Source organism: Phyllobates terribilis, unplaced genomic scaffold, assembly GCF_046119375.1.
Source record: "Phyllobates terribilis strain yellow unplaced genomic scaffold, ASM4611937v1 Scaffold_7__3_contigs__length_470593459, whole genome shotgun sequence".
In the NCBI taxonomy this organism is placed as follows: Eukaryota; Metazoa; Chordata; class Amphibia; order Anura; family Dendrobatidae; genus Phyllobates; species Phyllobates terribilis.
Window position 1 is genome coordinate 433,953,855 of NW_027362767.1, and position 137,089 is coordinate 434,090,943.

At 52.5% G+C, this 137,089-nt stretch overlaps 3 protein-coding genes across 6 annotated transcripts; 1 reads left to right on the forward strand and 2 right to left on the reverse strand.

Moving 5' to 3' along the window:
* The first annotated feature begins 6,084 nt into the window (after positions 1–6,084).
* Positions 6,085–65,852, forward strand: MARK4 (microtubule affinity regulating kinase 4). 4 transcript variants are annotated; one of them, XM_073642083.1, is made up of 18 exons: positions 6,089–7,032; positions 7,446–7,643; positions 7,721–7,774; positions 27,489–27,537; positions 27,617–27,682; positions 27,782–27,852; positions 31,043–31,099; positions 31,181–31,417; positions 35,495–35,614; positions 35,714–35,813; positions 36,006–36,115; positions 36,199–36,352; positions 40,124–40,338; positions 40,567–40,670; positions 40,726–40,980; positions 55,262–55,341; positions 63,696–63,740; positions 65,645–65,841. In XM_073642083.1, the coding sequence occupies exons 1-18, from the start codon at positions 6,991–6,993 to the stop codon at positions 65,707–65,709; spliced, it is 2,022 nt and encodes a 673-aa protein (XP_073498184.1). In that variant the 5' UTR covers positions 6,089–6,990; the 3' UTR covers positions 65,710–65,841. The 4 variants fall into 4 exon arrangements, with proteins under 4 accessions (XP_073498182.1, XP_073498184.1, XP_073498183.1 ...); XM_073642084.1 differs by having other exon boundaries at positions 6,100–7,032; positions 40,744–40,980; positions 65,645–65,840; XM_073642081.1 differs by lacking the exon at positions 55,262–55,341 and having other exon boundaries at positions 6,085–7,032; positions 65,645–65,852.
* Positions 65,853–74,495: 8,643 nt separating this feature from the next.
* Positions 74,496–81,464, reverse strand: CKM (creatine kinase, M-type). The gene is made up of 8 exons (XM_073642085.1): positions 81,321–81,464; positions 79,579–79,791; positions 78,541–78,695; positions 78,207–78,339; positions 77,951–78,122; positions 77,573–77,696; positions 77,303–77,492; positions 74,496–74,944 (listed from the first exon to the last, which is right to left on the reverse strand). Exons 2-8 carry the CDS (start codon positions 79,769–79,771, stop codon positions 74,766–74,768), a joined length of 1,146 nt encoding a protein of 381 aa, XP_073498186.1. The 5' UTR covers positions 79,772–79,791; positions 81,321–81,464; the 3' UTR covers positions 74,496–74,765.
* Positions 81,465–104,884: 23,420 nt separating this feature from the next.
* Positions 104,885–133,223, reverse strand: ERCC2 (ERCC excision repair 2, TFIIH core complex helicase subunit). The gene is made up of 23 exons (XM_073638046.1): positions 133,056–133,223; positions 130,649–130,748; positions 130,258–130,335; positions 126,444–126,506; positions 126,257–126,370; positions 126,066–126,182; positions 125,857–125,973; positions 125,662–125,785; positions 125,497–125,593; positions 125,191–125,324; positions 123,300–123,468; positions 122,972–123,090; positions 122,824–122,893; positions 122,519–122,588; positions 122,336–122,437; positions 122,172–122,235; positions 121,984–122,105; positions 121,803–121,895; positions 121,664–121,736; positions 121,427–121,497; positions 121,206–121,349; positions 106,311–106,454; positions 104,885–105,157 (listed from the first exon to the last, which is right to left on the reverse strand). The coding sequence occupies exons 1-23, from the start codon at positions 133,058–133,060 to the stop codon at positions 105,065–105,067; spliced, it is 2,283 nt and encodes a 760-aa protein (XP_073494147.1). The 5' UTR covers positions 133,061–133,223; the 3' UTR covers positions 104,885–105,064.
* Positions 133,224–137,089: the final 3,866 nt, after the last annotated feature.

Consider the following 137,089-nt stretch of genomic DNA (forward strand, 5'->3'; position numbering starts at 1 on the left):
CCACCATACCGCTGCACGACCAGCTCTACCCTCACCTACTGTATCCTCACCCATCACCTGTAGACTGTGAGCCCTCGCGGGCAGGGTCCTCTCTCCTCCTGTACCAGTCGCTGACTCGTTTTTGTTCAAATTATTGTACTTCTTGTTTGCTATATATACCCCTTTTGAACACGTAAAGCGTCATGGAATTAATGGCGCTATAATAATAATAAAAAATAATAATAATAAGGCTCTCTGGACACCAAAGCCTGCAGACCGCTAATTTTCTAGGCTAGCAATTTCGGATGAGTGGTCTTCGATGGTTTGAATGTGGTAGACATAAAACCTTCCAAGAAATGTAGAGAATGTAGAGAAGTTCTAGGAGAGAAATACTGCTCTAATGGGTGGTCTTACATTTATTACATGGCACAATGTTTTTCAAATGAAACATTACAATTCCTGGTAAACTTGAAGACAAATAAGCATCGAGCCGTCAAATGGAGGTTCTTGATCTTCAAATGATAAAGTTTCTTGCTGAGAGGTAAGGTCAGGGGTTGACTTGATCATTTTTGGAGATGAGAATACCAGGTGCACCTGGCCTAATCAATAATGATGATGACTGTCCTTTTAGATATTCCTAAGAACCTTTAGGGTTTTTACTCAGGGATGGAAAAATATAAGATGAATTGTGAGTTCACTGGAGACTTCTGGAGTCTACATGGTCAGGATGGTCTACTCTGTTCAAGAAGCAAAATCAAAAAATTCTTATTCTTGCATACAGCCATAAGGTCAATTACTGGATCCCGTAGGATCTGTGCAACTTCAAGAGAAACTTCTTGATTCAGTTTCCATTCACTGTGTAGAGGGATTGAGCTACTCTGCTCGTAGCTTCTCCGTCCCCAAAATATGGCCCACTGCAGTCGATGTCAGATTGTGTTCTGCCCAACACAATAAACCTTTGCATTTCTTAATTCAGGGAAGGGATCTCGTCTCGAATTGACATTTTGCATATGTTAATGCGGTCATATTGTTGGACTGAATAAGAATGCTATTTGAAAAAATAAATTATTTTTTAAAAAAAAAACTACTATTCCTTCTCTTAGATGATTGCAGATATTGCATCTTTATGAATATGTCCAAAACTCCAAGCAAATTGATGCCCAATAACCACACGATTTGGAATTGTTGAGGCAAGAAAGGTGGAACGTCTGCGATCACTATTGCGTTTGAACACATTCAAGAGTCTCAATGAGATCACTTTCCTCGGGTTTGGGCCACGGCAAACCACCAGCGGCACACTCATCTGTTGTTAGTAGCAAATCAGATTGGAAGGGGTTTCCATGACTAAGATATTGATCGCCTATACTTAGGAAAGGACATCAATATCACATTGTTACGTTAAGGTTCAACACCGGCACCAGGTCCAGCAGCTGCCGGGAGTTCACTATGTATGAGACCATTCTCGGGACTACTGCTCAGCTCCCATTCATTTCAATAGGAGCTGAGCGGCAGTACTTGAGAACGACTACTGCTCATAGATTGTGACTTATCATGGTGTCAGGTGTTGGACCCACTGATCTGAAATTGATGCAATATCTTAGTCCTTAACCACCCCTTTAGTCATGAAAGGCTTGTCATGGATAAGGAACCTACCTCCTTAGGACACACTCTGGTGGTCTCAACCAAGGCAGGAAGCAATGATATCCTGTCCATCAGTCATTTGACTGCTGCAGCCAATCACAAGCCTAAGAGGGTAGGTGATTGAAGAACAGGATGGCATTGCTTACGGGGCTGATTTTTATCACCATTGTAGCCTCCATTGGAGGTTACAGCCCCCGGTGTATAACATCCGGCCCCATTATCCCCCCGGTGTATAACATCCGGCCCCCATTATCCCCCCGGTGTATAACATCCGGCCCCCATTATCCCCCCGGTGTATAACATCCGGCCCCATTATCCCCCCGGTGTATAACATCCGGCCCCCATTATCCCCCCGGTGTATAACATCCGGCCCCATTATCCCCCCGGTGTATAACATCCGGCCCCATTATCACCCCGGTGTATAACATCCGGCCCCATTATCCCCCCGGTGTATAACATGCGGCCCCATTATCCCCCCGGTGTATAACATCCGGCCCCATTATCCCCCCGGTGTATAACATCCGGCCCCATTATCACCCCGGTGTATAACATCCGGCCCCATTATCCCCCCGGTGTATGACATCCGGCCCCATTATCACCCCGGTGTATGACATCCGGTCCCATTATCACCCCGGTGTATAACATCCGGCCCCATTATCCCCCCGGTGTATAACATCCGGCCCCATTATCACCCCGGTGTATAACATCCGGCCCCATTATCCCCCCGGTGTATAACATCCGGCCCCATTATCCCCCCGGTGTATAACATCCGGCCCCATTATCCCCCCGGTGTATAACATCCGGCCCCATTATCCCCCCGGTGTATAACATCCGGCCCCATTATCCCCCCGGTGTATAACATCCGGCCCCATTATCCCCCCGGTGTATAACATCCGGCCCCATTATCCCCCCGGTGTATAACATCCGGCCCCATTATCCCCCCGGTGTATAACATCCGGCCCCATTATCCCCCCGGTGTATAACATCCGGCCCCATTATCCCCCCCGGTGTATAACATCCGGCCCCATTATCACCCCGGTGTATAACATCCGGCCCCATTATCCCCCCGGTGTATAACATCCGGCCCCATTATCACCCCGGTGTATAACATCCGGCCCCATTATCGCCCCGGTGTATAACATCCGGCCCCATTATCACCCCGGTGTATAACATCCGGCCCCATTATCACCCCGGTGTATAACATCCGGCCCCATTATCACCCCGGTGTATAACATCTGGCCCCATTATCACCCCGGTGTATAACATCCGGCCCCATTATCACCCCGGTGTATAACATCGGGCCCCATTAGCCCCCCCGGTGTATAACATCGGGCCCCATTAGCCCCCTGGTGTATAACCTCCAGCCCCATTAGCCCCCCTTCATGTATAACATTCAGCTCCATTGCCCCCCACCCCCTCGGTGTATAACATCCAGCCCTCGCCCCCCCGTTGTGTACCCTCCGACCCCATTGCCACCAGTGTATAACCTCCGGCCCCCCCATGCCATCGGCCTCTACTAACATCTGACAGAGCGGCCGGTGGTGCAGAGCTCACTGATACCAGCGCGGTCCTGTAATAGGAGCCACCGGGGTAACAAGTCCGTCCATGACATTTCTTCCTCCTGAATCTTCCCCCATCACCTGAGAGTGATATTATTGAGAAATGGAAGGAACCGCAGCAAGAAGTGGAGACCCCGTAATGTTACAGAGTGGGGGGCTGAGTGCTGAGGAGCAGAGTGCAGAAAAGTCACCACCGCTCGGCTGACCCCATAACTGCAGAGTCCAGACCTCCTCTGGTATAAACACTGCGCCCCACCGAGAGCTTCATAGCCGAGCAGCTGCCTGCAGCCGTACATCACCAAGCACAATGCCAAGCGTAGGATGGAGTGGTGTAAAGCCGCCATGACCATGCCCGCTGTCCTCATGGCTGATGGGAAGGGAGGAGGTGTCAGGGATTCTCCTCCATCGCACCATTGGATTTCTATATCAAGGACGTCTCCTCTCCTCACATCGTCTCTCAGCCAAACTTGCACCAAAGAAAACCGAAGTTGAGGCCGCACTCACTACACCGGGCGAACACCATAACCCGGAAACCAAGCAGAAACACCGACACCGCCAAAGGGGGGGCTCAGCGAGGAAACATGGAGGACGCGGCCTCCCAAATCAACGTCCCCACCGGGGGTGAAACCACTGAGAACCGACTGCTGAGGGACAAGACAGAAACTCCAGAGGGAGGGACAAGACAGAAACTCCAGAGGGAGGCACAAGTAACGCAAAGTGAACACGGCCTTAGATACACAGCTCACCAGACAGTATCACACATAAGATTAGATACACAGCTCACCAGACAGTATCACACATAAGATTAGATACACAGCTCACCAGACAGTATCACACATAAGATTAGATACACAGCTCACCAGACAGTATCACACATAAGATTAGATACACAGCTCACCAGACAGTATCAAACACTATAGGATAGGACAGCTGAACACCCAGTATCAGGCAGGATAGGATTAGATACATAGCTCATCAGACGGTATCACACACCCCTCACTCTATCATGGTACTTCCCACTTCGCTGCAGTTTTTCAATACCCGAATTTTCTAGGGTGATTGCAATGGAACTAAAAGAGGGGGAGCTGCTCAGTCCTATAGGCATCAATTACTCATTGCTTTTACGAATGCGCAAACACAACTCCTCCCCCCTGTGGGCGGAGTTATCAGCCGTCAGTCACTAGGGGGTTTCGAACGACCTAGCCCCGCCTGCTGTTGTTGATTGGGTCAAAGGTTGTCGCTAGGACCATCCTGTAACCAATCATAGGCCGCAGCGATCTCTGACCCTTCCCACATCAGGAAGACTTGACCCGACGCTGCAGTGACCAATTCACTGCCGGAGCCCAGGGAGACGCTACTACAGTAACCCCTCCTGTGCCAATGTCTGTGTGTGGAGAGAGATTAACCCCTCCCGTGCCAGGCTCTGTGTCTCTAAATTAACCCCTCCTGTGCCAGGCCCTGTGTGGAGAGATTAACCCCTCCTGTGCCGATGTCTGTCTCTATATTAACCCCTCTTGTGCCAGGCTCTGTGTGGTCAGATTAACCCCTCCTGTGCCAGGCTCTGTATGTGGAGAGATTAACCCTTCCTTGCCAGGCTCTGTGTGTGGAGAGATTAACCCTTCCTTGCCAGTCTCTGTGTGTGGTCAGATTAACCCCTCCTGTGCCAGGCCCTGTGTGTGGTCAGATTAACCCCTCCTGTGCCAGGCCCTGTGTGTGGTCAGATTAACCCCTCCTGTGCCAGGCTCTGTATGTGGAGTGATTAACCCTTCCTTGCCAGGCTCTGTGTGTGGAGAGATTAACCCCTCCTGTGCCAGGCTCTGTATGTGGAGAGATTAACCCCTCCTGTGCCAGGCCCTGTGTGTGGAGAGATTAACCCCTCCTGTGCCAGGCCCTGTGTGTGGAGAGATTAACCCCTCCTGTGCCAGGCTCTGTGTGTGGTCAGATTAACCCCTCCTGTGCCAGGCCCTGTGTGTGGAGAGATTAACCCCTCCTGTGCCAGGCCCTGTGTGTGGTCAGATTAACCCCTCCTGTGCCAGGCTCTGTGTGTATTCAGATTAACCCCTCCTGTGCCAGGCCCTGTGTGTGGAGAGATTAACCCCTCCTGTGCCAGGCTCTGTGTGTGGTCAGATTAACCCCTCCTGTGCCAGGCCCTGTGTGTGGTCAGATTAATCCCTCCTGTGCCAGGCCCGGTGTGTGGTCACATTAACCCCTCCTGTGCCAGGCTCTGTGTGTATTCAGATTAACCCCTCCTGTGCCAGGCCCTGTGTGCGGTCAGATTAACCCCTCCTGTGCCAGGCTCTGTGTGTGTGTGTGGAGAGATTAACCCCTCCTGTGCCAGGCCCTGTGTGTAGTCAGATTAACCCCTCCTGTGCCAGGCCCTGTGTGCGGTCAGATTAACCCCTCCTGTGCCAGGCTCTGTGTGTATTCAGATTAACCCCTCCTGTGCCAGGCCCTGTGTGCGGTCAGATTAACCCCTCCTGTGCCAGGCCCTGTGTGTGGTCAGATTAACCCCTCCTGTGCCAGGCTCTGTGTGTATTCAGATTAACCCCTCCTGTGCCAGGCCCTGTGTGTAGTCAGATTAACCCCTCCTGTGCCAGGCCCTGTGTGTAGTCAGATTAACCCCTCCTGTGCCAGGCTCTGTGTGTGTGTGTGGAGAGATTAACCCCTCCTGTGCCAGGCCCTGTGTGTAGTCAGATTAACCCCTCCTGTGCCAGGCCCTGTGTGTAGTCAGATTAACCCCTCCTGTGCCAGGCTCTGTGTGTAGTCACATTAACCCCTCCTGTGCCAGGCTCTGTGTGTATTCAGATTAACCCCTCCTGTGCCAGGCTCTGTGTGTAGTCAGATTAACCCCTCCTGTGCCAGGCTCTGTATGTGGAGAGATTAACCCCTCCTGTGCCAGGCTCTGTGTGTGTGGAGAGATTAACCCCTCCTGTGCCAGGCTCTGTGTGTAGTCAGATTAACCCCTCTTGTGCCAGGCTCTGTGTGTAGTCAGATTAACCCCTCCTGTGCCAGGCTCTGTATGCGGAGAGATTAACCCCTCCTGTGCCAGGCTCTGTGTAGTCAGATTAACCCCTCTTGTGCCAGGCTCTGTGTGTAGTCAGATTAACCCCTCCTGTGCCAGGCTCTGTATGTGGAGAGATTAACCCCTCCTGTGCCAGGCTCTGTGTGTAGTCAGATTAACCCCTCCTGTGCCAGGCTCCGTAGTATGTGGAGAGATTAACCCTTCCTTGCCGGGTTGTCTGAGGGGTCAGATTAACCCCTCCTGTGCCGGACTCTCCAGGGGATGCGCAGTGATTGACCCCCTGTCCCCCAGCAGCTGCCGGTTCCTCCCTCTCCGCCATTGTCAGAGCCTCCCATTCATTGTCAGTGATGTGTGGACTGTCTGTTTAAGAGGTAGGAGGGGGAGGGGGCAGTCAGAGAGCTGACCCCGCCCAGAGAGACAGCTGCCAGGGCACCATGGAGAGACAGCCGGAGACAGCCAGGGAGTGAGCGTCCTGGAGGAGAGCCGAGGCCTCAGAGACCTAAAGGACCGCAGAGCCTGGAGAGCGCGGATGATGGGGAGAGCTCCCTGCTGCTGAGAAGGCCACCCCCATCCTCCTCATCCTCCTCTCTGCCCTCACCCCCATCCTCCTCAGCCTCACCCCCGTCCTCCTCATCCTCACCCTCACCCCCATCCTCCTCATCCTCACCCCCATCCTCCTCACAGCCCCTGCTGGGGTGCAGAGGAATGCTGTGAGAGCGCCGGCTGGGCCACCGCCGGGGCAGGATGTCTCATTGACCCTGGGCTGGAGCTGTCTCTTGTGGCCTGAACATGTCTCGTGCTTCCACGGGCAGCGAGCGGATAAATGAGACGGTGAGTGCTGGTGCCGGTGTCACATCGGGGCCTGGTCCGTGCGGTGCAGCGGTGGGTGTGATCTCTACATGGTGCCGGTGTTTTCGCCGCTGTGTTTTCCTGATGCCGGTGAGCCGGTGATGGAGACGCTGTCTCTTTCATTGGGGCGGGGGCTTGTTCCACACTGGGGGTCTCTATATATATATATATGTATATATATATTGTTCCTCGCTGTCACCCACTCGGGGTCCCCCACATGGAGGCGCCTCCGTCGTACAATTCAATGAACATTTTGTGAGGGGGAGGCTCATTAATGGAGGCGCTCTCCTGTCAGCGCCCGGGGGAGGATAATTTGTGAACGGAAGTTTTAATTCAGCGTCTTATTTATAGCGGCTTCCATTCATAGCTCCCGATTTTGTTACTTTCCGCCACAGACTGGCTCTGCCCGCTCCGAGAAAGGCTCCACCACCTCTTCCTCCTCCGCCTCCTGGCCGTCCCGCCCCCCAGGAGCTCGATCCCGGAGCTCCGCCCCCGAGGAGCCGCATGTCGGCAATTACAGGCTCCTGAGGACCATCGGAAAGGGAAACTTTGCAAAAGTGAAGCTGGGGAGACATGTCCTGACCGGGCGAGAGGTGAGAGCCCTGACGGGCGCCGCCGGCTGCTCGCGGCCTGAGCGTCATGTGACCTGTCATCTTTTTCTCGCTTTCAGGTCGCTATAAAGATCATCGATAAAACGCAGCTGAACCCCAGCAGCCTCCAGAAGGTGAGACGGGCGGCTGTGGGTGTGGGGGGCCGAGGGCGGACACCGCAGGGCACCTCCGTTTTCGCAGGTGGTGGGCTCTGATTGGCTGCTTGGTTGACTTCCTTAGACCTGACTCATGAGGACCCCGGGCCCCTGGATGTGCTTATTGATACTGATGACGAGATACGTCAGAGAATCATGTCTGATCACTCACAAAGCCTTATACCTAGCAGAGCATGCTGGGAGTTGTAGTACAGCTGCTCAGCACAGGGCTTATAATACCCAGGTAAACAGAACAGTGAGGGATTGGTGCTTATGGCACAAGGGACGCTCTGCAGGAAGTGCTCTGTGCGCCGGTTATTGTCTTCCTGCCTTCTGCTATCAATATTGTATAAACCTTCCAGGCCCTGCACCATACATCCCAACCAGGCACAGCTGCCAGCCTCTGCCCTCAGTGATTCCTGCAGACACGGGGACCAGCCTGCCATAGACATTCATTTACAGACCTGGATATGTCTGATCTAAGACGCGGCTGCCCCATAGAAGTCTATAGATGCTCTACAGGATACACCGACCCATAGAAGTCTATAGATACTGTGCAGGATACACGGCCTCATAGAAGTCTATAGATGCTGTACAGGATACACCGACCCATAGAAGTCTATAGATGCTCTACAGGATACACCGACCCATAGAAGTCTATAGATGCTCTACAGGATACACCGCCCCATAGAAGTCTATAGATGCTCTACAGGATACACCACCCCATAGAAGTCTATAGATGCTCTACAGGATACACCGCCCCATAGAAGTCTATAGATGCTCTACAGGATACACCGCCCCATAGAAGTCTATAGATGCTCTACAGGATACACCGCTCCATAGAAGTCTATAGATACTGTACAGGATACACCGCCCCATAGAAGTCTATAGATGCTCTACAGGATACACCGCCCCATAGAAGTCTATAGATGCTCTACAGGATACACCGCCCCATAGAAGTCTATAGATACTGTACAGGATACACTGCCCCATAGAAGTCTATAGATGCTCTACAGGATACACCGCCCCATAGAAGTCTATAGATACTGTACAGGATAGAACGCCCCATAGAAGTCTATAGATACTGTACAGGATACAACGACCCATAGAAGTCTATAGATGCTCTACAGGATACACTGCCCCATAGAAGTCTATAGATACTGTACAGGATACACTGCCCCATAGAAGTCTATAGATGCTCTACAGGATACACCGCCCCATAGAAGTCTATAGATACTGTACAGGATAGAACGCCCCATAGAAGTCTATAGATACTGTACAGGATACAACGACCCATAGAAGTCTATAGATGCTCTACAGGATACACTGCCCCATAGAAGTCTATAGATACTGTACAGGATACACTGCCCCATAGAAGTCTATAGATGCTCTACAGGATACACCGCCCCATAGAAGTCTATAGATACTGTACAGGATAGAACGCCCCATAGAAGTCTATAGATACTGTACAGGATACAACGACCCATAGAAGTCTATAGATAGTGCACAGCAGGGGGTCTCGGCTGGGTATATGGGCTGCACACGGAAAAAAAAATAATTTGGGGGGCCGCATTCTTTGCATGAAAAAGTGACATTTTTAGTGATACCATTTTTTTTTCTATACACCCTTTGAACTGGTCCCCATCTTGTAGTAATGCCCTATCCTGGTCCCCATCTTGTAGTAATGTGCCCCATCCTGGTGCCCTTCTTGTAATAATATTCCCCATCCTGGTCCCCTTCTTGTAGTAATGTGCCCCGTCCTGGTCCCCTTCTTGTAGTAATGTTCCCCATCCTGGTCCCCTTCTTGTAGTAATGTGCCCCATCCTGGTCCCCTTCTTGTAGTAATGTTCCCCATCCTGGTCCCCTTCTTGTAGTAATGTGCCCCATCCTGGTCCCCTTCTTGTAGTAATGTGCCCCATCCTGGTCCCCATCTTGTAGTAATGCCCCATCCTGGTCCCCATCTTGTAGTAATGCCCCATCCTGGTCCCCATCTTGCAGTAATGTGCCCCATCCTGGTCCTCATCTTGTAGTAATGTGCCCCATCCTGGTCCCCATCTTGTAGTAATGCCCCATCCTGGTCCCCATCTTGTAGTAATGCCCCATCCTGGTCCCCATCTTGTAGTAATGTGCCCCATCCTGGTCCCCATCTTGTAGTAATGTGCCCCATCCTGGTCCTCATCTTGTAGTAATGTGCCCCATCCTGGTCCCCATCTTGTAGTAATGTGCCCCATCCTGGTCCCCATCTTGTAGTAATGTGCCCCATCCTGGTCCTCATCTTGTAGTAATGTGCCCCATCCTGGTCCTCATCTTGTAGTAATGTGCCCCATCCTGGTCCTCATCTTGTAGTAATGTGCCCCATCCTGGTCCCCATCTTGTAGTAATGTGCCCCATCCTGGTCCCCATCTTGTAGTAATGTGCCCCATCCTGGTCCCCATCTTGTAGTAATGTGCCCCATCCTGGTCCCCATCTTGTAGTAACGCCCCATCCTGGTCCCCATCTTGTAGTAATGCCCCATCCTGGTCCTCATCTTGTAGTAATGCCTCATCCTGGTCCCCATCTTGTAGTAATGCCCCATCCTGGTCCCCATCTTGTAGTAATGGCTCATCCTGGTCCTCATCTTGTAGTAATGGCTCATCCTGGTCCTCATCTTGTAGTAACGCCCCATCCTGGTCCCCATCTTGTAGTAATGTGCCCCATCCTGGTCCCCATCTTGTAGTAATGTGCCCCATCCTGGTCACCATCTTGTAGTAATGTGCCCCATCCTGGTCACCATCTTGTAGTAATGTGCCCCATCCTGGTCCCCATCTTGTAGTAATGTCCCCATCTTGTAGTAATGTCCCCATCCTGGTCCCCATCTTGTAATAATGCCCCATCCTGGTCCCCATCTTGTAATAATGCCCCATCCTGGTCCCCTTCTTGTAGTAATGTCCCCATCCTGGTCCCCTTCTTGTAGTCATGTCCCCATCCTGGTCCCCTTCTTGTAGTAATGTCCCCATCTTGTAGTTATGTCCCCATCCCGGTCCTCATCTTGTAGTAATGTCCCCATCTTGTAGTAATGTCCCCATCCTGGTCCCCTTCTTGTAGTAATGTCCCCATCCTGGTCCCCTTCTTGTAGTAATGTCCCCATCTTGTAGTAATGTCCCCATCTTGGTCCTCATCTTGTAGTAATGTCCCCATCCTGGTCCCCTTCTTGTAGTAATGTCCCCATCCCGGTCCTCATCTTGTAGTAATGTCCCCATCTTGTAGTAATGTCCCCATCTTGGTCCTCATCTTGTAGTAATGTCCCCGCTCCATAGAAGTCTATAGATACTGTACAGCATACACTGCCCCATCCTGGTCCCCATCTTGTCGTAACGCCCCCATCTAGGTCCCCATATTGTGGATATGTTCCCTGTGCCGTTCTTCACATACACACAGCAGAGAAAAAAAACATTCTTCTCACCTGTCCTCCGTTCCCTCGGCGTCCTTTCTGCATATGCGGCCCGCAGGCACCATAGACCCCTTGACTCTTCGGCCCAGTCCAGGAGCCGCGTACATCAGCGCTGTAGTGCAGTGTATGCTGTACAGTATTTATAGACTTCTATGGAGCGATGTATCCGGTATACCAGGGGTCTCAAACACGCGGCCCCTCCGTCTGCTTCATGCGGCCCACAGGCACCATAGAAGCCTTGACTATTGCGGACCGGTCCAGGAGCCGTGGACATCAGCGCTTTAGCTCAGTGTGTTGCTGCGCAGAAACCGGCTCTCTGCACAGCAATACCAATGCCAGCCGCCGGCCTATCAGAGGGCAGCAGCTGACATCTGCGTCCCGGTGCAGCGGCTTATGACGTCACTGCCATGCGCAGATGTCAGTTGCTGGCCTCTGATAGGCCGGCGGCTGGCATTGGTATTGCTGTGCAGAGAGCCGGTTTCTGCGCAGCAACACACTGAGCTAAAGCGCTGATGTCCACGGCTCCTGGACCGGTCCGCAATAGTCAAGGCTTCTATGGTGCCTGTGGGCCGCATGAAGCAGACGGAGGGGCCGCGTGTTTGAGACCCCTGGTATACCGGATACATCGCTCCATAGAAGTCTATAAATACTGTACAGCATACACTGCCCCATAGAGGTCTATAGATACTGTTCAGAATACAACGTCCCATAGAAGTCTATAGATACTGTACAGGATGCACCACCCCATAGAGGTCTATAGATACTGTACAGGATACACTGCCCCATAGAGTTCTATAGATACTGTACACAATACACCGCCCCATAGAAGTCTATACTGTACAGGATACACTGCCCCATGGAAGTCTATAGATACTGTACACAATACACCGCCCCATAGAAGTCTATACTGTACAGGATACACCGCCCCATAGAAGTTTATACTGTACAGGATACACTTCCCCATAGAAGTTTATACTGTACAGGATACACCGCCCCATAGAAGTCTATAGGTACTGTACACAATACACCGCCCCATAGAAGTCTATACTGTACAGGATACACCGCCCCATAGAAGTCTATAGGTACTGTACACAATACACCGCCCCATAGAAGTCTATACTGTACAGGATACACCGCCCCATAGAAGTCTATAGGTACTGTACACAATACACCGCCCCATAGAAGTCTATACTGTACAGGATACACAGCCCCATAGAAGTCTATACTGTACCGGATACACAGCCCCATAGAAGTCTATACTGTACAGGATACACAGCCCCATAGAAGTCTTCTAGATACTGTACAGGATCTATTCCTCCTAGAATCTCATTGCCTTTCCTGTGACCAGTAATATCCGGATGTCACATCCTTTTGAGCGACTACTTCATTTTTCCTCTGCTGCACCAAGCTGATCTTCCTGCAGAGACATGATGATGGGGTTGGGTAGTTGTGTCCCTGGTGGCAGGAGATGATGGGGGTTGAATAGTTGTGTCCCTGGTGGCAGGAGATGATGGGGGTTGAATAGTTGTGTCCCTGGTGGCAGGAGATGATGGGGATTGGATAGTTGTGTCCCTGGTGGCAGGAGATGATGGGATTGGATAGTTGTGTCCCTGGTGGCAGGAGATGATGGGGTTCGTTCGTTGTGTCCTTGGTAGCAGGAGATGATGGGGTTGGATAGTTGTGTCCCTGGTGGCAGGAGATGATGGGGTTGGGTAGTTGTGTCCCTGGTGGCAGGAGATGATGGGGGTTGAGTAGCTGTGTCCCTGGTGGCAGGAGATGATGGGGTTGGATAGTTGTGTCCCTGCTGGCAGGAGATGATGGGGATTGGATAGTTGTGTCCCTGGTGGCAGGAGATGATGGGATTGGATAGTTGTGTCCCTGGTGGCAGGAGATGATGGGGTTCGTTCGTTGTGTCCTTGGTAGCAGGAGATGATGGGGATTGGATAGTTGTGTCCCTGGTGGCAGGAGATGATGGAGGTTGAGTAGCTGTGTCCCTGGTGGCAGGAGATGATGGGGTTGGATAGTTGTGTCCCTGCTGGCAGGAGATGATGGGGATTGGATAGTTGTGTCCCTGGTGGCAGGAGATGATGGGATTGGATAGTTGTGTCCCTGGTGGCAGGAGATGATGGGGTTCGTTCGTTGTGTCCTTGGTAGCAGGAGATGATGGGGATTGGATAGTTGTGTCCCTGGTGGCAGGAGATGATGGGGTTCGTTCGTTGTGTCCTTGGTAGCAGGAGATGATGGGGATTGGATAGTTGTGTCCCTGGTGGCAGGAGATGATGGGGTTCGTTCGTTGTGTCCTTGGTAGCAGGAGATGATGGGGATTGGATAGTTGTGTCCCTGGTGGCAGGAGATGATGGGGTTGGATAGTTGTGTCCCTGGTGGCAGGAGATGATGGGGGTTGGATAGTTGTGTCCCTGGTGGCAGGAGATGATGGAGGTTGAGTAGTTGTGTCCCTGGTGGCAGGAGATGATGGAGGTTGAGTAGTTGTGTCCCTGGTGGCAGGAGATGATGGGGATTGGATAGTTGTGTCCCTGGTGGCAGGAGATGATGGGGTTGGATGGTTGTGTCTCTGGTGGCAGGAGATGATGGAGGTTGAATAGCTGTGTCCTTGGTGGCAAAGAGATGATGGGGGTCAAATAGTTGTGTCCCAAGTGGCAGGAGATGATGAGGGTTGGATAGTTGTGACCCTGGTGGCAGGAGATGATGGGGGTTGGGTAGTTGTGTCCTTGGTGGCAGGTTTATGATGGGGTTGGATAGTTGTGTCCCTGGTGGCAGGAGATGATGGGGTTGGATAGTTGTGTCCCTGGTGGCAGGAGATGATGGGGTTGGATAGTTGTGTCCCTGGTGGTAGGAGATGATGGGGTTGGATGGTTGTGTCCCTGGTGGCAGGAGATGATGGGGTTCGTTCGTTGTGTCCTTGGTGGCAGGAGATGATGGGGTTGGATGGTTGTGTCCCTGGTGGCAGGAGATGATGGGGTTGGATGGTTGTGTCCCTGGTGGCAGGAGATGATGGGGTTCGTTGTGTCCCTGGCGGCTGGAGATGATGGGGTTCGTTGTGTCCCTGGTGGCAGGAGATGATGGGGTTGGATAGTTGTGACCCTGGTGGCAGGAGATGATGGGGTTGGATGGTTGTGTCCCTGGTGGCAGGAGATGATGGGGTTCGTTGTGTCCCTGGCGGCTGGAGATGATGGGGTTCGTTGTGTCCCTGGTGGCAGGAGATGATGGGGTTGGATAGTTGTGACCCTGGTGGCAGGAGATGATGGGGTTGGATAGTTGTGTCCCTGGTGGCTGGAGATGATGGGGTTCGTTGTGTCCCTGATGGCTGGAGATGATGGGGTTCGTTGTGTCCCTGGTGGCTGGAGATGATGGGGTTCGTTCGTTGTGTCCCTGGTGGCAGGAGATGATGGGGTTGGATGGTTGTGTCCCTGGTGGTAGGAGATGATGGGGTTGGATAGTTGTGTCCCTGGTGGCAGGAGATGATGGGGTTGGGTAGTTGTGTCCCTGATGGCAGGAGATGATGGAGGTTGAGTAGTTGTGTCCCTGGTGGCAGGAGATGATGGGGTTGGGTAGTTGTGTCCCTGGTGGCAGGAGATGATGGGGGTTGAGTAGCTGTGTCCCTGGTGGCAGGAGATGATGGGGGTTGAGTAGCTGTGTCCCTGGTGGCAGGAGATGATGGGGTTGGATGGTTGTGTCCCTGCTGGCAGGAGATGATGGGGTTGGATGGTTGTGTCCCTGCTGGCAGGAGATGATGGGGTTGGATGGTTGTGTCCCTGCTGGCAGGAGATGATGGGGTTGGATGGTTGTGTCCCTGCTGGCAGGAGATGATGGGGTTGGATAGTTGTGTCCCTGCTGGCAGGAGATGATGGGGTTGGATAGTTGTGTCCCTGGTGGCAGGAGATGATGGGGTTGGATGGTTGTGTCCCTGCTGGCAGGAGATGATGGGGTTGGATGGTTGTGTCCCTGCTGGCAGGAGATGATTGGGGTTGGGTAGTTGTGTCCCTGGTGGCAGGAGATGATGGGGTTGGATGGTTGTGTCCCTGCTGGCAGGAGATGATTGGGGTTGGGTAGTTGTGTCCCTGGTGGCAGGAGATGATGGGGTTGGATAGTTGTGTCCCTGGTGGTAGGAGATGATGGGGTTGGGTAGTTGTGTCCCTGGTGGCAGGAGATGATGGGGGTTGAATAGTTGTGTCCCTGGTGGCAGGAGATGATGGGGGTTGAATAGTTGTGTCCCTGGTGGCAGGAGATGATGGGGGTTGAATAGTTGTGTCCCTGGTGGCAGGAGATGATGGGGGTTGAATAGTTGTGTCCCTGGTGGCAGGAGATGATGGGGGTTGAATAGTTGTGTCCCTGGTGGCAGGAGATGATGGGGGTTGAATAGTTGTGTCCCTGGTGGCAGGAGATGATGAGGGTTGAATAGTTGTGTCCCTGGTGGCAGGAGATGATGGGGTTGGATAGTTGTGTCCCTGGTGGCAGGAGATGATGGGGTTGGATAGTTGTGGAGATAATGGAGGTTGGTTGTGTCCCTGATGTTCTGCAGATGTTGGGAGCCGTCTTGTCCCATCTCCTCTTGCTGTACAGTTTATGGACTGCAATGTCTCCTGTCTTGTCCATGCTGATCATTTCCGGCTCGGACACCGCTTGCTTTATTGAACATCAGTTGTGAATATCTGGGACGGATATTTACTCCAAGAGGATTTAGGTCAAGGTCTTGTGCTCTGTTCTGTGATGAGAGGCGGCGACTCTGATATGTTGTGTTACAGCACGGGGCATGTAGAGGTGAAGCTGTGAGGCGCATGTGTTTCCCCAAAATAAATTGGAGTTTGGAATCAACCGTCATTAATTAGTGTGTATTGATTAATGGAAGAACGTGTAGACGAGAAGTTCACTCATCAGACAGAACCTAGATGTCCACATGCAGCCCACAAATGAGGGGGCACATTCACGAGCCGGTGGGATTGCAGGACTATGGGGGCGAACAGGGACAAGAAGAACCATGGAGCAAGGTGCACACAATATGGCCTCTCTGGCTCCATCTCTTTGAGGAGCCTTCTTTTCAGTTCCTGTATTCGAGGGTCTGCTCCAGTCGTAGGTGTAGCCTCGGCCAGCAGTGAGCCAGGTGTCATGGGGTGGGACATGTGGGCTGAACTTTCCACTTCTTGCCGGTCTCTTTATATTGCTTCTGCTTCATCACTTATTTATGGATCACCTGCGGGGGCACGGATGGAGCCCTCTGCACAATGAATAAATCATGCGGGCGGCTTTCCCCCTCATGCAAGGCTCATCAGAGTCATCCCCCACCACCAGTGAAGTCACTGATTAACCACCATTAGTGGCAGAGTTGCTGATCAACCACCATTACCGTCCAAGTCACTGAACAACCACCACCTCCGGCAGAGTTTCTGTTGCCCCCCCACCTCCGGCAGAGTCGCGGTCGCCCCCCCCCACCTCCGGCAGAGTCGCGGTCGCCCCCCCCCACCTCCGGCAGAGTCGCGTGTCCCCCCCCCCCCCCACCTCCGGCAGAGTCGCGGTCGCCCCCCCCCCCCACTTCCGGCAGAGTCGCGGTCGCCCCCCCCCACCTCCGGCAGAGTCGCGGTCGCCCCCCCCCACTTCCGGCAGAGTCGCGGTCGCCCCCCCCCACCTCCGGCAGAGTCGCGGCCCCCCCCCCACCTCCGGCAGAGTCGCGGCCCCACCTCCGGCAGAGTCGCGGCCCCCCCCCCCCACCTCCGGCAGAGTCGCGGCCCCCCCCCCCCACCTCCGGCAGAGTCGCGGCCCCCCCCCCCCACCTCCGGCAGAGTCGCGGTCGTCCCCCCCACCTCCGGCAGAGTCGCGGTCGTCCCCCCCACCTCCGGCAGAGTCGTGGTTCCCCCCCACCACCACCTCTGGCAGAGTCGCGGTTCCCCCCACCACCACCACCACCTCTGGCAGAGTCGCGGTTCCCCCCACCACCACCACCTCTGGCAGAGTCGCGGTTCCCCCCCACCACCACCACCTCTGGCAGAGTCGCGGTTCCCCCCACCACCACCACCACCTCTGGCAGAGTCGTGGTTCCCCACCCCCCCCCCACCTCTGGCAGAGTCGCGGTTCCCCCCCACCACCACCACCTCTGGCAGAGTCGCGGTTCCCCCCCACCACCACCACCTCCTCTGGCAGAGTCGCGGTTCCCCCCCACCACCACCACCTCCTCTGGCAGAGTCGCGGTTCCCCCCCACCACCACCACCTCCTCTGGCAGAGTCGCGGTTCCCCCCCACCACCACCACCTCCTCTGGCAGAGTCGCGGTTCCCCCCCACCACCACCACCTCCTCTGGCAGAGTCGCGGTTCCCCCCCACCACCACCACCTCCTCTGGCAGAGTCGCGGTTCCCCCCCACCACCACCTCTGGCAGAGTCGCGGTTCCCCCCCCCCCATCACCACCACCACCACCTCCTCTGGCAGAGTCGCGGTTCCCCCCCACCACCACCACCTCCTCTGGCAGAGTCGCGGTTCCCCCCCACCACCACCACCACCACCTCTGGCAGAGTCGCGGTTCCCCCCCACCACCACCACCACCTCCTCTGGCAGAGTCGCGGTTCCCCCCCACCACCACCACCACCACCTCTGGCAGAGTCGCGGTTCCCCCCCACCACCACCACCACCACCTCTGGCAGAGTCGCGGTTCCCCCCCCCCACCACCACCACCACCTCTGGCAGAGTCGCGGTTCCCCCCCACCACCACCACCTCTGGCAGAGTCGCGGTTCCCCCCCCCCCCCACCACCGGCAGAGTCGCGGTTCCCCCCCCCCCCACCACCGGCAGAGTCGCGGTTCCCCCCCCCCCACCACCACCACCGGCAGAGTCGCGGTTCCCCCCCACCACCACCACCTCTGGCAGAGTCGCGGTTCCCCCCCACCACCACCAGAGTCGCGGTTCCCCCCCACCACCACCACCTCTGGCAGAGTCGCGGTTCCCCCCCACCACCACCACCTCCTCTGGCAGAGTCGCGGTTCCCCCCCACCACCACCACCTCCTCTGGCAGAGTCGCGGTTCCCCCCCACCACCACCACCTCCTCTGGCAGAGTCGCGGTTCCCCCCCACCACCACCACCTCCTCTGGCAGAGTCGCGGTTCCCCCCCACCACCACCACCTCCTCTGGCAGAGTCGCGGTTCCCCCCCACCACCACCACCTCCTCTGGCAGAGTCGCGGTTCCCCCCCACCACCACCACCTCCTCTGGCAGAGTCGCGGTTCCCCCCCACCACCACCACCTCCTCTGGCAGAGTCGCGGTTCCCCCCCACCACCACCACCTCCTCTGGCAGAGTCGCGGTTCCCCCCCACCACCACCACCACCTCTGGCAGAGTCGCGGTTCCCCCCCACCACCACCTCTGGCAGAGTCGCGGTTCCCCCCCACCACCACCACCTCCTCTGGCAGAGTCGCGGTTCCCCCCCCCACCACCACCACCACCTCTGGCAGAGTCGCGGTTCCCCCCCACCACCACCTCTGGCAGAGTCGCGGTTCCCCCCCACCACCACCACCACCTCTGGCAGAGTCGCGGTTCCCCACCACCACCACCACCTCTGGCAGAGTCGCGGTTCCCCCCCACCACCACCACCACCTCTGGCAGAGTCGCGGTTCCCCCCCACCACCACCACCACCTCTGGCAGAGTCGCGGTTCCCCCCCACCACCACCACCACCTCTGGCAGAGTCGCGGTTCCCCCCCACCACCACCTCTGGCAGAGTCGCGGTTCCCCCCCACCACCACCACCACCTCTGGCAGAGTCGCGGTTCCCCCCCACCACCACCACCACCTCTGGCAGAGTCGCGGTTCCCCCCCACCACCACCACCACCTCTGGCAGAGTTGCGGTTCCCCCCCCCCATCACCACCACCACCACCTCTGGCAGAGTCGCGGTCCCCCCCCCCCCCCCCACCACCACCACCACCTCTGGCAGAGTCGCGGTTCCCCCCACCACCACCACCACCACCACCTCTGGCAGAGTCGCGGTTCCCCCCCACCACCACCACCTCTGGCAGAGTCGCGGTTCTTCCCCCCCCACCACCACCACCACCTCTGGCAGAGTCGCGGTTCCCCCCACCACCACCACCACCTCTGGCAGAGTCGTGGTTCCCCACCCCCCCCCCCACCTCTGGCAGAGTCGCGGTTCCCCCCCACCACCACCACCTCTGGCAGAGTCGCGGTTCCCCCCCACCACCACCACCTCCTCTGGCAGAGTCGCGGTTCCCCCCCACCACCACCACCTCCTCTGGCAGAGTCGCGGTTCCCCCCCACCACCACCACCTCCTCTGGCAGAGTCGCGGTTCCCCCCCACCACCACCACCTCCTCTGGCAGAGTCGCGGTTCCCCCCCACCACCACCACCTCCTCTGGCAGAGTCGCGGTTCCCCCCCACCACCACCACCTCCTCTGGCAGAGTCGCGGTTCCCCCCCACCACCACCTCTGGCAGAGTCGCGGTTCCCCCCCCCCCATCACCACCACCACCACCTCCTCTGGCAGAGTCGCGGTTCCCCCCCACCACCACCACCTCCTCTGGCAGAGTCGCGGTTCCCCCCCACCACCACCACCACCACCTCTGGCAGAGTCGCGGTTCCCCCCCACCACCACCACCACCACCTCTGGCAGAGTCGCGGTTCCCCCCCCCCACCACCACCACCACCTCTGGCAGAGTCGCGGTTCCCCCCCACCACCACCACCTCTGGCAGAGTCGCGGTTCCCCCCCCCCCCCACCACCGGCAGAGTCGCGGTTCCCCCCCCCCCACCACCACCGGCAGAGTCGCGGTTCCCCCCCCCCCACCACCACCACCGGCAGAGTCGCGGTTCCCCCCCACCACCACCACCTCTGGCAGAGTCGCGGTTCCCCCCCACCACCACCAGAGTCGCGGTTCCCCCCCACCACCACCACCTCTGGCAGAGTCGCGGTTCCCCCCCACCACCACCACCTCCTCTGGCAGAGTCGCGGTTCCCCCCCACCACCACCACCTCCTCTGGCAGAGTCGCGGTTCCCCCCCACCACCACCACCTCCTCTGGCAGAGTCGCGGTTCCCCCCCACCACCACCACCTCCTCTGGCAGAGTCGCGGTTCCCCCCCACCACCACCACCTCCTCTGGCAGAGTCGCGGTTCCCCCCCACCACCACCACCTCCTCTGGCAGAGTCGCGGTTCCCCCCCACCACCACCACCTCCTCTGGCAGAGTCGCGGTTCCCCCCCACCACCACCACCTCCTCTGGCAGAGTCGCGGTTCCCCCCCACCACCACCACCACCTCTGGCAGAGTCGCGGTTCCCCCCCACCACCACCTCTGGCAGAGTCGCGGTTCCCCCCCACCACCACCACCTCCTCTGGCAGAGTCGCGGTTCCCCCCCCCCACCACCACCACCACCTCTGGCAGAGTCGCGGTTCCCCCCCACCACCACCTCTGGCAGAGTCGCGGTTCCCCCCCACCACCACCACCACCTCTGGCAGAGTCGCGGTTCCCCACCACCACCACCACCTCTGGCAGAGTCGCGGTTCCCCCCCACCACCACCACCACCTCTGGCAGAGTCGCGGTTCCCCCCCACCACCACCACCACCTCTGGCAGAGTCGCGGTTCCCCCCCACCACCACCACCACCTCTGGCAGAGTCGCGGTTCCCCCCCACCACCACCACCACCTCTGGCAGAGTCGCGGTTCCCCCCCACCACCACCACCACCTCTGGCAGAGTCGCGGTTCCCCCCCACCACCACCACCACCTCTGGCAGAGTTGCGGTTCCCCCCCCCCATCACCACCACCACCACCTCTGGCAGAGTCGCGGTCCCCCCACCACCACCACCACCACCTCTGGCAGAGTCGCGGTTCCCCCCACCACCACCACCACCACCACCTCTGGCAGAGTCGCGGTTCCCCCCCACCACCACCACCTCTGGCAGAGTCGCGGTTCTTCCCCCCCCACCACCACCACCACCGGCAGAGTCGCGGTTCCCCCCCACCACCACCACCTCTGGCAGAGTCGCGGTTCCCCCCCACCACCACCAGAGTCGCGGTTCCCTCCCCCCCCACCACCTCCGGCAGAGTCGCGGTACCCCCCCCACCACCTCCGGCAGAGTCGCGGTTCCCCCCCCCCACCACCACCTCCGGCAGAGTCGCGGTCCCCCCCCCCCCACCACCTCCGGCAGAGTCGCGGTTCCCCCCCCCACCACCACCTCCGGCAGAGTCGCGGTACCCCCCCCCCCCACCACCTCCGGCAGAGTCGCGGTTCCCCCCCACCACCACCACCACCACCACCACCACCTCTGGCAGAGTCGCGGTTCCCCCCCACCACCACCACCACCTCTGGCAGAGTCGCGGTTCCCCCCCCACCACCACCACCACCACCTCTGGCAGAGTCGCGGTTCCCCCCCCCCACCACCACCACCACCTCTGGCAGAGTCGCGGTTCCCCCCCACCACCACCACCTCTGGCAGAGTCGCGGTTCCCCCCCACCACCACCCCTTTTAGTGGTCGCCTTTATATAAATGGCTTATAGCTTAAAGTATTTGCACTCCTTCATAATAGCAGGCCCAAATACTTTAGTATCATCCATAGCAAACTTTTGCATAGATCAAACTCAACAGAGAGAAGGGTGACTAGTAGTGAAGAAGTCAGGACTGTTCATCCCGGAAACCTGCCAGGACCGCTCATCCTGGGCACCTACCAGGACCGCTCATCCTGGGCGCCTACCAGGACCGCTCATCCTGGGCGCCTACCAGGACCGCTCATCCTGGGCGCCTACCAGGACCGCTCATCCTGGGCGCCTACCAGGACCGCTCATCCTGGGCGCCTACCAGGACCGCTCATCCTGGGCGCCTACCAGGACCGCTCATCCTGGGCACCTACCAGGACCGCTCATTCAATGTCCTCCTTTCTTTAGTTTAAAACATTTTGAGGGAAAGTCTTGTGGCATTTGCAGTCTGATGTTACCGTCACCATTTCTTGTTTCCTCTGTGATCTCGCTAACATCTCCCATCTTGTGCCTAAAATAACTGCAAGCTTGTGTCTTGATATCATTGCCAGCTCCTGTCACCTGGCATACATCACTGCCGGCCCTTGTATGACATGTGATGTCACTGCCGGCCCTTGTATGACATGTGATGTCACTGCCGGCCCTTGTATGACATGTGATGTCACTGCCGGCTCTTGTATGACATGTGATGTCATATACGTATAGTGTGATTCCTTATGGCAGGTCTGTTACATGGGATCATATACAGTGAATATAAAAAGTTCACACGCCCCAGGTTTATGTCATGTAAAAAAAAAAAAATCCTACAAAGATGAATAATTTCAGAACTTTTTCCACCTTTAATGTTAACCTTAATTTGTTCAAATCCATTGAAAAACAAACTTAAATCTCTTCGGGGTTTAAAAAGAAAAATAAAGAACTAAGATAATGTGGTTGCATAAATTTGCGCACCCTTACACTAATACTTTGGTAAAGTCCCCTGGGAATTTCTGACATCATTCAGTCTTTTTGGGTCGGAGTATGTCAGGACTGCACATCTAGAATTGGTGATCTTTGCCCGCTCCTCCTTGTAGTAGCTCAACATCGGACAGATTGTGGGGGCATCTCCTGTGTACAGCGCCCTCTTCAGGTCACCACAGATTGTCACGTGGGTTCAGGGCTGGGCCTTTCCAAAACTTCCATCTTCTTCTGGTGAAGCCATTCTTTTAGTGATTTGGAGGTCATTTAGGGTTGTTGTTGTGGTGGTGAAAGATGAAATTCCTCTTCGCCTTCAGCTTTTTAGAAGAGGCCTGAAGTTTTTCATGTAAAATTGACTGATATTAGGACTATTCATAATTCCCTCTCCCTTGGCTAAAGCCCCTGTTCCAGACTCCAAAAAAAAGTGCCAAAGCACTATGCTGCCTCCACCATGCCTCACTGTGGGGATGGTGATCTTCTGGTAAAGCAGATTGTTGGCTTTGGAAGTATGGCCGAAAAGCTACACACAATATTTCCCATGTTATTTTTACAGATGTGATGTAGGTTTTAACAAAACATAGCCTTGCTTGGATGTGTTCCTTTGTCAGAAAAGACTTCTGTCTTGCCGCCTGATACAGGCCGTATATATATATATATATATATATATATATATATATATATATATATATATATATATATATATATATATATATATATATATATATATATATATATATATGGCAGTTATGGCAGCTCTTTCAATGTTTTTGTCTGCCTCTTGGCAGCCTCCCAGACCAATTTTCTTTTTGTCTGTCCTATTCCTGATCTAAGGGTCTAGACTTTTAGCTGAGATGAATCTGTGCTACAGTAAATTTATCACTTAAACATGAGCCGTGTATGAGGGAGTCGTGGAGTCGGAGTCAGTGTCATGGAAGTTGAGGAGTCGGAGGTTTGGCTTACCGACTCCACAGCCGTGCAACTTTAAGCCCCTTTTTCACAGTGTCCATGGTAGTTCTAATGCCTTGGAAATGTTTTTTTCCCTTCTCCTGATAACGTTCTACAACGTGATCCCTTTGCTGTGTTATCAACTGTTTACGGACCATGAATGCTGCTGTAAAATTCAACTAAGAAAATGTCAGGAAAATTCTCCTAGAACATCGAAACTTTCTCTGAAGTTACTCAGAATTGCTGTAAATGATGGTGGCTGTGTGATGACTATGTAACATGTGATTGGCTAATTCTGAACACAGCCACACCCCCAATTATAAGAGGGTGCCCACACTTATGCAACCATGTTATTTTAGTTTTGTTATTTTTATTTCCCTGATTTCAGTTTGTTTCTCAATGGTTTTGTACAGATTATGGGCTATTAAAGGTTTAAAAATGGAAAAGTTCTGAAATGATTCTTCTTGGTAGGATTTAGTCTCCTGTTTATTATAGGGGATCGTATGTATACAGTAAGGTTTGATATAGGTTAGTCCGTTATAACAACCAGTATCCTCATAGATGATCATATATGTGATCATGTGCATTATATATAGACTTGTGCCTGTTATATGGGATCACGTATGTAAAGACTGCTCTGTTATGAGATTATGTATGTAGACCCCTGCCTGTTATATGTGATCATGTATGTAAAATCTGGCATGTGATTAGATCATATATGGAGAGTTAAGTCAGTTATGAGATCACGTAGTTCTTGCCCGTCCTACAAGTCTTGCCTGTCCTATGAGATCGCGTACATCCGACCCCTGCTATGAGGTCGTATTTGTCTGGCCCATCCTACGAGATTGCATACCTCTGGCTCCTCCTACTAGTTCGCTTACATCTGGCTCTTTCTACAAGATCGTGTACGTCTAACTCCTCGTACGGGGTCGCGTACGTCTGGCTCCTCGTAAGGGGTCGCGTACGTCTGGCTCCTCGTAAGGGGTCGCGTACGTCTGGCTCCTCGTACGGGGTCGCGTACGTCTGGCTCCTCGTACGGGGTCGCGTACGTCTGGCTCCTCGTACGGGGTCGCGTACGTCTGGCTCCTCGTACGGGGTCGCGTACGTCTGGCTCCTCGTACGGGGTCGCGTACGTCTGGCTCCTCGTACGGGGTCGCGTACGTCTGGCTCCTCGTACGGGGTCGCGTACGTCTGGCTCCTCGTACGGGGTCGCGTACGTCTGGTTCCTCGTAAGGGGTCGCGTACGTCTGGCTCCTCGTAAAGGGTCGCGTAAATTTGGCTCCTCGTAAGGGGTCACGTACGTCTGGCTCCTCGTAAGGGGTCACGTACGTCTGGCTCCTCGTAAGGGGTCGCGTACGTCTGGCTCCTCGTACAGGGTCGCTTACGTCTGGCTCCTCGTACAGGGTCGCGTACGTCTGGCTCCTCGTACAGGGTTGCGTACGTCTGGCTCCTCGTACGGGGTCGCTTACGTCTGGCTCCTCGTACAGGGTCGCGTACGTCTGGCTCCTCGTACGGGGTCGCGTACGTCTGGCTCCTCGTACAGGGTCGCGTACGTCTGGCTCCTCGTACGGGGTCGCTTACGTCTGGCTCCTCGTACGGGGTCGCGTACGTCTGGCTCCTCGTACGGGGTCGCGTACGTCTGGCTCCTCGTACGGGGTCGCATACGTCTGGCTCCTCGTACGGGGTCGCGTACGTCTGGCTCCTCGTACGGGGTCGCGTACGTCTGGCTCCTCGTAAGGGGTCGCGTACGTCTGGCTCCTCGTAAGGGGTCGCGTACGTCTGGCTCCTCGTAAGGGGTCGCGTACGTCTGGCTCCTCGTAAGGGGTCGCGTACGTCTGGCTCCTCGTAAGGGGTCGCGTACGTCTGGCTCCTCGTAAGGGGTCGCGTACGTCTGGCTCCTCGTACGGGGTCGCGTACATCTGACCTGTCCTACAAGATCGTGTAGTATGGCCCCCCCATGAGATCACGTACATCTGGCCCCTAATACGAGGTCACGTACTCCTGGCCCATCCCACAAGATTGTATACATCTGGCCCGTCCTACAAGGTCGTGTACGTCTAGCCTGTCCTACTAGATGGCACACATCTAGCCTGTCCTACTGGATCGCGTAGTCTGTCCCCTCCATGAGATCACGTAAATCTAGTCCCTCCTACAAGGTCACGTACGTCTAGCCTGCTAGATCGCGTAGTCTGGTCCCTCCTACAAGGTCACGTACGTCTGGCCTGTCCTACAAGATTGCATACGTCTGTACTGTTCTACAAGGTCGCATACGTCTGACCGGTCCAACGAGATTGCGTAGTCTGGCCCCTCATGAGATCACGTACATGTTGCCCCTCCTACGGGGTCACGTGCGTTAGGCTCATGCTACGAGGTCGCATACGTCTGGCCCATCCTACAAGGTCGTGTACATCTGGTCTGCCTGATGAGATCGCGTAGTCTGTCCCCCCCCCCCCCCACATGAGATCACATACATCTGGCCCCTTCTATGAGGTTGCGTATGTTTGGCCTGTTCTACGAGGTCATGTACATCTGGCCCTTCCTACGAGGTGGCGTACGTCTGGCCCGTCCTTTGAGGTCATGTACTTCAAGCCCTTCCTATGAGGTTGCGTACGTCTGTCCCTTCCTACGAGGTTGCGTACGTCTGTCCCTTCCTACGAGGTTGCGTACGTCTGTCCCTTCCTACGAGGTTGAGTACGTCTGTCCTTTCCTACGAGGTTGCATACTTCTGGCTCGTCCTACGAGGTTGCATACTTCTGGCTCGTCCTACGAGGTTGCATACTTCTGGCTCGTCCTACGAGGTTGCATACTTCTGGCTCGTCCTACGAGGTTGCATACTTCTGGCTCGTCCTACGAGGTTGCATACTTCTGGCTCGTCCTACGAGGTTGCATACTTCTGGCTCGTCCTACGAGGTTGCATACTTCTGGCTCGTCCTACGAGGTTGCGTACTTCTGGCTCGTCCTACGAGGTTGCGTACTTCTGGCTCGTCCTACGAGGTTGCGTACATCTGGCTCTTGCTACGGGGTCGCATATGTCTGGCCCGTTCTACAAGGTTGCGTAGTCTGGCCCCCATGAGATCATGTACATCTGGCCCCTCCTATAAGGTCGCGTACATGTGGCCCCTCCTATGAGGTCGCGTACGTCTGGCCCGTTCTACGAGGTCATGTACGTCTGACCCTTCCTACGAGGTCGCGTACGTCTGACCCTTCCTACGAGGTCGCGTACGTCTGACCCTTCCTACGAGGTCGCGTACGTCTGGCCCTTCCTACGAAGTTGCGTACGTCTGGCCCGTCCTACGGGGTCGCGTACGTCTGGCCCTTCCTACGAGGTCGCGTACGTCTGGCCCTTCCTACGAGGTCGCGTACATCTGGCCCTCCCTACGAGGTCGCGTACGTCTGGCCCTCCCTACGAAGTTGCGCACGTCTGGCCTGTCCTACGGGGTCGCGCACGTCTGGTCCGTCCTACGGGGTCGCGCACGTCTGGCCCGTCCTACGAGGTCGCGTACGTCTGGCCCGTCCTACGGGGTCGCTCACGTCTGGCCCGTCCTACGGGGTCGCTCACGTCTGGCCCGTCCTACGGGGTCGCTCACGTCTGGCCCGTCCTACGGGGTCGCTCACGTCTGGCCCGTCCTACGGGGTCGCTCACGTCTGGCCCGTCCTACGGGGTCGCTCACGTCTGGCCCGTCCTACGGGGTCGCTCACGTCTGGCCCGCCCTACGGGGTCGCGTACGTCTGGCCTGTCCTACGAGGTCACGTATGTCTGGCCCCTCCTACTAAATTGCATGCATGTGGCTTGTCCTATAAGATATTGTATGTTAGTTGTATAATTGGAGATCATTTACCTGTAACCTTTTTTTCCATTTCCTTCTATTTTGTGTCTTTGCAGCTTTTCCGTGAAGTTCGAATCATGAAGGGACTGAACCACCCAAATATTGGTGAGTGTAGACCCCCATGAGGCGCAGCCTCTGCTTTCCTCTCACTTTCATCTCTCACTCACCTGTCTCTTCCTTACAGTGAAACTGTTTGAGGTGATTGAGACGGAGAAGACGCTCTACCTGATCATGGAGTACGCCAGTGGAGGTACGGGGTCTCTTGGGTCTCTTCTCGTCCCTCCTCCCGTTGGTTCTCCCGATCCCCATTTATCATCTAATTTATCTAATTGCTTTCCTCTTCCTTCAGGTGAAGTGTTTGATTACCTGGTGTCTCATGGTCGAATGAAGGAGAAAGAAGCTCGTGCCAAATTTCGTCAGGTAAGCAGGGGTCTCCCCCTTCCGTCTGTGCTCCGACGTTTGATGTGTTTCCACTCAGAGTGGACACTTTAGAGACACTCCTCCCGTAGAGCGCTGGATTCCTGGCGGCACAGATTTCACTCGGTGATGAGGTCGTTCTGCGGGAATATCGGTCCATTCAGATTGGATCATTAGGTGGAGGTGCTGACATACTGTGAAAGGCCTGTTCTGCTGCTCTATAGGAATAACTTCTGAGGACAATAAAGGTCGAGGAAGTGAGGAAAACTCATTGTCGTGTTTCTTGGAGAAATAACTATATGATCACTACGGCACTGTCCTTCTGCCATGGGGGAAACAGCCGCCATGAAGGGAGGAGCAGTCACAATGCTTGGGTAAATCCTAATGCCCAAACATCAGTTTTCAGGGAACACCAAGAAAACCTTCCCCATCATTACTGCTCCTCCACCAGCCTAACAAGAAGGAGGCATCAATCTACAGGTTCCAGAGGAGCCAGGGAGCCCCAAGAAAACCTTCCTCACCATTACTGCTCCTCCACCAGCCTAACAAGAAGGAGGCATCAATCTACAGGTACCAGAGGAGCCAGGGAGCCCCAAGAAAACCTTCCCCACCATTACTGCTCCTCCACCAGCCTAACAAGAAAGGTGCATCAATCTACAGGTACCAGAGGAGCCAGGGAGCCCCAAGAAAACCTTCCCCACCATTACTGCTCCTCCACCAGCCTAACAAGAAGGAGGCATCAATCTACAGGTTCCAGAGGAGCCAGGGAGCCCCAAGAAAACCTTCCCCATCATTACTGCTCCTCCACCAGCCTAACAAGAAGGAGGCATCAATCTACAGGTACCAGAGGAACCAGGGAGCCCCAAGAAAACCTTTCCCATCATTACTGCTCCTCCACCAGCCTAACAAGAAGGAGGCATCAATCTACAGGTACCAGAGGAGCCAGGGAGCCCCAAGAAAACCTTCCCCGCCATTACTGCTCCTCCACCAGCCTAACAAGAAGGAGGCATCAATCTACAGGTACCAGAGGAGCCAGGGAGCCCCAAGAAAACCTTCCCCACCATTACTGCTCCTCCACCAGCCTAACAAGAAGGAGGCATCAATCTACAGGTACCAGAGGAGCCAGGGAGCCCCAAGAAAACCTTCCCCACCATTACTGCTCCTCCACCAGCCTAACAAGAAGGGGGCATCAATCTACAGATTCCAGAGGAGCCAGGGAGCCCCAAGAAAACCTTCCCCATCATTACTGCTCCTCCACCAGCCTAACAAGAAGGGGCATCAATCTACAGGTTCCAGAGGAGCCAGGGAGCCCCAAGAAAACCTTTCCCATCATTACTGCTCCTCCACCAGCCTAACAAGAAGGAGGCATCAATCTACAGGTACCAGAGGAGCCAGGGAGCCCCAAGAAAACCTTTCCCATCATTACTGCTCCTCCACCAGCCTAACAAGAAGGAGGCATCAATCTACAGGTACCAGAGGAGCCAGGGAGCCCCAAGAAAACCTTCCCCACCATTACTGCTCCCCCACCAGCCTAACAAGAAGGAGGCCTCAATCTACAGGTACCAGAGGAACCAGGGAGCCCCAAGAAAACCTTCCCCACCATTACTGCTCCTCCACCAGCCTAACAAGAAGGAGGCCTCAATCTACAGGTACCAGAGGAACCAGGGAGCCCCAAGAAAACCTTCCCCACCATTACTGCTCCTCCACCAGCCTAACAAGAAGGAGGCATCAATCTACAGGTACCAGAGGAGCCAGGGAGCCCCAAGAAAACCTTCCCCACCATTACTGCGCCTCTGCAGCCTGACAGGAAGGAGTAATTTATCTAAAGGTACCGGAGGACCAGGGTGCCCCAGTGGATTCATCTGACCTGCTGTTTTTCCACTGATTGGTGAAACAATTTTTGTGCTTTTCTCTGGAATCGCTGCTCTGTTTCTCGTAGACCGTAATCGCGCTGGAAATGTCATCTGCTGTTATAACTCATCCATGCTAAGGACATTGTGTGTTCAGTCACATTAGTTGGGCACCACTGTAATATTCAGCTGCTTCTGTTCATAAGAATTATTCTTCACTTCCTCCTCTGATCCTTTCACCACAACAATTCTTCACTTTCTCCTTTGATCCATTCACCAGAACAATTCATTATACCTTCCTCTGACCCCTTTGATTGACAGGTTATTTCCATCTACCTGACCCTGGATGTTTTTCCTCTCACCACTTTCGGTACACTTTTCTTGTACCCGGCCTCGTTCTAAGCCGCTCGGACCTCTCGATTTTACCATTTGTTTGGATTCACACTGAAATTGAGACATGGTAAAGTAATGATGAGATTTTATACTGCACAGTGGGGTCCCGTATGGGAAGCTCCAGTCGTTGTACACATACTGTCTCTGGTAAAGTGGCCGCTTTGTGTATTTCTGCCTTACGTGGATTGCCACTTTTATTTCTCTTCTCTCCTCTTTGGCTCAAGGAGAACACTGATGTTCACATGCCCTAATAGAATATATGTAGGAGTTCTTACCCCCTAGCCTTACTTGCTGATCGTCTGTTGTCCGGCCTTTGACATTCTAGGAGACAACTGCGTAAAACGCTCGATTATCCTTGACAGTCCTATAGACAATGAATGGAGTGCACGTCTTCAAGCTCAACCTCCACTGCATTCAGAGTTCTCTGGATGGCTGATGGACCCAGCAGTCTGACTCCCAGCGATCAATAGATTATCTGACCCGTACGTCAAAACTTTGCACAAACCTTGTAATGAGACGTCCTTTACATTTTGGGCACGGTCAGATGGTGCGGCCAGCAGCATGCCACCAAAGCTCTGCCCACCGTGATGGTGGCCGCATGTTGACTGTGGTCTCGATCCTACCCCAGTCCTCCACCACCCACACATGTAGGCGATCCTGGCTTTCCCTCCAAAGCCGCTGCAAGTCTGTGGTTAGCAATATTGTTTGCTATTTGCTAACTACCAATGATGCTAACAGAGTGTCTGATTCCGGCTAACCGGGCACTACGCAAACTGACCAAGAACTATCATATAAGCCTACAGGCTGGAAGTGGTGCCAGAGCCAGGATGCACTGACTTATGTAGAGCTTCTCATTGTGCATCTCTCCTCCAGGGCCGCGGTGATGTATGGTAGTCTGGTGGAGGCTTCTGTAACCAGTAACAGTGACCGTATGTCTTGTCTCCTTACAGATTGTATCCGCCGTTCACTACTGTCACCAGAAGAACATCGTTCATCGAGATCTCAAGGTGAGAAGGTTTCTTAGACCCCCTGGTCTGCTCTGACTGTCTCCACCCTTCTATCATGTCCCAACCCGCTTGCTCTTTCAGGCTGAGAATCTCCTACTCGACTCAGAGGCCAATATAAAGATTGCAGACTTTGGGTTTAGCAATGAATTTACTCCTGGAGGAAAACTGGACACGTTTTGTGGGAGCCCCCCATATGCCGCTCCTGAATTATTCCAGGGCAAGAGATACAATGGTCCGGAGGTGGATGTGTGGAGCCTGGGGGTCATCCTCTACACGCTGGTCAGTGGGTCCCTGCCATTTGATGGACAGAACCTTAAAGTAAGTCTTTGTGATTTGTCCATGAGGTCAACTGCAGGGGGAGAATAAGGGAAACGCTGTTAACAGAAATACATCACCCCAGGGTGCAGCATGGGGGAACTGTTTATTGATCTCCTGGGGTGCGGCTCCCTCGATGCTGCTCCTTCGATATTGCTCTTTGATCTTCTGGGGTGTGGATCCCTTGACGCTGCTCTTTGGTCTTCTGGGGTGCGGCTCCAACGACACTGCTCGTTAAGGTGTGGATCGTGCAACTTCGCTCAGTAGTTTATTGGGGAGCTACTTATGCGAGACTGCTCATTAGTACCCTGGGGTGCAGCTTTTGGGACCCTGCTCATTGGTCTCTTGGAGTGATGTTCCCATGATGCTTCTCATTGGTCTCTTTGGGTGCGGCTTTTGGGGTCCCACTCATTAATTTATTGGGGTGTGGCTCCTGTAACGCTGCTTATTAGTCTACTGGGGTGCAGGTCCTGCTGCTCATTGGTCTCCTGGAGTGAAGCTGTCATGATGCAGCTTATTGGCGTCCTGTGATTCCATTGCCTGATCCTGTGGAGTGCGGGTCCTCGGATGCTGATCGTTGGTCTCTTGGGATGTGGGTCCTGCGATTCCATTGCTTGGTCTTCTGAAGTACAGGACCTTGGTTGATGTTCATTGGTCTCCTGGGGTTCGGGTCCTCAGATGCTGTTCTTTTGTTTCTTGTGGTGTGAGTCCTGGAATGCTGATCTTTGGTCTGTGGGGGGCGGGTCCTCATATGCTATTAGTTGGTCTCTTGGAGTGTTGATCCTTGGATGCTGATCATTGGTGTCCTGGGTGCGGGTCTTCGGATGCTAATCGTTGATTTTCTGAGGTGCGGGTCCTTGGATGCTGTTCATTATCGTTGGTCTCCTAGGGTGCGGGTCCTCGGATTCTGGTCGTAGGTCTCCTACGGTGCAGGTCCTCGGATGCTGATCGTTGGTCTCCTGGGGTGCGGGTCTTCGGATGCTGATGGTTGGTCTCTTGGAGTCCGGGTTTTGGGATGCTGATTGTTGGTCTCCTGGGGTGCAGGTCCTCAGATGCTGTTTGTTGGACTCTTGTGGTGCAGGTCCTTGGATGCTGATCATTGGTTTCTTAGGGTGCGGGTCCTCGGATGCTGATCATTGGTCTCCTTGGGTGCTTACCCTCAGATGCTGATCATTGGTCTCTTTGGGTGCGGGTCCTCAGATACTGATCGTTGGTCTCCTGAGGTGTGGGTCCTTGGATGCTGATCGTTAGTCTCCTGGGTTGCAGGTCCTTGGATGCTGTTCTTTGGTCTCTTGTGGTGCTGGTCCTCGGATGCTGATAGTTGGTCTCCTTGTGTGCGGGTCCTTGGATGCTGATCACTGGTCTCCTAGGGTGCGGGTCCTCGGATTCTGATCGTTGGTCTCCTTGTGTGCGGGTCCTCGGATGCTGATGGTTGGTCTCCTGGGGTGCAGTTACTTGGATGCTGATGGTTGGTCTCCTGGGGTGCTGGTCCCCTGATGCCTGATTGTTGGTCTCCTGTAGCGCGGGTCCTAGAATGCTGATCGTTGGACTCCTGCGGTTCGGGTCCTTGGATGCTGATCATTGGTCACATAGGGTGCTGGTCCTCGGATGCTGATCATTGGTTTCCTAGGTTGCGGGTCCTTGAATGCTGATCATTGGTCTCCTGGGGTACAGGCCCTCAGATGCTGATGGTTGGTCTCCTGGGATGTGGGTCCTCGGATGCTGATCATTGGTCTTCTAGGGCATGGGTCCTAGGGTGCTGTTCTTTGTTCTATTGGGGTGCGGGTCCTTGTAAGCTGTTCATTAGTCTCTTGGTGTACGGGTCCTTGGATGCTGATCGTTGGACTCCTAGGGTGCCGGTCCTTGAATTCTGATCGTTGGTCTCCTGGTGTGCAGGTCCTCGGATGCTGATGGTTGGACTATTGTGGTGCGGGTCCTCAGATGCTGATCATTGGTCTCCTAGGGTGTGGGTCTTCGGGTGCTGATCATTGGTCTCCTAGGGTGTGGGTCCTGGAATGCTGATCATTGGTCTCCTAGGGGGCGGGTCCTTGGATGCTAATGGTTGATCTCCTTGGGTGCAGGTCCTTGGATGCCTGTTGTTGGTCTCCTGGGGTTCGGGTCCTCGGATGTTGATCGTTGGTCTCCTGGGGTGCGGGTCTTTGGATGCTGATGATTGGTCTCCTAGTGCTCGGGTGCTCGGATGCTGATGGTTGGACTCTTGTGGTGCTGGTCCTCAGATGCTGATCACTGGTCTCCTAGAGTGCGGATCCCCGGATGCTGACCATTGGTCTCCAAGGGTGCGGGTCCTCGGACGCTGATGGTTGGTTTCCTGAGGTGCTTGTCCAGATATGCTGTTTATTAGTTACTTGGTGTGTGGGTCCTCAGATGCTGATCGTTGGTCTCGTAGGGTGCGGGTCCTTGAATTGTGATCATTGGTCTCCTGGGGTGCGTGCCCTCAGATGCTGATGGTTGGTCTCCTGAGGTGCGGGTCCATGTATGCTGTTTATTAGTCACTTGGTGTGCGGGTCTTCGGATGCTGATCGTTGGTCTCCTGGGGTGCGAGTCCTCGGATGCTAATCACTGGTCTCTTGGAGTGCTTGTCCTTGGAATGCTGATCATTGGTGTCCTAGGGTGCGGGTCCTCGGATGCTGACCATTGGTGTCTTAGGGTGCGGGTCCTCGGATGCTGATGGTTGGTTTCCTGGGGTGCGGGTCCTTGAATGTTGATGGTTGATCTCCTGGGGTGTGGGTCCTTGAATGCTGATGGTTGATCTCCTAGGGTGCGGGTCCATAGATGCTGATCGTTGGTCTCCTTGGACGCGGGTCCTAGGATGCTGATCGTTGGTCTCCTGGGGTGCAGGTCCTCAGATGTTGATCGTTGGTCTCCTGGGGTGCAGGTCCTCAGATGCTGATGGTTGGTTTCCTTGGGTGCGGGTCCTTTGATGCTGATGGTTGATCTCCTGGGGTGTGGGTCCTTGAATGCTGATGGTTAATCTCCTAGGGTGCGGGTCCATAGATGCTGATCTTTGGTCTCCTAGGGTGTGGGTCCTCAGATGCTGATCATTGGTCTGCTAGGGTGCGGGTCCCGGGTGCTGATCAGTGATCTCCTGGGGTGCGGGTACTCGGATGCTGATCATTGGTCTTCTGGGGCGCGGGTCCTAGGATGCTGTATTTTGGTCTCTTGGGGTGTGGGTCCTCGGATGCTGTTTATTTTATTTATTTATGTTTTTTGTTCTCTTGTGGTATGGATCCTCGAATGCTGTTCTTTGTTTTTTTGGGGTGCGGGTCCTCCGATGCTGATCGTTATTCTCTTGGGGTGCTGGTCCTTGAATGCTAATCGTTGGTCTCTTGGGGTGCGGGTCCTTGGATGCTGATCGTTGGTCTCCTAGGATGCGGGTCCTGAGATGCTGATTGTTGGTCTTCTGGGGCGCTGGTCCTAGGATGCTGTTCTTTGGTCTCTTGGGGTGCAGGTCCTCGGATGCTGTTCTTTGGTCTCTTGTGGTGCGGGTCCTCAGATGCTGATCATTGGTCTCCTAAGGTGTGGGTCTTCGGATGCTGATCATTGGTCTCCTAGGGTGCGGGTGCTCGGGTGCTAATCGTTGACCTCCTGGGGTGCGAGTCCTTTGATGCTGATCATTGGTCTCGTAGGATGCGGGTCCTCGGATGCGGATCATTAGTCTCCTAGAATGCGGGTCCTCGGATGCTGATCATTGGTTTTCTGAGATGCGGGTCCTAGGATGCTGTTCTTTGGTCTCTTTGGGTGCGGGTCCTCGGGTGCTGTTCTTTGGTCTTTTGTGGTGCGGTTCCTTGGATGCTGTTATTTGGTCTCTTGGGCGTGCAGGTCCTTGGATGCTGACCGTTGGTCTCTTGGGGTGCAGGTCCTCGGATGCTGATCGTTGGTCTCTTGGGGTGCAGGTCCTTGGATGCTGATCGTTGGTCTCTTGGAGTGCAGGTCCTCGGATGCTGTTCTTTGGTCTCTTGGGGTGCAGCTCATTAGTTCCCTGGTGTGCAGCTCCCAGGATGTCAGTTCTGATGGATGGAGCTGACCAGACTATGATGTTTTTTTTCTTCTTTTCGGCAGGAGCTGAGGGAACGCGTCCTTCGTGGTAAATACAGGGTCCCGTTCTACATGAGCACAGACTGTGAGAGTGTCCTGCGCAGGTTTCTGGTGCTGAACCCTACCAAACGCTGCACCCTAGAGGTGACCACACCACTGCTGCCTCTCACCCCTGTCCTGTCTGTGTTTAACCATCGATATCCTTAATTTTTTTTTCTTTTTTATCTTTTTTTAATAACCTAGCAAATAATGAATGATAAATGGATGAATATCGGGTTTGATAGTGATGATCTGAAGCCATACAAGGAGCCAGAGGAAGACCACGCCGATCCGAAGCGCATTGGTGAGGGCGACGCACCCCGATACTGTCCATGACATGTCTTCTGCTCACTTACTAATGACCCACAATGACACTGGCATAGATCCTTCTTTGGATGTTGCATCCCTGGCAGGGAGTCCCCGGGGTCCATTCCCATTCCAGCACTGTCCATGTATGTGTGTGTCAATCTTCCAAGTGTCTCCTCGTCTTCCTCAGAGATTATGCTGGAGATGGGATATTCCAGGGAGGAGATCAAAGACGCTTTAAACTCTAATAAGTACAATGAAGTGATGGCGACCTACCTGCTGCTGGGGCGGAAAGCTGAGGTGAGACCGGACACAGGCGCAGTCCTGCATCGCCAGCCGGTGCCGGGTGAGACAGTCTGACATCTCCCCTCTGTATCCTGCAGAATGAAGGAGGCGAGTCTCGCTCAGACAGCACGCTCTCACTGTCTCGGAGCAGAGTCACCTCAGATGTCACCAATGGTGCCACCAAGTCATCATCAACCTCCCACAGTAAGAACCAGCGAGGCTACCAGAGGCAGAGGAGGCACAGCGACTTCTGTGAGTACCCACACCATTCAGGCATGGCTACCAAGATCCATCAGCACCTAGTGACCCAGAGGAGAGACAGGAACAAATATCAAGCTTGAACTCCCTGACACCTGGGGTACAAGATAATGACCCTCAGGGTACAGGAGAATGACACTGACTCTCGGGGTACAGGATAAAGACACTAGGGGTACAGGAGAATGACACTGACCCTATGGGTATAGGATAATGACACTGACACTCGGGGTACAGGATAATGACGCTGACCCTCAGGGTACCGTATAATGACAGTGACACTAGGGGTACAGGATAATGACGCTGACCCTCAGGGTACAGGAGAATGACACTGACCCTATGGGTATAGGATAATGACACTGACACTCAGGGTACAGGATAATGACACTGACCCTATGGGTATAGGATAATGACACTGACACTCAGGGTACAGGATAATGACACTGACACTCAGGGTACAGGATAATGACCCTCAGGGTACCGTATAATGACACTGACCCTCAGGGTACCGTATAATGACACTGACACTCGGGGTACAGGATAATGACACTCGGGGTACAGGATAATGACGCTGACACTCAGGGTACAGGATAATGGCACTCGGAGTACAGGAAAATGACACTGACCCTCAGTGTACAGGTTTATGACATTCGGGGTACAGGATAATGACACTTGGGGTACAGGGTAATGACACTGACCCTCAGGGTACAGTATAATGACACTGACACTCGGGGTACAGGATAATGACACTCGGGGTACAGGATAATGACGCTGACACTCAGGGTACAGGATAATGGCACTCGGGGTACAGGAAAATGGCACTGACCCTCGGGGTACAGGATAATGACACTGACCCTCAGGGTACAGGAGAATGACACTGACCCTATGGGTATAGGATAATGACACTGACACTCAGGGTACAGGATAATGACACTGACACTCAGGGTACAGGATAATGACACTGACCCTATGGGTATAGGATAATAACACTGACACTCAGGGTACAGGATAATGACCCTCAGGGTACCGTATAATGACACTGACCCTCAGGGTACCGTATAATGACACTGACACTCGGGGTACAGGATAATGACACTCGGGGTACAGGATAATGACGCTGACACTCAGGGTACAGGATAATGGCACTCGGAGTACAGGAAAATGACACTGACCCTCAGTGTACAGGTTTATGACATTCGGGGTACAGGATAATGACACTTGGGGTACAGGGTAATGACACTGACCCTCAGGGTACAGTATAATGACACTGACACTCGGGGTACAGGATAATGACACTCGGGGTACAGGATAATGACGCTGACACTCAGGGTACAGGATAATGGCACTCGGGGTACAGGAAAATGGCACTGACCCTCGGGGTACAGGATAATGACACTGACCCTCAGGGTACAGGAGAATGACACTGACCCTCAGGGTACAGGAGAATGACACTGACCCTCAGGGTACAGGAGAATGACACTGACCCTCAGGGTACAGGAGAATGACACTGACCTTCAGGGTACAGGATAATGACACTGACCCTCAGGGTACAGGATAATGACACTGACCCTCAGGGTACAGGATAATGACACTCGGGGTACAGGATAATGACACTGACACTCAGGGTACAGGATAATGACACTGACACTCAGGGTACAGGATAATGGCCCTCAGGGTACAGGACAATGACACTGACCCTCAGGGTACAGGATAATGACACTGACCCTCAGGGTACAGGATAATGACACTGACCCTCAGGGTACAGGATAATGACACTGACACTCGGTGTACAGGATAATGACACTAGGGGTACAGGTGAATGACACTGACCCTATGGGTATAGGATAATGACACTGACACTCGGGGTACAGGATAATGACACTTGGGGTACAGGGTAATGACACTGACCCTCAGGGTACAGTATAATGACACTGACACTCGGGGTACAGGATAATGACACTCGGGGTACAGGATAATGACACTCGGGGTACAGGATAATGACGCTGACACTCAGGGTACAGGATAATGGCACTCGGGGTACAGGAAAATGGCACTGACCCTCGGGGTACAGGTTTATGACATTCGGGGTACAGGATAATGACACTGACCCTCAGGGTACAGGATAATGACACTGACCCTCAGGGTACAGGATAATGACACTGACCCTCAGGGTACAGGATAATGACACTGACCCTCAGGGTACAGGATAATGACACTGACCCTCAGGGTACTGGATAATGACACTGACCCTCAGGGTACTGGATAATGACACTGACCCTCAGGGTACAGGACACTGACACTCGGGGTACAGGATAATGACACTGACCCTCAGGGTACAGGATAATGACACTGACCCTCAGGGTACAGGATAATGACACTGACCCTCAGGGTACAGGATAATGACACTGACCCTCAAGGTACTGGATAATGACACTGACCCTCAGGGTACTGGATAATGACACTGACCCTCAGGGTACAGGACACTGACATTCGGGGTACAGGATAATGACACTGACCCTCAGGGTACAGGATAATGACACTGACCCTCAGGGTACAGGATAATGACACTGACCCTCAGGGTACAGGATAATGACACTGACCCTCAGGGTACAGGATAATGACACTGACCCTCAGGGTACTGGATAATGACACTGACCCTCAGGGTACTGGATAATGACACTGACCCTCAGGGTACAGGACACTGACACTCGGGGTACAGGATAATGACACTGACCCTCAGGGTACAGGATAATGACACTGACCCTCAGGGTACAGGATAATGACACTGACCCTCAGGGTACAGGATAATGACACTGACCCTCAAGGTACTGGATAATGACACTGACCCTCAGGGTACTGGATAATGACACTGACCCTCAGGGTACAGGACACTGACACTCGGGGTACAGGATAATGACACTGACACTCAGGGTACAGGATAATGACACTGACACTCAGGGTACAGGATAATGACACTGACCCTCAGGGTACAGGATAATGGCACTCTGGGTACAGGACAATGACACTGACCCTCAGGGTACAGGATAATGACACTGACACTCGGTGTACAGGATAATGACACTAGGGGTACAGGTGAATGACACTGACCCTATGGGTATAGGATAATGACACTGACACTCAGGGTACAGGATAATGACACTCGGGGTACAGGATAATGACACTCGGGGTACAGGATAATGACACTGACACTCAGGATACAGGATAATGGCACTCTGGGTACAGGAAAATGACACTGACCCTCAGGGTACAGGATAATGACACTCGGGGTACTGGATAATGACACTCGGGGTACTGGTTAATGACACTTGGGGTCCATGATAATGACACTCGCGGTACAGGATAATGACACTGTCACTTGGGGTACAGGGTAGTGACACTCGGGGTACAGGATAATGATGCTGACACTCGGGGTACAGGATAATGATGCTGACACTCGGGGTACAGGATAATGAGACTGATACTCGGGGTACAGGATAATGAGACTGATACTCGGGGTACAGGATAATGAGACTGATACTCGGGGTACAGGATAATGAGACTGATACTCGGGGTACAGGATACTGACACTCGGGGTACAAGATAAAGACACTTGGGTACAGGATAATGACACTAACCCTCAGGGTACAGGATATTGACACTGACACTCGGGGTAGAAGATAATGACACTGACACTTGGGTCGATCCGATCACCGCCGTCATGTTTCGTGGGTGGAGCTTCCCTATAATGATGTCATCTTTCCTCGGTAGGTGGTCCTGCACCCACTCCCTCCCAAGCCAAGCGCAGTCCTCCTGGGGCAGTTGATGACGGCACAGTTGGGGAGCGTCTTGCCCCCAGGAGGGGCAGTGGATCTGTGAGTGGGGGTAGCCGGCCTCCCCCTCCCTCCAGCCCTATGGTTAGCCACGCCCACAACCCAAACAAGGCAGAAATTCCAGAGCCGCGCAAAGAGGCTCCGCCCACAGCGGTAAGGCTCTGTCTCTGCTCACTTCCCACCATTTTCAAGAACTTTGCTTGCTGCCAAGAGCTGAAAACCTGCCCTGATCTAATCCAGGTTATGGTTTGCTACAATGTGACAGTGGGGCATCCAGGTCTCCATGGATTGTGTAAACACATTGTAACAAGCCTTCAGCTGTGAGAAGATCTGGGCAGGTTCTCGGCCTCCGTAAGGTGCTGATTACTCTCTGTCTGACAGATGAACACTCCTCCGGGTGTGATGGGCCGCAGGAACACGTACGTGTGCACAGACCGCCACGCTTCAGAGCGCCACTCCCTGCTCCATAATGGAAAGGAGAACAGGTAAGTGTTGGGCTGGCGGGACGTGACCGGAGACGCTGCCCCCTCTGATCCCCAGCTCTGTCTTGTCACTCAGCTCTACTCCTTCTCGCCCGCCCGCACCATCTCCCTCAACGCAGAGCATCGCAGAGCGCAGCAGCCTCTCCCGAGGATCCAATGTCCGCAGCACTTTCCATGGTGGCCACGTCAGAGATCGGAGGGGACAGAATCCACCTCCTAGCTCACCCACGCACCCCCACGAGGGGCTAAACCAGAGCCGATCCCGAGCCACCTCCAACCTGTTCAGCAAGCTGACCTCTAAACTGACCCGCAGGTAAGGCAGAATATGGGGGGGCCCGGGAGACCCTGACAGACCGACCCCGGTGAAATAGGTGACGTTAGAGTGTAGATGTAGGTAGGATGCCCATCCAGGTGAGAGAGCAGAGCATGATATCAGTGAGCGTGGACCGTCCTGAGCATGGTGACCCCCGGGGGCCAGAAGCAATCAAACCACACAAACCAAATTTTCTTTTTAAAAATGTTCAGAATTTACAACCAACTAGTAATTGTGGTAGGTGGAGAATCCGGTCACCCAGTGATTTCACCGCACAATACCAGGTGTAAGTACAAAACCCAACGATCAATGGCGAACTTCCCTTCTTTCTGGATGTTATATGGTAAAGTGAATGGCGCCATTGAAAACTGCAACCTGTCGTGTAAAAAACAAGTCCTTATTAGTGATGAGCGAGCACTAAAATGCTCGGGTACTCGGTACTCAGGTCGAGCAAATCGTACTGCTTGGGTAGTCAATGGGAAACTCAAGCAATTTTCTGGCGGCTCCCCCCGAAGGTCTGCAGTGGGCCTTAAAAATTGGTCAAATCGATGGAAACAGCACTGAAATGGCATGGGAACAGCATGGGGAAGACCCCTGGAAGCATCTCTGACTCCCAGGTCACGGCTGGGAACAGTGTTGTCAGAGTATTACGCCACTTTTACTGCCTGTTTACAAAACCGAAAATAAAATGGATTTTACTGGAAAGAATGTTAAGGTACATTCTTTCCAGGATAATGACTTGTATGAAAGGCAAAATAAATAGGTAAATAGGAGTAAAAAAATGCTCCTCCGCACCTTGGGCTATGTTCACGCATAGTGTTTTTGCTGAGTTTTTGCAAGTTCGCATTGTTTTCAACGGTGAAAAAAATCATTCACCAGTAAACGTAATTTTAACATTTTACTGCCTTATCTGATGTAACGGGTCCGGGAGGCGGAACCTCTGAGCTACTATACAAGGGGGCGGCCCTTGTAAGGGAGCGGGTGGCAGTCTCTGGGTGAACGGACAGGGAGTTACGGCAAGTGATCAGGGCAGTCTCTGGGTAAGGGGTAGGTACGACCTGTGATGGCGGAGCCTCCGGGTAGGCTAGCAGGCAGATGGTAGATGTGTGCTCCCAGGTGAGCAAGCGAGAGTCTCTGGAATAGCAGGTGGTCACGGCACGTGACGGCGGAACCTCCGGGCTGGCAGGCAGGTAGGTAACGGAGAAGCGCTCCCAGGTGAGCGGGCAAGAGTCTCTGGAATAGCTGGTGGTCACCGCACGTGACAACGGGACCTCCGGGCTGGCAAGCAGGCAGGTAACGGAGATGCGCTCCCAGGTGAGCGGGCAAGAGTCTCTGAGATAGCTGGTGGTCACAGCACGTGACAACGGAGCCTCCGGGCTGGCAAGCAGGCAGATAACGGAGAAGCGCTCCCAGGTGAGCGGGCAAGCTGGTCCATAGACAGACTGACCGGAGTAGTAAGGCAGACCGTCGGACCTCAGGCAAGCAGGCAGGTAGCTGATATGCGCTCCCAGGTGAGCGGGCAGGCTGGTCCTTTAGACAGACTGACAGGAGTAGTAAGGCAGACCGTCGGACCTCAGACTGGCAGACAGGTAACAAGTATTCAGGCAGGAATCAGGCAGGTAACTAGCAGGAAACTGGCAGGAAACTGGCAGGTAACTGGCAACGGGACCTGAGGGCTGAAGCACAGGTGAGACACAGGTGCAAACAACATTGCTCGGGCACCTCCATTTTGGAGGAGGTGCCTTATATATGATGAAGTCCTCCGGCCATTGGCCGGGGACTCTTTAGGGCGGCGCGCGCGGCCCCTTTAAGAGGAGGGAAGCGCGCGCGCGCCCTAAGCACAGGGGCCGGGAAGGAGCGCGCGCTGAGAGCAGAGCAGGAGGAGGACGCCGGGACGGAGCGCGCGCTGACAGCAGAGCAGGAGGAGGACGCCGGGACGGAGCGCGCGCTGACAGCAGAGCGGGGAGAGGACGCCGGGACGGAGCGCGCGCTGACAGCAGAGCGGTGAGGGGAGCAGCGTCCCTGCCTAGCAGAGGGCAGGGACGCCAGCGCTACAGTACCCCCCCCTTTAGGCCCCCCCTTTTTTAGGCCAGACAGAAATTTAGCTAGGATGAGAGGGGCATGGATATTCTCCCGGGGCTCCCACGTTCTCTCCTCAGGACCAAACCCCCTCCAATCTACCAAGAAAAAGGTCTTTCCTCTTACCCTTTTGGTGGCAAGAATGTTCTCTACCTCAAACTCGTCCTCAGCAGAAACCGGAGCAAGAGGCGTACCTGTAGACTTAGAAAAAGAGTTAAGTACCACAGGTTTGAGGAGAGATACATGGAAGGAGTTAGGGATCCGTAAGTTGGCCGGGAGTTTCAATTTATAGGCCACCGGGTTGATCTGACTGATAACCTCCAGTGGGCCGATGAACCGAGGCCCCAACTTATAGGAAGGGATCTTGAGCCGGACATATTTGGACGAGAGCCAGACTTTATCCCCAGGACGGAATTGAGGAGGATCCAGACGTCCTTTGTCAGCGTGCCTTTTCATACGCTCGGATGACAGAAGGAGTGCGGACCGGGTACTCTCCCATATAGAGGAAGACTCGCTCTCGTGATTGTTGTACGAGAATTCGGCCCATGGCAGGAGATCCACCCAGTCAGAATGGTGGGCATTAACGAAGTGCCGGAGGTAACTGGTCAGGTTCTGATTGATCCGCTCCACTTGACCATTAGACTGTGGGTGGTAAGCGGAGGAGAAGTCCAGAGTGACGTCTAGCAATTTACAAGTGGCTCTCCAGAAACGAGAAGTGAACTGTACTCCTCGATCCGACACGATGTGACGGGGCAGGCCATGAAGACGGAAGATGTGGCGGATAAAGACTCTAGCCAGCTCGGGTGCAGACGGAAGACCTGGCAGGGGAATGAAGTGAGCCATCTTGGAAAAGCGGTCAGCGACCACCCAAATGACCGTACAACCGGCAGAGACGGGCAGATCAGTTACGAAGTCCATCGCTATATGCTGCCAGGGGGCAGCAGGTGCTGGCAGAGGAAGAAGGCGGCCGGCCGACAGGTGTCTCGGAACCTTGTTGCGGGCGCAGGACACACAGGCAGAAACAAAGTCCATAACATCCTTGTGCAGGTTAGGCCACCAGTAGTGCCGGGTAATAAGCTGGAGGGTCTTTTTCTGACCGGCGTGGCCAGCTAGTTTAGACGAATGACCCCAGTGTAGGATCCTCTCCCGATCAGGTACCGATACGAACGTCTTACCAGGAGGGAGACAATTTAGACTCACGGGGGCCACCTGCATTACTCTGGCGGGATCGATGGGGCAGTCACATGGTCTATGAGGTGGTAATGTCTCTGCCTCCTCCATATCAAAGACATGAGCACAAGACCAATAAGGAATCGGAAGTCCAGGTAGATTAGCTGGGATAGGAGAGGGACGGACGGAATGGACGGGAACCAGACAGGTTTTATGACAGTCTTGTCCCCAGCGAAGGACTTCTCCGGTTTGCCAGTCAAGCACGGGTGCATGTCTCTGGAGCCAAGGCAGACCTAGCAAGAGGGCGTGAGAGAGTCCAGGCAGAACGTGAAGGGAGATACTCTTTGAATGCAGCATACCCACTTGCAGAGTAATGGATTCGGTGATGAATTGGATGGGGCGAGATAAGAGGCCCCCATCCACGGCAACAACAGACAAGGGTACAGCCAGAGGTTTGGTGGGGATGCGGTATTTCTCCACCAGGGACAGTGAAATAAGATTTCCGGCTGCTCCAGAGTCAAGTTGGGCTAGTTCGGAATAACGATTCTCCCCGCAGATGATTGAGACAGACAGCAGCAGGGATGGAGAGGATTTATTTTTGTCTAGATCAAGTCCTCTGAGCGAACCTAGACACAGGCGTTCTCCCGACCTCTCCGGGCAGGCACGGATCCGATGCTCCTTACTGCCACAGTAGAAGCAGCTCCCCTCGGCACGGCGAAAGTCCTGACGGGATTTGACCATCTTGGTCTGGTCGACCTGCATAGGCTCAGGAGAGTGTACCTGGGGAGAAACGGAAGGAGTGACGGGTTTCAAAAAAGTAGGAACCAGACGTGGAAGCCCCTTTTCACGGGTGACCTCTTTGGCACGTTCCTGGAACCGTAGGTCAATCCGGGTGGCAAGAGTTATTAGGTCATCGAGAGTGGTAGGAATGTCCCGACCAGCAAGTTCATCTTTAATACGGCCGGACAGACCCTCCCAGAAGACGGATACCAGAGCTTCGTTATCCCAGGCCAGCTCCGAGGCAAGGGTACGGAACCGTATGGCATATTGACCCACGGTGAGGCTTCCCTGACGGAGGCGTAGCAGAGATGATGCGGATGAGGTCCTCCGTCCGGGTTCGTCGAAGGCTTTCCGGAAAGCCGTGAGAAAGGCAGGCAAGTCGGACACCAGGGGGTCTCCTCTCTCCCATAGAGGATTTAGCCAGGCCAGAGCCTCCCCGGTGAGATGGGACATGATGAATGCAATTTTGGCTCGGTCGGAGTTAAACTGGTGGGACAATAGTTCAAAATGCAGGGTGCACTGATTTATGAAGCCCCGAGCCAGGACGGAGTCGCCTCCGAAGCGAGGAGGTGCAGAGAGCCGGGGTCCGGAAAAGGATACCATGGTACTGGCCGTAGTTGCAGGTGGTGTTGTCAGAGTATCCAGGCGAGTATTGACATTCCGCAGGTGACCCAGGATGGACTCCTGTTGGGACCTTTGACGGGACAGTTCATGACACAGGTCCGTGAGCGAGGGAGCTTGGGTGCCACCGGGTTCCATGGCCCGAGCAAACTGTAACGGGTCCGGGAGGCGGAACCTCTGAGCTACTATACAAGGGGGCGGCCCTTGTAAGGGAGCGGGTGGCAGTCTCTGGGTGAACGGACAGGGAGTTACGGCAAGTGATCAGGGCAGTCTCTGGGTAAGGGGTAGGTACGACCTGTGATGGCGGAGCCTCCGGGTAGGCTAGCAGGCAGATGGTAGATGTGTGCTCCCAGGTGAGCAAGCGAGAGTCTCTGGAATAGCAGGTGGTCACGGCACGTGACGGCGGAACCTCCGGGCTGGCAGGCAGGTAGGTAACGGAGAAGCGCTCCCAGGTGAGCGGGCAAGAGTCTCTGGAATAGCTGGTGGTCACCGCACGTGACAACGGGACCTCCGGGCTGGCAAGCAGGCAGGTAACGGAGATGCGCTCCCAGGTGAGCGGGCAAGAGTCTCTGAGATAGCTGGTGGTCACAGCACGTGACAACGGAGCCTCCGGGCTGGCAAGCAGGCAGATAACGGAGAAGCGCTCCCAGGTGAGCGGGCAAGCTGGTCCATAGACAGACTGACCGGAGTAGTAAGGCAGACCGTCGGACCTCAGGCAAGCAGGCAGGTAGCTGATATGCGCTCCCAGGTGAGCGGGCAGGCTGGTCCTTTAGACAGACTGACAGGAGTAGTAAGGCAGACCGTCGGACCTCAGACTGGCAGACAGGTAACAAGTATTCAGGCAGGAATCAGGCAGGTAACTAGCAGGAAACTGGCAGGAAACTGGCAGGTAACTGGCAACGGGACCTGAGGGCTGAAGCACAGGTGAGACACAGGTGCAAACAACATTGCTCGGGCACCTCCATTTTGGAGGAGGTGCCTTATATATGATGAAGTCCTCCGGCCATTGGCCGGGGACTCTTTAGGGCGGCGCGCGCGGCCCCTTTAAGAGGAGGGAAGCGCGCGCGCGCCCTAAGCACAGGGGCCGGGAAGGAGCGCGCGCTGAGAGCAGAGCAGGAGGAGGACGCCGGGACGGAGCGCGCGCTGACAGCAGAGCAGGAGGAGGACGCCGGGACGGAGCGCGCGCTGACAGCAGAGCGGGGAGAGGACGCCGGGACGGAGCGCGCGCTGACAGCAGAGCGGTGAGGGGAGCAGCGTCCCTGCCTAGCAGAGGGCAGGGACGCCAGCGCTACATCTGACCATGTGGTGTGTGAGACATGATCAGGCACATCCTGTTTAATTTATGAAGGAAGGTCTCTGAAAGTTCCATTTTTTTTTCAGGGTCCTTCAAGCGGCCCTCACTCTTTGTAGAGGGCCATCAGGCAGCCTTCACTATTGTTATAGGGCCATTCGGTCTGCCCTCACTTAAATTTTAGAGGTCCAGCAGCCAGCTATGCTTTGCATAGATGTATATTGATAATGCAATATAATGTATCCATCTGAAGTGGTCAAATTTTCTTTTTCGAATATATTCTGGAAAGTTTGACACCTGGAGGGCCAGCAGGCAGCCCTCACTATTTTTAGACGGGCAGCAGGTGTCTTGTGGACAGATGAGACCAAGATAGAGCTTTTTGGTAAAGCACATCATTCAACTTTTTACTCAAAATGGAATGAGGCCTACAAATAAAGACACTGGACGCCTTGACTGTGTGAAGACTCCCAAAGGCTTTTGGGTCGCAATGTAGTGCCCAGTGTTAGAAAGGTGGGTTTGCATCCTAGGTCATGGGTCTTCCAGCAGGACAATGACCCCAAATATACTTCAAGAAGCACCCAGAAATGGATGGAAACAAAGCACTGGAGAGTCCTGAAGTGGTAATTCCATCTCCGGTAGCGTAAAGTCTCCCACCACTACCTCTTACATCCAGAAGCTACAGAGAAACTGCGAATGGACACATTAAATCAGTTAATTTTGCCTGCTTTGATGAATTTCTGAGTGCAGATCGCAGTAAAAATCACGAATCTGTCAATGAGTTTTTTGAAAAGAGCAATCAAGTTATGGACTGTGGAAGAGGTCTATGTGACGAGAATGAACACTCATTTCCAGCAGATGATACCTAGCACCCGTCCCTATACTAAATGCAGCTAACAGTGGTATTAATAGGGAATAGAATAGAAATATATACAGTATAGACCAAAAGTTTGGACACACCTTCTCATTTAAAGATTTTTCTGTATTTTCATGACGATGAAAATTGTTCATTCACACTGAAGGCATCAAAACTATGAATTAACACATGTGGAATTATATACTTAACAAAAAAGTATGAAACAACTGAAAATATGTCTTATATTCTAGGTTCTTCAAAGTAGCCACCTTTTGCTTTGATGACTGCTTTGCACACTCTTGGCATTCTCTTGATGAGCTTCAAGAGGTAGTCACCGGAAATGGCTTTCACTACACCGGTGTGCCCTGTCAGGTTTAATAAGTGGGATTTCTTGCCTTATAAATGGGGTTGGGACCATCAGTTGTGTTGTGCAGAAGTCTGGTAGATACACAGCTGATAGTCCCACTGAATAGACTGTTAGAATTTGTATTATGGCAAGAAAAAAGCAGCTAAGTAAAGAAAAACGAGTGGCCATCATTACTTTAAGAAATGAAGGCCATTCAGTGCGAAAAATTGGGAAAACTTTGAAAGTGTCCCCAAGTGCAGTTGCAAAAACCATCAAGCGCTACAAAGAAACTGGCTCACATGAGGACTGCCCCAGGAAAGCAAGACCAAGAGTCATCTTTGCTTCTGAGGATAAGTTTATCCGAGTCACCAGCCTCAGAAATCGCAGGTTAACAGCAGCTCAGATTAGAGACCAGGTCAATGCCACACAGAGTTCTAGCAGCAGACACATCTCTTCAACAACTGTTAAGAGGAGACTTTGTGCAGCAGGCCTTCATGGTAAAATAGCTACTAGGAAACCACTGCTAAGGACAGGCAACAAGCAGAAGAGACTTGTTTGGGCTAAAGAACAAAAGGAATGGACATTAGACCAGTGGAAATCTGTGCTTTGCTCTGATGAGTCCAAATTTGAGATCTTTGGTTCCAACCACCGTGTCTTTGTGCGACGCAGAAAAGGTGAACGGATGGACTCTACATGCCTGGTTCCCACCGTGAAGCATGGAGGAGGAGGTGTGATGGTGTGGGGGTGCTTTGCTGGTGACACTATTGTGGATTTGTTCAAAATTTAAGGCATACTGAACCAGCATGGCTACCACAGCATCTTGCAGCGGCATGCTATTCCATCCAGTTTGCGTTTAGTTGGACCATCATTTATTTTTCAACAGGACAATGACCCGAAACACACCTCCAGGCTGTGTAAGGGCTATTTGACCAAGAAGGAGAGTGATGGGGTGCTACGCCAGATGACCTGGCCTCCACAGTCACCAGACCTGAACCCAATCGAGATGGTTTGGGGTGAGCTGGACCGCAGAGTGAAGGCAAAAGGGCCAACAAGTGCTAAGCATCTCTGGAAACTCCTTCAAGATAGTTGGAAGACCATTTCCGGTGACTACCTCTTGAAGCTCATCAAGAGAATGCCAAGAGTGTGCAAAGCAGTCATCAAAGCAAAAGGTGGCTACTTTGAAGAACCTAGAATATAAGACATATTTTCAGTTGTTTCACACTTTTTTGTTAAGTATATAATTCCACATGTGTTAAATCATAGTTTTGATGCCTTCAGTGTGAATGTACAATTTTCATAGTCATGAAAATACAGAAAAATCTTTAAATGAGAAGGTGTGTCCAAACTTTTGGTCTGTACTGTATATATATATTTTTCCTGTTGCAGCAGCTAGGACTATAAAGCAATAATCCGTGACTCGATGCCTGTAGAACGCTATCCCTAATGCGACAGCTCACTGTACATGAATTGCAGATAAGAGAGGTAATATAGTAATATTGTAGAAAATAGAATAGATTTGAATCGGTCCTGAAAAAAGTTTTTTTTTCATGTGTAGCAGCACCAATGACTGTTACTTCATCAACCCTGCTGGGGAATGTAATGCAGCGTTTCGCATCTACTCAGCCTGATATGGAGGAGACCAGGATCTTCTGTACTTACTGTACAAAGTCTCCTGTCTCAGCTGTGTAATCCTTTATGCAGTGTGAGAACTCCCTATGTGACGACCACCTGACAGCCTACAACAAGGCACTGGATCATATACTAATAGAACCCACCAGCTCTTTAGGTTTTCAAAAATGTTCCCGATACTAAAAGGTTGAGCCTCAGTAAAGCATTTTTTCCCATTACTAAGGAGTGGGTCTCCTAGACTGGTAAAGTGTATGCACTAAGTGCAAGGTCTGCCAAAAATGATAAGGAGGCACTCCAATACCCCTTTGAAGAGACGTAGTGGAGGGCCTCAGAAAACATTTTTTTCCCATTATTAAGGAGTGGGTATCCTAGACTGGTAATGCACATGCACTAAGGGCTGGAAAATATTTACCCCTGGGGGATATACATATATATCAAAGAATGTTAGAGGTAGGCGTCTAAAAATTATTAATGTGGGTATCATAAACACTCTTTAAAAAATTTATAGCGAGGGTAGCATGTTCACTTTGTTGATATGGTGGTAGAGGAGGACAAGAAGGAGGAGGACGACACAAAAAAGTCAAAATCCTAAAGAGTATACCCAAGTCTGGGTGTGAAGGGGTGCATGGGAATAGACCAGAAAAAACAAACACTGGTTTTGAGTTTATGTTCCGCTGCTATCATCCGGTTGTGTTGAGAAGTCTGGGAAAATCCAGCCCTTGTTCAGTTTGATAACAGTCAGCCAGTCAGCATTTTCAGTTGACAGGCCGATGCACCTATCAGTTATAATACCCCCGGCGGCACTAAAAACCCGCTCTGACAAAACGCTAGCGGCAGGACAGGCTAGGACCGCCAGTTCATGCCACGTGTCCAGCTTGGATACCCAATAGTTGTAAGGCACAGAGGACGCTGGTATTGTCGGCAAGGTGCTCTTTTGGCATCTTCCTAATCTTTACCCTCCTTGTCTGAGTACCCCGTGCATCAGGGCCTGTGCGCTGGGAGGGTCTGAGAAAACTGTCCCAGATCTTTGACAGTGTTCCCCTGCCTCTGCTGCATCTGGTTTGTGTCTCCCTCATGTCTACTCCTTGGTTGTCCAAGGAACTGTGACCTCTGCCACCAGCGTTGTCAGATGGTAATTTTCTTAATAAATCTTCAACTAGGGCCTTCTGGTACTGCAACATTTTTGTAGACGTCTCTTCCACGAGAAGGATAGATGGAAAGTTCTCCTTGTAGTGTAGGTGTAGAAGGGTGACCAACCAGTAATTAGTGTTGGCCAAAATGCGTACAACGCGAGGGTCACTGGAAAAGCAGCGGAGCATAAACTCAGCCATGTGTGCCAGACTGCCAACAGCCAAGACTTCCCTGTGCCCACCAAAAGGACGACTGTCCATCTCCTCCACCTCCTCCTACCTCTCCTCCTCCTCCTCCTCCACAGGCCATCCACACTGAACAGACGGGATGAAGCTGATGTGGGTAGTACCATCTGTAGCACAGGAAACCAGCTCCTGTTCGTCCTCCTTCTCCTCCTCATTATCACCCAATCCGCATCGATATGAGGCTGGGCTGTGTAGCATCACCCTGTATAGTTTCAGAGAAATGGGATGGTTACGCTGATTATGGCATCATCGACGCTCACTATCTTGGTCGAGTCCTCAAAGTTTTGGAGAACGGCACAGATGTCAGACAGTCATGCCCACTCATCAGCTCTTATGTGCGGAGGCTGACCAGAATATTGAAGCTGGTACTCAACTTTCCTCTGCTGCTCACAAAGCCTTGCCGGCATGTGCAACGTAGAATTCCAACGAGTGGTGACATCGCACACCAGTCGGTGAGTTGGAAGCTGCAAACGTTGCTGAAGCACTGCCAGGGCGGCGGAAGCTGTAGCTGACTTTTGGAAATGGGCTCACTCTCGGCTTACCTTCACAAGTAGCTCAGGCAGATAAGGGTAGGTTTTGAGAAACCGCTGAATCACTAAGTTGAGCACGTGGGCCAGGCATGGTACGTGTTCGAGGTTGGCAAGCTTCAGAGCCGCCACCAGATTACGGCCATTGTTACACACGACCATGCCTGGTTGTAGGTTCAGTGGTGAGAGCCACAGATCAGTCTGGTCTGTTAGATCTTTCAACAACTATGCAGCGGTGTGCAGTTTGTCACCTAAGCAGATTAGCTTCAGCAGAGCCTGTTGCCGCTTGGCCTAGGCAGTGCTGCAGTGCTTCCAGCTTGCGACTGATGTTGACGTTTCGGAGATGGAGGCTGAAGAGGAAAAGGAGGTGCAGGAACTGCTGTGGAAGGTGGGGGCAACCCTGATTGTTCCAGGGCTGCAATCCTCGGATTCAGTAGCACGTGTTGTATCCCAGGATCTGACTGAGTCCCGGCTTCCTAATATTCACCCAGTGTGCCATCATGGAAATGTACCGTCCCTGGCCACAAGCACTTGTCCACGTGTCCGTGGTTCGGTGGACCTTCCCAGTAACTGCTTTGGTGAGGGCATGGGTAATGTTATGGGACACGAGCTTGTGTAAGGCAGGGACGGCACACCGGGGAGAAATAGTGGCGGCTGGGGATCGAGTACCAAGGGACAGCCGCTGCCATGAGGTTGCGGAAAGCTTCCGTCTCTACAAGCCTAAACGGCAAATTTTCCAGTACAAGCAGTTTGGAAATGTGGCCGTTTAGTATTGTGGCCTGTGGGTTGGTGGCTGCGTATTTACACTTGCGTTCCAAGGACTGGGGTAGGGATAACAACCCTACGCTGGGACAGGGATGTGGTTGTTGACAGTGTGTGCAATGACAGGTGCTGGGTGGGAGGCATCTTTGCCTGCGTCATGGACAGGAGATTGGCGTGCATGCACAACAGCAGAATAGGCAGTGGTGTCACCCGCAGACAACGTCTCTGGACCCTGAAGTTCGGCCCAACCAGTCGGGTGCTTTGCTGTCTTGTGCCTGAGCATGCTTGCGGTGGTCAGGCTGGTAGTTGTGCTGCCCCTGCTGATGCTGGCATGGCAGATGTTGCAAATGGCCTTTTTTGGGTTAACAGGACAGTCTTTAAAAAAAGTGCCAGACTCTGGAACACCTAACCCTTGGTTTGGCAACTTCCCCAGTGTTGGTGTTCTGAAGAACAGTTGCCCACTACCTCGTCTTCCACGTCCACACCCTGGTCCTCCTCCTGACTTTCTGTCATTTGTGTCTTATCATCATTCACCTCTTGCAACAGTAATTGCACTTTCCTACTGTCGCCTTCTTGTGACCGTGGCTGCTCAAATATTTGGGCATCGCTACATGCGATCTCCTCATTTGCCGCTTGAAGCTGACCGGGTGAGAGGCTGAATCTACAAATGGAAATGTGAACAGCTCTTTGGAGTGTCCAAGTGTGGAATCACTTGTCTCCGGGCACTCTGCATGGTGAGAGGAAGGAGGATCAGGGTGAGTAATATGTGGTCCAGACTCACGGCTACTGAGACTGGACCATGTGGAAGACAGGGTGGTGCTGGCAAACTGACTGGAAGCATTATCTTCTATCCAACCAACAACCTTTTCACACTGCTCTGGCTTCAAGAGTGGTGTTCCGCGCCCCCCTAAAAAGTGAGACAGGAAGATTGGTCGACTTGATGTGGGTGTTTGTTTCACCTTGCCCACTGCCTCGGCCTCTACGCTCACTATCCGCATCACGTCCACTTCCACCGTCACCTAACCACGCGTCATGCTCATTTGAAATTGCGTATGATATTTCCCTGCTGAAAAAACTTTGCAAGATTCTTAACGCAGTAAAATTAGCACACCTCAGATGGACTTGTTACACTATAGCGATGCTGTTGGGCCCAGTCTGGTTGTGTGTTTTCAACGTACAACTGGCGCAGTTTAAATAGCGTAGAATATTGTGATGCTGAGAAAACTTTGCAGTATTTGTATCGCAGAAAATTTAGCACACCTCAGATGGAATTTTTTCACTGCTTGCACTATATAGCGATGCTATTCCAATCAACCAAGTCTGGCTGTATTCTTTTAACACACAACTTGAGCAGTGTAAATGGCGTATAATATCTCTTTTCACAACAATTTGCAGGATTAAGAGCAAAAAGAATATTGGTAGCCCTCAGAAGGGCTATTAGATATGAGTTCCAGCAGCAGAAGGGACGTGCATTGAACCATATCCTGTCCTACACGGTCCCTTCACAATCTCTCCCTAACTACTGCTATCAGCAGTATTAATATTAATTAGAATGAGCCTTGTTAAGGGCTGTTGTTGCAGATTTCTGAAATAATAGTGGTGTGGAATCCCTGCCTATATGCAGGTAAAATTCTCTCCTTTGCTCAGCAGCAGCTTTCCCTACTGTGCCTGTTTCCGGGGTACACTGTGACGAGCATAAGGTCACTGGGTCTTATATAGACCTGATTATGCTGTGTGGCCAGCCAATCACCGTAATGCCACTACCAACATGGCTACGGCATTACAGTGACTGGCAGGCAATCCCTGCATGTTTATTGGCTGTCTAAAGAGCGCCAAACATGCGGGGCAGGGACTCGAGCTCCCGCCCAAGCTTTCAAAAAATACTCGCCATATAGTGAGCATCTCGAGCTCAGTTGCGTTGTTCGCGCTGCTCTCAGTTGCGTTGTTCGCTCTTCTCTCAGTTGCGTTGTCCCCGCTGCTCTCAGTTGCATTGTCCCTGCTGCGATCAGTTGCGTTGTATCCGCTGTGCTCAATTGCACCGTTCCCGCTGCGCTCACTTGCGTTGTCCCCGCTGCTCTCAGTTGCGTTGTCCCCGCTGCTCTCAGTTGTGTTGTCCCAGCTGCTCTCAGTTGCGTTGTCCCCGCTGCTCTCAGTTGCGTTGTCCCTGCTGCGATCAGTTGCGTTGTCCCTGCTGCGATCAGTTGCGTTGTCCCTGCTGCGATCAGTTGCGTTGTCCCTGCTGCGATCAGTTGCGTTGTCCCCGCTGCGCCCAGTGGCGTTGTTCCCGCTGCGCTCAGTTGTGCTGCATCCGCTGTGCTCAATTGCACCGTTCCCGCTGCTCTCACTTGCTTTGTCCCCGCTGCGATCAGTTGCGTTGTCCCCGCTGCGATCAGTTGCATTGTCCCCGCTATGATCAGTTGCGTTGTCCCCGCTGCGCCCAGTTGCGTTGTTCCCGCTGCACTCAGTTGTGTTGCATCCGCTGTGCTCAATTGCACTGTTCCCGCTGCGCTCACTTGCACAGTTAGTGCTGCTCTCAGTTGCGTTGTTAGTGCTGCTCTCAGTTGCGTTGCCCCCGATGCGCCCAGTTGCGTTGTCCCCGCTGCTCTCAGTTGCATTGTCCCCGCTGCGCCCAGTTGCTTTGTCCCCGCTGCGCTCAGTTCCAGTGTACCCCCCTATGCTCTGTTGCATTGAGTCCTCTGTATCTATGGGTGGGAGACACAGTTTGGGACACTAGTGGACTGTAATGGTCATTTCTCCCCTTTCTGCCTTCCTTCTTTCCTTCTCATAGTTTTTCTCCCCCCTCCCCCTCTGTCTTTCTCCCCTTTCTCTTTCTGGCTTCCTCTCCAGGGTCGCTCTTGACCCCTCTAAGAGACAGGCGTCTCACCGCTGTGTGTCTGGAGTGTCTCTCCCTCAGGACAGCAAGATCAGTAAGTGTCTCCATGTCCCCCTAATAACCCGCACACATGGGCGAGTCGTCAGTGTGATGGTCACCATTGTGCTGCAGCCATGGGATGTGCGGCTGATTATAAAAGTGAAACTTGCTGAGGGTTGTAGTGATCGTTTCTGGCCACTCTATAGTAACTGGTTGATGGGCGGTGAGGAGGGGGATGTCAGCTCTGTGCCTGGTATTCATGATGAGGAAGGTATAGGCCTGTGTGGGGGCCAATACTGCCTGGTCTTGTGGTCAGCTTCCATGTCTGGTCCTTATAGATATTAGTGGTGTCCGGGCTTGTGGTCAACGCCGGGTCTGGTCCTTACACATGTTAGTGGTGTCCGCCCTTGTGCTCAGCGCCGGGTCTGGTCCTTACAGGTATTAGTGCTGTCTGGCCATGTGGTTAGCGCCAGGTCTGGTCTTTACAGGTATTAGTGGTGTCCGGCCTTCTGCTCAGTGCTGGGTCTGGTCCTTACAGGTGTTAGTGGTGTCCGGCCTTGTGCTCTGTACCGGGTCTGGTCCTTATAGATGTTAGTGGTGTCCGGCCTTGTGCTCAGTGCTGGGTCTGGTCCTTACAGGTATTAGTGGTGTCCGGCCTTGTGCTCTGTGCTGGGTCTGGTCCTTACAGGTGTTAGTGGCGTCCGGCCTTCTGCTCACACCGGGTCTGGTCCTTACAGATGTTATTGGTGTCCGACCTTTTGGTCAGCACCCAGGTCTGGTCCTTAAAGATATTAGTGGTGTCCGGCCTTGTGCTCCGTACCGGGTCTGGTCCTTATAGATGTTAGTGGTGTCCGGCCTTGTGCTCAGCACCGGGTCTGGTCCTTACAGGTATTAGTGGTGTCCGGCATTGTGCCCAGTGCTGGGTCTCGTCCTTACATGTATTAGTGGTGTCCAGCCTTCTGCTCAGTGCTGGGTCTGGTCCTTACAGGTATTAGTGGTGTCCGGCCTTGTGCTCTGTGCCGGGTCTGGTCCTTATAGATGTTAGTGATGTCCGGTATTGTGCTCTGTGCCGGGTCTGGTCCTTACAGGTATTATTGGTGTCCAGCCTTGTGCTCAGCGCAGGGTCTGGTCCTTACAGGTGTTAGTGGTGTCCGGCCTTGTGCTCAGCGCCAGGTCTGGTCGTTACAGGTATTAGTGGTGTTCGGCCTTGTGGTCAGCACCAGGTCTGGTCCTTACAGGTATTATTGGTGTCCAGCCTTGTGCTCAGCGCAGGGTCTGGTCCTTACAGGTGTTAGTGGTTCTTTAATTTGGTGACATTGGACAGGTTTTTACTCCTTCCGTCCGGACCTTCATTCTGTTTTTTTTATCACTTTGTCTTGTTTTCTTGCCGTTCTCTGTTGTTTGTGTCCATAAGATAGGACTGATGATCCATCACATGATGACCGCCTTCATTCCCTGCTCCACCACATTCCTACCACCATCGCCTCACTGCGCCAATAAATTACACTGCTCCACTACCTACATCCACATAATGCCAAATCACACCTCCTTCTCCTCCCTGCACCACTATAATATCACATCTCCTCCTCTCTACACAACTATGCTATCACACCTCCTCCTCCTCCCTGCACCACTACAATATCACTCCTCCTCCCTGCACCATTATACTATCACACCTCCTCCTCCCTGCACCACTATGCTATCACACCTCCTCCTCCCTGCACCACTGTTATCACACCTCCTCCTCCCTGCACCATTATGCTATCACACCTTCTCCTCCCTGCACCATTATACTATCACATGTCCTTCTCTTCCCTGAACCACTATGCTATCACACGTCCTCCTCCCTTCACCATTATGATATCACACCTCCTCCCCCCTGCAACATTATACTATCACACTTCCTCCTCCCTGCACCATTATACTATCACACCTCCTCCTCTCTGCACCACTTTGCTATCACACCTCCTCCTCCCTGCACCACTATATCACACCTCCTCCTTGCACCATTATACTATTACATATCCTTCTCTTTCCTGCACCACTATGCTATCACACGTCCTCCTCCCTGCACCATTATGATATCACACCTTCTCCTCCCTGCACCACTATGCTATCACACATCCTCCTCCTTCCTGCACCACTATGCTATCACACATCCTCCTCCTTCCTGCACCACTATGCTATCACACTTTCTTCTCCTCCCTGCAACATTATACTATCACACCTCTTCCTCCACCCTGCACCATTATACTATCACACCCCCTCCCTGTACCATTATACTGGGTCTGGTCCTTATAGATGTTAGTGGTGTCCGGCCTTGTGCTCAGTGCTGGGTCTGGTCCTTACAGGTATTAGTGGTGTCCGGCCTTGTGCTCTGTGCTGGGTCTGATCCTTACAGCTGTTAGTGGTGTCCGGCCTTCTGCTCACACCGGGTCTGGTCCTTACAGATGTTATTGGTGTCCGACCTTTTGGTCAGCGCCCAGGTCTGGTCCTTATAGATATTAGTGGTGTCCGGCCTTGTGCTCTGTACCGGTTCTGGTCCTAACAGGTATTAGTGGTGTCCGGTCTTGTGCTCAGCACCGGGTCTGGTCCTTACAGGTATTAGTGGTGTCCGGTCTTGTGCTTAGCACCGGGTCTGGTCCTTACAGGTATTAGTGGTGTCCGGCATTGTGCCCAGTGCTGGGTCTGGTCCTTACAGGTGTTAGTGGTGTCCGGCCTTGTGCTCTGTACCGGGTCTGGTCCTTATAGATGTTAGTGGTGCCCGGCCTTGTGCTCAGTGCTGGGTCTGGTCCTTACAGGTATTAGTGGTGTCCGGCCTTGTGCTCAGCGCCTGGTCTGGTCCTTACAGGTATTAGTGGTGTCTGGCCATGTGGTTAGCGCCAGGTCTGGTCCTTACAGGTATTAGGGGTGTCCAGCCTTGTGCTCAGTGCTGGGTCTGGTCCTTACAGGTATTAGTGGTGTCCGGCCTTCTGCTCAGTGCTGGGTCTGGTCCTTACAGGTGTTAGTGGTGTCCGGCCTTGTGCTCTGTACCGGGTCTGGTCCTTATAGATGTTAGTGGTGTCTGGCCTTGTGCTCAGTGCTGGGTCTGGTCCTTACAGATGTTATTTGTGTCCGACCTTTTGGTCAGCACCCAGGTCTGGTCCTTATAGATATTAGTGGTGTCCGGCCTTGTGCTCTGCACCGGGTCTGGTCCTTATAGATGTTAGTGGTGTCTGGCCTTGTGCTCAGTGCTGGGTCTAGTCCTTACAGGTATTCGTGGTGTCCGGCCTTGTGCTCTGTACCGGGTCTGGTCATTATAGATGTTAGTGGTGTCCGGCCTTGTGCTCAGCACCGGGTGTGGTCCTTACAGGTATTAGTGGTGTCCGGCATTGTGCCCAGTGCTGGGTCTCGTCCTTACAGGTATTAGTGGTGTCCAGCCTTCTGCTCAGTGCTGGGTCTGGTCCTTACAGGTATTAGTGGTGTCCGGCCTTCTGCTCAGTGCTGGGTCTGGTCCTTACAGGTGTTAGTGGTGTCCGGTCTTGTGCTCTGTGCCGGGTCTGGTCCTTACAGGTGTTAGTGGTGTCCGGTCTTGTGCTCTGTGCTGGGTCTGGTCCTTACAGGTGTTAGTGGTGTCCGACCATGTCCTCAGCGCTGGGTCTGGTCCTTACAGGTGATAGTGGTGTCCGACCATGTGCTCAGCGCTGGGTCTGGTCCTTACAGGTGATAGTGGTGTCCGGCCTTGTGTTCAGCGTCGGGTCTGGTCCTTACATGTATTAGTGGTGTCCGGCCTTGTGTTCAGCGCCAGGTCTGATCCTTACAGGTGTTAGTGGCGTCTGGCCTTGTGCTCAGCGCCGGGTATGGTCCTTACAGGTGTTAGTGGTGTCCGGCCTTGTGCTCTGTGCCAGGTCTGGTCGTTACAGGTATTAGTGGTGTTCGGCCTTGTGGTCAGCACCAGGTCTGGTCCTTACAGGTATTATTGGTGTCCAGCCTTGTGCTCAGTGCAGGGTCTGGTCCTTACAGGTGTTAGTGGTTCTTTAATTTGGTGACATTGGACAGGTTTTTGCTCCTTCCGTCCGGACCTTCATTCTGTTTTTTTTATCACTTTGTCTTGTTTTCTTGCCGTTCTCTGTTGTTTGTGTCCATAAGATAGGACTGATGATCCATCACATGATGACCGCCTTCATTCCCTGCTCCACCACATTCCTACCACCATCGCCTCACTGCGCCAGTAAATTACACTGCTCCACTACCTACATCCACATAATGCCAAATCACACCTCCTTCTCCTCCCTGCACCACTATAATATCACATCTCCTCCTCTCTACACAACTATGCTATCACACCTCCTCCTCCTCCCTGCACCACTACAATATCACTCCTCCTCCCTGCACCATTATACTATCACACCTCCTCCTCCCTGCACCACTATGCTATCACACCTTCTCCTCCCTGCACCATTATGCTATCACACCTTCTCCTCCCTGCACCATTATACTATCACATGTCCTTCTCTTCCCTGAACCACTATGCTATCACACGTCCTCCTCCCTTCACCATTATGATATCACACTTCCTCCTCCCCCCTGCAACATTATACTATCACACTTCCTCCTCCCTGCACCACTATGCTATCACATTTCCTCCTCCCTGCACCACTATATCACACCTCCTCCTTGCACCATTATACTATTACATATCCTTCTCTTTCCTGCACCACTATGCTATCACACGTCCTCCTCCCTGCACCATTATGATATCACACCTTCTCCCTGCACCACTATGCTATCACACAGCCTCCTCCTTCCTGCACCACTATGCTATCACACATCCTCCTCCTTCCTGCACCACTATGCTATCACACTTTCTTCTCCTCCCTGCAACATTATACTATCACACCTCTTCCTCCACCCTGCACCATTATACTATCACACCCCCTCCCTGTACCATTATACTGGATCTGGTCCTTATAGATGTTAGTGATGTCCGGCCTTGTGCTCTGTGCTGGGTCTGATCCTTACAGGTGTTAGTGGTGTCCGGCCTTCTGCTCACACCGGGTCTGGTCCTTACAGATGTTATTGGTGTCCGACCTTTTGGTCAGCGCCCAGGTCTGGTCCTTATAGATATTAGTGGTGTCCGGCCTTGTGCTCTGTACCGGTTCTGGTCCTAACAGGTATTAGTGGTGTCCGGTCTTGTGCTCAGCACCGGGTCTGGTCCTTACAGGTGTTAGTGGTGTCCGGCCTTGTGCTCTGTACCGGGTCTGGTCCTTATAGATGTTAGTGGTGTCCGGCCTTGTGCTCAGTGCTGGGTCTCGTCCTTACAGGTATTAGTGGTGTCCGGCCTTCTGCTCAGTGCTGGGTCTGGTCCTTACAGGTGTTAGTGGTGTCCTTCCTTGTGCTCAGTGCTGGGTCTGGTCCTTACAGGTATTAGTGGTGTCCGGCCTTGTGCTCTGTTCCGGGTCTGGTCCTTATAGATGTTAGTGATGTCCGGCCTGCTGCTCACTGCTGGGTCTGGTCCTTACAGGTGTTAGTGGTGTCCGGCCTTGTGCTCTGTACCGGGTCTGGTCCTTATAGATGTTAGTGATGTCCGGCCTTCTGCTCAGTGCTGGGTCTGGTCCTTACAGGTGTTAGTGGTGTCCGGTCTTGTGCTCTGTGCCGGGTCTGGTCCTTACAGGTGTTAGTGGTGTCCGGCCTTGTGCTCTGTGCCGGGTCTGGTCCTTACAGGCTTTAGTGGTGTCCGGCCTTGTACTCAGCGCCGGGTCTGGTCCTTACATGTATTAGTGGTGTCCGGCCTTGTGCTCAGCGCTGGGTCTGGTCCTTACAGGTGTTAGTGGTGTCCGTCCTTGTGTTCAGCGCCAGGTCTGATCCTTACAGGTGTTAGTGGCGTCCGGCCTTGTGCTCAGCACCGGGTATGGTCCTTACAGGTGTTAGTGGTGTCCGGCCTTGTGCTCTGCGCCAGGTCTGGTCGTTACAGGTATTAGTGGTGTTCGGCCTTGTGGTCAGCACCAAGTCTGGTCCTTACAGGTATTATTGATGTCCAGCCTTGTGCTCAGCGCAGGGTCTGGTCCTTACAGGTGTTAGTGGTTCTTTAATTTGGTGGCATTGGACAGGTTTTTGCTCCTTCCATCTGGACCTTCATTCTGTTTTTTTTATCACTTTGTCTTGTTTTCTTGCCGTTCTCTGTTGTTTGTGTCCATAAGATAGGACTGATGATCCATCACATGATGACCGCCTTCATTCCCTGCTCCACCACATTCCTACCACCATCGCCTCACTGCGCCAGTAAATTACACTGCTCCACTACCTACATCCACATAATGCCAAATCACACCTCCTTCTCCTCCCTGCACCACTATAATATCACACCTCCTCCACTCTACACCACTATGCTATCACACCTCCTCCTCCTCCCTGCACCACTACAATATCACTCCTCCTCCCTGCACCATTATACTATCACACCTCCTCCTCCCTGCACCACTATGCTATCACACCTCCTCCTCCCTGCACCATTATCCTATCACACCTTCTCCTCCCTGCACCATTATACTATCACATATCCTTCTCTTCCCTGCACCACTATGCTATCACACGTCCTCCTCCCTGCACCATTATGATATCACACCTCCTCCCCCCTGCAACATTATACTATCACACCTCCTCCTCCCTGCACCACTATATCACACCTCCTCCTTGCACCATTATACTATTACATATCCTTCTTTTCCCTGCACCACTATGCTATCACACGTCCTCCACCCTGCACCATTATGATATCACACCTCCTCCTCCCTGCACCATTATACTGTCACACCTTCTCCTCCCTGCACCACTATGCTATCACACATCCTCCTCCTTCCTGCACCACTATGCTATCACACATCCTTTTCCTTCCTGCACCACTATGCTATCACACATCCTTTTCCTTCCTGCACCACTATGCTATCACACTTTCTTCTCCTCCCTGCTACATTATACTATCACACCTCTTCCTCCACCCTGCACCATTATACTATCACACCCCCTCCCTGTACCATTATACTATCACACCAGCTCCTCCTCCCTGCACCATTATGCTATCACACCTCCTCCCTGCACCATTATACTATCACACCTCATCCTCCCTGCACCATTATACTATCACACCTCCCCCTCCTCCCTGCCCCATTATACACTCACACCTCTTCCTGCACCATTATAGTATCACACTTACTTATCCCTGCACCATTATACTATCACACCTCCTCCTCCCTGCACTATTATACTATCACACCTCCTGCACCATTATACTATCACACCTCATCCTCCCTGCACCATTATACTATCACACCTCCCCCTCCTCCCTGCCCCATTATACACTCACACCTCTTACTGCACCATTATAGTATCACACTTACTTATCCCTGCACCATTATACTATCACACCTCCTCCTCCCTGCACTATTATACTATCACACCTCCTGCACCATTATACTATCACACCTCATCCTCCCTGCACCATTATACTATCACACCTCCCCCTCCTCCCTGCCCCATTATACACTCACACCTCTTCCTGCACCATTATAGTATCACACTTACTTATCCCTGCACCATTATACTATCACACCTCCTCCTCCCTGCACTATTATACTATCACACCTCCTGCACCATTATACTATCACACCTCCTCCTCCCTGCACCATTATACTATCACATCACTCCCTGCACCATTATACTATCACACCTCCTCCTCCCTGCACCATTATACTATCACATCACTCCCTGCACCATTATACTATCACACCTCCACCTCCTTGCACTATTATACTATCACATCACTCCCTGCACCATTATACTATCACATCACTCCCTGCACCATTATACTATCACACCTCCACCTCCTTGCACTATTATACTATCACATCACTCCCTGCACCATTATACTATCACACCTCCTCCTCCCTGCACCATTATACTATCACATCACTCTCTGCACCATTATACTAACACACCTCCTCCTCCCTGCACCATTATACTTTCACACCTCCTTCTCCTCCCTGCACCATTATACTATCACACCTCCTCCTCCTCCCTGCACCATTACACTGGGAGTGGTCATCATGGGTTTCTTGGATAATTTGTGATGATATGATGGATCCCATGATAGTCACTGTGACTTTGGATGCCATTGATGACTTGTGATGGCGCTGTGGGTGGTCCGTTGTGGTGGATGATGGCATCGCCATAGCTCTACTAATTCCTGCGATGACCACCAGTGCCCGGCTGGGGTCCTGCGGTTCCTCTGCATTGCCCCATATAAGAGCCCCATATAAAGGCCCCATATAACGGCCCCATATTTCCAGTAGATCCCGGTGTGAGGGCCGAGCTCTGGGGACGCGTCCATTCACCTTCTCTGATTTTTCATGGTGTCTTCACCTTTTTTTCCAGGGTCACAGACGAATCTGAGAGAGTCCGGAGACCTGAGGTCACAAGGCAAGTACTCATTTATCCCTGACAACCACTCCCATCATCCCTGACCCTGAGTCTGGCCCTCTATTATCAGTGTCCATATATAACGGGTGAGAAGATCTGTGCAGCCCCAGGAGGTCACACAGGTCTCCTGTCAAGTTCTGATGGCTCCGTCCGATCCTACTACAGATACTGGTTATTATGGAGTAGGTAGTGAGGTCAGGAGGTGACGGTGGCCTCCACCATGGAGCAGGTAGTGAGGTCAGGAGGTGACGGCGGCCTCCACCATGGAGCCTGGTAGTGATGTCAGGAGGTGATAGCGGCCTCCACAATTGAGCAGATAGTGAGGTCAGGGGGTGATGGCAGCCTCCACCATGAAGCAGGTTGTGAGGTCAGGAGATGACGGGATCCTCTACCATGGAGCAAGTACTGAGGTCAGGAGGTGACGGTGGCCTCCGCCATAGAGCAGGTAATGAGGTCAGGAGGTGACGATGGTCTCCACCATGGAGCTTGGTAGTGAGGTCAGGAGATGACTGCGGCCTCCACCATGGAGCTGATAGTGAGGTCAGGAGGTGATGGCGGCCTCCACCATGGAGCAGGTAGTGAGGTCAGGAGGTGACGACGGCCTCCACCATAGAGCAGGTAGTGAGGTCAGGAGGTGATGGCAGCCTCCACCATAGAGCAGCTAGTGAGGTGAGGAGATGATGGCGGCCTCCATCATGGAGCAGGTAGTGAGGTCAGGAGGTGATGGCAGCCTCCACCATAGAGCAGGTAGTGAGGTGAGGAGATGATGGCGGCCTCCACCATAGAGCAGGTAGTGAGGTCAGGAGGTGATGGCGGCCTCCACCATAGAGCAGGTAGTGAGGTGAGGAGATGATGGCGGCCTCCACCATAGAGCAGGTAGTGAGATCAGGAGGTGGTGGCAGCCTCCACCATAGAGCAGATAGGGAGGTGAGGAGATGATGACGGCCTCCATCATGGAGCAGGTAGTGAGGTCAGGAGATGACTGCGGCCTCCACCATGGAGCTGATAGTGAGGTCGGAGGTGATGGCGGCCTCCACCATGGAGCAGGTAGTGAGGTCAGGAGGTGATGGCAGCCTCCACCATAGAGCAGGTAGTGAGGTGAGGAGATGATGGCAGCCTCCATCATGGAGCAGGTAGTGAGGTCAGGAGGTGATGGTGGCCTCCACCATAGAGCAGATAGTGAGGTCAGGAAGTGACGGCGGCCTCCACCATAGAGCTGATAGTGAGGGCAGGAGGTGGCGGCGGCCTCCACCATAGAGCTGATAGTGAGGTCAGGAGGTGACGGCGGCCTCCACCATAGAGCTGATAGTGAGGTCAGGAAGTGACGGCGGCCTCCACCATAGAGCTGATAGTGAGGTCAGGAAGTGACGGCGGCCTCCACCATAGAGCTGATAGTGAGGTCAGGAGGTGACGGCGGCCTCCACCATAGAGCTGATAGTGAGGTCAGGAGGTGACGGTGGCCTCCACCATAGAGCTGATAGTGAGGTCAGGAAGTGACGGCGGCCTCCACCATAGAGCTGATAGTGAGGTCAGGAAGTGACGGCGGCCTCCACCATAGAGCTGATAGTGAGGTCAGGAGGTGACGGCGGCCTCCACCATAGAGCTGATAGTGAGGTCAGGAAGTGACGGCGGCCTCCACCATAGAGCTGATAGTGAGGTCAGGAAGTGACGGCGGCCTCCACCATAGAGCTGATAGTGAGGTCAGGAGGTGACGGTGGCCTCCACCATAGAGCTGATAGTGAGGTCAGGAGGTGACGGCGGCCTCCACCATAGAGCTGATAGTGAGGTCAGGAGGTGACGGTGGCATCCACCTTAGATCCCGGTTAGCCTTTATGTCCGACAGGGCAGCCATTTTCCCCTCTGTGCTCCCTTCTTTTCACTTCTCTTCCTCTCTCTTTCTGCAGTAGCTATATACCTTGGTATAAAGCGTCGGCCCACTCCGGCCTGCTCCGACCTTCCGGGGATGTGACGAAATCCACCCGGCGCCCCCCCTTGAATTCGCCAGCCCCCTCGACTGCTCCCAGTGAATCTTACCCAGTGGGAAGACCTCGGCCCTTACCAGGCAAGCTCCGCCCACTTGTCACCGTTGGGACGCTGGGACTTTAAGAAGGGGATATATTCGTTCTGTGGATATCCTGTAGGATGCTGCTGTAGCTTTTGGAAGCTGGGACGAGCCCCATCGGGGGTGAAGCACGACCAGTCCGGGCAGCCACCCCCTCCTTTACTGTCGGGACGCTGTGCCTTTAAGACGGACGCCTCCTGGTCTGGATGCTGCACCTGTGGGGATTAGTATGAGGATCTGTGGTGGGAGCAGGAGGACGACGTCCACTCCACCCATGAGACGCCCCTTCTGGACGTGCCAATCCCACTCGTGTCCTGAGAGCCGTGCCATCGCGGGGGAGGGGCGCTGATTTTTACTCGGGGTTCTGCGCAGTGCGGACCAGACACCGGATCCGAGATCTTATTAACAGTTTCCTCCCCAAATTCTCTCCCATCTCTGGCTCCGCCCACTCGAATATCGGACATTATATTAGCCCCTCCACCGACATGTGCTATTTTACCCATTTTTCCATGACATGTCCCTCCCCATCATGGCCTCCCCCCTACGAACACCGGTCTGCTTCCCTCCACCCCTGATGGATCGGATGCTTCTCCCCCTGCGCTCATAGACCCCCATCATCCGGGGATCAGTGTATATAATGGTATGTGCAGGTCACGCAGATTCCTGGTGGGGGAGGGGTCATTGGCTGCTGCCCTCACACGTAATATCGCCCGGCGTGGTGCCCCCTCATCGCTGCAACAAGACCCCGCCACCATCGAAAGCCACTCGCTTTACTGCATCCTCATCACTGCTGCAAACCGCCTCCTATGATGGGAATACCACTGCATCGCCATCACTTCAAAGAGCCCACACCCGATACTGCTGCACTGCACCCCATCAGTGCAGCCAGCCCCCAACACCATCTACACCCCACACCCGATACTGCTGCACTGCACTCTCATCATCACTGCAGCTAGCCCCCAACACCATCTACACCCCAGACCCGATACTGCTGCACTGCACTCTCATCATCACTGCAGCCAGCCCCCAACACCGTCTACACCCCACACCCGATACTGCTGCACTGCACCCTCATCATCACTGCAGCCAGCCCCCAACACCATCTACACCCCACACCCGATACTCTTGCACTGCACTCTCATCATCACTGCAGCTAGCCCCCAACACCATCTACACCCCAGAACCGATACTGCTGCACTGCACCCCCATCACTGCAGCCAGCCCCCAACACCATCTACACCCCACACCCGATACTGCTGCACTGCACCCTCATCATCACTGCAGCCAGCCCCCAACACCATCTACACCTCACTCCCGATACTGCTGCACTGCACCCTCATCATCACTGCAGCCAGTCCCCAACAGCATCTACTCCCCACACCCGATACTGCTGCACTGCACCCTCATCATCACTGCAGCCAGCCCCCAACACCATCTACACCTCACACCCGATACTGCTGCACTGCACCCCATCACTGCAGCCAGCCCCCAACACCATCTGCACCCCACACCCGATACTGCTGCACTGCACCCCATCACTGCAGCCAGCCCCCAACATCATCTACACCTCACACCTTATACTGCTGCACTGCACCCTTCTCATCACTGCAGTCAGCCTCCAACACCATCTACACCCCACATCCGATACTGCTGTACTGTACTCTCATCACTGCAGCCAGCCTCCAACACCATCTACACCCCACACCCGATACTGCTGTACTGTACTCTCATCACTGCTGCCAGCCCCCAACACCATCTACACCTCACACCCGATACTGCTGCACTGTACTCTCATCATCACTGCAGCCAGCCCCCAACACCATCTACACCCCAGACCCGATACTGCTGCACTGTACCCTCCTCATCACTGCAGCCAGCCCCCAACACCATCTACACACCACACCCGATACTTCTGCACTGCACCTTCATCATCACTGAAGCCAATCCCCAACACCATCTACACCCCACACCCGATACTGCTGCACTGTACCCTCCTCATCACTGCAGCCAGCCCCAAACACCATCTACACCCCATACCCGATACTGCTGCACTGCACTCTCATCATCACTGCAGCCAGCCCCCAACACCATCTACACCCCAGACCCGATACTGCTGCACTGTACCCTCCTCATCACTGCAGCCAGCCCCCAACACCATCTACACCCCACACCCGATACTGCTGCACTGCACCCCATCATCACTGCAGCCAGCCCCCAACACCATCTACACCCCACACCCGATACTGCTGCACTGCACCTTCATCATCACTGCAGCCAGCCCCCAACACCATCTACGCCCCACACCCGATACTGCTGCACTGCACCCAATCACTGCATCCAGCCCCCAACACCATCTACACCCCACACCCGATACTGCTGCACTGCACCCTCATCATCACTGCAGCCAGCCCCCAACACCATCTACACCTCACACCCGATACTGCTGCACTGCACCTTCATCATCACTGCAGCCAGCCCCCAACACCATCTACACCCCACACCCGATACTGCTGCACTGCACCTTCATCATCACTGCAGCCAGCCCCCAACACCATCTGCGCCCCACACCCGATACTGCTGCACTGCACCCAATCACTGCATCCAGCCCCCAACACCATCTACACCCCACACCCGATACTGCTGCACTGCACCTTCATCATCACTGCAGCCAGCCCCCAACACCATCTACACCCCACACCCGATACTGCTGCACTGCACCTTCATCATCACTGCAGCCAGCCCCCAACACCATCTACACACCACACCCGATACTGCTGCACTGCACCCTCATCATCACTGCAGCCAGTCCCCAACACCATCTACACTCCACGCCCTATACTGCTGCAATGCACCCTCATCATCACTGCAGCCAGTCCTAGCACCATTTTAGCCTCATGCCCAATACTCCTGTACCCTGAACCGGTCCCCAGCACCATCTACACCGCATGAATGCAGTAAAGTGCCACCTGGGAGCCGTTGTAAATATTTCATAATGGAGCCTACACTATAATGTTCCAGTCACTTCCTTCCTTTCTTGGGGAGATGATCTGCAGGCGCCTCGTAATGTTTGGTTATTAATCTAAACCTCTCCAGATGTCACACAATGATGGGGGTAGCAGTCCGACAACTACAGTGTTCAGAATGGGGTCCTGGAGCTCCTGACACCCACACAGTGCCGAAACTAGAAGCCAGAGGGCAGGCGGTGTCATGTACCCAGCACACACGCTCGTAGTGTAGAACGTCAGCAGTGAACCTCCTCCCGACAATGTACCCCAAAACTATTTATTAAAATCACCCTACGAAACCCAATCATGGTCTGTGTGTATTGTGCCGACAGCGAGGAGATACCGGAAAGTGACATATTCATCTCTGCATGTACCATGGTATAGAGCCCCCTCTACTGGTGTCACACTGGTATAGAGCCCCCTCTACAGGTATCACCCAGGTATAGAGCCCCCTCTACAGGTGTCACCCAGGTATAGAGCCCCCTCTACAGGTGTCACCCAGGTATAGAGCCCCCTCTACAGGTGTCACCCTGGTATAGAGCCCCCTCTACAGGTGTCACCCTGGTATAGAGCCCCCTCTACAGGTGTCACCCTGGTATAGAGCCCCCTCTACAGGTGTCACCCTGGTATAGAGCCCCCTCTACAGGTGTCACCCTGGTATAGAGCCCCCTCTACAGGTGTCACCCTGGTATAGAGCCCCCTCTACAGGTGTCACCCTGGTATAGAGCCCCCTCTACAGGTGTCACCCTGGTATAGAGCCCCCTCTACAGGTGTCACCCTGGTATAGAGCCCCCTCTACAGGTGTCTCCCTGGTATAGAGCCCCCTCTACCGGTGTCTCACTGGTATAGGGCCCCCTCTACAGGTGTCACACTGGTATAGGGCCCCCTCTACTGGTGTCACCCTGGTATAGAGCCCTCTCCACATATATTACACTGGTATAGAGCCCCCGTTACAGGAATCACCCAGGCATAGGGCCCCCTCTACAGGTGTCTCCCTGGTATAGAGCCCCCTCTACAGGTGTCTCCCTGGTATAGAGCCCCCTCTACCAGTGTCTCCCTGGTATAGAGCCCCCTCCACAGATATTACACTGGTATAGAGCCCCCTCTGCAGGTGTCTCCCTGGTATAGAGCCCCCTCTACAGGTGTCACCCTGGTATAGAGCTCCCTCCACAGATATTACACTGGTATAGAGCCCTCTTTACAGAAATCACCCAGGTATAGGGCCCCCTCTACAGGTGTCACACTGGTATAGAGCCCCCTCTACAGGTGTCACCCTGGTATAGAGCCCCCTCTACAGGTGTCACCCTGGTATAGAGCCCCCTCTACAGGTGTCACCCTGGTATAGAGCCCTCTCTACAGGTGTCTCACTGGTATAGGGCCCCCTCTACAGGTGTCACACTGGTATAGAGTCCCCTCTACAGGTGTCTCCCTGGTATAGAGCCCCCTCCACTGATATTACACTGGTATAGAGCCCCCGTTACAGGAGTCACCCAGGTATAGGGCCCCCTCTACAGGTGTCACACTGGTATAGAGCCCCCTGTAACGGGTCTGGGAGGCGGAACCTCTGAGCAACTTATACAAGGGGGCGGTCCTTGTAAGGAAGCGGGTGGCGAGCAGGGAAGACAGGCAGGTAGTCACAGCAGGTGATCGGGACAGTCTCTGGGTAAACGGGCAGGAGGTCACAGCAAGTGACCGGGGCAGTCTCTGGGTGAACGGGCAGGAGGTCACGGCAAGTGACCGGGACAGTCTCTGGGTAAACGGGCAGGAGGTCACGGCAAGTGACCGGGACAGTCTCTGGGTAAACGGGCAGGAGGTCACGGCAAGTGACCGGGACAGTCTCTGGGTAAAGGGTAGGTACGACCTGTGACGACTGAGCCTCCAGGTAGGCTAGCAGGCAGGTAGCAGATGAGCGCTCCCAGGTGAGCGGGCAAGAGTCTCTGGACTGGCAGGTGGTCACAGCACGTGACGGCGGAGCCTCCAGGTAGGCTAGCAGGCACTTGGCAGATGTGTGCTCCCAGGTGAGCAGGCGAGAGTCTCTGGACTGGCAGGTGGTCACAGCACGTGATGGCGGAGCCTCCAGGTAGGCTAACAGGCAGGTAGCAGATGAGCGCTCCCAGGTGAGCGGGCAAGAGTCTCTGGACTGGCAGGTGGTCACAGCACGTGACGGCGGAGCCTCCAGGTAGGCTAACAGACAGGTAGCAGGTGAGCGCTCCCAGGTGAGCGGGCAAGCTGGTCCATAGACAGACTGACAGATGTCAGAAGGCAGACCGTCGGACCTCAGGCTAGCAAGCAGGTAAGCGGATAACAGGCAGGAATCAGACAGCAAACTGGCAGGTAACTGGAAACGGGACCTGAACAGTGCAACAACATTGCTCGGGCACCTCCATTTTGGAGGAGGTGCCTTATATATGGTGAAGTCCTCCGGCCATTGGCCGGGGACTCCTTAGGACGGCGCGCGCGGCCCCTTTAACACTAGGACTACTGGACTCGTGACCCCGCCTAGAACTACTGAAAGGAGTCATTTTGACTCCTTGCTTGTTTTCGTTTATTTTTAGAGTTTCATTTGTGGTTATTTATTAATAATTATATTTTTTGTAATGTATTATTATTGTGAGATCCAACAGTAATGCTTTTGATTGTTTTTTTTCTGCTTTTCTTATTTTTCTACAGAAAATAACAATAATTATAATAGACGTTTTTCAAACATTTTTTTTTATTCAAGTGCACACATATAAACAACAACTGAAGAACAAAAAGCAGAGAAAATGTAGGTGGAGGAGCATAAAAATGAAAATATGGCGCAGAATTCACCTTCTAAACATTTGGTGTTTCGCATTTTAGGCATTGCCTTTGATTTATGGCAGTACATTGCCCACACAAAGACTTACCACAAGTCTTACAATTGCCGACAGATCTATTTTTCTTGCACTTTTCTTTGATCTGGCAAAATTTTGTTTGAACCGTCACTTCTGAGCATGTAGAAACTTGGGACGTGGAACCCTTTTCCCTATCTGTGACATAAGGACCACTCAACTGTCTCACAAGCGTTTGCAAAAATGCCTTGCGTGACATTTTTTGGTGGGTAATCTCCTTGAATATTATCCATGCATTTATACCCGCAAAGTCTAAGGCATTTTCAAATGCATGAACAGGCCATCTCCTTGTGCATGTTCGTGTGGTATATTTTCGTGCCATCTGATCCACTACATCTACTCCATATTTTGTTTCATTGTAAAACTTTACCGTTTCTGGAGTTTTTTTTAGCGGAATCAGACGCAACAACAACATCTGGATGGACGGAACTCAAAATGACAACATTTTTGTTGGGCTTTCCTTGATATACTGTAAGTGTAAAATTGTCTTCATTTCTAAACACTTTAGTGTTGTACAATTCCTCTTTCATGGATTTTATTTCTTTAGGCACTTCTCGCCTTATCTTGTTCAGTGTTCCCACGATGGTTGTTCCTTTGCTTTTTAGCTGTTTAGCTAATTTTACTGAAGTAAAATAATTAGCGGTTGTAACATTGCGACCTTTTTTCAAAAACGGGTCCAATAACTTCATTACCACATGGTCAGCTAAACGGTCCTCAGCACGGCGTGTGTCATCTTTGCCTAGATAAGGGAAGCCATTTGCCAGATATTTGCTCCTCTTATCAACAGCTAGCCAATATTTGTGGCCATATTTATCTGGTTTGGAAGGCATGTACTGCGTGAATGGACACCTAGTTTTGCTTGGGAAAAGTTGCTCATCCACCATTATGTATGGGACAGGTTTGTAACACGCAATACAATTTTCAATAAACCTGTCCCACACAGTAGAAAATAGAGCAAACTTGTCCGTTTGCAGTCTCTCCGATCGAGTAGATTTCTCATCAAATCTGAGAAACCTCATAATTTCAACAAAGCGGTCCCTAGACATTGTCGCTTTGCAAAACGGTATTCCCCAGTCATTACACCAAATACTGCTAATCGAGTGACGGTTCGTGCCAGATATTCCACGAGCATAGAATATCGCAATGAATGCATCTAGCTCCTCATCAGATAGAGTTTGTTCAGCATTACACAGTACTACAAGCAGGTAAAACACAAGGAAAATGTGAAAAGTTGACATGTAAATTGAACTACATCTATATGAACATCAGGGTAAATAAGACAGAGTGAAAAAATTATGCACAAAACTTTATAGCAACATTTAGTGACAAAAGGACCTCAAAATATAGTAGGGAGTCAAAATGACTCCCTTCAGTAGTTCTTGGTAAATTTTGAAAAAAACGCGCAAATTTTTCACCAAAATTATTTATTCTCACAAAATCTTTTTTCACATCATATTTGAGGAAAAGTCACCAAGTTTCAAGCCGGAATTCTGAAAAATGTAGTCACAGAAGAGAAATAAAAAACGAAAGGAGTCAAAATGACTCCATCAGTAGTTCTAGTGTTAAGAGGGGGGGAGCGCGCGCCCTAAGCACCGTGGCCGGGAAGGAGCGCGTGCTGCCAGCAGAGCGGGAGGAAGACGCCGGGCTCGGAGCGGAGAGATGAGGGGAACAGCGTCCCTCCCTAGCAGGAGGCAGGGACGCCGACGCTACACCCCCCTCCACAGGTGTTTCCCTGGTATAGAGCCCCCTCTACAGGTGTCACCCAGGAACAGAGCCCCCTCCACAGGTTTCACACTGGTATAGAGCCCCCTCTACAGGTGTCACCCTGGTATAGAGCCCCCTCCACAGATATTACACTGGTATAGAGCCCCCGTTACAGGAGTCACCCAGGCATAGGGCCCCCTCTACAGGAGTCACCCAGGCATAGGGCCCCCTCTACAGGTGTCACACTGGTATAGAGCCCCCTCTACAGGTGTCACACTGGTATAGAGCCCCCTCCACAGATATTACACTGGTATAGAGCCCCCGTTACAGGAATCACCCAGGTATAGGGCCCCCTCTGCAGGTGTCACCCTGATATAGGGCCCCCTCTACAGGTGTCACACTGGTATAGAGCCCCCTCTACAGGTGTTTCCCTGGTATAGAGCCCCCTCTACAGGTGTCTCCCTGGTATAGAGCCCCCTCTACAGGTGTCTCCCTGGTATAAAGCCCCCTCCACAGATATTACACTGGTATAGAGCCCCCTCTGCAGGTGTCTCCCTGGTATAGAGCCCCCTCTGCAGGTGTCTCCCTGGTATAGAGCCCCCTCTGCAGGTGTCTCCCTGGTATAGAGCCCCCTCTACAGGTGTCACCCTGGTATAGAGCCCCCTCCACAGATATTACACTGATATAGAGCCCCCTCTGCAGGTGTCTCCCTGGTATAGAGCCCCCTCTGCAGGTGTCTCCCTGGTATAGAGCCCCCTCTACAGGTGTTTCCCTGGTATAGGGCCCCCTCTACAGGTGTCACCCTGGTATAGAGCCCCCTCTACAGGTGTCACCCTGGTATAGAGCCCCCTCTACAGGTGTCACCCTGGTATAGAGCCCACTCCACAGATATTACACTGGTATAGAGCCCCCTCTGCAGGTGTCACACTGGTATAGAGCCCCCGTTACAGGACTCACACTGGTATAGGGCCCCCTCTACAGGTGTCACACTGGTATAGGGCCCCCTCTACAGGTGTCACACTGGAACAGCGCACATTGGAGGTGTATAGGCCCCATCACTCATACATCCATCTCTGTGCTCCCGTTCACTTCACCATCACACATAGAAGAATCAGAGGTGAAATTCTCCTTTATTGCCTTCTGCTGATATTGGGGGGCACATAGTAAATGGGGGGACCTGGTGTTTTACAATATATACAATGAAACCATCAGGATGTGATGCCGGACATCGAGGGGCCGCGGCCGGTGATTCCCCTCTCTCTCCCCATTTCTAATGCCTTCCTCTGAAGACATCTCTTCCAACCTCTAATGATCTCAGTGGGGTCTCCTGGGCCCCTCCGTTGGTGCGGGGACCTGTAGGGCTCTGTCTCTGCTGCGTGTTTTACTTCTGTGCTGGAATCAAGTCATCAATGGACCCTCCCTTCTCCAGCTTCTTCTCCATCTCAACCATCAGCTTCACACCATCCACCACCATCTGGACCTGGTCCACCTCAGAGAAGCCCAGTCTGTCAGCATTGGAAATGTCAAAGGTGCCTCCGACGGCGGCAGTGTCGACTCCACCTGTGAAGAGAGAGGACGGAGGTGAGAACCATGGACGGGACGCCGAGTCCAAGACACCAGCAGATACAGCGTCGGCTCTGCTTCATCAGTACACCATGAGCACGCAGCTGGAGTTATGGATACTTATTGACGTACTATGGGGCCCCATCTTCCCTGTGTATGAACCAGTATGGGCCCCATCTTCTCTGTGTATGAACCAGTATGGGCCCCATCTTCACTGTGTATGAACCAGTATGGGCCCCATCTTCCCTGTGTATGAACCAGTATGGGCCCCATCTTCCCTGTGTATGAACCAGTATGGGCCCCATCTTCCCTGTGTATGAACCAGTATGGGCCCCATCTTCCCTGTGTATGAACCAGTATGGGCCCCATCTTCCCTGTGTATGAACCAGTATGGGCCCCATCTTCCGTGTGTATGAACCAGTATGGGCCCCATCTTCTGTGTGTATGAACTAGTATGGGACCCATCTTCTGTGTGTATGAACCAGTATGGGCCCCATCTTCCCTGTGTATGAACCAATATGGGCCCCATCTTCTCTGTGTATGAACCTGTATAGGCCCCATCTTCTGTGTGTATGAACCAGTATGGGCCCCATCTTCTCTGTGTATGAACCTGTATAGGCCCCATCTTCTGTGTGTATGAACCAGTATGGGCCCCATCTTCTGTGTGTATGAACCAGTATGGGCCCCATCTTCTCTGTGTATGAACCAGTATGGACCCCATCTTCTCTGTGTATGAACCAGTATGGGCCCTATCCTCCCTGTGTATGAACCTGTATGGGCCCCATCTTCTCTGTGTATGAACCAGTTTGGGCCCCATCTTCTCTCTGTATGAACCAGTATGGGCCCCATCTTCTCTGTGTATGAACCTGTATGGGCCCCATCTTCCTAGTGTATGAACTAGTATGGGCCCCATCTTCTCTGTGTATGAACTAGTATGGGCCCCATCTTCTCTGTGTATGAACCTGTATGGGCCCCATCTTCTCTGTGTATGAACCAGTATGGGCCCCATCTTCCTAGTGTATGAACCAGTATGGGCCCCATCTTCCCTGTGTATGAACCAATATGGGCCCCATCTTCCCTGTGTATGAACCAGTATGGGCTCCACCTTCTCTGTGTATGAACCAGTATGGGGCCCCATCTTCTCTGTGTATGAACCAGTATGGGGCCCCATCTTCTCTGTGTATGAACCAGTATGGGCCCCATCCTCCCTGTGTATGAACCTGTATGGGCCCCATCTTCTCTGTGTATGAACCAGTATGGGCCCCATCTTCCCTGTGTATGAACCAATATGGGCCCCATCTTCCCTGTGTATGAACCAGTATGGGCCCCATCTTCCCTGTGTATGAACCAGTATGGAGCCCCATCTTCTCTGTGTATGAACCAGTATGGGCCCCATCCTGCCTGTGTATGAACCTGTATGGGCCCCATCCTCCCTGTGTATGAACCTGTATGGGCCCCATCTTTTCTGTGTATGAACCAGTATGGGCCCCATCTTCTCTGTGAATGAACCAGTATGGGGCCCCATCTTCTCTGTGTATGAACCAGTATGGGCCCCATCCTCCCTGTGTATGAACCTGTATGGGCCCCATCTTCCCTGTGTATGAACCAGTTTGGGCCCCATCTTCTCTGTGTATGAACCAGTTTGGGCCCCATCTTCTCTGTGTATGAACCAGTTTGGGCCCCATCTTCTCTGTGTATGAACCAGTATGGGCCCCATCTTCTCTGTGTATGAACTTGTATGGGCCCCATCTTCTCTGTGTATGAACCAGTATGGGCCCCATCTTCCTAGTGTATGAACTAGTATGGGCCCCATCTTCTCTGTGTATGAACCTGTATGGGCCCCATCTTCTCTGTGTATGAACCTGTATGGGCCCCATCTTCTCTGTGTATGAACCAGTATGGGCCCCATCTTCCTAGTGTATGAACCAGTATGGGCCCCATCTTCTCTGTGTATGAACCAGTATGGGCCCCATCTTCTCTGTGTATGAACCTGTATGGGCCCCATCTTCTCTGTGTATGAACCTGTATGGGCCCCATCTTCTCTGTGTATGAACCAGTATGGGCCCCATCTTCTCTGTGTATGAACCTGTATGGGCCCCATCTTCCTAGTGTATGAACCAGTATGGGCCCCATCTTCTCTGTGTATGAACCAGTGTGGGCCCCATCTTCTCTGTGTATGAAACAGTATTTGCCCCATCTTCCTAGTGTATGAACCTGTATGGGGCCCCATCTTCGTTGTATATTATCCTGTATGGGGCCCCATCTTCTCTGTGTATGAACCAGTATGGGCCCCATCATCCTCTTATATAAACCTGTCCTGAGGATGATTGGGCAGTAGCTGAATGCCACACTCACCAGTGCCTCTCTTTTGTAGACGGAGTCTGGTCAGGATCTCCTCGAATTTGGCGTGCTTGCTGAGGTTGGGGAGTTTGACGTGGACACCACCCCTGAGACCTGTGCCCAAGTTGGATGGGCAGGTCAGGATGTAACCCAGATGCTCGCTCCAGCTGAAGGGATGTCCAGCGGCCTTGAAGATCTCCTCAATCTGTGACGTATAACCACATGTGAGAACTGAAGCCATAAGATCAATGTGTTTGTAAAGGAGAATGGAAGTTGTCGTCTTACCTTTTGCAGACCAACACAGAAGCGTTGGAAGACCTCCTTCATGTTACCACCCTTCTGCATGGAAATGACTCTCAGATGGTCCTCTTCATTCACCCAAACCAAGAAAGTCTTGTTATCATTGTGCCTGGAAGAGACGAGAATACAATGAGCTTTCGTGGCCAGAAGTCTTCCCTAATCTGATGGGGCAACTACAGAACGGCAACTGAGGGGCACAGGTGTCCAGGACAAGGTGGACAACATGTCCCGGTACCATCTATGCTTCTGGAAGCCTTCACATATGGGGAAGAATGACTACGAGCCGACACCAAACAAGTCCTGTCTCCAGGCAGCTATTAAATGACCTGGATTGTCTCCCAGCCGGGGTGTGCAGTCACGTACCAGATACCGCGGGCATCGGGCCAGTCGCGAGCCATTCCAGCAGCCAGAAGCAAGGGAGACACAGGCTTGTCAAACAGGAAGTGGTCGTCGATGAGCTGCTGCTGCTCGGCGTCAGTCATGTCCTTCAGGGGGTAGTATTTGCCCTTGAATTCTGCTGTCAGGCTGTTGAGAGCTGTGAAGAGATATGGACATAATTTCGGTGGCCACACGCTAGCTGTGTGCACATACTGCGACCCACCGTCCCCTGATCACTTACCCTGGATGGACAGCTTCTCAATGGCGCGGCGCTCACCGCGGCTGCAGTGAGGGGGCAGGGTGTATCCCTTGATGCTGCGACCAGTCCTCACACGGCTGCTCAGGACATAGTTTGGGTCCAGATCATCACCTCCCTGCAAAAAACAAGCAGCTGGTTCAGTTTGTGGCCTCTCCTCACCCCCCACTCCAACTTCTCCATCAACTGGACTTGACAAAATTGGGCATTTTATGGGGCATAAAATACTAAAAGGTGGTCAGTCCTGTGCTGGCACATTATAAGATTATAATGACCGGAGCTGGACACATTATACTGTGAAGCCACCGCCGCTTCTTACCTTCAGGTTGCTGAAGTTGAGGTCAGTCTTGTGCTTGTCGGTGGGCTTGTAGCCGTTGTGACGATCTTCAATGACTGGGTCCAACAGATCCTTGAACACTTCATAGGATTCTTCATCTCCAGCAACGCAGCCGACAGTCATGATGAAAGGGTGACCTAAAGAGGGAGGAGGAACGAGTCAGATGTGTGAGCACCGGGGACGGGACCTGGTGGAACCATATTCTACTACTGCTAAATTGGGGGCTCGTCCCGGATGGATCCTACAGGAAGATTTCACCTCCATCCTGTAACATTATTTCTCCCCTGTAGAAGGACACTACATCCTACATGACGGATACGGCCTTTATTGTTATCTTGTCTTATCCTCCTGTCACAACCAAAGATGCAAGCTTCTGTACCATGACAGCAGCTCTGGATGTGACTGCAGTATAAGACCTGATGGAACTCAAGAAGTGTGGAAGGAATTTCTAAAAAGACTTAAGGCAAAAAAACGAGCGTTGTTCCAGAATTATTATGTTTAACACTTTTTAGTGCTTTAATGTCTACAAAAAAAAGAGCATGATCTAGCAAAACGGGGATTCTTGTATGGGATATGCTGGGTGCACCCTGAGCATTGCCAAAAAGCTCAGTGCACAGATCCACCCACGGATTTCGCATGCCCCGCCGCCCTCACTAGTGATTGACAGCATGGCCTTGCGAGGAGCTCAGGCTCAAGCCGAGTCAGCGCTGTCAGTCACCCGTGAGGGAGGCGGGGCATGCAAAATCCGTGAGCGGAAAGTAGCCCAACCAAGAAGTGGCATAAGGAAATGAAAAGTCTCCATCTTATCTAGCAAGATGACCCCAATCTATCAAGTCTTCAAGCACCACTGGGCTGAATTTGGCCCATGGTCTAAGTGGAAGACAGTAATAATAAATCAGTCCCTCATGAAGCAGGGTCTGGGAGCCCTGGTTGGCCCTTGGTGTTGGGGTTGAGGACCCTCTTGATGCTCTCAGCCCTGCACGGTGTGGGATGTCTATAGAGCGGAACAGAACAACTTACCAGGGTTGTCCACACCGGTCTGGATGATATCATCAAGGGTGAAGCCGCTGGGTGTCTGCTTGTCTCTGAGCTTCTTGTAGATGTCAAGAGTCAGGGCTTTGGCCATGTGGTTGTTGTGTTTGGAGAGGTCGGGAAATTCCTCCTCTGGTGAGAAGTTCAGCTTGAAGTTGTTGTGGGTGTTTCCGAAAGGCATGATGAGAGTTCGGGCTGGACCTGCGGAAAGGAAGGGTTAGTTCAGGTAGGTGAATGGAAGGGACCGGGGAGGTTGGATAGAGATCCATGAGATTCTAACTATTAGTAAAATGACCTGATGCATTTTGGGCACCCGGCGGCACCCTCCTCCTGGCAGCTGCACATGAGTACGTGAGACCCTTCACTCTTTGTAATAGCCGGAGGGTCATGTTATGTAACAGTTGTGGTGTAGAGTGTCACCTAGTGCGTGAGTGCCCCCACAAGTGCCACAGTATCAGTGCAGTGACAGCACATTCTCAGTATATATAGACCTCTCAGCCGGCTGACAGGTGGTGGCAGCTGGTGACATGAGATGGGCAGGAGAGGCTGGTGCCGGGGTGGGGAGGTGCAAGGGGGTCAGTCAAATGGTAGTAAACAGCAAGAGGTTTGGGGTGGGGTTCTGGTGACTCCCCCAACTATTCAATTCTCCCATCCCATAAGAGGCAGCAGGAGCAGTGAAGAGAGATGGACAGGTCTCATGTCATAAGCAGAACATGCTCTGCAGTGGGAGAGAAGTGCTCTGCAGTGGAAGAGACGTGTTCTGCAGTGGAAGCGACGTGTTCTGCAGTGTGAGAGAAGTGCTCTGCAGTGGAAGCGACGTGTTCTGCAGTGTGAGAGAAGTGCTCTGCAGTGGAAGCGACATGCTCTGCATTGGAAGCGACGTGTTCTGCAGTGGAAGTGACGTGTTCTGCAGTGGGAGAGAAGTGCTGAGCAGTGGGGGGGTGAAATGCTCTGCAATATCCTTTTTTTCAGGATCTAAGGATAGAAAATGCTCTGCAGGTCAGTGTTAGGTTTAATGCAGCAAATGGTGTAGAGGTAAATGTGGAGTTTAGTGTTGAAGCGAGGGCTAATGGAGCGTCAGCTCTGCAGCCAGTGTTAGTGACAGAGTTAGTATTGGGGTTGGCGGAGAGGTCAGTGTTGGTGCAGATTTAGTTCTGCAGCATTTTTGGGGTTGGAGCAGGAGTTAGTGATTCGGACAGTGGTTAGTGTTGGTGCAGGGTTTCTTGCATAGTTAGTTCTAAAGTAGGTGATTTAATTTGGGGGGGAGGGGGGGTTAGCGCAGGATTACCTCTGCAACCTGTACTGGGGTTGGGGCAAGGGCGGGTGCAGGGGTTAGCTGTAGGGTCAGTGCTGGGATTAGTATCGGTGTAGGGATTTATGCAGAATTTGGTCTGCAATGGGTGACTGTGTCAGTTTGGGGTTGGTGTCAGTGCTGGGTTACCTCTGCAACCTGTTGGTGCAGGGGGATAACGGTGCACTGAACATTGGGGTTAATGTTGGAGCAGGACTCGCTCCCCAGTCAGTGTTTGTCTGTTGGACAGAAGAGCACAGTTTGCAGTATTGGGGGGCTGCAGCACCCCCCGCTGTCCCTCTTACTTTATAAATCTGAAGGTCCCAGTTACTTTTGCAATAAAAATAGTTGTAAAGTTCTGCAACTTTCTGTGTTCTCTTTGGCCGCAAAATGTTAAATAGTGGATGTCCCTGGCAAGAAAGGGGTTAAGAAGCATTACCTGCTGTAGAGATGAGCAAACTTCAGGGTGACCCGTCTGTCTGTCCCCAAATCGCCCAATATATAATGGCCAGAGCCGCCCTATTGGCCACAGCTGAGAGGTGTGAAGCGCGTCACAGTGATGTCATCAGGGTGGCCGCGCACCGATTGGCTGCTGCTCTGCCTGTGAAGATGCCTTTATCTGGAGGAGAAGAGCTCGGCTTACAGGGAGTTATTATTAGAGGGGACGGTGGGGGGGGGAGACTCCCCTGCAGGATGATATTCTCCACAGAGGATGCCCACTCTGTCACCTTGCAGGGGTACAAGAGAGCGGGGGGCACTGGGGGGCTCATGTGCATGGGGCTGATACCGTCTGGGTGACATGTTAGAGGGTGGCTGATAACTGCGAGCAGAAAATATCCATGCAATTAACATTGGCAATATTAATGAAACTGGCCCAAAGAGCTGACAATCTACATGAGATCTGTGCACGCTGCTAACAATAGTGCAGGCAGCTCCAAGTAAAACCTCTGGAAGTGTGGCCCTAAGCAGCTACACCCTGCAGGGCCACATAATGCCAGGGCCTAAGGGACTCACCGCAACCTGGGGACAGAGCATCTCCTCATTAGCATTGTGGGCCCTTCACACTCCATCCTGCTTTATAACTAGTGTGGTACCTACCATAGAGCTGACCTAGTGACAGGAGAGAGGGGCCAAGAAAGGGGCCCCAGCCACATACTCCTGCTGTCACATAGAGTCTTATCATGTATCTCTGTATACAGGGAGCTCCCCCTAGTGGTGACTGCAGACAGAATCTTATCATGTACCTCTGTATACAGGGAGCTCCCCCTAGTGGTGACTGCAGACAGGATCTTATCATGTATCTCTGTATACAGGGAGCTCCCCCTAGTGGTGGCTGCAGACAGGATCTTATCATGTATCTCTGTATACAGGGAGCTCCCCCTAGTGGTGGCTGCAGACAGATTCTTATCATGTATCTCTGTATACAGGGAGCTCCCCCTAGTGGTGGCTGCAGACAGATTCTTATCATGTATCTCTGTATACAGGGAGCTCCCCCTAGTGGTGGCTGCAGACAGGATCCTATCATGTATCTCTGTATACAGGGAGCTCCCCCTAGTGATGGCTACAGACAGAATCTTATCATGTATCTCTGTATACAGGGAGCTCCCCCTAGTGGTGACTGCAGACAGAATCTTATCATGCATCTCTGTATACACAGAGCTCCCCCTAGTGGTGGCTGCAGACAGGATCTTATCATGTATCTCTGTATACAGTTAGCTCCCCCTAGTGGTGGCTGCAGACAGAATCTTATCATGTATCTCTGTATACAGTTAGCTCCCCCTAGTGGTGGCTGCAGACAGAATCTTATTATGTATCTCTGCATACAGGGAGCTCCCCCTAGTGGTGGCTGCAGACAGGATCTTATCATGTATCTCTGTATACAGTTAGCTCCCCCTAGTGGTGGCTGCAGACAGAATATTATCGTGTATCACTGTATACAGGGAGCTCCCCCTAGTGGTGGCTGCAGACAGAATCTTATCATGTATCACTGTATACAGGGAGCTCCCCCTAGTGGTGGCTGCAGACAGAATCTTATCATGTATCTCTGTATATAGGGAGCTCCCCCTAGTGGTGGCTGCAGACTGGATCTCATCATATATCTCTGTATACAGGGAGCTCCCCCTAGTGGTGGCTGCAGACAGAATCTTATCATGTATCTCTGTATACAGGGAGCTCCCCCTAGTGGTGGCTGCAGACAGAATCTTATCATGTATCTCTGTATACACAGAGTTCCCCCTAGTGGTGGCTGCAGACAGAATCTTATCATGTGTCTCTGTATATAGGGAGCTCCCCCTAGTGGTGGCTAGAGGCAAAATCTTATCATGTATCTCTATATACAGGGAGCCCCCTACAATGACGTTCACAGGCAGTCAAGTTGCTATCATATATCATGAATTCTTGTATCTGAGAGGAGAGAGAGAGGACCTCACTGACCATAAGAGCTTACACTCTACAGAAGAGAGAGAAGACTTCACTGACCATAAGAGCTTACACTCTACAGAAGAGAGAGAGGACCCCACTGACCATAAGAGCTTACACTCTACAGAAGAGAGAGAGGACCCCACTGACCATAAGAGCTTACACTCTACAGAAGAGAGAGGACCCCGCTGACAATAAGAGCTTACACTCTACAGGAGAGAGAGGACCCTGCTGACCATAAGAGCTTACACTCTACAGAAGAGAGAGGACCCCGCTGACCATAAGAGCTTACACTCTACAGGAGAGAGAGGACCCCGCTGACCATAAGAGCTTACACTCTACAGGAGAGAGAGGACCCCGCTGACCATAAGAGCTTACACTTTACAGGAGAGAGAGGACCCCGCTGATCATAAGAGCTTACACTTTACAGGAGAGAGAGGACCCCGCTGATCATAAGAGCTTACACTCTACAGGAGAGAGAGGACCCCGCTGACCATAAGAGATTACACTCTACAGGAGAGAGAGAGGACCCCACTGACCATAAGAGCTTACACTCTACAGAAGAGAGAGAGGACCCCACTGACCATAAGAGCTTACACTCTACAGGAGAGAGAGGACCCCGCTGACAATAAGAGCTTACACTCTACAGGAGAGAGAGGACCCTGCTGACCATAAGAGCTTACACTCTACAGAAGAGAGAGGACCCCGCTGACCATAAGAGCTTACAGTCTACAGAAGAGAGAGGACCCCGCTGACCATAAGAGCTTACACTCTACAGGAGAGAGAGGACCCCGCTGACAATAAGAGCTTACACTCTACAGGAGAGAGAGGACCCTGCTGACCATAAGAGCTTACACTCTACAGGAGAGAGAGGACCCCGCTAACCATAAGATAGAGATCCCTTATTGCTGATTTTCCTGTGCAGTCCGGGCAGCACGGGGTTAAGGACAGTGCTGTAATGCTGACACCCGCACCACTTGTGAGCACATATTTTATACTGACACACAGATGTGGGGCTGTCAGTCTTGCCAGCCCCCCCCCCCCCCCCCCCCATTGACAGTCTTGTCCCCAGGTCTCCTGTAATCCATTATATCCTAGCAGCTGCCACCGGCGTTGAGCTGCCCTGCGGGGGATGGGGTCATCGTGTGACATCCTCCTGTACTGTGCGAGGGGCCATTCACAGAGAAGAGCGCCGTTCGAGGTTCCCGTTAAACTTAGGGTGGGGGTTTAGTGACCGAAGGACATTTTCACTTTCTTAATTCCGAGAAGTCGCGGCGTCACATGATCTGATCTCGCCGCGGCCATGTACCGGGGTCAGAGTTCCTCGTCATTACACAGGTGATGTCATCCATCTTTCATGAGGCCGCGGTGACACATCCGGATACTTGTCTATTTGTGTAGCCCTGTGTTCTCATCTGCATCCCCGGCGGCCGCACGTGCCGTCCATCTCTCATCCATCGCTTCCAACTGTCCTGGGTTCAGCGTGACAGTCCTGAATTTGGGGAGCTGTCCCACGAGGTCAGTTCTCAGGACACAGATACAGCTGAACACAATGGTGGAGCAGGGAGTCATCAGATCTCTGCTACACCATTACATCTATGGAGAGACTGAAGGACACACAGGCTAGTGGTAGGCTTGTGTGAGGTCCACTATGAAGTATGTGGGGCCTTATACTGTGTGAGGGCCACTATGGAGTCTGTGGGGGCCTTATACTGTGTGAGGGCCACTATGGAGTCTGTGGGGGCCTTATACTGTGTGAGAGCCACTATGGAGGCTGTGGGGGCCTTATACTGTGTGAGGGCCACTATGGAGTCTGTGGGGGCCTTATACTGTGTGAGGGCCACTATGGAGTCTGTGGGGGCCTTATACTGTGTGAGAGCCACTATGGAGGCTGTGGGGGGCCACTATGCAGGCTGTGGGGGCCTTATACTGTGTGAGGGCCAATAGGGAGGCTGTGGGAGCCTTATACTGTGTGAGGGCCACTATGGAGTCTGTGGGGGCCTTATACTGTGTGAGAGCCACTATGGAGGCTGTGGTGGCCTTATATTGTGTGAGAGCCACTATGGAGGCTGTGGGGACCTTATACTGTGTGAGGGCCAATATGGAGGCTGTGGGGGCCTTATACTGTGTGAGGGACATGAAAGCACTATTGGGCCTCACTAGGAGAAAACATCTGTGGGGGTGCATATAGAGGACGGGACAAGGTTAGGGAAGAGGCTTAGCGTAAACTAGAAATTGCCGCAATGACTTCAACCCCCTCTCCAGTCACATCTCCCTTGTCATTGCTTGTACAAGCTTAAAAGGGGTAGTAGCAAAAATTATTAAATATCCTCATGCCCCCATATATACTAAGCAAGGCAGAAGCGACGCCCAGGTCATAGAGAAAGACAGAAGCCACGCCCAGGACAAAGAGCAAGGCAGAAGCCACGCCCAGGTCATAGAGCAAGGGAGAAGCCTCGTCCAGGTCATAGAGCAAAGCAGAAGCCACACCCAGGTCACAGAGCAAGGCAGAAGCCACGCCCAGGTCACAGAGCAAGGCAGAAGCCACGCCCAGGTCACAGAGCAAGGCAGAAGCCACGCCCAGGTCATAGAGAAAGGCAGAAGCCACGCCCAGTTGATAGAGCAAGGCAGAAGCCACGCCCACATCATAGAGCAAGGCAGACACCATGCCCAGGTCATAGAGAAAGGCAGAAGCCACACCCATGTCATAGAAAAGGCACAAGACATGCCCAGGTCATAGAGCAAGGCAGAAGCCACGTCCAGGTCATAGATCAAGGCAAAAGCCACACCCAGGGCATAGAGCAAAACTGAAGCAACACCCAGGTCATAGATCAAAGCAGAAGTCACGCCCAGGTCATAGAGCAAGGCAGAACCCACCTCCAGGTCATAGAGCAACAAATAAGCCACGCCCAGGTCATAGAGCAAGACAGAAGCCACACCCAGGTCATAGACCAAGGTAGAAGCCACGCCCAGGTCATAGACCAAGGAAGAAGCCACGTCCAGGTCACAGAGCAAGACAGAAACCACACCAAGGTCATAGAGCAAGACAGAAACCACATCCAGGTCATAGAGCAAAGCTGAAGCCACGCCCAGGTCATAGAGCAAAGCTGAAGCCATGCCCAGGTCATAGAGCAAGACAGAAGCCACACTCAGGTCATAGAGCAAGACAGAAGCCACACCCAGGTCATAGAGCAAGACAGAAGCCATGCCCATGTCATAGAGCAGGGCAAAAGCTACACCCAGGTCACAGATCAAAGCAGAAGCCACGCCCAGGTCATAGAGCAAGGCATAATCTATGTCCAGGTCATAAAGCAAGACAGAAGCCACGCCCAGGTCATAGAGCATGGCAGAAGACACGCCCAGGTCATAGACCAAGGCAGAAGCCACGCCCAGGTCATAGAGCAAGACAGAAACCACACCAAGGTCATAGAGCAAGACAGAAACCACACCCAGGTCATAGAGCAAAGCTGAAGCCACACCCAGGTCATAGAGCAAGACATAAGCCACACCCAGGTCATAGATCAAGGTAGAAGCCACGCCATGGTCATAGATCAAGGTAGAAGCCAAGCCCAGGTCATAAAGCAAGGCAGAAGCCACGCCCAGGTCATAAAGCAAGAAAGAAGCCACGCCCAGGTCATAGAGCAAGACAGAAGCCACGTCCAAGTCATAGAGCAAGACAGAAGCCACACCTAGGTCATAGAGCAAGGCAGAAGCCACGCCCAGGTCATAGACCAGGACAGAAGCCACATCCAGGTCATAGAGCAAGGCAGAAGCCACACCCACATCATAGAGCAAGGCAGATGCCAAGTCCAGGTCATAGAGCAGGGCAGAAGCCACGCACAGGTCATAGAGCAAGGCAGAAGCCATGCACAGGTCATAGAGCAGGACAGAAGCCACGCCCAGGTCATAGAGCAGGACAGAAGCCACGCCCAGGTCATAGAGCAGGACAGAAGCCACATCCAGGTTATAGAGCAAGGCAGAAGTCACACCCAGGTCATAGAGCAAGGCAGAAGCCACGCTCAGGTCATGGATCAAGGCAGAAGCCACGCCCAGGTCATAGAGCAAGGCAAAAGCCACGCCCAGGTCATAGAGCAAGGCAAAAGCCACGCCCAGGTCATAGAGCAAGAAAAAGCCACGCCCAGGTCATAGAGCAAGACAGAAGCCATGCCCAGGTCATGGAGCAAGACAGAAACCACGCCCAGGTCATATAGCAAGGCAGAAGCCACGCGCAGGTCATAGAGCAAGGCAGAAGCCAAGCCCAGGTCATAGATCAAGGCAGAAGCCACGTCCAGGTCATAAAGCAAGAAAGAAGCCACGGCCAGGTCATAAAGCAAGACAGAAGCCACGCCCAGGTCATAGATCAAGGCAGAAGTCATACACACATTCCTCCCTAGCATTACAGATTCAGTGGTACAGTACTGAATTTTGGAAGCCATCCCGTTAGGTTGGGGGGTGCCCTGACTTCAACTCTATATCTGTCCTCAGGAGCTGTCGGATCTCTGATCCATCACTCCAACCACATAGAAGCTGAAGGACCTTCAGGTCACATGAGCTGACAGCTCAGTAGCAGAGGAGCAGGGAAGTAACAGAACCCAAAGGAAGTGGGAAGCTTGCATGGGGGACCATGGGGGAGAATTGTGTAGTGGGGACTGTGGGGTGAACACTAATGGGCTTCTCTAGGAGAATATTCTCAGTAAATACATATCAAGGCCGGGGCGAGGATAGGGAAGTACTTTAGCAACACGCCCATGTCACATGGAGCACGGCAGAAGCTCTGACCAATGCAAAAAGCAAGACAGAGGTCCCCTGGAGGCACTTTAAAAGCAAATGGGGACATATTTTCAGGTCCTAATTGGGCAGAGGATCCATCAGCAGGACTGGAGGACGAGAATCCAGCACCTCTTACCATTTACCTACTGATGACGTTCCATGTGACGGTAGGGATTCAGCTGCTGAGACCCCATGGATTGGGAGAGATGACCCTGTGGTGGGTGGAGAGCTGGCTAGATCTGTATATGAGGGTATACCTAAAAAAATTAACCGGAGTATAAGTTGGTATGCATGCAAAATAGGAGCATGTTCACATTGGCCATTAAACAGACAAAACCCAAGACAAACAAAATGAACATATGCTCTGCTGTAAGTAAATGTGAGCTTCCCATTTTGCTGTGTGTTCATGTTCAGTACCCGGTCCTGCTCGGCCCTTATTCACACTGACATCACTATGATGCATGGTAAAGTTTTAATTCTAGAGGTTAGGACCATCCAGAATTTGGGTACACTTTGGCACCGGTGGGATGGCTTTTACGCTTTTTTGATCAAAAACGGTGTTTACTAAGTCCCCTATTTATTTATATGAGCTATTGCTTTTACTTTTTTACTTACAACAGGGTATATGCTCATTTTGTATCTGTCTTAGGTTTTGTCTGTGCTGGAATAACGCTTATTATATACTGCATCAACTATTATTTACTTCTGTTAAATAGTGCACAAGTTTCTGTCTCCAGCAGTCATGTTATATTACCAATAATACTTTGTTAAAAAAAAGGAAAAAAAGCAGGAAGTTCCTGCTCACTGTGTGTGTAGCTGGAGCACAGTTTTACTTTCACTTTGCAAGCTGACAGGTAAGATGCCAAGATCCTAAGCTATAAGAAATACCAGTTGTAAACTCTTATCTTTGTTCCTGAATAAATATATATTCACTGTTGAACGGCTGGACAGTACAGAGATTACTCCGCTGCCAACAGTCTTGTTTCATGGCCAGTGTGAACATGCTCCTAATTTGCATGCATATCAACTTATACTCCAGTTCATTTTTTCGGTTTAGTTTCAGGTTTCTGCATTTAGTGCAAGTCCACTCTGGGGTCTCAGCTCACGCCCTATGGGTGACACCAATGGCAGCTCTCTACCCTCTGCCTTGAGCAATGTATTATGGGTATTTAAAAGTCATTAATTATAACTAGATTTACATGGGGCTGCGCCTCCAGCTTTGTCTTCCTGGTGTTGCACAGCAGAATCCAAAAGGTGAAGGGTCAAAAACTAATAGGAGCAGAGACACTGACACAAGGGTTTATATATAAGTATATAGCCCGGGCAGGGGTCAGTACTACTATAGTTTTCTTTAAATGTTTTATTTGTAGTACGAGGTCTTTTTCGCAGTTGTTAACTTTTTGTGATATTTTAAGAAACATGACGAGATCGAGGGAAGAGAGAAAACAAACCACAAGTAGAAAGAATAGTCCAAGAACTTCACATAGCAAGGAGGATAAAGACACCTGTCACAAGAACCCAGGGATGAAGGAAGGGAGAGAAGAGGGAGTGGAGGGATGGAGGTCGCAAGAGGGTGAAGGAGTTAAAAGCGGATATGCAAGTGTGAAAGGAAGAGGAACAGGAGAGAGGATGGAGGCAAGAGGGTGAAAGGAAGGGGAACAGGAGAGGGGATGGAGGCAAGAGGGTGAAAGGAATGGGAACAGGAGAGAGGATGGAGGCAAGAGGGTGAAAGGGAGAACAGGAGAGAGGATGGAGGCAAGAGGGTGAAAGGAAGGGGAACTGGAGAGAGGATGGAGGCAAGAGGGTGAAAGGAAGGAGAACTGGAGAGAGGATGGAGGCAAGATGGTGAAAGGAAGGAGAACTGGAGAGAGGATGGAGGCAAGATGGTGAAAGGAAGGAGAACTGGAGAGAGGATGGAGGCAAGATGGTGAAAGGAAGGGGAACTGGAGAGAGGATGGAGGCAAGAGGGTGAAAGGAGGGGGAACAGGAGAGAGGATGGAGGCAAGAGGGTGAAAGGAAAGAGAACAGGAGAGAGGATGGAGGCAAGAGGGTGAAAGGAAGAAGAACAGGAGAGAGGATGGAGGCAAGAGGGTGAAACGGAAGGGAACAAGAGAGAGGATGGAGGCAAGAGGGTGAAAGGAAGGGGAACAGGAGAGAGGATGGAGGCAAGAGGGTGAAAGGAAGGAGAACTGGAGAGAGGATGGAGGCAAGAGGGTGAAAGGAAGGAGGACTGGAGAGAGGATGGAGGCAAGAGGGTGAAAGGAAGGAGAACTGGAGAGAGGATGGAGGCAAGAGGGTGAAAGGAAGGAGAACAGGAGAGAGGATGGAGGCAAGAGGGAGAAAGGAAGGAGAACAGGAGAGAGGATGGAGGCAAGAGAGTGAAAGGAAGGGGAACTGCAGAAAGAATGGAGGCAAGAGGGTGAGAGGAAGGGGAACTGGAGAGAGGATGGAGGCAAGAGAGTGAAAGGAAGGGGAACAGGAGAGGATGGAGGCTAGAGGGTGAAAGGAAGGGGAACTGCAGAAAGGATGGAGGCAACAGGGTGAAAGAAAGTAGAACAGGAGAGAGGATGGAGGCAAGAGGGTGAAAGGAAGAACAGAAGAGAGGATGGAGGCAAGAGGGTGAAAGGAAGAGGAATGGGAGAGGGGATGGAGGAAAGAGGGTGAAAGACTGAAAAGTGGAGAGGATAAAGGTGGAGGAAGGGAAAAGGGAGAGCGGGAGTGAAGGGAGGCAAGAATTTGAAGGAGTAAAAAGGGAGAAGACAAAGGTAAAGGAAGAGGAATGGAAAAGGTGGAGGGGATGGAGGCAAGAGGGTGAAAGAGTCAAAAAGGGGAGTGGGCAAGGGTGAAGGAAGGGAAACAAGAGAGGGGAAGTGGATGGAGGCAAGAGGGTGAAAAGAATGGAAATGGGAGAGGGGATGGTGCTATAGGGTGAAAGAGATAGAGAGAACAAGGGTGAAGGGAGGAGAACGAGAGCGTGGGAGGGGATGGAGGCAAGAGAGTGGAGTGAAAAGGGGAGAGGAAAATGGTGACGGAAAGGGGGAGGAGATGGAGGAAAGAGGGACAGGGTGAAGGAAAGAGGACGAGAGAGAACAGAGGTGGAGTAAAATAGAAAGAATATGTGTGAAGGTGGAGGAAGGAGTGGATAGGATGAAGGAAGGGGAGAGGAGAGGGTGGGGGTGAAGATAGGAGGATGGTTGGTTGAATGGGTCAAAAGAATAAGAGTGGAGAAAATAGGGTAATGGGTTAAGGAGCAGGTGAAGCTGAGGAAGAGTTTGAGGCAGAGTGGATGTGAGTTTAAGGAAGGAGAAAGGGAGAAGGAGAAAGGGAGGAGGTGAAAGGAGATGAACTGGAAAGTAGAGGGGATTGGGTGAAAAAAGATGAGGGAGTGAAGGAGAGTGAAGGAAGGGGAAAGGACAAGGGTAAAGAAATGGGTAGCACTGAAGACGGGTAAAGGACAGAGAGTGGAGAGTGAAGACGGGAATTTAGTGAGTAAAGGGGAGAGGACACTTACGCTCGCGCCCGGACTGACTGGCGTGAGCGTGATTAGTGATCCCACTGGACCATGAACCGAGGAGTGCCTGGAGGGGCGTAACTAAGTATCAACTCGGTCCGACCAAGGTCACACGGCGGCTCAGTCGACTCCATGAACCAGGGAGGAACCGAGCAGAGGGACCAGGTGCTACTCCAGGTCAGACCCCGGTCACAGTTGTTGACCCACACCGGGGAATGTAGGAACAGGCAGGTTAGGCTGGCATACAGACAGATGGGTGTAACATACCTGGCGGCGTCCTTGCATAGTGGTCCATCTCCCACTGTGCAGGAGCGCGCACTTGATCTCCTGTCCAGAATGTCTCTCTGGCTTCCCTCCATGCTGTCTGTTTGTGTCTGTCTCTGCTGCTTAAGGGCGGCGCCCGATCACTTCCTGCTCTTTGTACCTGCTGTGGGTCACGCCCCTTGTGCGTCCTCAGCCTATTGCTGTCTGACACTTGGTATATAGCTCAGCAGCTCCCTTCTATCCCTGCCTGAGCATAGTGTTTTCCTTCAGTGTGTGCGTGCACTCTGAAGGTGCCAGGTCCCGTCTTTGTTCCTTGTCTGCCTTTCCTGGAGGCTGTATTTCCAGGCCTGTCTGAACTTAGTCCTGTATGTCTCCTGCTTTGCGGTATCAGCTCCCGTGTCTGAACTGTGTCCTGTATGTCTCCTGCTTTGCGGTATTAGTTCCCGTGTCTGAACTAAGTCCTGTATGTCTCCTGCTTTGCGGTATCAGCTCCCGTGTCTGAACTGTGTCCTGTATGTCTCCTGCTTTGCGGTGTTAGTTCCCGTGTCTGAACTAGTCCTGTATGTCTCCTGCTTTTCGGTATTAGTTCCCGTGTCTGAACTGAGTCCTTTCTGTGTATCTTGTCTGTCCTGTCTGAACACGCTCCTAGCCTGTTCCTCCCGCCTTCTAGGGGCCGATTACCTAGACCCGCTCCTGTATTTTGTCTGTCCTGTCTGAACACGCTCCTAGCCTGTTCCTCCCGCCTTCTAGGGGCCGATTACCTAGACCCGCTCCTGTATTTTGTCTGTCCTGTCTGAACACGCTCCTAGCCTGTTCCTCCCGCCTTCTAGGGGCCGATTACCTAGACCCGCTCCTGTATTTTGTCTGTCCTGTCTGAACACGCTCCTTGCCTGTTCGTCCTGCCTCTCTGGGGGCAGTATTCCCAGACCCGCTCCTGTATCCCGCTGCAGTGTCGGTCCCCTCCGTACACTCAGTTCCAGTCTGAACTCTCTCCTATCCTTTACCTGTTTTTCCTCTATGTCCGTTCCCTTCCTTTTTCTGCAGAGTCTGAACTTGTACCTAACTCCTGCCTGTTGTCTCTGTACTCCCGTTTGTGAGTTTGTGGTCCACTCGCTACTTCACTGCAAGTACCCTGTGGGTGTCTGGCTCTGTCTTTCCCTTCCTGTCTGTTCCGTGTGTACAGAGTCCTGTCCTGCCCTGCTTCTGCCCGCTGCTCCGGCAGTCCTGTCCTGCCCTGCTTCTGCCCGCTGCTCCGGCAGTCCTGTCCTGCCCTGCTTCTGCCCGCTGCTCCGGCAGTCCTGTCCTGCCCTGCTTCTGCCCGCTGCTCCGGCAGTCCTGTCCTGCCCTGCTTCTGCCCGCTGCTCCGGCAGTCCTGTCCTGCCCTGCCTGTACCCCTCTGCCTGTAATGTTCCTGAGTCCCAGTGTGTACTGGGCCCTATCCCGCCTGTGTTCCTACCTGCTAGTGCCTCCCTGTCTGCACTCTAGCTGTGCTTGCCTGTACCCCCCTGCCTGCTTACCCGCCTGCCTGCATACCAGTCGTGCCTGCCTATACCCACCAGTCTGTGTGCCAGCCTACCAGTCTGTTCCTGTATTCCCCTGTGTGGGTCAACAGCCGTGTCCGGGGTCTGTCCTGGAGTAGCACCTGGTCCCTCTGCTCGGTTCCTCCTTGGTGCACTGGCGTCGTATGCCGTCGTGCGACCCTGGTCGGATCGGGTGAATACCTAGTTACGCCCCTCCAGGCATTCACTCTCCGGCACGGTCCAGTGGAATCACTACCAATCACACGCACACGCCGCTTAGCCCGGGCGTGTGCATAACAGCATGCTCAGGCCATGGTTCCCGTTGAGCCCCACGGCCTTCGCCCTCTGAGAAGTTTTCCAGCGAATATTTGCATTAAAATAAATAAATAAATTTTTTTTTTCTCTTAGCTGAGTTCCAGGCGAAATTACGCACCGTCCAGATGGATCTATCAGCTCTCGTTCCTGCAGATCCGCCACGTTACTATGGGGATCCAAGACAGTGTCGTGCATTTGTGGAGCAATGCATGCTACACTTTAAGGCCTACCCTCTCTATTTTCCTTCCGATTGGGCTAAAGTGGCCTTTATGATGTCTTACCTGGCGGGTGATGCCTTGGAATGGATCAACCCCCTATATGAAACACAGGATCCGATCCTCCGGGACCTAATGGCCTTCCTGGTGGCCTTTCTAATGGTCTTCGATGATCCTAACCCGGAGGCTCCTGCTGAAGCTTCACTTCCCAATATCCCGGAGCAGCCCCAATGGGTAATGTGTGTGGGTAGCGCAATAGTCCTCCAGCCCAATGAGACTACTGCCCACCCAGAATCCTCACAGGGTGACTACGCTTTCCGGAATACTTCTCTCAACCTCAAGAGGCAGTCCAGACGTGCTAGACTTAGAGGCAAGCCGTCACGCCAGGGTCTGTCCTCCCTGAGACCTCCTGACCCCAACCTTGAAGTCCCTACTGAAGCTTCATCTCCCTGTATCCCGGAGAAACCCCAATGGGTAATGTGCGTGGGTAGTGCACCAGTTCTCCTGCCCGAAGAGACTTCTGCCCATCCAGACTCCACACAGGAGAACTTCCTGCACCCAGCATCAGTTGCTTCTCTCTCTTTAACCGGTGTGCATGTCCAAGGATGCTCCAAAGCTGTGGTTACCTCAGAGTCTGTGCACCTCTACTACCTGGCGGAGGATCCCCTGTTGCCTCCAGAATCCTCCGGGATACCTCTCGATGACAAATGGAGAGAGACTTCTCTACACCCGGTACTCAATACTTTGTCCGCTTCGTCCTGTGAGCCTGACAATGGGTACCCTAAAGTGGTAGTTACCCCCGAGTCTCTACACCCCTCCGACCAGGCGGAGGATCTCCAGTTGTCTCCTGAACCCTTCGGGGTGCTACCTGGTAGCGAAAGGACAGAGACTCTCCTATACTCTGTACCTGATACCTCGCTCGCTTCGTCCAGTGAGTCCAACCTAGTGTACTCCGAAGCAGAGGTTACTCCCGAGTCTCTACACCCCTCCGACCAGGCGGAGGACCTCCAGTTGTGTTCAGAACCCTTTGGGGTGCCACCTGGTGGTGAAAGGACAGAGACTCTCCTATACTCTGTACCTGATACCTCGCTCGCTTCGTCCAGTGAGTCAAACCTAGTGTACTCCGAAGCAGAGGTTACTCCCGAGTCTCTACACCCCTCCGACCAGGCGGAGGACCTCCAGTTGTGTTCAGAACCCTTCGGGGTGCCACCTGGTGGTGAATGGACAGAGACTTTCCTATACTCGGTACCCGATACCTCGCCTGCTTCCTCCAGTGAGTCCGACCTAGTGTACTCTGAAGCAGTTGTTTTCTCTGAGCCTCTGCACTCTTCTGACCCGGCGGAGGACCTCCAGTTGTTTCCTGAATCCTCCGGGGTACCACCAGATAACAAAGAGACAGTGACTTTTCCTCATTATGTACCTGATAACCCGTCTATTTTTTCCTGTGAGCTTGACAAGATGTACCTCGAAGCAGAGATTACCCTCAAGTCTCTGTCCCCCTCCAACCCAGTGAACGACTGGTCCTCGAATTCCCTGCGGAAGATTCTGGCAGGCCTGAAGAAGAGGGGGCGTAAGGGGGGAGGTACTGTAACATACCTGGCGGCGTCCTTGCATAGTGGTCCATCTCCCACTGTGCAGGAGCGCGCACTTGATCTCCTGTCCAGAATGTCTCTCTGGCTTCCCTCCATGCTGTCTGTTTGTGTCTGTCTCTGCTGCTTAAGGGCGGCGCCCGATCACTTCCTGCTCTTTGTACCTGCTGTGGGTCACGCCCCTTGTGCGTCCTCAGCCTATTGCTGTCTGACACTTGGTATATAGCTCAGCAGCTCCCTTCTATCCCTGCCTGAGCATAGTGTTTTCCTTCAGTGTGTGCTTGCACTCTGAAGGTGCCAGGTCCCGTCTTTGTTCCTTGTCTGCCTTTCCTGGAGGCTGTATTTCCAGGCCTGTCTGAACTTAGTCCTGTATGTCTCCTGCTTTGCGGTATCAGCTCCCGTGTCTGAACTGTGTCCTGTATGTCTCCTGCTTTGCGGTATTAGTTCCCGTGTCTGAACTAAGTCCTGTATGTCTCCTGCTTTGCGGTATCAGCTCCCGTGTCTGAACTGTGTCCTGTATGTCTCCTGCTTTGCGGTGTTAGTTCCCGTGTCTGAACTAGTCCTGTATGTCTCCTGCTTTTCGGTATTAGTTCCCGTGTCTGAACTGAGTCCTTTCTGTGTATCTTGTCTGTCCTGTCTGAACACGCTCCTAGCCTGTTCCTCCCGCCTTCTAGGGGCCGATTACCTAGACCCGCTCCTGTATTTTGTCTGTCCTGTCTGAACACGCTCCTAGCCTGTTCCTCCCGCCTTCTAGGGGCCGATTACCTAGACCCGCTCCTGTATTTTGTCTGTCCTGTCTGAACACGCTCCTAGCCTGTTCCTCCCGCCTTCTAGGGGCCGATTACCTAGACCCGCTCCTGTATTTTGTCTGTCCTGTCTGAACACGCTCCTTGCCTGTTCGTCCTGCCTCTCTGGGGGCAGTATTCCGAGACCCGCTCCTGTATCCCGCTGCAGTGTCGGTCCCCTCCGTACACTCAGTTCCAGTCTGAACGCTCTCCTATCCTTTACCTGTTTTTCCTCTATGTCCGTTCCCTTCCTTTTTCTGCAGAGTCTGAACTTGTACCTAACTCCTGCCTGTTGTCTCTGTACTCCCGTTTGTGAGTTTGTGGTCCACTCGCTACTTCACTGCAAGTACCCTGTGGGTGTCTGGCTCTGTCTTTCCCTTCCTGTCTGTTCCTTGTGTACAGAGTCCTGTCCTGCCCTGCTTCTGCCCGCTGCTCCGGCAGTCCTGTCCTGCCCTGCTTCTGCCCGCTGCTCCGGCAGTCCTGTCCTGCCCTGCTTCTGCCCGCTGCTCCGGCAGTCCTGTCCTGCCCTGCTTCTGCCCGCTGCTCCGGCAGTCCTGTCCTGCCCTGCTTCTGCCCGCTGCTCCGGCAGTCCTGTCCTGCCCTGCTTCTGCCCGCTGCTCCGGCAGTCCTGTCCTGCCCTGCTTCTGCCCGCTGCTCCGGCAGTCCTGTCCTGCCCTGCCTGTACCCCTCTGCCTGTAATGTTCCTGAGTCCCAGTGTGTACTGGGCCCTATCCCGCCTGTGTTCCTACCTGCTAGTGCCTCCCTGTCTGCACTCTAGCTGTGCTTGCCTGTACCCCCCTGCCTGCTTACCCGCCTGCCTGCATACCAGTCGTGCCTGCCTATACCCACCAGTCTGTGTGCCAGCCTACCAGTCTGTTCCTGTATTCCCCTGTGTGGGTCAACAGCCGTGTCCGGGGTCTGTCCTGGAGTAGCACCTGGTCCCTCTGCTCGGTTCCTCCTTGGTGCACTGGCGTCGTATGCCGTCGTGCGACCCTGGTCGGATCGGGTGAATACCTAGTTACGCCCCTCCAGGCATTCACTCTCCGGCACGGTCCAGTGGAATCACTACCAATCACACGCACACGCCGCTTAGCCCGGGCGTGTGCATAACAATGGGTACTGGCTGGCACGGCTCGTATGAAGACAGGTGGGTATTGGCAGGCACGGCTAGTATGCAGACAGGAGGGGACTGGCAGGCACGACTGGCATGCAGACAGGTGAGCACTGGCAGGCACGGCTGGTATGCAGACAGGCGGGTACTGGCAGGTAGGAACGCAGGCAGGATAGGGACCAGTACAGACTGGGACACAGGAACGGAGCCGCAGGTGCGGTGGACAGGAAAGCAGAGCGAAACCGCAGATTCGGTGAACAAGCAGAGCAGAGCGAAACCGCCGGTGCGGTGAACGAGCAGAGCAGAACCGGCGGAGCGGTGAACAAGCAGAGCAGGGCGAAACCGCAGATGCTTTGAACAAGCAGAGCGGAGCAAAACCGCAGGTGCGGCGAACAAGCAGAGCGGAGCAAAACCGCAGGTGCGGCGAACAAGCAGAGCGGAGCAAAACCGCAGGTGCGGCGAACAAGCAGAGCGGAGCAAAACCGCAGGTGCGGCGAACAAGCAGAGCGGAGCAAAACCGCAGGTGCGGCGAACAAGCAGAGCAGAGCGGAACCGCAGGTGCGGTGAACAAGCAGAGCGGAATCGCAGGTGCGGTGAACAAGCAGAGCGGAACCACAGGTGCGGTGAACAAGCAAAGTAGAACAGAGCAGAAGGTGCAGGCAGACAGGACAGGGCTCTGTTCACATGGAACAGACTGGAAAATACAGGAAGATGGTTAGAACACAGGAGGTAGATACAGAGGAAGGGAAAGGGGACAAGCAGAACCAGATACACACAAGGTACTTACAATGAAGTAGCGAGTGGACACAAAACTCACAAACAGAAGTACAGAGACAACGAGTTGGAGTTAGGTGCAGGTTCAGACACTGCAGGAAAAGGGAAGGTATAGACATAGAGACAAACATGTAACGGGCTAGGACACTGTTCAGACAGGAACTGAACCGGGAACAAGATACAGGAACGAGCCTGGGAGCTCAGCCCCCAGGGTGGCGGAAAAAGACTAGAAGTCAGAGATACCGGTAGCAGCCCTGGGTACTCAGCCCCCAGGGTGGCAGAAACAGACTAGAAGTCAGAGATACAGGTAGCGGCCCTGGGTACTCAGCCCCCAGGGTGGTGGAAACAGACTAGAGTCAGGACAGGACCTGGCAACTCACAGTTGCACAGAACACACTGTAAGAAAGTGTTGCTCAGGCACCTCCTACTGGGTGGAGGGGGTTTAAGTATCCAGTGACTCACTGCAATAGGCTGGGGACGCATTAGGACTGTGCACACTGTAGCTTTAAGAATCAGGAAGCAACAGCGCCGACGCCCTAAGCCAGCAGCCAAAAGACATACAAACAGCAGGTACTGGAGCAAAGTGTGCAGCCTGGCCTGATAGGTAAGATTGCGGTCTTGCATGGTGGGAGATGGTAAGCCATGCAAGCATGCCGCCAGGGATGTTACAGACAAGAAGGAAGGGGGACATGAGAAGTCCAGGATAATAGTAGGAGGGGACAGAGATAAAGGGGAAAGGAATGGGGTGATAAAAAGCAATGGAGAAGGAGACGATGTGCAAAGAAAGGTGAGAAGTGAGCATGAAGAAGACAAGAGGAGGATGAAGAAGGAGGAAAAAGAAGGATGTTAGAGAGGGAAAGGCAGAGGAAGAGAATAATGTAAGGGGGAGATGGAGGGGTAAGGGCTTGGGTGAATGAAAGCCATGGAGGGGAGAGAGGCTGGGGACTGCACATCTGTGATCAGACTAATGGATTCTGAATAGTCAGTAAATCATTTCAAACCAAACCCTCCTGTGGTGATTATTCCACAGATTCACTGCTCGTACAGTAAAGAAGGCCAGACATTTCTGGAGATAGACTCTTTATTCCTCCAGCCATTTATTCCTCACAGTGAATTAATGCATCATCTCATCCTTTCCGGAGGTGATTGTCTTTACAGCTTTATGAAGTTGGAATATTTTGTCGCTGTCCTGCACGTCCATGGCACTATCCTGCAGGCCTTACCAGCAGCCGCCTGGCATCGTGCTGATAATTTGTCTATGATCTTGCAGCTTACCCTGATCCTTCTTCACTGCGGACTCTTCTGGAGTCTCGTCAGGTTGTAAACTATAATGGTGTCCCATAGACCGTATTACATTACATGGCTCCTCACCACCCTACACACCAGCGGAGGCCGCACACAGCCCCGACCCGTTCCTCTCCGTTTAGAACTTTTTGCTGTTTCACCAGTGCAGATTTATCCTGTGAATGTGTCGGAGGTTGTGTTCGATGGCTGGGGGGGGGCACAGGTCGGGCATGTGGGGGGCACTGAGCTTGCACTTGAGCCTCCAGCTGTGATCCTCCTTCTAAGTCCTGCAATCAGTATCTGTCTGCTTGGGGCTTAATTTAGACTCCTGACTCTGCCAAGTATTGAGTGTCCGGTGGGTGCCAACCAGTGACGGCCCACACTATATACACCACACACAGCAGAAAAGTTTTCACCCCCCCCCCCCCCTTTTTATTATGTAACATTGATTGATGGGATGATTATTTATTACACTGCGGTCCTAAATGTTAGAGCCACTGCTGCCCACCATTTACCTTACCCCTCTAAACCCCATACCTGGTCCTGAACCTCGCCCAGCCGGGTCATCAAGAAATGGAAAAGTCACTAGAAACCATTGAAAAATCACTCACGTTCCAGTAGAACTCGTTCCAGACTCGTCCATGTAGATCAATGCACAGAAATTCCTACATCCTCCATCGTGACGTTTCGGGGGGGAGACGCCACCATCGTCCGCTGTCACGAGGTGGATCGACCTGATGCATCATAAGCTGCACAGGTTTCATGTCACCAACTATAGATACAATGCTAATAATGAATGCACAAGACTATGACAGTAAAACATGCCGCCTGAGCCAAGTGCAAGGGTCGTTTAAAGGGGATCTCCTGCCACTAAATCAGATTTGTTGTATAGATCATGTAAACTAAATACTAGTCATTCACATACATCCAGAGAAGGGCTCCTATATTACCCAACATAGACTGGTCACCTGGTGCTCACAGCGTATAGCAATGTGCCCATCCTGGTGGACACACATGCTCAGACATGTCCTCCTAATGAGCGGAGTACTAGTGGACACACATGCTTAGTTACGTCCACCTAATAGCTGAGTGCTGGAGGACACACATGCTCAGTCATGTCCTCCTAACGAGCCAAGTCCTGGTGGACACGCATGCTCAGTCATATCCACCTACTGATCCGAATTCTGGTGGACACACATGCTCAGTCTTATCCACCTACTGATCCAAGTTCTGGTGGACACACATGCTCAGTCACTCCGCCTAATAATCTGAGTGCTGGAGGACACACATGCTCAGATATTTCCTGCAAATGAGCCGAGTCCTGGTGGACACGCGTGCTCAGTTGCATGCACCTACTGATCCGAGTCCTGGTGGACACACATGCTCTGTCACGTCCACCTAATAAGCTGAGTTCTGGAAGACACACATGCTCAGACATGTCCTCCTAATGAGCGGAGTACTAGTGGACACACATGCTTAGTTACGTCGCCATAATAAGCTGAGTGCTGGAGGACACACATGCTCAGTTATGTCCCCCTAATAAGCTGAGTGCTGGAGGACACACATGCTCAGTCATGTCCTCCTAACGATCCAAGTCCTGGTGGACACGCATGCTCAGTCATATCCACCTACTGATCCGAATTCTGGTGGACACGCATGCTCAGTCATATCCACCTACTGATCCGAATTCTGGTGGACACACATGCTCAGTCTTATCCACCTACTGATCCAAGTTCTGGTGGACACACATGCTCAGTCACTCCGCCTAATAATCTGAGTGCTGGAGGACACACATGCTCAGATATTTCCTGCAAATGAGCCGAGTCCTGGTGGACACTCGTGCTCAGTTGCATGCACCTACTGATCCGAGTCCTGGTGGACACACATGCTCTGTCACGTCCACCTAATAAGCTGAGTTCTGGAAGACACACATGCTCAGACATGTCCTCCTAATGATGCACTCCAATACGGTCCAAAATTATTGCTTCCCAATCAACATATAACTACAATGAGAAACCCTCGTGCTGTCGCACCAGTTTCAAGAGTAGGAAGATACACAATAATTAACTAAATTTTAAAATGAATATTTTTTTATTTGAAAATAATTTAAAATACATTAAAAATAAAATTCAGGTACTTTCAAATTACGTCCACCACCAGCCCCAGGCTGATCAATTATAATTTTAATATATATATTTATTTATATTCCATCAGTTGCTATTCTAATATTATATTACACCTGTCCCCATATCAAAAGATGCAAGTAGGCTTCAAAGTGCAAAATTTTCCAGTGCAAATATGCTACAAAGTGCAAATGCAGTTTTTAAATCCCTCTTTTATGCCCCTATATACAAATGACTATTAATTAATGATTCCATAGGTGGATAAAAGTGCTAATGCTGAACTCCTTTTCAACATAAAGGATTAATCAATGATCCTATAGTCACACTGGGGTCTTTACTTAGTATAGAGTGGGTGGTGGTGCTGGTCTTTACCCCTAAAGTGCATTTTGCACTTTGAAGCCTACTTGCACCTTTTGATATGGGGACAGGTGTAATATAATATTAGAATAGCAACTGATGGAATATAAATAAATATATATATTAAAATTATAATTGATCAGCCTGGGGCTGGTGGTGGATGTAATTTGAAAGTACCTGAATTTTGTTTTTAATGTATTTTAAATTATTTTCAAATAAAAAAATATTCATTTTAAAATTATATTAATTATTGTGTATCTTCCTACTCTTGAAACTGGTGCGACAGCACGAGGGTTTCTCATTGTAGTTATATGTCCTCCTAATGAGCAGAGTCCTGGTAGAAACACATGCTCAGTCACATCCACCTAATGAGAAGAATACTGGAGGAGACACATGCTCATCACCTCAACCTAATCAGACAAGTATGGGTGGGACACACATGCTCAGTCACAGACATCTAAGGAGCCCAGAGTCTGAGGACACACATGCTTTAATCACCTTAATCTAATGAGCTGATTGCTGGAGGACACACATGCTCAGTCATCTCCATCTGCTGAGTGCTGGAGGACACACATGCTCAGTCATCTGCTGAGTGCTGGTTACACACATGCTCAGTCACTTCCACCTGCTGAGTGCTGAGGGTCACACATCTTGATCCTCCGTTCACTTCACAGCATTTAGAAATATCTTTCTACATACCTGCCTTCTAATACTGTGGATGTCATACAGTGTATCTTCAGTACTCTAGATCCCACAGCTGCCAGAAGGGGAAGGAGAAGTTCTGTCCAGAGCTTGCTTCCAGCATCAGTACTCGAATTCATCCTGATTCTTTCCATTGGGTCATGTCCGACCCTTGGATGCACCACTTTACGCCATTCATCATTTGCTTCCGTTTTCCACGGCTTCTTTCACTTACTCGATGTCCATTCTTGTGTCACTCTTATTGAGCCCAATGGGCCTTCGTAGCCCGTTTCCTTCCACCACTGACCCTTCCCAGTAGCATCTCCTTTTTAAATGAATTTGCCCTCATCACACGTCCATAATAAGTGGGTTTCCGTCTGGGGGGTCTCGCCTTCTAGTAATCCTGGGTTCATACGATCAGGATTATCGTTGTCGGTCCTGTAAACCAAACGGCGCACAAGTTGTTGGAGCAAAGTTTATTTAGTTAGTTGAGAGGAATTCCAGCGCCTTGAGTAAAATCCAAGGTTACATTAACCCCTTCACGACAGCCGCTGTACATGTACGGCACATGTTGGAAGCGGGTGTATGGAGCGAGCCCTGCAGTGAGCCTGCCCCATTCACGGCAGGTGATGGCTGTGTATTGCGGGTGCCCACGCGCCGACATTTTTCCCCCACTGAAAATCAAGAGATGAAAAAAATACACATATGTGGTATCGCCGTTTTCAGAAAAGTCTGAGCTATCAGAATATCAAAACAATTAACCCGATCGGTAAACACCGTAAATGGAAAACATTCAAGAACGCCAAAATTACTTTTTTTTGGGGGGGGGACGCCACAATTCCACAAAAAAGGCTGTAACAAGTGATCAAAAAGTCACATCTATCCCAAAATGTTACTAACTAAAACATTGTCTCGCCGCGCAAAAAATAAGCCATCGCACAACGCCATCAATAAAAATGTTACTTGGCTCCGAAAATGGTGACACAACCCAAAACATTTTTTTTTTTTTGCAAACTTCTGATTTTTTTTCCACCACTAAAATAATAAAAAAACTTGACATGTTGGGTATCGCCGTAATCGTATTGATGAGGAGAATCATATTGCAAGGTCATTTTTACCACAAAATGTACACAGCAAAAACAATTACCAAAAAACAATGTCAGAATTGCGTTTTTTTTTTTTTTTCACAATTTCACCGCACTTGGATTTTTTTCCCCCATTTTCCAGTACACTATGTGGTAAGACGAATGGGGTCATTCAAAAGTACAACTCGTCCCGCAAAAAAACAAGCCCTCAAATGTCTATGTGGACAGAAAAATAAATGAGTTATGGCTATGGGAAGACATCCCAGTACTGAAGGGGCAGGAACTAATTAGAATTGTTAGCAACAAGTGTCATGCTGATGGCCGGCATGGCATAAATGAGAGGCATCCCAGTAATGACCAGTGTGGCACTGGTGAGAAGCGTTGGAGTAAGAAGCGTCGGATTAGTGACCAGCGCTGCACTATTCGGGATGTGCGGATCGTAGGGAGGACGGCGGCTCTCTACTGCCACCTATTGGACAATGCAACCCAATGCATCAACGCTTTCTCCAAAAGGAGACTTCGATTTACAGACAGATGTTTGGGGATTATTGCTCCTCATCAGTGCAGTTTGGATGCTTGCGGTTTTCACACAGAGACGTGTAGAGTAATGAGAAGTGGAGGACTAGTAATAAAAAGGTACCGCACCGGTGAAAAGTGCCACACTAATAAGAGACGTCACATTAAGTGCTACATGAAAAAAGTGCAGCATTTAATGGAAGTCAATAATAGTGCCGCACTAATGAGAAGGGGCAGGAATAGTGTTGCGCGAGTACACTTCATTAACCCTTTCGCCGAGCACGCTCGGGTGCCCGCCGAGTATTTTGGAGTGCTCGGCATTTCTGTTACTGTCGCCGCGGCAGCAAGTGTCACGGCTGTTAGCTGTGATAAATGCAGAGATTGCCTGTTTGACAGTAACAGAAATGCCGAGCAAGCCAAAATACTCGGCGAGCACACGAGCGTGCTCGCCGAAAGGGTTAATGAAGTGTGCTCGCTCAACACTAGTCAGTAATAGTGTACAGTTTAGAAGGGGTCACTGATAAATACATCGGAAAATATCAGGGGATCAGAGAGATAGAATAATGTAGAGTGAGAGTGGGACGGGTGGGATCGGTGGAGACGTCCGCACTCCTGGGGTCGGACACGATCGGTCACACACACAGATTGCACCAATCAGAAGCTGCCCAGTAATGACACGTGCAGCACCGGTGAGAAATGTAGTAATTTATTCTATATGTAAAAACCTATACAGAGACCCTCGCAGAGACTCCCACAGAGACCCCTGCGCACAGGTCACATCCTGGACACAAGTCAGGACTGGAGGAAAACTCGAGGGCTCGTCCGGCAGCCGAGGACCCTCACATCCAGCTCACGTCGGCGGAGGTCACACCTGATGAGCGATCTCCTGGATCTTCTGCAGCATCTCCTCAGACTGCAGCTGCTCCAGCGTCAACAGAGACAAGCCGAGCTGGTCCTCCTACAGAAGAGACAGAGAACATGAGCAGAGGACACGAGCAGAGACAGAGGACATGAGCAGAGGACACGAGCAGAGACAGAGGACATGAGCAGAGGACACGAGCAGAGACAGAGGACATGAGCATAGGACACGAGCAGAGACAGAGGACATGAGCAAAGGACACGAGCAGAGACAGAGGACATGAGCAGAGACAGAGGACATGAGCAGAGGACACGAGCAGAGACAGAGGACATGAGCAGGGGACACGAGCAGAGACAGAGGACATGAGCAGAGGACATGAGCAGAGGACACGAGCAGAGACAGAGGACATGAGCAGAGGACACGAGCAGAGACAGAGGACATGAGCAGAGGACACGAGCAGAGACAGAGGACATGAGCAAAGGACACGAGCAGAGACAGAGGACATGAGCAGAGGACACGAGCAGAGACAGAGGACATGAGCAAAGGACACGAGCAGAGACAGAGGACATGAGCAGAGACAGAGGACATGAGCAAAGGACACGAGCAGAGACAGAGGACATGAGCAGAGACAGAGGACACGAGCAGAGACAGAGGACATGAGCAGAGGACACGAGCAGAGAACACGAGCAGAGACAGAGGACATGAGCAGAGACAGAGGACATGAGCAGAGGACACAAGCAGAGACAGAGGACATGAGCAGAGGACACGAGCAGAGACAGAGGACATGAGCAGAGGACACGAGCAGAGACAGAGGACATGAGCAGAGACAGAGGACATGAGCAGAGGACACGAGCAGAGACAGAGGACATGAGCAGAGGACACGAGCAGAGACAGAGGACATGAGCAGAGGACATGAGCAGAGACAGAGGACATGAGCAGAGGACACAAGCAGAGACAGAGGACATGAGCAGAGGACACGAGCAGAGACAGAGGACACGAGCAGAGACAGAGGACATGAGCAGAGGACACGAGCAGAGGACACGAGCAGAGACAGAGGACATGAGCAGAGGACATGGGACATGAGCAGAGGGTGTCTGGCTGAGTTCTGAAGAAGGCCGGGGTTACTTTGGGCAGTCTGGGGACAGCGCTTCTCTCCGGGTCCAGACCATTAATATGAGGCCAAACATCATGTGATCAGTTCTCAGCAGCTGATTGGTGCGATTTAGGAGAAGCTGTGGAAACATTAACTCGCCCTGCGGAACGGTTGCGCCATTTCCCTCAGGAAGTGCCGGGAGAGGTGGATGCACTCGTCCACCGTCAGGTTCAGGTTGGCGTCTGTCAGATGTTCCTGAATCCACAGTGGAAGCTTTCCCTTCTTATCGGAGCGAGCGTATCTCTGTGGGGGAGACACAGATCGTCACATGTACACCTGGGCGGAGCCTGCCCTGTCAGCAGCTATAGCACATGTACACCAGTGCGGAGCCTGTCCTGTCAGCAGCTATATCACATGTACACCAGGGCGGAGCCTGTCCTGTCAGCAGCTATAGCACATGTACACCAGGGCGGAGCCTGCCCTGTCAGCAGCTATATCACATGTACACCAGTGCGGAGCCTGTCCTGTCAGCAGCTATATCACATGTACACCAGTGCGGAGCCTGTCCTGTCAGCAGCTATATCACATGTACACCAGTGCAGAGCCTGTCCTGTCAGCAGCTATAGCACATGTACACCAGGGCGGAGCCTGTCCTGTCAGCAGCTATATCACATGTACACCAGTGCAGAGCCTGTCCTGTCAGCAGCTATAGCACATGTACACCAGGGCGGAGCCTGTCCTGTCAGCAGCTATATCACATGTACACCAGGGCGGAGCCTGTCCTGTCAGCAGCTATATCACATGTACACCAGTGCAGAGCCTGTCCTGTCAGCAGCTATAGCACATGTACACCAGGGCGGAGCCTGTCCTGTCAGCAGCTATATCACATGTACACCAGTGCGGAGCCTGCCCTGTCAGCAGCTATATCACATGTACACCAGTGCGGAGCCTGCCCTGTCAGCAGCTATATCACATGTACACCAGGGCGGAGCCTGCCCTGTCAGCAGCTATATCACATGTACACCAGTGCGGAGCCTGCCCTGTCAGCAGCTATAGCACATGTACAACTGGGCGGAGCCTGCCCTGTCAGCAGCTATATCACATGTACACCAGTGCAGAGCCTGTCCTGTCAGCAGCTATATCACATGTACACCAGTGCAGAGCCTGTCCTGTCAGCAGCTATATCACATGTACACCAGGGCGGAGCCTGCCCTGTCAGCAGCTATATCACATGTACACCAGTGCGGAGCCTGCCCTGTCAGCAGCTATATCACATGTACACCAGTGCAGAGCCTGCCCTGTCAGCAGCTATATCACATGTACACCAGTGCAGAGCCTGTCCTGTCAGCAGCTATATCACATGTACACCAGTGCAGAGCCTGCCCTGTCAGCAGCTATATCACATGTACACCAGTGCGGAGCCTGTCCTGTCAGCAACTATATCACATGTACACCAGTGCAGAGCCTGCCCTGTCAGCAGCTATATCACATGTACACCAGTGCGGAGCCTGTCCTGTCAGCAACTATATCACATGTACACCAGTGCAGAGCCTGTCCTGTCAGCAGCTATATCACATGTACACCAGTGCAGAGCCTGTCCTGTCAGCAGCTATATCACATGTACACCAGTGCGGAGCCTGTCCTGTCAGCAGCTATATCACATGTACACCAGTGCGGAGCCTGTCCTGTCAGCAGCTATATCACATGTACACCAGTGCGGAGCCTGTCCTGTCAGCAACTATATCACATGTACACCAGTGCGGAGCCTGCCCTGTCAGCAGCTATATCACATGTACACCAGTGCAGAGCCTGTCCTGTCAGCAGCTATATCACATGTACACCAGTGCGGAGCCTGTCCTGTCAGCAGCTATATCACATGTACACCAGTGCGGAGCCTGTCCTGTCAGCAGCTATATCACATGTACACCAGTGCGGAGCCTGTCCTGTCAGCAACTATATCACATGTACACCAGTGCGGAGCCTGCCCTGTCAGCAGCTATATCACATATACACCAGTGCGGAGCCTGTCCTGTCAGCAGCTATATCACATGTACACCAGTGCGGAGCCTGTCCTGTCAGCAGCTATATCACATGTACACCAGGGCGGAGCCTGCCCTGTCAGCAGCTATATCACATGTACACCAGTGCGGAGCCTGCCCTGTCAGCAGCTATATCACATGTACACCAGTGCAGAGCCTGCCCTGTCAGCAGCTATATCACATGTACACCAGTGCAGAGCCTGCCCTGTCAGCAGCTATAGCACATGTACACCAGTGCAGAGCCTATCCTGTCAGCAGCTATAGCACATGTACACCAGTGCAGAGCCTGCCCTGTCAGCAGCTATATCACATGTACACCAGTGCGGAGCCTGCCCTGTCAGCAGCTATATTACATGTACACCAGTGCAGAGCCTGTCCTGTCAGCAGCTATATCACATGTACACCAGTGCAGAGCCTGCCCTGTCAGCAGCTATATCACATGTACACCAGTGCGGAGCCTGTCCTGTCAGCAGCTATATCACATGTACACCAGTGCGGAGCCTGTCCTGTCAGCAGCTATATCACATGTACACCAGTGCGGAGCCTGTCCTGTCAGCAACTATATCACATGTACACCAGTGCGGAGCCTGTCCTGTCAGCAGCTATATCACATGTACACCAGTGCGGAGCCTGTCCTGTCAGCAGCTATATCACATGTACACCAGGGCGGAGCCTGCCCTGTCAGCAGCTGTATCACATGTACACCAGGGCGGAGCCTGTCCTGTCAGCAGCTACAGCACATGTACACCAGGGAGGAGCCTGTCCTGTCAGCAGCTATATCACATGTACACCAGGGCGGAGCCTGTCCTGTCAGCAACTATAGCACATGTACACCAGGGCGGAGCCTGTCCTGTCAGCAGCTATATCACATGTACACCAGGGAGGAGCCTGTCCTGTCAGCAGCTATATCACATGTACACCAGGGCGGAGCCTGTCCTGTCAGCAGCTATATCACATGTACACCAGGGCGGAGCCTGTCCTGTCAGCAGCTATATCACATGTACACCAGGGAGGAGCCTGTCCTGTCAGCAGCTATATCACATGTACACCAGGGCGGAGCCTGTCCTGTCAGCAACTATAGCACATGTACACCAGGGCGGAGCCTGTCCTGTCAGCAGCTACAGCACATGTACACCAGGGAGGAGCCTGTCCTGTCAGCAGCTATATCACATGTACACCTGGGCGGAGCCTGCCCTGTCAGCAGCTATATCACATGTACACCAATGCGGAGCCTGTCCTGTCAGCAGCTATATCACATGTACACCAATGCGGAGCCTGTCCTGTCAGCAGCTATATGACATGTACACCTGGGCGGAGCCTGCCCTGTCAGCAACTATATCACATGTACACCAGGGCGGAGCCTGTCCTGTCAGCAGCTATATCACATGTACACCAGGGCGGAGCCTGTCCTGTCAGCAGCTATATCACATGTACACCAGGGCGGAGCCTGTCCTGTCAGCAACTATATCACATGTACACCTGGACGGAGCCTGCCCTGTCAGCAGCTATATCACATGTACACCAGGGCGGAGCCTGCCCTGTCAGCAGCTATATGACATGTACACCTGGGCGGAGCCTGCCCTGTCAGCAGCTATATCACATGTACACCAGGGCGGAGCCTGCCCTGTCAGCAACTATATCACATGTACACCTGGACGGAGCCTGCCCTGTCAGCAGCTATAGCACATGTACACCAGGGAGGAGCCTGTCCTGTCAGCAGCTATATCACATGTACACCAGGGCGGAGCCTGCCCTGTCAGCAGCTATATCACATGTACACCAGGGCGGAGCCTGCCCTGTCAGCAGCTATATCACATGTACACCAGTGCGGAGCCTGCCCTGTCAGCAGCTATATCACATGTACACCAGGGCAGAGCCTGTCCTGTCAGCAACTATATCACATGTACACCTGGACGGAGCCTGTCCTGTCAGCAGCTATATCACATGTACACCAGGGCGGAGCCTGTCCTGTCAGCAGCTATATCACATGTACACCAGTGCGGAGCCTGCCCTGTCAGCAGCTATAGCACATGTACACCAGGGCGGAGCCTGTCCTGTCAGCAGCTATATCACATGTACACCAGTGCAGAGCCTGTCCTGTCAGCAGCTATAGCACATGTACACCAGGGCGGAGACTGTCCTGTCAGCAGCTATAGGACATGTACACCAGGGAGGAGCCTGTCCTGTCAGCAGCTATATCACATGTACACCAGTGCAGAGCCTGTCCTGTCAGCAGCTATAGCACATGTACACCAGGGCGGAGCCTGTCCTGTCAGCAGCTATATCACATGTACACCAGTGCAGAGCCTGTCTTGTCAGCAGCTATAGCACATGTACACCAGGGCGGAGACTGTCCTGTCAGCAGCTATATCACATGTACACCAGGGCAGAGCCTGTCCTGTCAGCAGCTATATCACATGTACACCAGGGCGGAGCCTGCCCTGTCAGCAGCTATATCACATGTACACCAGTGCAGAGCCTGTCCTGTCAGCAGCTATATCACATGTACACCAGGGCGGAGCCTGCCCTGTCAGCAGCTATAGCACATGTACACCAGGGCGGAGACTGTCCTGTCAGCAGCTATATCACATGTACACCAGGGCAGAGCCTGTCCTGTCAGCAGCTATATCACATGTACACCAGGGCGGAGCCTGCCCTGTCAGCAGCTATATCACATGTACACCAGTGCAGAGCCTGTCCTGTCAGCAGCTATATCACATGTACACCAGTGCAGAGCCTGTCCTGTCAGCAGCTATAGCACATGTACACCAGGGCGGAGCCTGTCCTGTCAGCAGCTATAGCACATGTACACCAGGGAGGAGCCTGTCCTGTCAGCAGCTATATCACATGTACACCAGGGCGGAGCCTGTCCTGTCAGCAGCTATAGCACATGTACACCAGGGCGGAGCCTGTCCTGTCAGCAGCTATATCACATGTACACCAGTGCAGAGCCTGTCCTGTCAGCAGCTATAGCACATGTACACCAGGGCGGAGCCTGTCCTGTCAGCAGCTATAGCACATGTACACCAGGGCGGAGCCTGTCCTGTCAGCAGCTATATCACATGTACACCAGGGCGGAGACTGTCCTGTCAGCAGCTATATCACATGTACACCAGTGCGGAGCCTGCCCTGTCAGCAGCTATATCACATGTACACCAGTGCAGAGCCTGTCCTGTCAGCAGCTATATCACATGTACACCAGGGCGGAGACTGTCCTGTCAGCAGCTATAGCACATGTACACCAGTGCAGAGCCTGTCCTGTCAGCAGCTATAGCACATGTACACCAGGGCGGAGACTGTCCTGTCAGCAGCTATAGCACATGTACACCAGGGCAGAGCCTGTCCTGTCAGCAGCTATATCACATGTACACCAGGGCGGAGCCTGCCCTGTCAGCAGCTATATCACATGTACACCAGTGCAGAGCCTGTCCTGTCAGCAGCTATATCACATGTACACCAGTGCGGAGCCTGTCCTGTCAGCAGCTATATCACATGTACACCAGGGCAGAGCCTGTCCTGTCAGCAGCTATATCACATGTACACCAGGGCGGAGCCTGCCCTGTCAGCAGCTATATCACATGTACACCAGGGCAGAGCCTGTCCTGTCAGCAGCTATATCACATGTACACCAGGGCGGAGCCTGCCCTGTCAGCAACTATATCACATGTACACCAGGGCGGAGCCTGTCCTGTCAGCAGCTATATCACATGTACACCAGGGCGGAGCCTGTCCTGTCAGCAGCTATATCACATGTACACCAGGGCGGAGCCTGTCCTGTCAGCAACTATATCACATGTACACCTGGACGGAGCCTGCCCTGTCAGCAGCTATATCACATGTACACCAGGGCGGAGCCTGTCCTGTCAGCAGCTATATGACATGTACACCTGGGCGGAGCCTGCCCTGTCAGCAGCTATATCACATGTACACCAGGGCGGAGCCTGCCCTGTCAGCAACTATATCACATGTACACCTGGACGGAGCCTGCCCTGTCAGCAGCTATAGCACATGTACACCAGGGAGGAGCCTGTCCTGTCAGCAGCTATATCACATGTACACCAGGGCGGAGCCTGCCCTGTCAGCAGCTATATCACATGTACACCAGTGCGGAGCCTGTCCTGTCAGCAGCTATATCACATGTACACCAGTGCGGAGCCTGCCCTGTCAGCAGCTATAGCACATGTACACCAGGGCGGAGCCTGCCCTGTCAGCAGCTATAGCACATGTACACCAGGGCGGAGCCTGTCCTGTCAGCAGCTATATCACATGTACACCAGTGCAGAGCCTGTCCTGTCAGCAGCTATAGCACATGTACACCAGGGCGGAGACTGTCCTGTCAGCAGCTATAGCACATGTACACCAGGGAGGAGCCTGTCCTGTCAGCAGCTATATCACATGTACACCAGTGCAGAGCCTGTCCTGTCAGCAGCTATAGCACATGTACACCAGGGCGGAGCCTGTCCTGTCAGCAGCCATATCACGTGTACACCAGTGCAGAGCCTGTCTTGTCAGCAGCTATAGCACATGTACACCAGGGCGGAGACTGTCCTGTCAGCAGCTATATCACATGTACACCAGGGAGGAGCCTGTCCTGTCAGCAGCTATATCACATGTACACCAGGGCAGAGCCTGTCCTGTCAGCAGCTATATCACATGTACACCAGGGCGGAGCCTGCCCTGTCAGCAGCTATATCACATGTACACCAGTGCAGAGCCTGTCCTGTCAGCAGCTATATCACATGTACACCAGGGCGGAGCCTGCCCTGTCAGCAGCTATATCACATGAACACCAGTGCAGAGCCTGTCCTGTCAGCAGCTATAGCACATGTACACCAGGGCGGAGACTGTCCTGTCAGCAGCTATAGCACATGTACACCAGGGAGGAGCCTGTCCTGTCAGCAGCTATATCACATGTACACCAGGGCGGAGCCTGTCCTGTCAGCAGCTATAGCACATGTACACCAGGGCGGAGCCTGTCCTGTCAGCAGCTATATCACATGTACACCAGTGCACAGCCTGTCCTGTCAGCAGCTATATCACATGTACACCAGGGCGGAGCCTGCCCTGTCAGCAGCTATATCACATGTACACCAGTGCGGAGCCTGCCCTGTCAGCAGCTATATCACATGTACACCAGTGCAGAGCCTGTCCTGTCAGCAGCTATAGCACATGTACACCAGTGCAGAGCCTGTCCTGTCAGCAGCTATAGCACATGTACAACAGGGCGGAGACTGTCCTGTCAGCAGCTATAGCACATGTACACCAGGGAGGAGCCTGTCCTGTCAGCAGCTATATCACATGTACACCAGTGCGGAGCCTGTCCTGTCAGCAGCTATAGCACATGTACACCAGGGCGGAGCCTGTCCTGTCAGCAGCTATATGACATGTACACCTGGGCGGAGCCTGCCCTGTCAGCAGCTATATCACATGTACACCAGGGCGGAGCCTGCCCTGTCAGCAACTATATCACATGTACACCTGGACGGAGCCTGCCCTGTCAGCAGCTATAGCACATGTACACCAGGGAGGAGCCTGTCCTGTCAGCAGCTATATCACATGTACACCAGGGCGGAGCCTGCCCTGTCAGCAGCTATATCACATGTACACCAGTGCGGAGCCTGTCCTGTCAGCAGCTATATCACATGTACACCAGTGCGGAGCCTGCCCTGTCAGCAGCTATAGCACATGTACACCAGGGCGGAGCCTGCCCTGTCAGCAGCTATAGCACATGTACACCAGGGCGGAGCCTGTCCTGTCAGCAGCTATATCACATGTACACCAGTGCAGAGCCTGTCCTGTCAGCAGCTATAGCACATGTACACCAGGGCGGAGACTGTCCTGTCAGCAGCTATAGCACATGTACACCAGGGAGGAGCCTGTCCTGTCAGCAGCTATATCACATGTACACCAGTGCAGAGCCTGTCCTGTCAGCAGCTATAGCACATGTACACCAGGGCGGAGCCTGTCCTGTCAGCAGCCATATCACGTGTACACCAGTGCAGAGCCTGTCTTGTCAGCAGCTATAGCACATGTACACCAGGGCGGAGACTGTCCTGTCAGCAGCTATATCACATGTACACCAGGGAGGAGCCTGTCCTGTCAGCAGCTATATCACATGTACACCAGGGCAGAGCCTGTCCTGTCAGCAGCTATATCACATGTACACCAGGGCGGAGCCTGCCCTGTCAGCAGCTATATCACATGTACACCAGTGCAGAGCCTGTCCTGTCAGCAGCTATATCACATGTACACCAGGGCGGAGCCTGCCCTGTCAGCAGCTATATCACATGAACACCAGTGCAGAGCCTGTCCTGTCAGCAGCTATAGCACATGTACACCAGGGCGGAGACTGTCCTGTCAGCAGCTATAGCACATGTACACCAGGGAGGAGCCTGTCCTGTCAGCAGCTATATCACATGTACACCAGGGCGGAGCCTGTCCTGTCAGCAGCTATAGCACATGTACACCAGGGCGGAGCCTGTCCTGTCAGCAGCTATATCACATGTACACCAGTGCACAGCCTGTCCTGTCAGCAGCTATATCACATGTACACCAGGGCGGAGCCTGCCCTGTCAGCAGCTATATCACATGTACACCAGTGCGGAGCCTGCCCTGTCAGCAGCTATATCACATGTACACCAGTGCAGAGCCTGTCCTGTCAGCAGCTATAGCACATGTACACCAGTGCAGAGCCTGTCCTGTCAGCAGCTATAGCACATGTACAACAGGGCGGAGACTGTCCTGTCAGCAGCTATAGCACATGTACACCAGGGAGGAGCCTGTCCTGTCAGCAGCTATATCACATGTACACCAGTGCGGAGCCTGTCCTGTCAGCAGCTATAGCACATGTACACCAGGGCGGAGCCTGTCCTGTCAGCAGCTATATCACATGTACACCAGTGCAGAGCCTGTCCTGTCAGCAGCTATATCACATGTACACCAGTGCAGAGCCTGTCCTGTCAGCAGCTATAGCACATGTACACCAGGGCGGAGACTGTCCTGTCAGCAGCTATATCACATGTACACCAGGGCGGAGACTGTCCTGTCAGCAGCTATATCACATGTACACCAGTGCGGAGCCTGCCCTGTCAGCAGCTATATCACATGTACACCAGTGCAGAGCCTGTCCTGTCAGCAGCTATATCACATGTACACCAGGGCGGAGACTGTCCTGTCAGCAGCTATAGCACATGTACACCAGTGCAGAGCCTGTCCTGTCAGCAGCTATAGCACATGTACACCAGGGCGGAGACTGTCCTGTCAGCAGCTATAGCACATGTACACCAGGGCAGAGCCTGTCCTGTCAGCAGCTATATCACATGTACACCAGGGCGGAGCCTGCCCTGTCAGCAGCTATATCACATGTACACCAGTGCAGAGCCTGTCCTGTCAGCAGCTATATCACATGTACACCAGTGCGGAGCCTGTCCTGTCAGCAGCTATATCACATGTACACCAGGGCAGAGCCTGTCCTGTCAGCAGCTATATCACATGTACACCAGGGCGGAGCCTGCCCTGTCAGCAGCTATATCACATGTACACCAGGGCAGAGCCTGTCCTGTCAGCAGCTATATCACATGTACACCAGGGCGGAGCCTGCCCTGTCAGCAACTATATCACATGTACACCAGGGCGGAGCCTGTCCTGTCAGCAGCTATATCACATGTACACCAGGGCGGAGCCTGTCCTGTCAGCAGCTATATCACATGTACACCAGGGCGGAGCCTGTCCTGTCAGCAACTATATCACATGTACACCTGGACGGAGCCTGCCCTGTCAGCAGCTATATCACATGTACACCAGGGCGGAGCCTGTCCTGTCAGCAGCTATATGACATGTACACCTGGGCGGAGCCTGCCCTGTCAGCAGCTATATCACATGTACACCAGGGCGGAGCCTGCCCTGTCAGCAACTATATCACATGTACACCTGGACGGAGCCTGCCCTGTCAGCAGCTATAGCACATGTACACCAGGGAGGAGCCTGTCCTGTCAGCAGCTATATCACATGTACACCAGGGCGGAGCCTGCCCTGTCAGCAGCTATATCACATGTACACCAGTGCGGAGCCTGTCCTGTCAGCAGCTATATCACATGTACACCAGTGCGGAGCCTGCCCTGTCAGCAGCTATAGCACATGTACACCAGGGCGGAGCCTGCCCTGTCAGCAGCTATAGCACATGTACACCAGGGCGGAGCCTGTCCTGTCAGCAGCTATATCACATGTACACCAGTGCAGAGCCTGTCCTGTCAGCAGCTATAGCACATGTACACCAGGGCGGAGACTGTCCTGTCAGCAGCTATAGCACATGTACACCAGGGAGGAGCCTGTCCTGTCAGCAGCTATATCACATGTACACCAGTGCAGAGCCTGTCCTGTCAGCAGCTATAGCACATGTACACCAGGGCGGAGCCTGTCCTGTCAGCAGCCATATCACGTGTACACCAGTGCAGAGCCTGTCTTGTCAGCAGCTATAGCACATGTACACCAGGGCGGAGACTGTCCTGTCAGCAGCTATATCACATGTACACCAGGGAGGAGCCTGTCCTGTCAGCAGCTATATCACATGTACACCAGGGCAGAGCCTGTCCTGTCAGCAGCTATATCACATGTACACCAGGGCGGAGCCTGCCCTGTCAGCAGCTATATCACATGTACACCAGTGCAGAGCCTGTCCTGTCAGCAGCTATATCACATGTACACCAGGGCGGAGCCTGCCCTGTCAGCAGCTATATCACATGAACACCAGTGCAGAGCCTGTCCTGTCAGCAGCTATAGCACATGTACACCAGGGCGGAGACTGTCCTGTCAGCAGCTATAGCACATGTACACCAGGGAGGAGCCTGTCCTGTCAGCAGCTATATCACATGTACACCAGGGCGGAGCCTGTCCTGTCAGCAGCTATAGCACATGTACACCAGGGCGGAGCCTGTCCTGTCAGCAGCTATATCACATGTACACCAGTGCACAGCCTGTCCTGTCAGCAGCTATATCACATGTACACCAGGGCGGAGCCTGCCCTGTCAGCAGCTATATCACATGTACACCAGTGCGGAGCCTGCCCTGTCAGCAGCTATATCACATGTACACCAGTGCAGAGCCTGTCCTGTCAGCAGCTATAGCACATGTACACCAGTGCAGAGCCTGTCCTGTCAGCAGCTATAGCACATGTACAACAGGGCGGAGACTGTCCTGTCAGCAGCTATAGCACATGTACACCAGGGAGGAGCCTGTCCTGTCAGCAGCTATAGCACATGTACACCAGTGCGGAGCCTGTCCTGTCAGCAGCTATAGCACATGTACACCAGGGCGGAGCCTGTCCTGTCAGCAGCTATATGACATGTACACCTGGGCGGAGCCTGCCCTGTCAGCAGCTATATCACATGTACACCAGGGCGGAGCCTGCCCTGTCAGCAACTATATCACATGTACACCTGGACGGAGCCTGCCCTGTCAGCAGCTATAGCACATGTACACCAGGGAGGAGCCTGTCCTGTCAGCAGCTATATCACATGTACACCAGGGCGGAGCCTGCCCTGTCAGCAGCTATATCACATGTACACCAGTGCGGAGCCTGTCCTGTCAGCAGCTATATCACATGTACACCAGTGCGGAGCCTGCCCTGTCAGCAGCTATAGCACATGTACACCAGGGCGGAGCCTGCCCTGTCAGCAGCTATAGCACATGTACACCAGGGCGGAGCCTGTCCTGTCAGCAGCTATATCACATGTACACCAGTGCAGAGCCTGTCCTGTCAGCAGCTATAGCACATGTACACCAGGGCGGAGACTGTCCTGTCAGCAGCTATAGCACATGTACACCAGGGAGGAGCCTGTCCTGTCAGCAGCTATATCACATGTACACCAGTGCAGAGCCTGTCCTGTCAGCAGCTATAGCACATGTACACCAGGGCGGAGCCTGTCCTGTCAGCAGCCATATCACGTGTACACCAGTGCAGAGCCTGTCTTGTCAGCAGCTATAGCACATGTACACCAGGGCGGAGACTGTCCTGTCAGCAGCTATATCACATGTACACCAGGGAGGAGCCTGTCCTGTCAGCAGCTATATCACATGTACACCAGGGCAGAGCCTGTCCTGTCAGCAGCTATATCACATGTACACCAGGGCGGAGCCTGCCCTGTCAGCAGCTATATCACATGTACACCAGTGCAGAGCCTGTCCTGTCAGCAGCTATATCACATGTACACCAGGGCGGAGCCTGCCCTGTCAGCAGCTATATCACATGAACACCAGTGCAGAGCCTGTCCTGTCAGCAGCTATAGCACATGTACACCAGGGCGGAGACTGTCCTGTCAGCAGCTATAGCACATGTACACCAGGGAGGAGCCTGTCCTGTCAGCAGCTATATCACATGTACACCAGGGCGGAGCCTGTCCTGTCAGCAGCTATAGCACATGTACACCAGGGCGGAGCCTGTCCTGTCAGCAGCTATATCACATGTACACCAGTGCACAGCCTGTCCTGTCAGCAGCTATATCACATGTACACCAGGGCGGAGCCTGCCCTGTCAGCAGCTATATCACATGTACACCAGTGCGGAGCCTGCCCTGTCAGCAGCTATATCACATGTACACCAGTGCAGAGCCTGTCCTGTCAGCAGCTATAGCACATGTACACCAGTGCAGAGCCTGTCCTGTCAGCAGCTATAGCACATGTACAACAGGGCGGAGACTGTCCTGTCAGCAGCTATAGCACATGTACACCAGGGAGGAGCCTGTCCTGTCAGCAGCTATATCACATGTACACCAGTGCGGAGCCTGTCCTGTCAGCAGCTATAGCACATGTACACCAGGGCGGAGCCTGTCCTGTCAGCAGCTATATCACATGTACACCAGTGCAGAGCCTGTCCTGTCAGCAGCTATATCACATGTACACCAGTGCAGAGCCTGTCCTGTCAGCAGCTATAGCACATGTACACCAGGGCGGAGACTGTCCTGTCAGCAGCTATAGCACATGTACACCAGGGCAGAGCCTGTCCTGTCAGCAGCTATATCACATGTACACCAGGGCGGAGCCTGTCCTGTCAGCAGCTATAGCACATGTACACCAGGGCGGAGACTGTCCTGTCAGCAGCTATAGCACATGTACACCAGTGCAGAGCCTGTCCTGTCAGCAGCTATAGCACATGTACACCAGTGCAGAGCCTGTCCTGTCAGCAGCTATAGCACATGTACACCAGGGCGGAGACTGTCCTGTCAGCAGCTATAGCACATGTACACCAGGGCAGAGCCTGTCCTGTCAGCAGCTATATCACATGTACACCAGTGCAGAGCCTGTCCTGTCAGCAGCTATAGCACATGTACACCAGGGCGGAGACTGTCCTGTCAGCAGCTATAGCACATGTACACCAGGGCAGAGCCTGTCCTGTCAGCAGCTATATCACATGTACACCAGTGCGGAGCCTGCCCTGTCAGCAGCTATATCACATGTACACCAGGGCGGAGACTGTCCTGTCAGCAGCTATAGCACATGTACACCAGTGCGGAGCCTGCCCTGTCAGCAACTATATCACATGTACACCAGTGCAGAGCCTGTCCTGTCAGCAGCTATAGCACATGTACACCAGGGCGGAGACTGTCCTGTCAGCAGCTATAGCACATGTACACCAGTGCGGAGCCTGCCCTGTCAGCAGCTATAGCACATGTACACCAGTGCGGAGCCTGCCCTGTCAGCAGCTATAGCACATGTACACCAGGGCGGAGCCTGTCCTGTCAGCAGCTATAGCACATGTACACCAGGGCGGAGACTGTCCTGTCAGCAGCTATAGCACATGTACACCAGGGCAGAGCCTGTCCTGTCAGCAGCTATATCACATGTACACCAGGGCGGAGCCTGCCCTGTCAGCAGCTATATCACATGTACACCAGGGCGGAGCCTGCCCTGTCAGCAGCTATATCACATGTACACCAGGGCGGAGACTGTCCTGTCAGCAGCTATATCACATGTACACCAGTGCAGAGCCTGTCCTGTCAGCAGCTATAGCACATGTACACCAGGGCGGAGACTGTCCTGTCAGCAGCTATAGCACATGTACACCAGTGCGGAGCCTGTCCTGTCAGCAGCTATAGCACATGTACACCAGTGCGGAGCCTGCCCTGTCAGCAGCTATAGCACATGTACACCAGGGCGGAGCCTGTCCTGTCAGCAGCTATAGCACATGTACACCAGGGCGGAGACTGTCCTGTCAGCAGCTATAGCACATGTACACCAGGGCAGAGCCTGTCCTGTCAGCAGCTATATCACATGTACACCAGGGCGGAGCCTGCCCTGTCAGCAGCTATATCACATGTACACCAGTGCAGAGCCTGTCCTGTCAGCAGCTATATCACATGTACACCAGGGCGGAGCCTGCCCTGTCAGCAGCTATATCACATGTACACCAGTGCAGAGCCTGTCCTGTCAGCAGCTATATCACATGTACACCAGGGCGGAGCCTGCCCTGTCAGCAGCTATATCACATGTACACCAGGGCGGAGACTGTCCTGTCAGCAGCTATAGCACATGTACACCAGTGCGGAGCCTGCCCTGTCAGCAACTATATCACATGTACACCAGTGCAGAGCCTGTCCTGTCAGCAGCTATAGCACATGTACACCAGGGCGGAGACTGTCCTGTCAGCAGCTATAGCACATGTACACCAGTGCGGAGCCTGCCCTGTCAGCAGCTATAGCACATGTACACCAGTGCAGAGCCTGTCCTGTCAGCAGCTATAGCACATGTACACCAGGGCGGAGACTGTCCTGTCAGCAGCTATAGCACATGTACACCAGTGCGGAGCCTGTCCTGTCAGCAGCTATAGCACATGTACACCAGTGCGGAGCCTGCCCTGTCAGCAGCTATAGCACATGTACACCAGTGCGGAGCCTGCCCTGTCAGCAGCCACATAACATGCCATTGTTTAGTACAGCAGGGCGGTGTGTCCGCACCAGTCTATCTGCATTTTACACCAAATTAGGAATAACGGATCAGTCACCAGCAGGAGGGATCTCATCACCTTATCAGCAAACAGCATGATCCCATAGTCCGTCTTCCCGCGGATCGCTCGGCCCACGCACTGCGCCGCGTGTCTCATTGCATCGAACGTCAGGAAATCATTCTCCCGCAGGTGGAACTGGTCTCGCAGGAACTGGAGGCGAGCCTGGAGGACGAGAGGGGAGGAGAGGAGACGTCACACCGCGCGAGGAGGAGCCATCAGCCGAGGGTCCGAGCACGCACCTTCAGGATCCGGCTCTGGGTGTAGACGTACGGGACCCCGAACATGATCACAGCTCGGCCATAATGGTGGACTGTAGAGGAGGAGCAGATACAGGGTCACGTGACATAATACAGAGGCCCTCAGTCACGTGACGCAATACTGAGGGCCCCCCGGTCACGTGACGCAATACGGAGGGCCCCCCGGTCACGTGATGCAATACGGAGGCTCTGATCACATGACATCCATCTACCACTCACCGAAATCAATTCCTTCAGAGACTTTTCCCCGAGCGACAGACAGTAGGATGGCTCCCCGTCCGTTCTCACAGGCCTGGAATGATAAGGGAAGGTGAGAAGCTGGGCCCCTTTGGAGTGTCGGGCCCTGTCACAGCCTCACCTCCTGATACTTCTCCAGGGCCACACTGGTCTCGGCCCCGTCCTGGGTCTCTATGAAGATCAGCTTGTTCCTCTGGATGTTCTCCAGGATTCCCTGGTGGGACACGATGGATGGCGATAATGGTGAGGGACCCTCACTGACCCCGGGGGTCTCCCGGCCCCGCACATAAGGAGGCACCTACCTGCTCATACCACGAGGCCACGATGTTCTCCATATACTGGTAACTGGTGAAAAATCCCACTATCCCGTCAGGGACCACAGCGGACATCTCCAGGAGAAGGTTCCCATAATTCCGCATGACGGCTGTGGGGTCAGAGGTCAGTCACGTGACGCAGCGCGACCATGGAGACACAAGACACAATCTCTTACCCAGATCCTCCCTCGTCTCAAACTTGGAGCTCATGGCGACTTGGTCGTTTCCTCGGGCGACGACCTGCGGAGATGGTACAGAGGTTTCCACCATGGTCTGGTTGCCATGGTTACTGCCCTTCCTGGCGTGGCCCTCCTCTCTCACCACGTGACGCACTTCTTACCATTGGACACAGGCAGACTCGGGCCAATGTCATAGTGAAAGTTGCCATGGTTACAGGCCGGAAGTCTAGGATTTTAGGGTAGATGTCCAGTGGGGAGAGAGTCTGCGGGAGACAGGAGTTACGGTGAGGCTGCGCACGTGCGCTGGGGTGCGGAGCAGAGGGAGGTAGGCGAGCGCCTCGTACCCCAGATGTGATGATGACAGACTGAAACCTCTGGAACACCGGCTTTATAGCGAGCGACGAGTCCAGGCAGCTGCGGGCAAAAAGAGGGAACGTGAGAGATGTCACCCACTGCGGAGACCACGGGGGCTCCGGTCCGTACAGGGGGCCGGGAGAGGAAGCAAAGACCTAAGGATCAAGTCAGGAAAGAGCAGCAGCCAAAAGACAGACAATACCCCCCCCCCCGCAGCCAACCGGTGCCCCCGAGTCCTGACAACTGCACCCCCTCGCCAGCTGACCGGTAACAGGAGGCAACAGGCGGCGGTCACCTGAAGTGTAACACGGGGTTACTGATCGTTGGTGTCCGGTCTTCAAATGGCTCAATGATGATCATAAAACCTGAGGGGACAAAGATCCAAGTGTGAGGGGCACAGGCGAGGCAAATATTGGGGGACGGGCTGGAACCCGGACTCTCACCTTTGGTGTACGTGCTGACGAGCGTGGCAAAGTTAGTGATGAGGATGAGAGGAGACAGGTCCGTGATGTCTGCAATCTCCAGGGTCCGTGTGAGTGAGCGTAGCCGCTCCGCGCAGAACCTACAGCATCGGAGACAGCTGATTATGGGAACGAGGACGAGGGAACAAGTAGGAACACGTGGGAGGACGCAGGAGTGGAGGGTCAAGGACAGAGGTCAGATTGTCATTTCCATGAGGAACAACCCAATGTTATATGGTCATGTTCAGAAGGGACCTTTGCTGATCTCACGGGCTGATCCCAAGCATCATGACACAACGGACCTCCTCACCTCATCGGCTTCCTTTCAATGCAGACTTTCTCATAAAGGTCGCGCAGAAAGGCGGCCGGGCCCTCCTGGGTCACATGTCCTGAACGCAGACGAGACTTGACATAGCCGATTAAACGTCGCAGGAAGCCCAGGAAGTGCAGAGCATTGCGGATACAACCGGGCACGGCCTCTGCCAGAGAAATGAGCATGACCTCACATTGTGAATATACAGTGGTGTGAAAAAGTGTTTGCCCCCTTCCTGATTTCTTATTTTTTTGCATGTTTGTCACACTTAAATGTTTCAGATCACAAAACAAATGTAAATATTATTAGGCAATAATAACACAAGTAACCACAAAATGCAGTTTTGAAATAAAGGTCTTTATTATTAAAGAAAAAAGAAATCCAAACCTACAGGGCCCTGTGTGAAAAAGTGATTGCCCACCAAAACCGAATAACTGGTTGGGCCCTTAGCAGTAACAACTGCAATCAAGCGTTTGTGATAACAGGCAATGAGTGTTTACAACGCTCTGGAGGAATTTTTGCCGCTCATCTTTGCAAAATTGTTGTAATTCTGCCACATTGGAGGGTTTCCGAGCATAAACCGCCTTTTTAAGGTCCGGCCACAGCATCTCAGTCGGATTAAGGTCAGGACTTTGACGAGGCCACTCCAAAGTCTTAATTTTGTTTTTCTTAAGCCATTCAGAGGTGTACTTGCTGGTGTGTTTTGGATCATTGTCCTGCTGCATAACCCAAGTGCGCTTCAGTTTGAGGTTACGAACAGATGGCCGGACATTCTCCTTCAGGATTTTTTGGTAGACAGCAGAATTCATGGCTCCGTTTACCACAGCAAGTCCTGAAGCAGCAAAACATCCCCAGATCATCACACTACCACCACCATATTTTACTGTTGGCATGATGTTCCTTTTCTGAAATGCTGTGTTACTTCTACACCAGATGTAATGGGACATACACCTTCCAAAAAGTTCAATTTTTGTCTCACCAGGACACAGAGTATTCTCCTAAAAGTCTTGGCGATCATCAAGATGTTTTCTGGCAAAACTGAAAAAAGACTTTATGTTCTTTTTGCTCAGTAGAGGTTTTCATCTTGGAACTCTGCCATTTTTGCCCACTTTCTTTTTTATGAAGTCATGAACACTGACCTTAACTGAGGCAAGTGAGGCCTGCAGTTCTTTGGATGTTGTTGTGGGGTCTTTTGTGACCTCTTGGATGAGTTGTCGCTGCGCTCTTAGGGTAATTTTGGTCGGCCGGCCACTCCTGGGAAGGTTCAGCACTGTTCCATGTTTTCGCCATTTGTGGATAATGGCTCTCCCTGTGGTTCGCTGGAGTCCCAAAGCTTTAGAAATGGCTTTATAACCTTTTCCAGATTGATAGATCTCAATTACTCAGTTTCTCATTTGTTCCTGAATTTCTTTGGATCGCAGCATGATGTCTAGCTTTTGAGGATCTTTAGGTCTACTTCACTTTGTCAGGCAGGTCCTATTTAAGTGATTTCTTGATTGAGAACATGTGTGGCAGTAATCAGGCCTGTGTGTGGTGAGGGAAACTGAACTCAGCTTCCCAAATATGTGATAAATCACAGTTAATTTATGTTTTAAGTGGGGAGGGGGCAATCACTTTATCACACAGGACCCTGTAGGTTTCGATTTATTTTTCCCTTAATAATAAAAACCTTCATTTAAAAACTGCATTTTGTGTTATCTTTGTTTTATATTTAAATTTGTTTTGTGATCTGAAACATTTAAGTGTGATAAACCTGCAAAAGAATAATAAATCAGGAAGGGGGCAAACACTTTTTCACACCACTGTAGATCTTCAGGAAGTAAAGACCCTCACACCACTGTGCACGCCGCCGTATACAGCTGTATATAGTCACCCCCACCCACCTCACCTTGCAGGATCTCATCCGGCAGGACAGGATTCGCCAGATAAACATCCGTCTCACGGGCGACCGTGGCCTCGCGCAGACCCTCCACCAACCGGGCGTATTCTTGTTTGAGTTTCTGCTCATCAGTTTCTTTAATCCTAAAAGTAAACCAGAGACTCAGAGAGACCCCTCAGCGATCCCCATTACCCTCCTCACCTCCTCCATTAACTCTTTGCCTCGTTCACCCCACTATGACCGTCCACCTCAGCCACTTCGCCATTTACTCCCACATTGCCCCTCACTGCTTGCATGGTGCCCCCGCTTGCTCACTTTTGGATGGCACTGTTCAGGGTGTCGATGTTGTTCTGGCAGCGCTCCAGGGTGCGGCGTGTGATGGTGACGCTCATGGAGTCGATGCAGACATTATCTACGGAGGAGGCAGGAAGGTTTAATGAGGATCACAATGAGGCAGATAGACAAGAAGATCCAACTCACCGATGTTATGAGCCTCATCAAAAACAACCACAGATTTCTTCGCCAGCTCCCGGGACACCTGATCGGCGATCTTGGGATCCAGAAGGTAATGATAACTGTACACGATGACATTGCACTGAGACAGCTGATGGGAGACAGACAGGATGAGCAGAGGTCCGGAGGGGCTGCACGGGACACCCAGAACCTCATACTCACAGCATGGCGGGCCAGGTAGTATGGACACCACCCGCGCTGCCTCCCCAGAGTCCGGAGGTCATCAAGATTGTAAATCCCGGGGGGAAGTGGAGACTCCCTGCCGATCGCATCAAACTCCTGCGGGCAAGGAAGAGTAAATGTGCTGCCCGAGAGCCAAGACTTCATCTCCAACCAACCCGAACCCCGGCCTCCTCCAACCTCCATCTTACCTCATAGAAGCGGCAGGAGGGGATGTTGGGGTCTCGCTGCCTCTGTGCCCTCACAAAGGAAGCCGTGAGGCTGTGGCATCGCCCATCAATCTCTTTACCAAACCGGAGAGCGCTGACCTATAAAGAGAAGAACATGGAGTAACGAGGAGAGGGAGAGGGAGCGGCCGGAAGCACCAGGAGCGAACACCCACCTCCGGGTTCACACACAGATTACGTCTGGAGCTCAGAGCCAAAGCCAAGAAATTCAGCTTCTCCCCTGTCTGGGCCTGTATGTAGTCCGTCAGCTTCCGGAGCTCCTCCACCACCTGCAAACAGTGACCATGTCAAGAGTGAGACGACCAACATTGTCCAGGCATGGCGGCCATTGCCGGTCCTCACCTTCTCTATCTCTGGGACGGTCCGCGAGCAGTAGACCAGCTTGGTCACTTCCAAAGGATACGTCTAGAAAGCAACATCAGACATTCAGAAAAGAAGCAAGCACATGGGCCCCATCCTTGTCACAGAAGGATAAGGAGGGGCCCGATACCCATTATGCACTCAGTGTAAGAACACACAGAGGGATGCGGAGAGGACCAATACCCATCATACATTCAGTATACAGTGCACACAGAGAGATAAGAAGGGGCACGATACCCATCATACATTCAGTATACAGAGCACACAGAGGGATGAGGAGGAGCCAGTACCTATCATACATTCAGTACATAGAGCACACAGAGGGATGAGGAGGAGCCAGTACCTATCATACATTCAGTATACAGAGCACACAGAGGGATGAGGAGGAGCCAGTACCTATCATACATTCAGTATATAATGCACACAGAGAGATAAGGAAGGGCCCAATACAGATCATACATTCTGTATTTAGTGCACACAGAGGGATGAGGGTCTGTTACCCATCATACATTCAGTATACAGTGCACACAGAGAGATAAGGAAGGGCATGATACCTATCATACATTCAGTATATAGTGCACACAGAGGAATGAGGAGGGGCACGATACCTATCATACATTCAGTATATAGTGCACACAGAGGAATGAGGAGGGGCACGATACCTATCATACATTCTGTATACAGTTCACACAGAGGGATGAGGAGGGTCCTGGTACATATACATTCAGTATATAGTGCACATAGAGGGATGAGGAGGAGCCAGTACATATCATACATTCAGTATATAGTGCACACAGAGAGATAAGGAGGAGCCAGTACCTATCATACATTCAGTATATAGTGCACACAGAGAGATAAGGAGGGGTACAATACAGATCATACATTCAGTATATAGTGCACACAGAGGGATGAGGAGGGTCTGGTACCTATCATACATTCAGTATACAGTGCACACAGAGAGATAAGGAGGGGCACGATACCTATCATACATTCAGTACATAGTGCACACAGAGAGATGAGGAGGAGCCAGTACCTATCATGCATTCAGCATATAGAGCACACAGAGGGATGAGCAGGGGCTGGTACCTATCATACATTCAGTATATAGTGCACACAGAGGGATGAGGAGGGCCCGGTACCTATCATACATTCAGTATATAGTGCACACAGAGGGATGAGGAGGGCCCGGTACCTATCATACATTCAGTATACAGTGCACACAGAGGGATGAGGAAGGGCACAATACAGATCATACATTCTGTATTTAGTGCACATAGAGGGATGAGGGTCTGGTACCTATCATACTTTCAGTATACAGTGCACACAGAGAGATAAGGAAGGGCACGATACCTATCATACATTCAGTATATAGTGCACACAGAGGAATGAGGAGGGGCACAATACCTATCATACATTCAGTATATAGTGCACACAGAGGAATGAGGAGGGGCACGATACCTATTATACATTCTGTATACAGTGCACACAGAGGGATGAGGAGGGTCCTGGTACATATCATACATTCAGTATATAGTGCACACAGAGGGATGAAGAGGAGCCAGTACCTATCATACATTCAGGATATAGTGCACACAGAGAGATAAGGAGGGGTACAATACAGATCATACATTCAGTATATAGTGCACACAGAGGGATGAGGAGGGGCACGATACCTATCATACATTCAGTATACAGAGCACACAGAGGGATGAGGAGGAGCCAGTACCTATCATACATTCAGTATACAGAGCACATAGAGGGATGAGGAGGAGCCAGTACCTATCATAAATTCAGTATACAGAGCACACAGAGGGATGAGGAGGAGCCAGTACCTATCATACATTCAGTATACAGAGCACACAGAGGGATGAGGAGGAGCCAGTACCTAACATACATTCTGTATATAGTGCACACAGGGGGATGAGGAGGAGCCAGTACCGATCATACATGCAGTATATAGTGCACACAGAGAGATGAGGAGGAGCCAGTACCTATCATGCATTCAGCATATAGAGCACACAGAGGGATGAGCAGGGGCTGGTACCTATCATACATTAGCCAGTACCTATCATACATTCAGTATATAGTGCACACAGAGGGATGAGGAGGGCCCGGCACCTATCATACATTCAGTATATAGTGCACACAGAGAGATAAGGAGGAGCCAGTACCTATCATACATTCAGTATACAGTGCACACAGAGGGATGAGGAGGGCCTGGTACCTATCATACATTCAGTATATAGTGCACACAGAGGGATGAGGAGGGCCCGGTACCTATCATACATCCAGTATATAGTGCACACAGAGGGATGAGGAGGGCCCGGTACCTATCATACATCCAGTATATAGTGCACACAGAAGGATGAGGAGGAGCCAGTACCTATCATACATTCAGTATATAGAGCACACAGCGGGATGAGGAGGGCCCAGTACCTATCATACATTCAGTATACAGTGCACACAGAGGGATGAGGAGGAGCCAGTACCTATCATACAGCCAGTATATAGAGCACACAGCGGGATGAGGAGGGCCCAGTACCTATCATACATTCAGTATACAGTGCACACAGAGGGATGAGGAAAAGCCAGTACCTATCATACAGCCAGTATATAGAGCACACAGCGGGATGAGGAGGGCCCAGTACCTATCATACATTCAGTATATAGTGCACACTGAGGGATGAGGAGAAGCTAGTACCTATCATACATTCAGTATATAGTGCACACAGAGGGATGAGGAGAAGCCAGTACTTATCATACATTCAGTATATAGAGCACACAGAGGGATGAGGAGGAGCCAGTACCTATCATACATTCAGTATATAGTGCACACTGAGGGATGAGGAGGAGCCAGTACCTATCATACATTCAGTATATAGAGCACACAGAGGAATGAGCAGGGGCTGGTACCTATCATACATTCAGTATACAGTGCACACATAGGGATGAGGAGGGCCCGGTACCTATCATACATCCAGTATATAGTGCACACAGAGGGATGAGGAGGGCCCGGTACCTATCATACATCCAGTATATAGTGCACACAGAAGGATGAGGAGGAGCCAGTACCTATCATACATTCAGTATACAGTGCACACATAGGGATGAGGAGGGCCCGGTACCTATCATACATCCAGTATATAGTGCACACAGAGGGATGAGGAGGGCCCGGTACCTATCATACATCCAGTATATAGAGCACACAGCGGGATGAGGAGGGCCCAGTACCTATCATACATTCAGTATACAGTGCACACAGAGGGATGAGGAAAAGCCAGTACCTTTCATACATTCAGTATATAGTGCACACAGAGGGATGAGGAGGAGCCAGTACCTATCATACATTCAGTATACAGTGCACACAGAGGGATGAGGAGAAGCCAGTACTTATCATACATTCAGTATATAGAGCACACAGAGGGATGAGGAGGAGCCAGTACCTATCATACATTCAGTATATAGTGCACACAGAGGGATGAGGAGGGCCCGGCACCTATCATACATTCAGTATATAGTGCACACAGAGAGATAAGGAGGAGCCAGTACCTATCATACATTCAGTATATAGTGCACACAGAGGGATGAGGAGGGTCCGGTACCTATCATACATTCAGTACATAGAGCACACAGCGGGATGAGGAGAGCCCGGTACCTATCATACATTCAGTATATAGAGCACACAGCGGGATGAGGAGGGCCCGGTACCTATCATACATTCAGTATACAGTGCACACAGAGGGATGAGGAGGGCCCGGTACCTATCATACACTTAGAGTACAGTACAGACACTAACTCTTTGATAGGCCACAATCAGTGACAGCAGCGACACCGTCTTCCCAGTCCCCGATGGCATCTCCAGGACCCCATGACCCTGCAGGTAAAACACAGGACAAGTGAGGTGTGTGCCTCATCACATGATCACTGGCTCAGCCAATCATATCCGGTATTTATTATATGTGTATTTACTCCGCAGCTCCGTGTAGTAATCATCACTATCCCCAGAGCTGCTCACAATCTAAACTCCCAACGAATGAGAAAGGGAAATAAACGGAGAAAAAGGAGGAAAAACTGAAGAGATGCAGATCATCATCATCATCATCATCATCAATGCACACATCAGTAACGCCATCATCATCATCACTACCTGCGATCTCCGCCACCAAGAATACCCCTCCCCGCATCACCTTGGCATCCAGGGTTCTCTTCAGCTCCAGCATATAGGAGTACTGCTCCGGATAGATGTACTCATAGGGGAAGTGCACCAGCAGCCCCTCAATATTCAGCCTGGAGGGGGGCACAAAGCACATTACTACAGTGTATACAGCTGTATATAGGGTTATACAGAATATAGAGAGCTGTATACAGGGGTATACAGTATATATACAGTATGTACAGCAGTATATAGGGGTATTCAGTATATAATGAGCTGTATATAGGGTATATATTGTAATACAGCTGTATATAAAAGGTATATAGTAGAATAAAGTATATATACAGCTGTATATAGGGGTATACAGTATTTAGAGAGCAGTATGTAGGAGTATACAGTGTATAGAGAGTTGTATATAGGGGTATACAGTATAATACAGCTGTATATAGGGGTATACAGTATAGAGAGAGCTGTATATAGGGGTATACAGTATAATACAGCTGTATATAGGGGTATACAGTATAGAGAGAGCTGTATATAGAGGTATACAGTATAATACAGCTGTATATAGGGGTATACAGTATATAGAGTGCTGTATATAGAGATATACAGTATAATACAGCTGTATATAGGGGTATACAGTATAGAGAGAGCTGTATATAGAGGTATACAGTATAATACAGCTGTATATAGGGGTATACAGTATATAGAGTGCTGTATATAGAGGTATACTGTATAATACAGCTGTATATAGGGGTATACAGTATATAGAGTGCTATATATAGAGGTATACCGTATAATACAGCTGTATATAAGGGTATACAGTATATAGAGAGCTGTTTATAGAGGTATACAGTATAATACAGCGGTATATAGGGGTATAAAGTATATAGAGTGCTGTATATAGAGGTATACAGTATAATACAGCTGTATATAGGGGTATACAGTATATAGAGAGCTGTATATAGAGGTATACAGTATAATACAGCTGTATATAGGGGTATACAGTATATAGGGTGCTGTATATAGAGGTATACCGTATAATACAGCTGTATATAGAGGTATACAGTATATAGAGTGCTGTATATAGAGGTATACCGTATAATACAGCTGTATATAAGGGTATACAGTATATAGAGAGCTGTATATAGAGGTATACAGTATAATACAGCTGTATATAGAGGTATACAGTATATAGAGTGCTGTATATAGAGGTATACCGTATAATACAGCTGTATATAAGGGTATACAGTATATAGAGAGCTGTATATAGAGGTATACAGTATAATACAGCTGTATATAGAGGTATACAGTATATAGAGAGCAGTATATAGGGGTATGCAGTATATAGAGCGCTGTACATAGAGGTATACAGAATAATACAGCTGTATATAGGGGTATACAGTATATAGAGTGCTGTATATAGAGGTATACCGTATAATACAGCTGTATATAAGGGTAAACAGTATATAGAGTGCTGTATATAGAGGTATACTGTATAATACAGCTGTATATAAGGGTATACAGTATATAGAGTGCTGTATATAGAGGTATACCGTATAATACAGCTGTATATAAGGGTATACAGTATATAGAGAGCTGTATATAGAGGTATAACGTATAATACAGCTGTATATAAGGGTATACAGTATATAGAGAGCTGTATATAGAGGTATAACGTATAATACAGCTGTATATAAGGGTATACAGTATATAGAGTGCTGTATATAGAGGTATACCGTATAATACAGCTGTATATAAGGGTATACAGTATATAGAGAGCTGTATATAGAGGTATAACGTATAATACAGCTGTATATAAGGGTATACAGTATATAGAGTGCTGTATATAGAGGTATACCGTATAATACAGCTGTATATAAGGGTATACAGTATATAGAGAGCTGTATATAGAGGTATACCGTATAATACAGCTGTATATAAGGGTATACAGTATATAGAGAGCTGTATATAGAGGTATAACGTATAATACAGCTGTATATAAGGGTATACAGTATATAGAGTGCTGTATATAGAGGTATACCATATAATACAGCTGTATATAAGGGTATACAGTATATAGACTGCTGTATATAGAGGTATACCGTATAATACAGCTGTATATAAGGGTATACAGTATATAGAGTGCTGTATATAGAGGTATACCGTATAATACAGCTGTATATAAGGGTATACAGTATATAGAGTGCTGTATATAGAGGTATACCGTATAATACAGCTGTATATAAGGGTATACAGTATATAGAGAGCTGTATATAGAGGTATACAGTATATAGAGAGCAGTATATAGGGGTATGCAGTATATAGAGCGCTGTACATAGAGGTATACAGAATAATACAGTATATACACAGCTGTATATAGGGGTATGCAGTATATAGAAAGCTGAATCATTTACACATTTTGCAATTTCACCGCTTACTTCATTGCCGCCGATGACTCCGCCTCTATCACACGGGTCACGCCCACCGATATTTCTTTACATTGATTGGCTACTTAGGGGGGCACACACTGGCACGAGATACGCTGTGGGCTCACGGTTGTCCGGTCGCCATTTTTCTTTCTGGCAAGGAAAAAAATAAAACGAGGTGTAGTCATGTGATGCTGCTATGACCTATGACCCATAACCCGGATATAGAACTAATATACGGTCTTCAGAAAAATGGCGGCGAACGTGCCGCAAAGCATGATGGATGCCAGAGTGGTAGTTCTCCAGAGCTAAACCGATTATAAGGGCGGGGAGAAAACAAGTTAAACCAAATACTTTAGCGGGGGTAAACAAGGGCTAAACCGATTATAAGGGCGGGGGGCAGAGCTCGCGGCTGGAGGTGAGTGCAGGCAGATTGTGGGGCAGAAGCTGCACAAATTCTTTCCCAAAATCCACTAGAAACACGTACAAGCTCATACATTGTTTTCAATAAGATTTGTTCCCGTTGATGCGGCTTCATTGTATATTTTCTTTGTTATTTTAACATGGTTTTGAAAATGTCACGTTATAGGCACATTTTCTTGTCAGATTCCAACCTGCCACGTACAGATCCCCACCACACAACCGGACCTGCCGCTTACAGCTCCCCACCACACAACCGGACCTGCCGCTTACAGCTCCCCACCACACAACCGGACCTGCCGCTTACAGCTCCCCACCACACAACCGGACCTGCCGCTTACAGCTCCCCACCACACAACCGGACCTGCCGCTTACAGCTCCCCACCACACAACCAGACCTGCCGCTTACAGATCCCCACCACACAACCGGACCTGCCGCTTACAGCTCCCCACCACACAACCGGACCTGCCGCTTACAGCTCCCCACCACACAACCGGACCTGCCGCTTACAGCTCCCCACCACACAACCGGACCTGCCGCTTACAGATCCCCACCACACAACCGGACCTGCCGCTTACAGCTCCCCACCACACAACCGGACCTGCCGCTTACAGCTCCCCACCACACAACCGGACCTGCCGCTTACAGCTCCCCACCACACAACCAGACCTGCCGCTTACAGCTCCCCACCACACAACCAGACCTGCCGCTTACAGATCCCCACCACACAACCGGACCTGCCGCTTACAGCTCCCCACCACACAACCGGACCTGCCGCTTACAGCTCCCCACCACACAACCGGACCTGCCGCTTACAGCTTCCCACCACACAACCGGACCTGCCACGTACAGCTCCCCCCCACACACAACCAGACCTGCCACGTACAGCTCCCCACCACACAACCGGACCTGCCGCTTACAGCTCCCCACCACACAACCGGACCTGCCGCTTACAGCTCCCCACCACACAACCGGACCTGCCGCTTACAGCTCCCCACCACACAACCGGACCTGCCACGTACAGCTCCCCCCCACACAACCGGACCTGCCGCGTACAGCTCCCCACCACACAACTGGACCTGCCACTTACAGCTCCCCACCACACAACCACACCTGCCACGTACAGCTCCCCACCACACAACCACACCTGCCACGTACAGCTCCCCACCACACAAACGGACCTGCCACATACAGCTCCCCATCACACAAACGGACCTGCCACGTACAGCTCCCCACGACACAACCAGACCTGCCACGTACAGCTCCCCACCACACAACCTGTCCTGCCACGTACAGCTCCCCCCCACACACAACCAGACCTGCCACGTACAGCTCCCCACCACACAACCGGACCTGCGGCTTACAGCTCCCCACCACACAACCAGACCTGCCACGTACAGCTCCCCACCACACAACCAGACCTGCCACGTACAGCTCCCCACCACACAACCGGACCTGCCACGTACAGCTCCCCCCCACACAACCGGACCTGCCGCGTACAGCTCCCCACCACACAACCGGACCTGCCACGTACAGCTCCCCACCACACAACCGGACCTGCCACGTACAGCCCACCACACAACCGGACCTGCCACGTACAGCTCCCCACCACACAAACGGACCTGCCACGTACAGCTCCCCACCACACAAACGGACCTGCCACGTACAGCTCCCCATCACACAAACGGACCTGCCACGTACAGCTCCCCACGACACAACCAGACCTGCCACGTACAGCTCCCCACCACACAACCTGTCCTGCCACGTACAGCTCCCCCCCACACACAACCAGACCTGCCACGTACAGCTCCCCACCACACAACCGGACCTGCAGCTTACAGCTCCCCACCACACAACCAGACCTGCCACGTACAGCTCCCCACCACACAACCGGACCTGCCACGTACAGCTCCCCCCCACACAACCGGACCTGCCGCGTACAGCTCCCCACCACACAACCGGACCTGCCACGTACAGCTCCCCACCACACAACCGGACCTGCCACGTACAGCCCACCACACAACCGGACCTGCCACGTACAGCTCCCCACCACACAAACGGACCTGCCACGTACAGCTCCCCACCACACAAACGGACCTGCCACGTACAGCTCCCCACCACACAACCGGACCTGCCACGTACAGCTCCCCCCCACACACAACCAGACCTGCCACGTACAGCTCCCCACCACACAACCGGACCTGCTGCTTACAGCTCCCCACCACACAACCAGACCTGCCACGTACAGCTCCCCAGCACACAACCGGACCTGCCACGTACAGCCGCCCCCCACACAACCGGACCTGCCGCGTACAGCTCCCCACCACACAACCGGACCTGCCACGTACAGCTCCCCACCACACAACCGGACCTGCCACGTACAGCTCCCCACCACACAACCGGACCTGCCGCTTACAGCTCCCCACCACACAACCGGACCTGCCGCTTACAGCTCCCCACCACACAACCAGACCTGCCACGTACAGCTCCCCACCACACAACCGGACCTGCCGCTTACAGCTCCCCACCACACAACCAGACCTGCCACGTACAGCTCCCCACCACACAAACGGACCTGCCACGTACAGCTCCCCACCACACAAACGGACCTGCCACGTACAGCCCCCCACACACACAACCAGACCTGCGGCGTACAGCTCCCCCCCACACAACCGGACCTGCCACTTACAGCTCCCCACCACACAACCGGACCTGCCACGTACAGCTCCCCACCACACAAACGGACCTGCCACGTACAGCTCCCCACCACACAAACGGACCTGCCACGTACAGCTCCCCCCCACACAACCGGACCTGCCACGTACAGCTCCCCCCCACACAACCGGACCTGCCGCGTACAGCACCCCACCACACAACCGGACCTGCCGCGTACAGCACCTCACCACACAACCGGACCTGCCGCGTACAGCACCCCACCACACAACCGGACCTGCCGCGTACAGCTCCCCACAACACATCCGGACCTACCGCGTACAGCTCCCCACCACACAACCGGACCTCCCGCGTACAGCTCCCCACAACCCAACCGGACCTGCCGCGTACAGCTCCCCACAACACAACCGGACCTCCCACGTACAGCTCCCCACAACACAACCGGACCTGCCACGTACAGCTCCCCACAACACAACCGGACCTCCCACGTACAGCTCCCCACAACACAACCGGACCTGCCACGTACAGCTCCCCACCACACAAACGGACCTGCCACATACAGCTCCCCACCACACAAACGGACCTGCCACGTACAGCTCCCCCCCACACAACCGGACCTGCCACGTACAGCTCCCCCCCACACAACCGGACCTGCCACGTACAGCTCCCCCACACACAACCGGACCTGCCGCGTACAGCACCCCACCACACAACAGGACCTGCCGCGTACAGCACCCCACCACACAACTTGACCTGCCGCATACAGCACCCCACCACACAACCGGACCTGCCGCGTACAGCTCCCCACAACACAACCGGACCTGCCGCGTACAGCTCCCCACCACACAACCGGACCTCCCGCGTACAGCTCCCCACAACCCAACCGGACCTGCCGCGTACAGCTCCCCACAACACAACCGGACCTCCCGCGTACAGCTCCCCACAACACAAC

Excerpts from the sequence above, each read along its gene's own strand:
- MARK4 (XM_073642081.1), top strand. The coding sequence starts at position 6,991 with ATGTCTCGTGCTTCCACGGGCAGCGAGCGGATAAATGAGACG. Across the intron at positions 7,644-7,720 it reads ATGTCCTGACCGGGCGAGAG|GTCGCTATAAAGATCATCGA; the intron begins GTGAGAGCCCTG and ends TCTCGCTTTCAG. Across the intron at positions 7,775-27,488 it reads ACCCCAGCAGCCTCCAGAAG|CTTTTCCGTGAAGTTCGAAT; the intron begins GTGAGACGGGCG and ends GTGTCTTTGCAG.
- CKM (XM_073642085.1), bottom strand. The coding sequence starts at position 79,771 with ATGCCTTTCGGAAACACCCACAACAACTTCAAGCTGAACTTCTCACCA. Across the intron at positions 78,696-79,578 it reads GACCGGTGTGGACAACCCTG|GTCACCCTTTCATCATGACT; the intron begins GTAAGTTGTTCT and ends CTCCCTCTTTAG. Across the intron at positions 77,697-77,950 it reads CCCGATGCCCGCGGTATCTG|GCACAATGATAACAAGACTT; the intron begins GTACGTGACTGC and ends CGTCTCTTCCAG.
- ERCC2 (XM_073638046.1), bottom strand. Across the intron at positions 126,183-126,256 it reads ATCTGTGTGTGAACCCGGAG|GTCAGCGCTCTCCGGTTTGG; the intron begins GTGGGTGTTCGC and ends TTCTCTTTATAG. Across the intron at positions 105,158-106,310 it reads TGGCGCAACCGTTCCGCAGG|GAGGACCAGCTCGGCTTGTC; the intron begins GCGAGTTAATGT and ends TCTCTTCTGTAG.